The sequence below is a fragment of the Diceros bicornis genome, chromosome 31 (genome assembly GCF_020826845.1).
Source record: "Diceros bicornis minor isolate mBicDic1 chromosome 31, mDicBic1.mat.cur, whole genome shotgun sequence".
Lineage (NCBI taxonomy): Eukaryota > Metazoa > Chordata > Mammalia > Perissodactyla > Rhinocerotidae > Diceros > Diceros bicornis.
This window is the reverse complement of record NC_080770.1, coordinates 22031547-22175725: the sequence shown is the minus strand read 5'-3', so window position 1 is coordinate 22175725 and position 144179 is coordinate 22031547. Positions and strand designations below refer to the sequence as shown.

Here is a 144179-nt window from a genome sequence, read left to right as displayed (position 1 = left end):
TAAATAAAATATTAAACTTATAGTACATTTAAAAGTTTTCCCCCTTGCTTTGTAGGTAAAGTGCTTCTAATATCTGAAGTCAGCACCTATAAAGGTTAGATGGAACCAAGGAACAATGTGACTTAACTTTATCCGCTTGGGCCTCACACAGAATCCAAAGGAGCAGAAAGCCCTTTTTCTTAGGTTCTTGCTGTTCTACGTTTTGACCATTGTGGGCAACATGCTCATTGTTGTGACTGTAACTTTCAGTAAGACCCTGAAATCCCCCATGTACTTTTTTCTTTCAAACCTATCGTTTATGGATGTCATTTATTCCTCTTCCATTACACCCAGATTGATTTCAGACTTGTTCTTTGGGGCAAATACCATATCCTTCCAGTCTTGTATGACTCAGCTCTTTACAGAGCACTTTTCTGGTGGATCAGAGGTCTTTCTTCTGTTGGTGATGGCCTATGACCGCTATGTGGCCATCTGTAAGCCCTTTCATTATTTCGTTATCATGAGGCAACGGGTGTGTATCGTGCTGCTAGTAGTGTGTAGGATTGAAGGTTTCATGCACTCAATAATTCAACTTTCCACTATTTATGGGATCCCGTTCTGTGGCCCCAATGCCATTGATCATTTTTTCTGTAACATGTATCCCTTATTGAAACTCATCTGTACTGACACCTATGTCATTGGTCTCTTAGTGGTGGCCGATGGAGGACTGATCTGCACTGAGTTTCTGCTCTTACTCATTTCTTATGGTGTCATCTTGCGCTCTCTAAAGAACCTTAGTCAGGAAGGGAGGTGGAAAGCCCTCCAGACCTGTGGTCCCCACATCACTGTGGTTGTCTTCTTCTTTGTTCCCTGTATTTTCATGTATGTGAGACCTGCTAAGACCTTCCCTATTGACAAACCATTGAGCATGTTTTATACAGTCGTAACCCCCATGCTGAACCCACTAATCTACACTCTGAGAAATTCAGAGATGACAAATGCTATGAAGAAGCTCTGGAGAAGAAATGTCATATCTTGTAATAAATAAGTGTATCATCCACCATGAAGAGAGTCATTTGACATTAGGGTCCATTTCCTTGAAATGCAGAAGTCTTCTTAAATCTGATGCTTTCTTTTCTTCAGATAATTTATGATAGTTATAATTTAGGAATGGATTATGTGGTTGTGCCATTAATTTCTGTTTCTCTCTTTGCTAGAATATAAGGTCTATAAGGTCTTGTTTATCACTTCACATAGAAAGCTGTAATGCCTATATAGCAATGAGTCAATAATATGTAGTGAATTAGTGAGGAAATTTTTATATAGCTACACCAATTTTTAATCAGCTTATGTGTTTCTCCTTTTTTACCTTTTTCTGAGACAATATTATTTTTATTAATATACTTGTCATTTAAGTTTATTATTATTATAGTGTTAAAATATTTAATGCTGTATAGATTGTCTTCTCTAAGAAATTTAAGTGGTTTTATATCCTACATTTTTAGTGTAATTCTTCTACTTTCTTAAAGAAAAATTGAACTGTAATCTTTAATAACAAGTAGTATAAATAAAAATCATACAAAATGGGATAATGTGTAGAATAAATTTCCTATTTCTGTCTCAGTTTAGTCTCCAGTTCTTTTCCACAGATGCAGTCACTTAATTTGTTTCTTAAAATTCAGCAGGTAATAATCTTTGCAAATGCAAGTATATTTAAATATATTTGTGTGTTTTTTCTGTCATTGTAAATGGTTGCTTTTACTATGCAGCATCTTGAAGATATTTTCATACCATTCCGTATAGATCTAACTCTTAGCTTTTCTCATACTGTATAATACTGCCTTATAGATATACATTAAACTGAATATATCCATTCCTCTTCATGTTATTCCTCATCTTTTCTTTTTTTTTTAGTGAGGAAGGTTAGCCCTGATTTACAACTGTTGCCAATCTTCCTCTTTTTGCTGAGGAAGATTGACCCTGGGCTAACAGCCATGCCCATCTTCCTCCACTTTATATGTGGGACACCTGCCACAGCATGGCTTCATTAGTGGTGCATAGGTCCACGCCCGGGATCCGAACCTGTGAACGCTGGGCCGCTGAAGCGGAGTGCTGGAATTTAACCACTACACCACTGTGCCGGCCCCTCCTCATCTTTTTTTATGCCAAATAATTTTGCAATAATTATATGTTTTTTAATATGTGCAAGTTTGTGTTCCTAGAAGTGAAACTGTCACACATGTATTTGAATTAATGGTCAGGTAGTATATATATATAAAATGTTGGTATTCGTAGTAATTGCCATACTGCCATCCTTGATGTTGTACTAACTGCTGCATTCCTGCCCACCATCTAGAATACTTTTGTCCACATTCTCAACAATTAGTACCTCATAAATATTTATGGCATATTATATCTGACTAAAGTTATTTTATTTTAATTTTTTATACTTTAATCAATATCTTTTTGATCATTGAGTTTGAGTATCTTTTCACGTTTAATATAAATTGTATTTCTTTTTCTGTGAACAGTCTATTAATATCTTTGACGTATTTTATTCAATTGTTGATCATTTGCATACTGATTTTTATGAGTTAATTTAATACTAAAAATGATTACTTTTCTATTGTGTGTATAATTATTTTTTCTGGCTTGTGGCATTGTTTTGACATTTTTCTATTATGTAGAATGCTTTGGCATGTAAAATTTTTTTCTTTACATTTTGTATGTAACTTTTTTTTGGTTTTTGTATCATGCTTAAAAAAAATTTCCTGAGCCAGCACCAATGGCCTAGTGGTTAAGTTTGGCGTCTTCTGCTTCGGTGGCGTGGGTTTGGTTCCCAGGCGTGAATTTACACTGCTCAGCTGTCAGTGGCCATGCTGTGGCGGTGGCTCACATACAAAAAGAGGAAAAATGGCAGCAGACATAAGCTCAGGAGAAATGTTCCTCAGCAGAAAAAAAAAGACTTTCCCCACCTCCCTTGTACCAAAATATTAGAGTATTATTTAGCATTTAATTATAAAGCATTTTGTGGCTTTTATCTTGTTTTCAAACTTTTGATCCATCTGGAATTTATTTTGATATAGGAGTTAAATAGGGATTGCATTTTAGTTGTTTTTTCTAAATCTTAGCTCTTTTTTTATAGTTGTATAATTATCTGTTTGCCATTGGTTGGAAATTCAGACTACTGTATTCTAAGGTACCATATTATTTGGATCCAATTCAGGATTCTATTCTATTTCATTGATCTTTATTCATGTACCACATGAAACACTACATAATTGCTTTGATATATAACACATTTTGATTTGTGATTGGACTTCCAGTCCTTCATAACTATTCTTTTTCAGCATTATGTCTACTCTTGTATATGTATGTTTAAAAATTAATTTTAAAATAAAATAATAAACTTAAATTTAAACAAGAAAATAATAAAAGTTTAAAACTAAAGTAAGTTTACAATTAAGTTAAAAATAGTTTAAAATAGTTTAGTCACAAAACAGAGTTCAGTTATTATTTTCAATAAGATTCAATTTAACGAGATTAATTTAGGAAGAGTTATATCTTTGGAGTATTGAGAATTGTTATCCATGAAGAGATCTTTTCATTTAACAATGTATCTTTTATACTTTCGGGCAGTGCTTCCATTTCCTGCCGGTGTTACTTATCCCTTACAGATAGCTGCCGTTCTTCAACAGTGACCCTTACCATGCTAGCTGCCACTTTAGCTGTAGGAAAAAAACACCTTTTCCAAGAAGTACATGACCAAAGTCTTTGCTAAGCATCTTTTGGTGCTGCTGAGATCATAATGCTCATGGTGGTTGTTGGTGACCACCATGTGGCCATCTGCAAACCCCTGTGCTATGAAATCATCATGAGCGACAGGGATGTGGCTTCCTCTCTTGAGTGGCATGTTCCAGAGGGTTTCCCCTTACAACCATTCAGATCTTTTCACACTCTGACTGCCTGTCTGTGGCTCCAATGTCGTAGACCATTCATGTGTGACTTAAAGCCTTTGATGAACCTCGTCTACATGGACACTCATAACCTTGGTCTCTTGTTACTGCCAACAGTGGGTTCAACTGCTGTTAATTGTTTTCCTCTTGATGGTCTCCTGTATGGCCAGCTTGTGCTCCCTCAGGGCCTATAGCTTGGAGGGGGTTGCAATGCCCTGTCCACCAGTGTCTCTCACATCGCTGGGGTCATTTTAGTCTTTGTGCCTGTATGTTTGTATATTTGCACCCAATCACAACCTTCTCCATTGGTAAAGCCATGGCTGTGTTTATACCATGATAACTTCCTATTTAACTTTGTAAACAAACACACTCAGAAATTTACAGGTGAAAATGCTTTGAGGAAGTTCTAGAGTAATAAAGTGACTTTGAAAAATAATCATAACAATATAAAATAATGTCATCCTTCAAATAGAGAAGAGGAAAGAAAATAATTTCTATAGTTCAGAACAAAATCAACCTTATTTGTCAAAAGTATGTTGATTTTGAAATATAGGCACTCTGAGGAAAGGTTCAGGCACAAAATTATTTATCATTATTTGTAAAAATATCCTATTTAGATTTATGTATTGCCCAATTTGTTTTCAAACTTTAATGTACTATCAAAATTAGCTAGGGATCTTGTAAAATGCAGATTCTCAGGACACAGCAATAAAGATTTTAATTTAGTAGTATTGTTGATGGATTGACATATATAGCTTCTAAACAAATTTCCCAGGTGTAGTGTATGTGACTCCAATGATACTTTGAACTGTTGTACTATATTTTTTGTTCACGTCATGAGCCTGTTAATGAAGTCACCTTGGTTTTTAATTTTTTTTAAATTGTGTTAAAATATACATAACAAGGGATGGCCCTATGGCACAGCGGTTAAGTGTGCGTGCTCCCCCGCTGGCAGCCCTGGTTCGGATCCCAGGTGTGCACCAATGCACCGCTTGTCAGGCCATGCTGTGGCAGCATCCCACATAAAGTAGAGGAAGATAGGCACGGATGTTAGCCCAGGGCCAGTCTTCCTCAGCAAAAAGAGGAGGATTAGCATGGATGTTAGCTCAGGGCTGATCTTCCTCACACACACACACAAAATATATATATATACATAACAAAATTTACAATTTTAACCATTTGTAAATGTTCAGTTCAGTGTCATTGTTAATTCACACTGTTATGCGAACATCACCACCATCCATCTCCAGAACTTTTTCTTCTTCCCAAACTGAATCTCCACACCCATTAAACAATTCCCTACTCCACCTCTATGAGCCCCAGGCAACCCACATTCTACTTTCTGTCTATGAATTTGACTACTTTAAGTACCTCATGTAAATGAAATCACACAATCTTTGTCCTTTTGTGACTGCTTTACTTCACTTGGGATGATGTATTATAGGTTAAACTCGGTTTTAGTATGTGTCAGGATTGCCTTCCTTTTCAGGGCTGAATACTATTCCAGTGTATGCATTTGTCTTATTTTGTTTATACTTTTTTCTGTCAGTAGACACTTGGATTGCCTCTACTTTCTGGTTGTTGTGAAGAATACTGCCATGGAAATGGGTGTAGAAATAGCAGGGTGTTTGAGTTACTGCTTTCCATTATTTTGGATATATAACCAAAAGTAGAACTGCTGAATCATGTGATAATTCTTTGTTTAATTTTTTGAGGAACAATCATAACATTTCCCTAACAGCTACATCATTTTACATTCCCACCAGCAATGCACAATTGTTCCAATTTCTCCATATTCTCTCCTATATGTTAGTTTTTGTTTTTCATTTTTTATAACTGCTACCCTAATGGGTGTGAAGTGGTATTTAATTATGGTTTTAAATTGCATTTCCCTAATGATTAGGGATGTTGAGTATCTTTTCATGTCCTTACTGGCCATTCATGTACCTTCTATAGAGAAATGTCTACTCAAATTCTCTGCTCATTTTTAATCAGTTATTTGTTTTTTGTGGTTGAGGTGTAGAAGTTCTGTATATATTCTGCATATTAATATCTCATCAAATATATCACCTGTGAATCTCTTCTCCCATTCTGTGAGTGTCCCTTTCACTCTATTATAGTCATTTGATGCGGAAAATTTCAAAATTTTGATAAAGTAAAATTAATCTATTTTTTTCTTTCGTTGCCTTTCTTTGGTGTCATACTCAAGAAATTATTGCCAAATAGAATGTTATTAAGCTATTGTTCTATAGAATTTTATAGTTTTAACTAGTATGTTAGCTCTTTGATCCATTTTGAGTTAATTTTTTGTATAAGGTATAAGATAATGGTTAAATTTCATTCCTTTGATTGTGGATATCCATTTTCACAACACCATTTGTTGAACAGGCTATCCTTTCCCCATTGAATGCTCTTGGCACCCTTGTCAAAAATCATTTGAAAGCATGGGCAAAAGTTTATTTCTAGGCTCTCTATTCCATTAGTCTATCTGTCTGGCTCCATGCCAACACCACACTGTTTTGATTACCATAGCTTTGTAATAAGTTTTAGAATCAGGAAGTGTGAGACCTACAAATTTGTTCTTCATTTTCAAGATTCTTTTGGCTATTTGGTGTCCCTTGAGATTACGTATGAATTTTAGGACGGATTTTTCTATTTCTACAAAAAATGCATTTGGGATTTAACAGGGATTGCGTTGAATCTGTAGATCACTTTAGGTAGTATTGACATCTTAATGACATTAAATCTTCTAGTCCAGGAATGTCTTTCCACTTATTTCTGTTACTTTCAGTAACATCTTAGAGTTTTCAATGAACAAGCCTTTTGCCTCTTTGGTTAAATTTATTCTTAAGCATTTTATTCCTTTTGATGCTATTGTAAATGAAATTGTTTTCTTAATTTCCTCTTTGGTTTACTCAAGATACTATAGGAATTCAACATAATTTCATGATAAAAAGCTCTCAAAAAGTTGGGTATAGAAGGAACACACCTCAACGTGACTAAAGGCCACATAGGACACAGCCTCAGCTAACACCATAGTCAACAGTGGAAGGCTGAGAGCTTTCCCACTAAAATCAGGAACAAGACAAGCGTGCCCACTTGCACCACTCCTTTTCAACATGGGGCTGCAAGAAACATTCCTGTGCAACTTTCAGTTTTCTACATATAGATCGTGTCATCTCTGAGGTGAAATAATTTTACTTAATTTTTATTTAATATTACTACATGCAACAGTGCTTCCAATGGTAGCAACTTCCTATCCTTTGGATCTCAGCTTCAATATCACCATTTAAGAAAGGCCTTCTCTGATAAACTTATCTGTAGTAGAATTCTTCTTCTTATTTTCTGTCACGTACCCTGTCTACTCTCATATAAGCACTGAATAAGACAATAATTACTTTATTAATATGTTCCCTTATTTACCATTTGAATCTATTCTAAGAATATATCATTGCAGGAAGGATCTTTTACCTGATTTTTTTCCCATCTTATTAATTGCTGTATCCTCACTCATAGTACAGTTCCTGGCACAAAATAGGTGTTCTTAATTTTTAAAAAAATAACAAAAAATTTGATAGGCACATAATTAGTTATTTCATCTATTTTTGATAAAATGTTTAACATATCTTCAAGACAAAATAAATTGAGTATTAAATAAAAGGAAAGAAATACTTATGGAAAGTGAGGAACTATTTGATAAATTAATCTTCACTGGAGCAAAATGACTGGGCTGATATTTTATTCTTGTCTGGCAACAGTTTCATAACTGTTCTAAAGCTGTTTATTTCTCCATGGTACATTTTTATGATCCTAATTCTGTGATTTGGCCTAGTAGTATCTTTCCATATACATGTTCTTTTAAATTTTGTAGCAAATCCTAGTGAATTTAATTAAGCTAGATATGTTCTTAAATATATTTCAATTCCAAGACTCAATGATAAATGTGTTTAGAAGTGACAAAATGTTGAGTCATATTTGCCCCTGTTGGGAAGAAGATGCTATCCTCTTAAGAAATGATATAAATTTTCAGGAGGTCCTTGGTTAGGTTTAAAGCATGACGTGAAAAAAAAGCACAAGAATGTCTCTCAAAATCTCAAGTCAAGTAGTCTGGCCATAACAACATGATAGAATCAAAATGAATAAATTACTGAACGGTATTTTTCTATTTGGAAGTTAGTAGGAAAGCAGTTACTCCATAAAAATTTCCCTGGGAAATGGCTGGTTGCTATCTTCTTGTGTAAACAAAATATTTGCTTGCTTTTTTGATAAATTATTCTAATATGATAAAATTTTGTTTTTCTGTGTGTACTATGGAATTCCTATTAAATAATCTACAGTGCAAATAAAAATGATCTTGGGAATAATCAGAAGACTTCACAGAGAAAATGGACAGACAGCAGAATGAAGGAAAATATATCCTCAAGTAATAATGAAGCTTTTTGTCCTCTGTTTTCATAATGGATTAAGGCAGAATTCCAGGTCCCTTTGAGTGAGTCTTCAGATTGTAAATAAGCCTCCACAATGTAAGACTAACTGTAAATAGTGGAAACCGGCCTCCATAACTGTGTGAATGTCTACATTCTTTAAGAAATTAAATCAGTTTGAAATAAATCAAACGTAGATTGCAAGTCTAGTTTTATCCCTTAAAAAATGTATGACCTTGGGGAAATTAATTATATTTTCTGAGCCTCTGTTTTTTCAACTATGAAATGAGGATTCCTGCTACTGTAAATATTAAATGTGATAGATTCAATTATGAATGCGTAATTGGAATCCATCGTAGGACTTTTGAGCAGTGAAGTGATATAATCATAACAAGATTTAAAAATGACCATTTGGGCTGCTTCAGGGGAAGAAATTGTGGGGGCTGGAATGAAATTGAAGAAACTTGGCAGAAGGCTATTGTAGTGGGCCAGGAAGGAAATGGGGATCGGGAAATAGTCAAATTTGTGATATATTAGAAAGTAGAATAGACAGGACTAGTTAAAGGTATCAATAAGAAATCTGAGAGCAATAAAGGAGTGACAGACACTGTGAGATTTATTGTCTGAACAATTGCATGAAAGGTGACCATTTAATGAGATGAGGAACACCTATGTTTATTGTGGAAAATTAAAAACTTAGTTTTATAAATACTAAATTGATATCCAAATGACGATATCCAAAATTGGATAGCTTTCATAGACATGTTTAAAAATTAGGGGAAAGACAGGAGCTGGAGACACAAAATTGAATTACTTCAGCATTTGTTCACAGAAAAGTGGAACATCCTCCTAAATTCCCTAAAAAGAGGTCTGAATGAGGTCTGAGAAAATCCAGGACAGTGATTTTCCATTAATAATTTGATGTACTCACTTTGCATATGTAAATTACCTTCAGTGTGTCTCAGGTATTACACTTTTGTGACTTTATAAATGCTACACCTTTTCATAGATTCCCTTCCCATCTGCTCTTGTTCTTTCACTTTTTCTTTAAAATCAGCTGAAGCATTGCTTTCTCTGGAAAGCCTTCTCTGATTCCAGTTTGATTGACATCTTCCTACACTGTAACCCTTAGCAAGGTGTGAATATTTTTTGTGATGGCACTTATTATATTGCCCTGGAATTCACTGATCCCTCATTATGTATCACATCACTGAGGGTAGTGAAGGATGTTTCATTCAAGTTGGTAATCAAAATGTCACACAAGTAGATATTCTGTACACGTTCTTTTAATTGAATGAATAAATAAAAGATTAAACTTGTAATGCATTTAAAAGTGTTCCCCCTTGTTTTGTAGGTAAAGTGCTTCTAATATCTGAAGTCAGCACCTATAAAGACTGGATGGAAACACAGAAAAATGTGACTTACTTTGTCCTCTTGGGCCTCACACAGAATCCAAAGGAGCAGAAAGTCTTTTTTGTTATGTTTTTGCTCTTTTACATTTTGACCATGGTGAACAACCTGCTCATTGTTGTGACTATAACTTTCAGTAAGACCCTGGACACCCCCATGTACTTTTTTCTTGATAGCTTATCATTTATGGATGTCATGTATTCCTCTTCCATTTCTCCTACATTGATTTCAGACTTGTTCTTTGGGGAATATACCATATCCTTCCAGTCTTGTATGACCCAGCTCTTTACAGAGCATTTTTCTGCTGGATCAGAGGTCTTTCTTCTGTTGGTGATGGCCTATGACCACTACGTGGCCATCTGTAAGCCCTTGCATTATTTGCTTATCATGAGGCAATGAGTGTGTGTTGTGCTGCTAGTAGTGTGTTGGATTGGAGGTTTCCTGCACTCAGTTATTCAACTTTCCACTATTTATGGGCTCCCGTTCTGTGGTCCCAATGGCATTGATCACTTTATGTGTGACATGTACCCCTTATTGAAACTCATCTGTACTGACACCTACGTCTTTGGCATGTTAGTGGCGGCCAGTGGGAGGACTGATCTGCACTATTGTGTTTCTGCTCTTACCCATCTCTTACAATGTCATCTTGCATTCTCTAAAGATCTTTTGGCAAAAAGGGAGGGGGAAAGCCCTCCAGACCTATAGTTCCCACATCACCATGGTTGTCTTCTTCTTTGTTTCCTGTATTTTTCATGTATGTGAGACCTGCTAAGATCTTCCCCACTGACAAATCATGGAGTGTGTTTTACACAGTCATGACCCTCCTGCAAAACCATTAATCTATACTCTGAGAAATTGAGAGATGACAAATGCTATGAAGAAGCACTGCAGAAAAAAAGTCATATAAAGTAGAAAGTAAGTGCGTCATCCATCATGAACAAAGTATCTTAGCATAAGGGCCATCATCTCCTTTGAGAGTGAAAGTCTTAAATCTGATGCAAACTTTCTTTTACTCCAAAGGATTTACAATAATTATCTTTGGAAGATGAACTATATTTTTGTCCTATTAAGAACAATTTCTCTGGTAGAATGTAAGTTCTATAGTGTCTTGTTTATTATATAGAAAGTTGAAATGCATGTATAGTAGGGAGTCAACTTATAATATCTAATGAATTAGTCAATGAAATTTTTATAGAGTTATCCTAATTTTGATTAATTTCTGAATATGTTTTTATTATTTTCTTTTTCTTTCTTAGTTTTATTTTTAGTCAGAATCTTGTCTTTTGTCTTCATTCTTTTTATGGCATTAGTTAAAATATTTAATGTATTATAGAGTGTTTTCTTTTTTCAATTTCATTTGCATTACATATGGAATTTTTAGTGGAATATTTTACTTTTAAAAATAAATAATTGAAAGTATAATAGAGAATAATAAATATTAAAAACAGAATCCGTATAAAATGGTAATAGTGTAGAATAACCTTCTACGCATCCCTCATCAGTCTCCCAATTCTTCCAGATGCAGTCACTGTTATGTAAGATTCTTCAAATAATATTTGCAAATATAAGCAGATTTTTGTATATGTGTTTGTGTTTATGTCTCTTTGTATAAATTTTGCCTTTTCGCCCTCAGCCTCCTGAATCTTGCCATACCAGTCTATATAGATTGACCTCATTCTCGATTTCCTCATACTGCTTAATACTCCTTTATAAAGAGACACTAAAATAATGTATCAAGTCCTCTTTGTGTTTCCTCCCATATTCTTCTATGGCAAAGGATTCTGCAATGAAATCTTTATGAAATTTTGTAAGTATGATTACCTAGAAGTGGAATTGTTGAGTCAATTGGTATCTGGAACTCACATGTTGACGTTTATAGTTATTGACAAAATGCCATCCAAGAGCTTGTACCAAACTACACTACTGCCCTCAGTCTGGAAAGTGCCTGTTTGACCACGTTCTCAACAATCAGTGCTTGAGAAACATTTATGGTATTCGACAATCTGATTAGTTAAAAAATCATGTTTCATTTATATACTTTAATTGACATTCAATAAATATAATTGAATTTGAGTATCTATTCACCTGTTTAAAATGATTTGTATTGCTTTTCTGTGACTTGCCTGTTAATGACTTTTACCAGTTTTGTTTGATAGCTGATCTTTTCCATACTGATTTTTATCATTTAATTACGCACTAAGGAAATTATCCCTTTACCGTTGTATGTGTAATTATTATTTTTCCAGCTTGTGATTTGTTTTTGATGTTTTTATACTGTGCGGAATATTTTTGACCATGTAGAAATATTTTTATATTTACATAATCAAATCTCTCAATATAATCTTTGGCCTTTATGTCTCTTAGATAGACTTTCCCTATTTCAGTGTTACCAAAATATTTTTCCACATTTTTTTCAATATTTAACTTTTTTTAGTCTTTTTGTGGTTTTATACTTTATGTTTAAGTATTTGATCCATCTACACTTTATTTTGATGTAAGGAGTAATTAAGATTAAATTTTAGTTATTTTGATAGATGGCTATTTTTATAGATGCATAATTATTTTCCCCACTGCTTTGATATCCCAACTTTGTATTTTAAAATACGACATATGTTTGATCCAAATCAGGGCTCCATTATCTTCCATTGATCTTTTTAATCCTGTGCCATTTAATACAGGATGTAATTGCATTCGATTTATAATACACTTTGACATCTGAGAAGGTTAGCACTGCTTCATTACTATTCCTTATCAGAACTATGTCTATTCTTGCATATTAATGTTTTAAAATTAAATTCAATGTTAGTCTAGTAAAAACTAAATTTAGTTAGTATTTTCAATAAGATTTGATTTAGAAAGAGTTTATATCTTTAGAGAATTGAGAATTCTTATCCACAAACTGAGTAGGTCTTTTCACGTAACAAGTCCTCTTTTATATTCATGTAGATCTAGTATGTTTCTTTGTAAATTTAGTCCTTTTGAGTTTATTTTTTATGGTGCTATTGTAAATAGGATCTTATCTTCTATTATATTTTCTGAGTGTCTGCTAATTCAATGTAGGAAATCTGTTTTTTTGTTAATTGTTCAATAAGATATAATCTTCACAGTACATTATGTATCATTTTTTAGTCCAAGTTCTACAAGTTTTAGCAAATACACACAGTTTGTGTAACCACCGTCACAATCAATATATAGCATGTTTCATCACCAAAAATACTTCCCTATATACCTCTGCAGTCATCTTGTACCCTTGCCTCCAGATCCTGGAAAACACTGATCCATTTCTATATTAAATCATGCAGAATGTAGTCTTTTTTTCTCCCAGATTTATTGAGGTATCATTGATAAGTTAAATTGTATATATTTAAGATGTACAGTATGATGATTTGATATATATATACACACACACACATATTGTGAAATGATTACCACAATCAAGCTAATTAACACATCCATCACCTCCCATTATTACCATTTTTTTTGTAAGACCACTTAAAATCTACTCTCCTAGGAAATTTCAAGTATACAATGCAGTATTATTAACTATCGCCACCTTGCTGTATGTTAGACCCCCAGGACTTATTTATATTATAACTGGAAGTTTCTAGACTTTGAGCAATATCTCCCTTTTCCCCCATCGCCCAGTCCCTAACAATCAACTTTCTATTCTCTGTTTCTGAGTTTGATTTTTTAGATTCCACATATAAGTGAGATCATACAGTATTTTTCTTTCTGTATCTGGCTTATTTCACTTAAGGTCCTCCAGGTTCATACATGTCACAAAAGACAGAATTTCCTTCATTTTTATGGCTGAGTAATATTTCATTCTTGGACAAAGAGATGGGGCACGTATAAACCTAATGAACACTTTGGTTGTTTTCATATCTTGGCTATTGTGAATGTTTCAGTGAATGTGGGAGTGCAGATATCTCTTTGAGATACTGATATCATATGCTTTGGATATATACCCAGAAGTGGGATTGCTGGATCATGGGGTAGTTCTATTTTTTAATTATTTTAGGTACTATTTTCCATAGCGGTTGCACCAATTTACATTCCCACCAACAGTGTAGAAGGGTTCCAACTTTTCTACAACCTTGCCAACATATCTCTTTTACAAGGGCGTTAATTTGATTTATGAAGACTCAGCCCTCATGATCTAATCACCTCCCAAAGGCTTCACCTCCTAATACCATCATTGAACATCAGGATTTCAACATATGAAATTTGGAGGAAGCAAACATTCAAACCACAGCAAGGGTTCAATTTCATTGTTTTGCTTATGGATATCCCATATTCCCAACACAGTGAGGAGATTTTCCTTTCCCCATAGCGTATTCTTGGCCCCCTTTTCCAAGATCAGTTACTGTATATTCATGAGTTTATTTCTGAGCTTTCTATTCTGTTCCATTGGCCTATGTATCTGTTTTTATGCTGGTACCATATTGTATTGTTTTTTTATTTTTTACAGTTTTTTATTTTATTTTATTTTATTTTTGTGAAGAAGATCAGCCCTGAGCTAACATCCATGCTAATCCTCCTCTTTTTGCTGAGGAAGACCGGCTCTGAGCTAACATCTATTGCCAATCCTCCTCCTTTTTTTTCCCCCAAAGCCCCAGTAGATAGTTGTATGTCACAGTTGCACATCCTTCTAGTTGCTGTATGTGAGACGCGGCCTCAGCATGGCCGGAGAAGCGGTGCATCAGTGCGTGCCCGGGATCCGAACCCGGGCCGCCAGTAGGCGAGTGCGCGCACTTAACCGCTAAGCCACAGGGCTGGCCCAGGACCATATTGTTTTGATTACTATACTTTTGCAATATATTTTTAAATCAGAAGTGTGATGTCTCCAGCTTTGTTTTCTTTCTCAAGATTGCTTTGACTGTTTGGGGTCTTTTGTGATTCTAAGGATTTTATGATTTGTTTTCTATTTCTGTGAAAAATGTCATTGGAATTTTGAAAAGGTATTGTATTGCATGCGTAGATTGCTTTGGATAGTATGGACATTTTAACAGTTTTTCTTCTTTCAATCCATGAACACAGAGTATCTTTCGTTTATTTGTGTCTTCAGTTTCTTTCATCAATGTTATCAGTGTACAAATCTTTTACCTCCTTGGCTAAATTTATTCCTAAATATTTTATTTTTTTTGATGCTATTGTAAATGAGATTATTTTGTTCATTTTTTTGTAATTCGCAATTAGTATGTATAATATACTAATTCATTTATTTGTTGAATTCATTGAGTTTGTTTACTGCTTCCAAAAAATTTTGATGGAGTCTTTAGGGTTTTCTATCTATAAGATCACGTCCAGTATGTAGTCATCTAAATCTGGCTTCTTTCTCTTCGTAAGTGCATTTGAGATTTATGCATATTATTGTGTTCATCGATAGTTCATTTGTTTTTATTGCTGAGTAATATTCCCTTTTATAGATGTATCACAGTTTGTTTATCCCTTTCTCAGTTAAGACATATTTTGATTTTTTCCAGATATTTGAGTTTATAAGTAAAACGACAATAAATAATCATGTATAGATATTTGTGTGAACATGTTTCTCACTACACTTGGATAAATACCTAGGAATGGAAGAGCTGGGTTTTATTGTAAGTGTCTGTTTTATTTCATAAAACACTTTCAAATTATTTTCCAAAGTAGAGCATATTGTTTTCCTACTAGCAACAAATGATAATTTTAGTTTTTCTCTACCTTTGTCAGAACTTGGTATTGTCAAGTTTTTTATTTTAGCCATTCTAATAGGTCAGTAGTGATATCTTGGTGTGATTTTAATTTGCATTTCCTGAATGACTAATGATGTTGAAAATTTTTCAAGAGCTTTTTTGTCATTTATGTATCTTCATTGGTGAAATTTCTGTTCAATTCTTTTGACTATTTTATGCTGAGTTGCTTATTATTATTGAAAGTTGAGAGGACTTTATATATTTTGAAAACAAGTCCTTTATTAGATTGTGAACTGCAAATATTTTCTCCCAGTGTGTGGCTTATCTTTTCATTTTCTTTAAAATATCTTCTAAGGCGCAGAAATGTTCAATTTTAATGGAGTCCAATTTATCATTTTTTAATTTTATTGATCATATTTTATTGTCATATCTAGGAAATTTTTGCCTAACTCAAAGTCATGAAGATTTTCTCTGATATTCCCTTTCAGAAGTTTTATATCTTTAGGTTTAACATTTAGCTCTATGAGCCATTTTGGGTTAACTTTTGTTTATGGCTTCAGCTCCTGATCAAAGTTCACTTTTTCAAATAGATAATCAGTTATCACAGCACCATTTATTGAAAAGACTATCATTTCTACAATGAACTACCTCTAGCACTTGTCATAAATCATTAAATGTGTGGGTGTATTTCTAGACTATCTCTTCTACTTCATTGATCTACACATGTAGCCTTTCTCCAATACTACACTTTATCTTAAGTCTAGAAAGCAGGTAATGTGAGTCCTTCAACTTTGTTCTTTTCAAAATTATTTTGGCTATTCTAGTTCTTTTGCTTTTCCACACAAATTTTTGAATCAGCTTGGCAATTTCTACAAAAAGAAAAATTGTTACTGGGATTTTGGTGAGAATTGCACCAAATCTATAGATCAATTTGATGAGATTTGAATTTTTAACAATAATGAGTCTTCCAATTCTTGACTCTGGTATTTCTCTCCACATATTTCATTTTACTTTGATTTTTTTATCTGTATTTTGTGGTTTCAACACACTACAGCACATATTTATAAGTTTTATGCCTAAGGATTCGTGATTTTTGTTGTGAGTTTAAATGGTACATTTAAAGATTTCAATTTCAAGTTGTTCCTTGTTAGTGTATAGATATTTGATTAATTTTTGACCATGTATTCTGTGATGTTACTAAATTCACTTACTAGTTCTAGTAGCTGTTTTCGTAGGTTCTTTGAGATTTTCTAGGTATATAACTATTTTTTTTCCGAATAGGGACATTTTGATTCCATGCTTTCCAATATGATACATTTTATTTATTTTTCTTGCCTTATTGCTTCAGTTGGACCATATCTGGTGTTGAACATGAGTGGTGAGAGAAGCCATTTTTTCCTTATTCATGATCTTGGGAAGAAAGCATTTGGGTTTTTGTGATTCAGTACAATGTTATCTATAGGGTTTTGGAGATGTTTTGAGATGTATCATATTGGGGGAGTTTTCTTCTATTCTTAATCTGCCAAGGGTGTTTATCACAACTAGAAGTAGAATTTTGTCTCACTCTTTTTTCCATCTATCGAGATGGTCACATGATTTTACTTTTTTAGTCTGTTGATAAGGTGAATTACATACATTGATTTTCGTATATTGAATCAGCCTGCCATTCCCAGGATAAATGCCGCTTGGTCATGACATACAGTTTTGATTTGCTGGAATTTTGTTGAGGATTTTTGCACCTATGTTCATGTAAGAATCTGCACTTTTCTTTTAAGCTCTTTGTCTAGTTTTGGTATCAAGGTAACTCTGGCCTCATGAACTAATTTGAGACGAGTTTCCTACTTTTCTATATTTTGGAAGAATTTCTATAGAATTGATATTATTTCTTGCTTAAGTGTTTAGTAGAATTTATGAATGAAGTGATCTACCTCTAGATTTTACTGTGTTGAAAGGATTTTTACTATAAATTCGAGTTATTTCCTAGAAAAAGTGATATTCATGTTGTCTATTTCTTTTGGAGGGAGCTTTGGCAGCTTGTGTGCTGCAAAGAATTTTCCCCATAAGTTGTCACGTTTATCAGCATAGAAATGTCTATCGTATTGCTTTATCATCCTTGTAACGTCTGTAAGTTTCTATTATGTGCTATTTTTCATTCTGACATTTCTAATGTGTGTGTGTTTTTCTTTCTAAATCAGTCTGGCTAGAATTTTATCGATTTTATTGATTTTTTTTTAAAAAGAACTGTCTCCTCATGTCTTTTATTTTTCTCTATCCTTTTTCTGTCTTCCATTTCCTTGATTTCTGCTCTTCATTATTTCTTTCTTTTCCCTTGCTTGGATTTGATTTGTGCTTTTTTCTTTGGTTTTTAGGTAAGTACTTTGATAATTGATACGAGAGGTTCCTTCTTTTCTGATGTATTCATTTAATGCTAATTTACACCTAAGGACTGAGTAATGGTAATTTATGTCCAAAGACTGTTTTAGCTGCAACCCACAACTTTTGAAATGCTGGTTTTTTAATAGTTAATTAATTAAAAATATTTTTCAATTTCACTTTTAATCTCCTCTTTGGCCTTAGGTTATTTATATGATGTTTGTGTTTAATTTCCAAATATTTTATTATTTGTCCCGATATTTTCTGTTATTGAGTTCTAGTTCAATTTGATTAATATCCAATAATATACTCTGTACGGTTTGAATCTTTTTGCATTTGTTAATATATTTTTTATGGCCCAGAACATAAGTTATCTTGAGGAATGTTCCATGTTCACTGGACAAGAACGTATATTCTGCCTGTCATTTAATTTTCAAATATTTGAGAGATTTTATAGAATTTTTTTCATTATTGATTTTGAATTTAATTTCTTTATTTGCTAAGGAATACAATATGTATGTGTGATCAAAATTCTTATGAATTCCTCATTTTTAGTCCCAATATGGTTTATCTTGGTAAATGGTGAATATTACATATGCACTTGGAAAAAATGTGTATTCTTTTGTTTTTGTCATTAAGATCAAGTCTGTTAACAGTGCTATTCAGTGCCATTCATCTCCTTACGGATTATCTGTCTACAGTGATACTGATTAATAGGAAAAATGAGTTGAATTCATTAATTAAAATCTTGGATTTGTTTATTTTGCTTTTATTTCTATTATTGTCTGCTGCATGAATTTTGAATTCCTGTTGTTAGGGGAATACACATTTAAGGTTGTTATGTGTTCTTAGTGAATTGACTCCGTTTCCTTATGTTATAGCTGTCTTTATTCCTGGTAATATTTATTTTTCTGAAGTCTGCTTTATCAATATATTTACTCCAGCTCACTTTTGATCAGGGTTTGCATGGTATATTGTTTTCCATTCCTTCACAACGGCATATCTATGTCTTTATATTTCAATTGATTTTTTGTAGACAGCAAGCATATTGGGTCATGCTTTCTATCTAATCTGAAAATCTATGTCTTTGCTTATTGTGTTTAGACAATTTTTATTTAATAAAATTATTGATTTCATTTTCTCAAAGTGGTCTCTTTACTCTTGGTTGTTTTTAACACCATGCAAACAAGATACAGCCATTGTATTTGTTTGGTGTTCTCTCAGGTCACTTTTATTTTGTAATATTCATCTCTCTCATTTTAGTCTATTTTAGTGATTTAACCAATCTATTTTTTAATCCACAAAGTGATCCATTTAATGGCCATTTTAAAGCTATTGATTTGTTAGGGATATCAGGTCACTTGTCTTGTAGAATATTCAAGAGTTTAAAATTGTTTGAGTTCAAATTCTAGTATTGTTTAAGTCGTTCCTTACTTTTTGGTAACTCCTATGAGCTAGTAGTAGCTAGAACTAAAGCCTTGAATGAATTCAAGTTCAATTTTTTTAAGCAAGAATCCTTCAGTGGTGGTGTGAGTATTTCCTGTTACGTCATAGCAGAAGGTACGAGTTGATGGTAAATTTGAACTGTAGGTTCAGGTTGTGTCAGTCTTGTTTCTCCATTATAAAGTTCTCCATTCACCTCAACCCCATAGTTTCAGTATCACTGGTTATATTGCCTACATCTATTATGTCATTAGGAGTTTTAAAATGGTGCTGTTGTAATTCTACTATTTCTTCTTTTATTAACTGGATTTCTTATTTAAAAAACGTTTCCCTCATATTTTACTCATTCCCTGAAAGTTCATACAGGAATGACAAGATGCATTCTTAATTATTCACTTTATTTAACAAATTTCAGAGTAATGGTTTGGTGTCCTAGTAGCTTCTAGTGGTGACCAAAGGTTTTAATAGCTCATGTATTGGGTAAATTTTAATTCATTGTACTCATTATTCCTTTTACTGCACAGTTGATTCACCTTAGCCTAGTGAGAACCCTTTCAAATGTGTCCTCTGTCTTTTTGACATGCGTACATTAGTGTTTGAGAGCTTCCTTGTTTTCTCACAGTACAAGATATCCAAGCCTCATCTTTTTCATTTTCTGCACTGTGCCTGGAATTAACCATTTTTCTAAAGATCCCTCATTCCTTATAGTGATGAATTGTTTTCAGGGATTATAACCTTAGTATCAGTTTTCATATTGCTAGTAGATTGTATTAGTTCTAGGCATTTTCAGTGAGTAGGGCTAGAAATAAGTATTATTAAAGAGAATATGAAATGTGACTTTTCACAATGATATTTTAATTAATAGTTTTTATTAACTTATTTGATTTCCAATATGACAAACCTTAGTTCATTAATCTATTTCAATTTTACCTATTTATTTTATCTTACAGTATATCTATATAATTTTAAAGTAACAATACTACTAATTCTACTAAAATATGACTACTACTAATGCAGTTTAAGATTTCTTTACAGTTCTTTGTGCCTGTAGAATATATTCCAGCAGAGATTTATAATTAAAATATTGTTTTTAAAGTACACTTAAGATATCCATTGTTCTCTGTTGTTATGCCACCAGCTTATGTAAGTTATACTTTTTTGGTAGTTGTTGTTTTTTAGGAATTGCTTCTTTTTCTCTTTCTGTTTTTCCAGGTACATAATTATATCATCTGCAATATCTTCTGCATTTCTTCCTTTCCAAATTCTAATTCTTGTATTTATCTCTCTTGTGGAGGTACGTTGGCTGTTATATCCAATATAATACCAAATAATGCTGGTAGTTGATGAAATTTCCCACAATTTGTATTTTAGTGAATTTTTTAAAAATCAAGAATGGTGTTATTTTTCAAAATGACTTTTTCAGCAGTTTGAGATGATTACACTATTTTTCCTTAATTATATTAATGTGATTAATTATATTACAGGATTTTATTGTATTGGATCTTCCTTGCTTTTGTAGAATAAACTTTGCTTGGTCAGTGTTATATTGTCTTTTTATATTGCTGGATTCTGTTAGATCTTTTTAAAGCATTTCTGCATGGACTTTCCTAAGTTACAATACATACAGCCATTCTCTTTCTTTCTGTCACCCTTAATGTTTTCTTTCATACTTTAATGTTAGCACTTTTGGCTGGCTAACGTACTATATATTTTACTTATAAAATTTTGTGTATTATCTGTTCTCCCATCAGAATGTAAGCTCATTGTTGGATCCTTAGCACTTATGATAGTACTGGGCATAGTAAATAATTGAATGAATGCCTTATAGAGAGAATTAGGAGTTTTAATTTTTAAAATAATCTACATTCATAAACAGTTTAAATAGCATTGGAATGATATTTTCTTTGAAGGTTTGTGAGTAACAATCATACCTAGCATTTATTATCTTTTTATTTGCATTTATTATTTGCTATTATCTTATCTTTCTCTTTTAACTGGTATTTGCCCCCACAATAGTCAAATGCCCTCCTGGACGGGATAAATAACAGAAGATGCAGCTTGTTTGTCCTGCACATGTTGTGAGTGCTGAATTCTTCTGACAGAAATGCTGGCCAGAGGAGAAGAGACCAGAGGCCTGGAGCATTCACAGTGACGTCTTATTTCCTCACCTCACACAGTGGAAGCACACACATTTTTCCAGGCGTTTTGAGAATTCGTATCCTATAAGTCTGTTTTCTGGTTGAGTCATACCTTTTCTTTATTATTAGTTCTGAAAACAGTCAGAGGCATCCTTAAGCATTATTATCCTAATTGTATCTCATGTATTTCTGTTATGACATAAGCATAAAGACTCATACAAAGAGGAGGAAAAGTCTACTTTTCAAAATTACCTTCAAATAAGAAAGACAGTTTTTAGTGTTTCACTACTAAGCATGTTACTGATTTTGGGTTTAAGATTTATACTTTATTTTATATTAAGGAAATTCATCTATTTTCATAATACAATCATATATTTTTCAGAAAGTGAGGCTGAGTTAATTAACCATGCTTAAGAACCTATAAACATGATCATATTTTATCCTTGAACTATTTTCATGAAATATAGATAAATTTTTAAGTATTTAACTATCATTGTACTTAGAAGGTTAATTAAGGCCAAGATGGGGAAATAGGGACCAGGTTTACCCTCCTGCCTAAAACAAGCAAATAAACTAGAAAAAATATATGAAATAATGGTTCTCAAGACACTAGATGTTGGAAACAATTGACAGTAATAACTGAAAGACGAGAAACAAACAAGCTGAGGCCTAGAATTGTCCCAGCTTATTGCCTTTAGAAAGTTTCCATATTGTGTTACAGAGAGGGATACCTGGGAAGATCCTGGCAGATTTCTTGAGTTGAGAAGATGCCACTGAGAGTCTGAGGAGACGAAGACACCAAGGCAGCTAGAATCCTGAGAGTAAAATACTGAAGAGAATAGAGCTGGAGAGACAGAGAGAGAGAGAGAGAGATAGGGTGAGATAGAGAATGCTGGAGAACTACAGGTGATCCCCCTCATTTATATATCAGAGTACTGCTCAGTGAGTGCATTTGAGGAAACTACTTATGGCTGAGGGAAGATTTACTCAGCTGGATTAGAGAGAAGAGTGCCCAGTGCCCACACTGGGCCAGGAATAGTGTCTATTCTCGCCATCTGGAAAAGCTCATGGTTCACAGGGCAGGGCTTTGGATTGAGTACTTGAGTACTTAGGAAGATCTTGCTTCAGTAGTGGGACACAATTAGCCCTAGCCTGAGCACTACTCCAGACCTGCCTAATAAACCATGATAGCAACAACAATAACAAAAATCCAGAAAGAAAACATCCAAAACAATCAAACGAAATATTGTATTCAGAATTTTGTGTGTAGGTTAAAATGAGATATTGATCTGATTATTTATCTTGTGATGCCCTTGTTTCATTCTGTCATAAGGGTTATGCTGGGTGCATAAAATGAGTTAGGAAGTATTTTAATTTCCTCTTGTCTCTGAAAGTGTTTATGTAAGATTGGTACTGTTTCTCGGTTATTTCATATACATATATCATTATATTTCGGTTGAAAATTTATTTTCAAAAATGATCATGCTTAATTTATACTGTGCTGTTTAATTCATAATTGGGAAATGTTATTATATTTTTCTTATCAATTTCTAATTGAATTACATTATTCTAAGACATGTATTTTGTATGACTTAAATCCTTTGAAATGCATCACAACTTTTTTATGGCCTAGTGTATCATCTATTTTGGTGAACATTCCATGGGCACTTTGAGATAAATGGAAAAGTCCCACAACTGTTTTCTCTTTCCCCACTCCCACACAAAAGCAGATTCTATCCACTTGCCCGTCTGAAACTATGTAACAAACTATGTGACAAACTTCATCTGCATTTGAAACAAGTTTTAAATGACTTGTTCTCAAATTCACATTCGTCATCTTCTGGAAGTCAGTTCAGGTGCGATCTGCAAAGATATAGCTCAAACTTAAACAGGTTTGCCTATTTTGAAGGTCATGATTAAACAATAGAGTTTTTATATATATTCACTTCTGCCCAGACTGGACTTTTCCCTTTTGGTGATTTGACCTCAAGTTGTTTTTTCATGATTCCCCCCCCAGAGGACATGGTTCTGAAAGTCCTCTTCTCCATGGTGATGACGCTGGTAGCATCTCTGGAGATGCAGAGTCTACCTTCAAAATTCTGATTAAGGTCCCAGTGAATTTAATTAGAGAAGAATCATCCCTGGAGATGCACCAACTGAATGACTCAATAGTATGTGCTATGGTTCAAATGTAGACAAAGTTTGTACAGATCTTTGCCCTTACTTCAGAGAGGTTTGTCTGTATCAGTATTCACATGACTGAGTTTTTCAGGAGTTGAAATGATAGATGCAGAACATAATAAAATAAGTCTATAAAATTATTCTCCATCCTCAAGCAAGCCACATTCAATGATGCTGTAAGAAGACTGGCCAGTATAACTGACTGAGAATTAAAATGTTGTAAAATGTTCACTTTTATTGGTGTAAAACACAAACTGCAAAATATTTATCTAAATAATTCCAAATTTTCTCTTGCACAAAGTTACTTTTTTAACATCTAAATATTGATTTAATATTTGTTTGTTATTAGAACAAATTCTGCAACAATGAAGTTTTTGATCTCTTTGTTCACAATCAAGATTCAGTCTTTAGCTCACAGACACTGGTATTCATTGTGAAAATCCCTACAATTTAAAAGGTAACATTTTTCTGAAAGGCTGAAATGAATCAGACTTCCTGCATGCATGGAAAGAGTTGGTTATATGGAAACAGGTCAAGGTCCATGTGTTATCTTGTTCTCTGTGTTCACAGAGACGGCAGCAGTGCATGAAGGACAAGGGAGAAGGCACCGCAACTTGGAACCTGGGTGGAATGACTGTCTTATTATGCAGGTAACCCAAGAAGTGTATTTATACATAAGATTCTGAACTAACCTTTACATTTTGCAAGAGTGTATTGGCGGTGTGGGAATTTACAGTCTTTTGAAAGTTCTCCTATGAAATTCTGATAATCAGCAATGTTAGGAATCCTTTGTGATTACTAAAATATATGGGGGTTGATTCAATTCCGTAATACTCTTTTGCACATTTTCATATGATAAAGATTTAAAATAAATTTACCTCCTCTTACATCAGTATTTTTCAAAAGTAATTTCAAGTGTGACTATTTAGGGATATTTTAATGGAGAGATATTTCTAAATCTCTTGATAGTTTCAATTGATATGTTCTCTAAACGTTGTTGGTTAATCTGTCAAAAATTATCATGAAGTAGCATGTTACTTCGATTCCTATTTTTCTGTTCACAATTGAGATTCAGCATCTTATCACATATTTGTTGACCATTTGGATGTACTCTTCATTCAACTGCTTATTTATATGATTTGCCAACTTTACTGGTGATTTGTTTGTCTTTTGTTTGTTAGTTGCCGAGAGTTCTTTGTCTATGTTGATGTTAACTCTGTATATGTCCCCTAAAATGTAAATCTTTTCCCCAAACTACTTTTGTCTATTGATAATATGGTATCTTTTCCTAAATCCTTAATTTTTTTTTTGAAATTGTCAAATATGTCTATTTACGATTTCAATGATTAGTTAAGAAGATTCTCCTACCCATAGAATGTAGAAAACCATCTGTTTTATGACCTGGAAAGTAAATATAAATTAAATCTTGCTTTAGTTTTTCATTAAACCTTTAATCTATTTTTACTTTATTTTTCTATAAGATATATTAGCTATATGTACAATTTTGTTAGCTTCCAGATGGAAAACTAGTTGTGGCAACCCATTTATTTAATAATGTGTCCTTTCTCCACATATGTCTCTACTTGTCTTTCTATTAGTCAGTAAGATTGCTGAGGTGAGGGACCACGTTCTAAGCAGCCTTGTATTATAATCTTTGAACGTACTGGAACATGATCAATCATAATGCCTATTTTTTGAATGCATAAACAAATTATCTTAAGATTTCAGGAAGTCACTAGTAATAATCATATTTACAGGTAATTTTGTCCTGAAGTCTGAAATAAGACATGCAGGAGAACCTATGGAACAAAGGAACAATGTGACTGAGTTTGTCTTCTTGGGGCTCACTCAGAGCCACCAGGGTCAGAAAATATTATTTGTTGTGTTCTTGCTCATCTACATTGTGACGATGGTGGGCAACCTACTCGTCATCGTGACTGTGGTGGTCAGCCCAACCCTGGATGCCCCTATGTTCTTCTTTCTTGGCTATTTATCGTTTACGGATGCTGTTTATTCTACTACAGTCTCCCCAAATATGATTATAGACTTACTCTATGAGAAGAGACCCATTTCCTTCCAAGCTTGCGTGAGCCAGCTCTTTACAGGGCACTTATCTGGGTGCTGAGATTGTACTCCAGTGGCCATGGCCTGTGACCGCTACGTGGCCATCTGCAAACCCTTGCATTATTTGACGGTCATGAAGCAACGGGGGTGCGTTCTGCTGCTTCTGCTGGCTTGGGTTGGAGGGTTTTTGCATGCTATAGTTCAACTCCTCTTGGTTTATAACCTGCCCTTCTGTGGCCCCGATGTCATCGTCACTTCGTCTGTGACATGTAGCCCTTATTAAAACTTGCCTGCACTGACACCTACATTATTGGCCTCACTGTGATTGCCAATGATGGGGCAATCTGTGTGGTCACCTTGGTGCTCTTACTCATCTCCTATGGGGTCATTCTGCGCTCCCTGAAGAATCTTAGTCAGGAAGGGAGGCGCAAAGCCTTATCCACCTGTGGCTCACACATCACTGTGGTGGTCCTCTTCTTTGTCCCCTGTATTTTTATGTATGTGAGACCTCCTTCTACCTTACCCATTGATAAATCCTTGACTGTGTTTTACACTATTATCACCCCTATGTTGAACCCTTTAATCTATACTCTGAGAAATGGAGAGATGAAAAATGCCATGAAAAGGCTCTGGACCAGAAAAAGAAAATGAGGCAACAGAGACATGTATCACCTGTTTTCAATGAAGAATTGCTCCTTCCAGGAGAGTCATGTGTGATTATTTAACTGTAGTAAATTTCTCTTCATGTTTAATAACTTGGGCATGATGAAAAATATATATTATGTGAATACATCCCATTATCAAAATATGTTTTTAAGATTTTCAAGATATATATTTTGTTTAAAATACATTTCTAAGATTTTCATAATTTCTTAGGAAAATATGTGTTCAGTTTTTGTTTGTAAAATGTCTGTGTTGAGACTATAGATTTACGTTTGATGTCAGGAGTTATGCTATAATTAATACTATAAATTTATTATAGTTAATGGAAGATTTTTCATGTTTCTCTCTTAAATAATGAAACCATTTTCAGAATTAATAGTACTCATTACAAATTTCAGAAAAATAAAATAAAAAATAAGAAAAAATCATGTTTCACTCCTCTCCACACAGACAGCCCATATTAATATTTGAAGTATATATATTATGTTTGTATCTACAAGATGCTTTAAATGTATAGTTTTGTTCATATAGCTTAGCACATTAAGATTGAAGAGGAATGATGCTTCAGAGTTCTAATATTAATCATAAGAAGGCTAAGTAAATAAACAGATTTGAATGAGAAAGCAGATATGCATAAAAATAACTAAATCTTGTGTATTGTTCTGATTGGGAAATCATAATATACCCTCAAGTGGAACAACTTTGTTTGGTGTTACATTTTCATAAAGATGACCCATTAATCTTCCCAGATAGTGTAGAATATCTGATAACATCTCTGCTATTTTTCAATATCCCTTGCTTTGCTTATAGCATTTCACAGCCTTCTATGGTGACCCAGGCCCTGCCTTTCATATGTAAAATTAGCATAATCTATAATCCATGAGCTTCAAATATGCAATACAGAACTCCACACTAGATATTTAGGGTAGTATGAATGTTAAGAAAGATGCTGGCAATATATGCCGTTCTTACCTCTCTTATTGATGGACTATAGGTTATTAAGTAATACAGAGGCCAGAATATATTGTTTTATTTGACAGAGACCTCAATCATAAAATCCTCTCTGTTTCTGAATCAGGTGTGAAACAAAATATTATCTGCCTCTAAGATGGTAGAAGCATGAGGTCAAAGAAACTCATGATTCTGCCTCCCGTTTTTAGTCTGGATTGCTACAGGGCTCACGCTATGGGACAATGGGTCCTTTTCACTGATAAATCACACATTATGAGAAACCTTATATCCTGATTTTTATCCCTGTTATCATTACATAGAGGTATCATCTCAAAGTCTTCCCAAAATGATACTATTCACCAAATGATATCAAACATTTGACTTTATCAGAATTCACATTCATGGTATTTTGGAAGTGATGACTGGAAAGGGCCCGTGGGCTCTCTCTCACTGTCCATTTAGATGCAGGACTGCAAGCAGGATACTCAGACTTTTTACATGATGCTCAGGGATTTCAGTGGTAGAAAGTTGAAGGTGTCAGGTCAGTTAAGGGCTATGTCCAAAACTACCATACTGTCACTTTTACAATCTTCTATTGGTCAAAGCAGTCACATGGGCTGCCCAGATTTGAGGTGGTGGAGAAATAGATGACAACATTTGATGGGGGAGTGGCAAAGTCACATTGCAGAACAGCATGTGGGATGGGAGATATTGTTGTATTCATTTTTGGAAAACATAATTGTCTACATCTCTGAAAGGGCATGCTGGAAATTTCATTAGGATTGAATTGACTCTATAGATCATTTTGGAATGAATACCATCTTAACAATATTGAATTTTCTAATTCCTGACCACAATGTATCTACTTATTTAGGTATTTTCAAAATTTATTTTCTAAAAGTTTTTGGTGTATGTTGCTCATCTTTTCGCAAATATTTATGTTTTCAGATGCTATTGTAAAAGGTATTTAACATTTTTTTCTAAATGTTACTGATGCTAATATATAGAAATGAAATTGAATATTTTATTTGGACCTCGAGTCCTGCAAACTTGCTAAATTCACTTATTTCTAGTAATCTCTGTAGATTCCTTAGGATTTTCTACAAGACATGCTTGCTGTCTACAAAAAAGAGGACAGTTCATTTCTTTGAGAGATATAGGACTACTTACCTTTACAATTTCTTTTTGAGTCATTTTCAGAAGTATGTGTTTTTCCTGTATTTTACGTACTTTATCTAAGTTATCAAATTTATTGGAATAATGTTTTTAATAACAACCTTAATTATTCTTTTAAAGTGAAAGGGATCTGTATGATGTTTATTTCCTCTTTTATTTCTGATAGTTAATTTGGATTTTTCTCTCTTTTCTTTTGATTACTCTGGCTAGAAGTTTATGAGCTTTGCTATAAAAATACCAAATTTTGGCTGTTTTGATTGTCTCTATTTTATGTTTTCTAATTTATTAATTTTTCATCTTATCTTTATTGTGTTCTTTTACTTTGGCTTTAATATTACTCCTTTGGTTCTAGCTTCTTAAGATAAAAGCTTAGATAGGTGCTTTTAAGCTTTTATCTTTAATATAAGTATTTAAAACTATAAATTTCCTTCTAAGTACTGTCTTAGTTGCATCTCACACGTTCCAATATGTTTTTATTCCTTAGTTCTAAATATCTACTTATTTCTATTATGATTTCTAATTTGATCCATGGGTTCTTTAAATATTTATTGCTATTTCAAAATATTGGGAAGATTTTATAGATATCTATTAACTTTCTATTTCTGCGTGAAAAATATCCCAAAACTTAATGGTTTGAAACAAAACATGCTTCTTATCTCACAGTTTCTGTACCTCAGAAAACCGGGTATGACTTTTAGCTGATTCTTCCACTTCAGGAACTCTCACAAGGCTATAAGCAAGGTGTCGGCTGGGGCTACAGTCTCATGTGAAGGCTCAGCTGAGGAAGAATCCACTTCTTAGCTTGCTCACATGATTGTTGCTCACATAAACTAAAAATCTGTTCAAATTGTAATTCTAATTATATCTCACTGCGCTTTGAAATTGTTGTCATACATTTTACTGCTACAAATGTTACAAGCCCCTGAATATATTATTAATCTTCCTTTAAATGATTAATTTTTAAAAAGCATTTAAGAAAAAAATGGAACAAGTAATCTGTTTTATCCGTGTATATCATTTCTACTTTCTCCATTCTTATCTGTAAATCCTGATTTTTATACAATAATATTTTCTTCAGTCTAAATAATAACTTCTTTTTGCATTTCTTGCAATGTAATTCTGCTGGCTATGACTTTTTCCACCCCTCAAATACTTAGCTCATTACTGAGTTGCATATAGGCAGGTTGAGACTACATTCAGCTCAGCCAAAAAATAGCTGTGGGGGCCAGCCGGGTGGCACAGTGGTTGGGTTCACGCATTCCACTTCAGCTGCCCAGGGTTCATCAGTTCGAATCCTGAGTGCAGGCTTACTCACTGCTCATTGAGCCATGATGAGGCAGCGTCCCATATAGAAGAACTAGAAGGACCTACAAGTAGGATATACAACTACATACTGGGCCTTTGGGGAGAAAAAAGAGAAAGAGGAAGGTTGGAAACTGGGGCAAATCTTCCTTAAAAAAAAAAAATAGCTGAAAGGCTGAAAGAGTGAACAGAAATTTCAGCAGCTTCCTAGTGCAAAGTTATGGTAAAGAGTTTGGAGCTCAAGTTCTGCCAGTTTAGAGTGATTTATTGAATGCATCAGACTTTCCATTGAAATCCAAGAAGGTCCATGCCTCAGGATTAATATCCACATCCCAGGATTAAGAACTATACTACAGGTCTTTTAGGTATTCCTCTACCAACTGGACAACTCCTTTTCTTTCTTTTCTCTTTATCATTTCCACCATTTAATAGTTCAGGTGGGTCAATAGAGGCATTGCATTATATCTTTCCTACAAAAAATATAAGTACATTTCTCAGGCAAAGCACTAAATAAACTTCAATCAAGTCCCTCCTTCAAGTACAAAGAGGTTGAGTGCCTTTTCCTGGCATCACTGACTTAATGTCACACATGAGAGAGAGAGTTGAGTTTTATTCTCCAGAGTCAAGATAATCTCATGGGAAAAGAATAATAGTGTCTGTCCTAAGAGTTATCACCCATTTGTGTGCTTCTTTCCTTTTTGTCATGATTTTCCCTTTTAACCATTTATTACCCATCTGAACCCAATTTCAGAGTTTGATTAAGCCATTATTGTGTGAGTGGTGAGGGGTATAATATGTTCATGCGGTGTACTTCTTAGCACATTCATGCCCAATGGACATGGGGAAATTTATGCCTTGTTCAGCAAGATGTAATTTGGGGGAGCAAATTGGCATGCCATGTGTTGTTACAACAGCTTGATAGTATTTTCCTTTGTGATTTGGATCACAGGCTAAGTGAAGTCCAAAGTGGAATTAAAAGTTTACTTCAAGATAAATCCACTTGAGGCCACCAGGAGCTATGGCTAATGGTCTTTTGTAACATCCCTACAAGCTATGTGGTGGTCCTTAGCCCTAACAAATCCTCTCAAATGATTTTAAAGAGCTTTTCTGTTACTGTTACAGCACATTAGTCTCTATCACATCAGTTGACTTAGCGGAACATGTTGTTATTATGCCCATTATTCTACATCATTCATCTCATATATTCAAGTGGCTACCTCCAGAGGCTAGGTCAAAGACATTCTATTCCTTTTTTTTTAGTCAATACCTGGCTTCTTTGGGGGATTGATGTTATGAACTTTAATCTTCCTTCTGAATACTCTAAGGCCTGCCATAACAGCATTTTCTGTCGCTTGATATCATGATTATCCATTCATCAAGGGCTTATTTGTCTGACAAAATGATGAAGCTATTAGCTGCAACCCATGGATTTATAAATACCCAGACATTGCTTTGAAGGTGAGAATCAAATGCTCCCTGCACTGATAGACATACTGCTCCTATCTCTGTCCACTGGGTGTACTTAACTTTGACTTATTTGACCTACATTTTACCTTTAAGAGGGAATTTTAGCAGATTTCCATGTCAATCTTACCCTTAAATTTGGGAACTTCCATTGGACAATTAAGTATCTTGTGTTTCTTTAGCAGGAAGTGCATAATTGCACATGCATATCAATCAGAAATAAGAGTGAGTAGCAAACGCTGCCAGAGGTTCTATTTTGTTCTGAAAGTTATGCTTATGAATATGGTGTACTTCCCCTAAGCCACCTACCATAGCATATTTCTTGTATATAGTAATTCTGTTTAATTAAAGAGCTTTGTTATTCTACTCCACGTTTTTAGGAACGACCCTCTGACATCACCCATGACATAAAGGACACTGTTGATACATTTAAGTTGCGTCTACAAACATCCAATAACTTCTAGTAGTTGTCTTTCAAACAAGCTGCATCTGGCCATTGTGTCAAGGAATTATTGAATGCCTAATCCCAGTGTTCCTTAAGGATAGCAGTATTAGGCTTCTGCCCAAGTCTCTACGCTGCAAGTATTTATATAGTAGACAATTGTGAAAACTTCTGAACACTAGTGTTATGGGGTTCCAGTCACACTGCGTGAATAACTTCACATTAGGAATCTCCTAGAGCCAATGTCATTTCTTTCTTGTTACTAGGATATGAAAGGGATAGTGGTGAATTTGGTAGGGTTTGGAGAATGTCTCTAATGATCATGGACTATGTTATTTCCAGAAACTTGCTTGAGTGGCTCAGGCTCTGTATTTTGGCTAGATTATCAGTCATACTTTACTAACCATATTTATCATAGCTCTCATATCCTCCCAAGCTTCTTCCTTTGAAAAAAAAAATAATGATGTTATCAATGTAATGAATAAACTTACTTTGAGTATTGTCATATCTAAATTTCATTAAAAAATATGGCAGTATGTTAAGTTTATATATCCTTGGGAAAAAATGTAAACATATACCACATTTCTTTCCACATAAAAGCAAAGTATGCCTGACATCCCTTTGATTCTAAAAGTTCATCTGGAAGCATAAAGATACACAAATTACAATTAGATTTTGAAAGAGTAATGAGCAATTCTAGATGATAATGCAGTTTATAATATTGCAGCAATTAAAATCATGTGATACTGGTTCAAAAATAGATATATATGTAAGTGAATAAAAGGACTCATAATTTGACCCAATTTTACATACATATTTAAAATGAGGGTGTTTCAGTTAGGATACTCTTGCTTGTAGTAACAGAAAACTCAACTCAAATTGTTTTGAAATATAAAGATATTTCTTCATTGGCTGACACAACTGCAAACTCCAAAGTTATGGAAAGCTTCATAGTTAGTTGGTGAAATGAATCAGTTATGTTATAGAGGAATTCTTTTTTCACCATGTCCTGTGTGTCATAGTGTTGGATTTATCTTAAATCTTGCTCCCCTAGCCCTTGAACGATTGCTATCTGTAACAATTCAGAGAATGGGTTCTTTCTATGACTCTGGTAGAGGTAATTGACCCTGATTGTCTGGTGGAAAGGGAAATGCTATAACACAGTAGTGGCAGGGAAGAATATTTTTGTCTCTCATGTGACCCACTTGGCTACCTCTTGCTATTGTCATCCAATTTGGACAGTAAATGAGAAAATACAGGAACCCTGGCCTGAGAAAGGCATAGTAAAGGGGTGATTAGACATTTTGGGGGTGAAGTTCTGGACTACGCCTCTAGGTAAGTCACTGAGACCAGTCAAGGTGCTAGTGGAAAGTGAAGTCAGAATAGAATTGATAGTGAAGGAAGAAGTTGATAAGCAGAAGTTACAATTCTAAGATCAGCTGCAATGGCAAGGGACATAGCTTACACTTCTATGCATTCCTTTCTAATTTCCCCCCAGGAAAAGGATCCTAGAGGAACTGTTTCCATAATGTCTATGAAGAAATGGATTCAAGTGGCATAGGGGGTGGACTGAGGTGTATATGGTGATGTACTACCTTGCTCTCCCTTTAGGAAAGAGGAATTTATCACTCCTGTTGCTGGGAGTGCTGTTAGTAGTTAACTTCTTCAGGGTTAGCTTCTTCAAGTATGACAAAGATTCAGGGAGCCGTCTTACCAAACTCTTATACCCTTTCCCAGAGCAGTCCCTCATTGTCTCCAGATCAATAATTAAGTTCAGGTGTCAGTAGAGCCCATGAAGGAAATACAGTGTTGTTTTAGAGGGAAACAGTTTTTGATTAAAAAAAATGAGTTTCTAGATAACATGTACTAGCAATATCTGGAGTAACATATGTGGAAATTGACCTTTGGATATTGAAATGGAGGAGGGCAAAATATAAGGCTACATGGGGGAAAGTTTACTAGCACGGGGATATTCTGTCATGAATATGCATGGCATAAAGTATAAGATGACTAAAACTTACTAAGCACATACTGTATGTTAAACATATAGGACAGTATTCCAGACTTTCAGAGTAGGGTGTCCCAGGTGGCACCATAACTCAGCCTTCAGTAGGCCATTCCAGTGTTCTGTTCAGCCAGTTGCTTCCAGGTGATGGGTAATATGGTTACACCAGTGGATTCTATGGTGGTGAGCAATTTGCTTTACTTTGCTATAAAATGTGTCTCCTGGTTAGAGATGACAATGAGTGGAATATCATGGCAAAAGTTAATGGATTCACATCCAGGAATAATAAAGCAGGTTGAAGCACTGCATGTATCAGGGACAATTATAAATCTAGAATATATGATGACAAGATGCTGTCTCCTCCATGTTGAGGAGTTTCAATGAAGTTAGCTGTCACAGGTTGTTGGTTCATTTCCCTGGAGAATTGTGCCCTGTGGGGGAGTCAGTGATGGACTTTACTAATGGAATTTTGGACATTCGGCAGTGATAGTAGCCAGACCAGCATCGGTGCAAGGTAGATCATATTGTTCACTAAGCCTGTGTAGAGCATTCATTTCAACCAGAGTGACCACAAAAGTGACTGGGGAAAAAGGCTGACTGATCTCCACAAGACAGGTCCTCTTGTCGACCAGACTTTTGAGAGCCTTCTCTGCAGGGGTTTCTTTCTGACAGGCACTTATATGAGACAGAAGTATTGTTGTATTTGGCATCCATTCTGAGTGAACCAGCCACACACTGCTCCTCCAGACGTCTTTGACATCCTTCTTCCATTTTTACCTTTCCCTCAATTGTTGATCAAATCTGTAGTCACTGACCATGAGTCAGTGTAGATCCATAACTCAGGCCATTTCTCCTTCCACGTGAAGTGGAAAACCATATGTACTGCTCAAAATACTGCTTACTAGGAGGATTTCCTTCACTACAATCCTTCAAGACCATCTTCACATGAGACTGCAGTGCAGCAATCGCCTACTTTTGGCTGCTGCTGCCGTACTGTGCAGATTCGTTCAGACACTTGCTCTTATTTTTATTCTCTCTATCCCACTGTTTATTTTAGTTTTACTTTTCTGTCACTTTAGTATCTTCTTGAATATATCTTTAGTGCGTTGATTTTTCAAAATTTGTCATTTTCTAGCACATGCAAATAAGATTTTAGCCAACTCTCACAGCTTTGGTATGTTGTAATTTCATTATTGTTAAATATTTTCTAATTTCTATTGTAACATTGTACCCATGGGTGACTTAGAAATGCACTGTCTAATTTTCACATATACAGGAATTTTCTGGTTACTTTTAGGTTTTTATTTTCTACCTTATTTGCCTCATGTTCAGAGACATACTTTACGATTGTAATTCTTTGAAATTTGTTGAGAATTGCTTTATGGCCCAACATATAATCAATTTTTAAAAATGTTCTACGTGCACTTGAGAATAATATGGATTTTTCATTTGTGGGATGCATTGCTTTCTTATGTCATAGATCACATTTGTTAATGATGTTTTTTAATTGTTTTATATCTCTATGGGTTTTTTCATGTGTGCATGTTCCTGCAATTACTGAGAACTGTGCTAATGTCTCCTTCTATTATTGCTGATTTATCTAATATTCCTTTCAAGTCAATCTACTTTTTTAAAAAATGTATTATGAAGCTATGTTTTTAGGTACATATCAATTTATAATTGTTATATATTTTCGCTATATTGAACTTTTGCCATTGAAAAACTTTTATGTCTGGAAATGCTTTTTGCCTTGAAGTCTATTTTCCTTCTGATATGAGTATAGAAAACATGCCCTATTTTTGGCTAGGGTTTATGCAGTTTATTCCACTATGTTATTTTCACCTTTTATCGTCTTAAGATGCTAATCTGTAAGAATCATACCATTGAGTTCTGTTTTCATTTGGCACTGCGAAGATGTCATTCCTCTCTCTTCTCACCTTCTATCCTCTTAAGAAATGGGCTGTCAGTATTATTGTTACTTTCTTGAATGCAATATGTCCATAAGGTTTTTTCTTTGTCTCTGGTTTTATTATGCTGTAACTTTTCTATATATACTTTTTTGAAAATTTATCATTTTTTAATTTATTCATGATGAAATTTGTAACTCTGCATGAATGTACAGCTTAATGCCTTTCAATAGTTTTAGAAAAAACTCCAGCCGTAGCTCTTCAAATATTTTGCCTACTCTGTCTCTTTCTCTTCTCTTTCTTAAATTGTAATTAGATTAAATGTACGTTAGAACTATGCACTGTGCCTTTTAAATGTATTTAATGCTATTTTCTGCATTGCCCTCCTTTTCTCTCTCTCTGCTTTGGTCTGCATATTCTGTTCTAATCTTTCTTCCCATTTACTTATTCTATATTCACAGGTATCTAATCTGCTCTTAAAGCCAACGACTGAGTTCTTAATTTCAGTTATTATGTATTTTAGTTTTCAAATTTATTTGATTCAATTTATTATCTATCCTGTGCTTTAATTATTTGAACACACTAAGTTTATTTTAAAATGCTTTTTTTTTCATAGTCTGGATCATCTATATCTGTTTCTATTGCTATTGCTTTTCAATTAGGCCTTGTATTCTCCTATGCTTTATTTTTGTTTTTGTGCCAGATTTTATATTTAAAAAGTTGTAGACACAATTCAAGGATTTTATGATGTTTTCTTCTTTAAGAGAGGATTTCATTTTGTTTGTAGCTGACAGCTAGGCTTGGGAAATAAAAATCCCACATAACTTAATCTAATCCAGAAATTAGATGATTCAAGCTGAGCTGGAGTTTCTCTGAGGATTCCTATTTTCCATTCACCCTGACGACAAGAGTAAAGCCCTCTGTGGCCTCAAATGAGAGCCTGGTTATTTACAAAAGCCTCTTCTCCTTGATAGACCTTGAATCCCATTTGTTGTCCCCCTTCCTACAGAGGTAAAGCCTCTATAGGAAGTTCCACTTAGCTTTTTAACCTTTCACTTTCGATTTTTAGAATTAGCCCATATCTTAGAGAAAAGAAGCCAGGAAATGCAGGGTTTAGCTCTCTGGTTTCTCTTTTCTTCAAAATATTGGCCCTACATATCCTGGATTCCTTGTTAGGTTACTAATGCTTTTAAACATATATATTTTATATTTTTCTAGGTCTTTGAGCTATTCTTATTGGGCGAATTGGTGCAAAACAAGCAATTCTTACTTTTCCTTGTGACAAATATTATCTTTCCATTTAATTTTCTAGTTTGGCAATGGACGTGGCTTATAGAGAATTACTACCTGTTTTGAGGCAATGTCTATATAAGTTAATATTTTCACTGTATTATTCTCATTGGAGCACATAAATTGGCTTCTGGGCTGCTGTAGACATCATCCATCTAGCAAATTCTTTTACTTCATTCAGTTACACAAAAAACATTAGCAGTTCTTTGCATTCAGCTGGAAGGCACATAGAAAACTATGCCTATGCATTTATTAGCTCTCTAGCTCTGAGTGTTAATTTAGCTCACAGTAATCTTGATCATATCAGATAGTTCTCTTAGATTAAGGATGACTTCTGTACATTTTGCCATCTACCAGTAAGAGAGGAACAGTGTTTAGATGTATCCTTTAAATCTTAGAAATAATACATGTAACGTTTGGGGTTGCACGATTTCCTCCATTTATTAGGTAATTTGAAAACCTCCAACTCTTGGTGTGGCTTAGCACATAATAAAGATCTTCAGCTGGTTCATATAAGTCTTTAATGACTCTTTATCTAAGATCCTCATGACCTAGAAAGTGCAATATTAAACTAAATATATGTGGATGTGAACAAGCTCAATGGAGTCCATAGTAAGTCATATTAAGACAAATAACGATGGAAGCTCTCACAGATTTGATAATAGGCAGGCTCTTACTGGAAAATAATTCCTTTCTTGTAGAAAAAGTTACTCAACTGATACTGGACTAAAATTAAGGGATTGAATTGATGGACTTTATATCATTATGCTTCCACCTCACATAGATTCAGATTTTGATCAACAACATCCACTCCAACCCACAACTACGGGTCTGTGATTACTTGTCTTTTTAAGAATTGAAACATCAACTTCAATTACTTCCCAGTCTCAAGGCTTTCTGCCTCTGAGCCTCAAGGCTCTTGAGCAAAGCCTTTAACAGCTAGAGTAAGGACCTCCTTTGTTGGGGATATGAATGGATAAGGAAACCTGAAACTGGTTTTCCTTTCATTTTGGCTGAAATATTATTTGCGCTACCTAAGTATTTTCTAATATTAAGCTCATAATTTATTTACTTTGTTTAATAATTTTTTCTTTACAAATTACTGGCTTTTCACATATTTGCCTGTTTGCTATTTTTTCTTGGCAAGAGCCAAATCTTTTTTTCTCTTAGGATTGTTCTAGGGGAGAAAACTGTCCAGAAGTGGTTACTTTATTTGAATTTGTTCCAAATATTCTAATAAACTAATCTATGATGACCTTACATTATCTTTCATTTAAAATAGTATTGATGTAAAAACCATAGGTTGGGTCCACACAAATAAATGGAAGAATTACTTTCCTTATACAATGGCCCAAGAGATTTCCAGGTTGGAGTCTATCTCCAACTGGTATCTAGTCCTCTAGATGTTTTCTTGTTATATTTTCCTTTTCATAGATATCCCTCATTGCTTGTAGAAATTTATGGAAGTTCCCAATTTTCTGAGATGAAGTTGAGGAGAAGTAGAAATGTACTTTTAATTAGGGAGGAAGCGGCCTTAGGGATAAGCTATTTGAATGATTGAAAAGCTAAAGAGTTCTACTATTACCTGTGGGAATGCTTGGTCATGGACTATTCTAGGAAGTTAAATCCCAACACTTGTCTTGTTAGGCACAGAGATATATTAATGGTCAGAGACCTGAATGTAATCCTAAATCCTCAAAGTAAAGTACTTTTTGCTTGCTTCACTGTAATCAACTGAGAAGAGATACCTTCAAATAACCAATTTCAGTGTTTAAAATTTTGGGGGTTTTTGTTTTGGCAAATAATGGGCGTGGTGAACTTAATTTCCACTAATTAGGTCAGTTTTTACATAGTCGTGAGAACATAGCAGCTTTATTTTTTCTATGAAGAAATTTTCCCAACAGGTGAGAATGTTCAATTATCTTTCACAGTAAATATTTATGTTGTATTTAAGTGTCTTTGTATTCTAGGCATCCACACTGAATACTTCTACATTTATCTAAAAGATTGAGATAATGGGGAGCCTGTGTGGAAATATGGAAAGTGTGGCCACTTGGAACTATTTCTAGATCCACTGATCAGCCATACATTATTATGTGTTCTGCGTTCACACGTAGATACATGAGGTACCTACAGTTCTCAGTGAAGGAAGCACTGATTTTAAAGACCAAGGCAAAACCCAAGAGGTAAGTTCTTGAAACAAGCAACAAGGGATGCTCATTGAAAAGTCATATATTTAAAGAGACATGAATATTCTTAAACATCATATATTTTCATTGGAGGAAGTCTCAATTGAGTAAAGTAAGCTAGCAAGACATATAAATTAACAAGAATACACAAAATGTATTTGCTTTTAGCATTATAGCCTGACAGATATTTATTGTACATTTTGCCAAATAACAAGGAGAAACATGTAATGCACTACAGATACACCAACAGATTTATAATCTTGCTTCATGGGCTATTATATTTTTTGTGATATGTTAATATTTGTAATTACTTTTAGACATTTAGAGATTTAAAGTTGTATAGCATGTCAAGTGTGTTAGAATATAAAGCAATGAATGGCTATTTTGTTCTGGGAGCTTGATGACAGTTTTTATGTGTGAATCTTTTAGAATTGTCTCAGCAACCACATTTGTACATATTCATAAAGAAACTCATGCTCAGGGAAGTACCTTGCTTACTGTCACTTAGAGAGCTACAAAACTGTAATTCTAAAGTACTGTAGTATTTTTCTACCTGTAGGATTTTAATTTCTTTTTAAAAAAACATATTCTTAGGAAACTATGTTAAATGATATTTTTAAAATAGAGAAGTATTGACTTAGTGGTTTAAGTTGAAAGCCTAGTAATACTATCTTTTTGTTTTTATAGTATCAAATCTTTGATGACTTAAATTATGGAGAATAGATTATTTACCTAATTTTCACATGTAAATAATTTAACTGGCTAACAGAAAATTCATCCTGGTGAAATCCAATATTGATGATTAATAAGAGTAAGAGCACTAGATTCTGCAGAGTGTAAGGAGTGAAAAAAATTAATTGGATATAGATTACCTTCCACTCTTATGTTCTTCAGTAGGTGAGGCGTTATTGATCTAAAGCTTCCATGATGATAGAACTTCTGAACTGAGTGGGAACAGTGATGTGAGTGAGCCTGTGGAATGTTCACCACAGTGGGCTTCTAAAGAAGGGGGCAGTGACGTGAATGAGTGTGTGAAATATTTCTTACAGCGGCTTCTAGAGAAAGTTCAGACTTTCCTGCACATATCCTCCTCCCTGCCAAATCCACGTGAATGGAAGCAACTTGTTTACATTTGAGGTTTAGTAATTGTGTAACTGTTTTTTGAGCAATGAATAATCTGAAAGTCTGGGTCTCTATCTATAGTTATACAGTTCTTCTCTCTTGTTTACTTTTGTCCTTAACCATCAGATGTAGGGTCTCTGAGAAATCAATGCTTTTTTCCTTTTGAATTTTCTTTTCTTTTCTTTACTAGGATGTGCTTTGTGTTTATTTGTTATGGTTTCCCAGGAAGGCTCCTGAGTAACCCCTGGAAGCCTCAGGGAATTGGACTTCCAGCACTTCCTCACTAAAGGAAATCTTTTGGAAGAATTTTTTAAAGAATATGTCCTCACTTAATTATCGCATTAATATTCTTATTACTTGTGGATATTCCTTTCTTAAATATAATTTCTCCTTCCTGATTTGATCCTTCTTTTCTTTCATCTTCTACTTTTTTCTAGTGTTATGCTTGCTTCTAGCAAAAATACATTCCAGCATAGGTACATATTACAACTCGTATGTAATAAGATATATAATTCCTAAAACATACCTTCTTATCTATGCCCAAATTGGGGTTCATGAATTATAGATAAAATATTCTTCTTATATTTTATCCTGGACTATGTCTATAATTCTTATCAAATTGACAAAGATCCAGGTGACTTGTTCCTATGCAATGTTCATAATGAAGCACTCAAGAACATTAAAAACAGCTATCATTCATTGAGTCTTTACCAGGTGCCAGACATTTATCAGGTTCTAGGCACTTTACATGTAATAAAAAAATAACCCCAAGAGGTAGGCACTATTGGTATTCCTATTCCCAAAATGATGAAACTGAGGCACAGAGAGGTTTGTTAAGTTGCCCAAGGTCACCTAGATAGCTGGCAAAGCTGGGATTCCAACACAGGCAGTGTAGCTCCAGAGTCCACACTACTTACCACTGTGCTACATTCTCTATCTGAGGATGTTTTGGATCTTAAATAGATACACACTGAATGAGAAACTTGTAGTCATTATTTGGTCTCTGTAATTATCAAATCCCGTTACTACTGGCTAGCTTTTTTCAAATAACATTGATAAGCTTGAAAAGTTTTACTTAATTATAAAAACATGAAGAAAGAAAAAAAATTGTCAACAGAATAGAATAAAGTGGATCCTCACTAACAGTATCATAGATAGTTGGACTGGAAAGGATTCTGAGAATGTCTAGTTCAAACCATTTGTTTTCCAATAAGCAAACTGAGCAGGCTTGTAATTACGTTTTGAAAATTACTCAAACCCATGCCTTTCACACTGAGCTTGGGCTTTTCCCGTGAGTATGCTGCTTTTTTAATCTGAGCACTGAAGTTCTATTTTTGAGCTCTCTCAGTACCTAAGGAGCGTTGTAAATAAAACTACGTTCCGTTGTCCTCTAGCTCTCTTTCCAGCGCCTATTTTCTCCTTCCTCACTACATTTCTCATCCCAAGAGTTTTGGGAAAAAAAATGCCAGCTGCTAATGTAATAGTGATAGCCATGAGCCATTTCAGTTCAGTTCAAAAATATTTGCTGAAGATTTAGATAGTGTTATGTGGCTTAAGATTTGTGGGATAGGAGAAGATTAAATGGAGAGAATTACAACTCCTTAAAAAGCTGACAGAGTCAGACCAAGTAGTTGCTACAGCAAACAACACATTAAATAATACTGTAGTTATTTGATACGGTTCAAAGTCTAGTTTCTCCATATTTAATGAGAGATTCATGAAGACTGAACGTCCTTTGAGACATGAAGGAGTGAACATCTGATAGTGGAATATCATAGTATTAAGTGAGTTATTCCAGAAGAGACGTTATTTTTGGCGCTACGTAGATTATATTGTAAAGGCACTCACCACAAATACTACCAACTCAAAGGTCTGACTCCATTCCAATTTATTTAGAGTTCATCACCACCACCAGAGAGTAAATTTCTGGACAGCAGGAACCCTTTCTCTGTTCGTTATTGCTGACTTCTGAGCCAAAAACTGACACAGTTTAAATAAGGCTTTATTAAATGTAGGACTTGACCGTTGGACCTTTGATTACTCTTCTCCACAGAAGATCCACTAAAACTTTGAGATAGAACCTCTTACTTGTAGTCACAACAAAATCATCTGAGGAGAAGTAAAATTGTCAAAGGAAGATGAAATGCGCTCTTTGGTAGAAGAACTCAATAGACATTTACTAAATGTTTATTGTGTGTAAACCATTGTAGAAGACATAATGACGAAGATGTGCCCATAACATAATGGATGTATTGATAGTAATGTTCAGTTTCATTTCAGGTCCCATTCTTCTCATCTCTCATCCCTGAAACAGGCCTTATAGAAGAGTAAATGAGACACAGTAACAACGTAACAGAATTTGTCCTCCTGGGCCTCACTCGGGATCCTGAGGGGCAAAAAGCATTGTTTGTCATGTTTTTACTCATTTACATTGTGACAATTGTGGGCAACCTGCTCATTTTGGTGACTATTTTTGCCAGCCACTCCCTGGGCTCCCCGATGTACTTCTTCCTTGCCTATCTATCACTCATGGATGCAGTTTATTCCACTGTCATTTCACCCAAATTGATTATAGACTTACTCTGTGATAAAAAGAGAATTTCCTTCCCAGCTTGCATGGGACAGGTCTTTCTAGGACACTTATTTGCAGGTGCCGAGGTCTTCGTTCTGGTGGCAATGGCCTATGATCGCTATGTGGCCATCTGTAAGCCACTGCACTACTTGACCATCATGAATCAACAGGTTTGCATCCTGCTGGTGGTGGTGGCCTGGGTTGGAGGTTTTGTGCACTCTATGGTTCAAGTTCTCTTTGTGTACAACCTCCCCTTTTGTGGCCCCAATGTCATTGACCACTTCATGTGTGACATGTACCCATTATTGGAACTTGCCTGTGCTGACACCTACTTTGTAGGCCTCACTGTAGTTGCTAATGGTGGAGCAATCTGTATGGTCATCTTTATCCTTCTACTAATCTCCTATGGAGTCATCCTGAATTCCCTTAAAACCCACAGTCAGGAAGGGAGGCGCAAAGCCCTGTCTACCTGCAGTTCCCACATCACGGTGGTTGTCCTTTTCTTTGTTCCCTGTATTTTCATGTATGTTAGACCTGTTTCCAACTTTCCCATTGATAAATCCATAACTGTAGTTGGTACAGTTATCACGCCCATGTTGAATCCTTTAATATATACCTTGAGAAATTCGGAGATGAAAAATGCCATGGAAAAACTCTTGTGTAAAAAGTTAACCTTTGGTAGAATAAAATGTGTCATCCACACTGAACACATTTGTTACTAGTTCTAAAGCAATAAACACGCAGTAAATTCTAACAATGGATGACAGTGAACTCAATGGATTCTCTAGGGATGCGTTTCTTTGTTTATACAAAATCATCAAAAAAGTAGAATAAATTGTCCTTTGAGGTTAGAAGGAATCTAATAGAGCAATTCTGGAGGATGAATGAAAGGCACAGATATTTGTCCTATAACAAGGAAAAATAAACTAAGTTCACGTTGTAACTTTATTTTTCTCAGTTTATATTCAAAAGGGACTTAAAAGAAGGAGTTTTTTCTTTTCAAAAGTGAAAAACAAGCTAACTTTGAAAATCTACTTTCACTCAAAGTAATGAGAAAGCTATTTGGCTAACAGAGCAAATTTCTGGGGCTGATGATCTTGACTATGAGCCCACTGTTTTGCTGTGTTATGGGGTTCTTGGTTAGAGGCAATCTTGGGTGAGATTTAGTGGCAATGAATGAAAGGAGTTTTGTGATTCCATGCACAGGAGTGCTATAAGCAGAATGTGTCTATTCCTGTGAAGTCAAATCACTGTCTCTTTCATGATTAACTGGGTCTGATATAATAAACCGAATGCCAGATTTCTGACTGGTTCTTTATCTTTTTCTCTGCAAGGGCCTTTACTGAGGTTAGGTTGAGCATTAAGCTACAGAAGTTGCCAGAAAAACATTGGTGAGGACAAATACATGTTATTAAGCCCATGCATCATATTAGACTGCTGTTAGATCCATTTTTTACATGGATCCATTCAGCAAGCAGTGAGAGCTTGGAAAGCACTTGACTGATGTTCACAGATGGATCGTCTTGTCAACTTGCTCATCAAGAGTCTTCTCCTTGATGTCTGGTGGGCATTCATGTGCAGCAAATATCTTTACAGATTATGCTCATTCTAAGAGGTCCATTCGCTACTTTATTATCTCCCACACCTTTTGTCATCAAACTTTCAATCTTTTTCTTTTTAAGTTCCTGACCAGCTAGCCAAGCCATGAATGGGGTAGATATAGATCTACCTCATAGATCTGCCTCAGGTTATCTCCTCTTTGCAAAGTTCACAACCAGATATGCCTCCTGAAATAATGCCCACTGGGGATATTTCCTTTCACTGTTCCTTTTCATGGCCACTTTGTAGGACTGTATGCAATAATAATATTTTCCCCAGAGTCAGCACACTGTGTAAACCCATATATATAAGTGATTTTTTTGCCTTTTAAATAAAATCTAACTTTCTTAAGTGACCTTTTATGTTTCCCCAGGAGTGAATGAGAGAGAAGTGATGAGGCAAAAGGAGCAATTAATAAGGAAATTTAAAAATAGATTATCAAGTTTTAATCTTTAAAAAGACTTTATTTTTTAGAGTAAGTTTAAGTTCACAGCAAAATTGAGTGGAATATATCGAGTTCCCGTAAACCCCTTGTCCCAAAACAGGCATGACCTCCCCCATTATTGACATCCTACAACACAGTGGTATATTTGTTACATTAGATGGGTCTACCTTGAAACATCATTATTGCCTAAAGTACATAGATTACATTAGGATTCACTCTTGATATTGTGCTTTCTAGAAGTTTGAAAAAATGTACAATGACATGAATCCACCATTGTACTATTGTACAGACTAGTTTCACTGTCCTACACATCCTTTGTGTTCTGTCTTTTCATCCTTCCCTCCAGATTAACCTATAACAAATACTGATCTTTTTACTGTCTCCATAGTTTTGCCTTTTCCAAAATGTCATATAGTTGGAATTATACAGTATGTAGTCTTTTCAGATCAGCTTCTTTCACTAACTGATATGCCTGTAAGTTTCCTCTATGTCTTTTCATGGTTTTATAGCTCATTTATCTTTAGTGTTGAATAATGATGTTCCCTTGTCTGGATATACCACTCTTTATTTATCCATTCTTCTACTGAAGGATATCTTGGTGGTTTTGGCAATAATGGCAGGGTCTGGCAATTGTGAATAAAGCTGCTATAAACATCTGTGTAAGACTGCTTCGTGGACGAAAGTTTTCAACTTCTTTGGATAAATACTAAAAAACGTGATTGTAGGATCATAAGGTAAGAGTACGTTTAGTTTTGCAGGAAACTGCCAAAATGTCTTCCAAAGTGGCTTCGCTATTTTGCATTTCTACCAGCAATGAATGAGCAGTTGTTGTCCTACATCCTTGCCAGCATTTGGGGTTGTCTGTGCTTTCTATTTTGGCCATTCTAAGAGATGTGTAGCGGGGTTTCATTGTTAATTTAATTTTCAATTCCCTAATGACACATGATGTTGAACATCTCTTCATATACTTATTTGCCATCTGTATATCTTCTTTGGTGAGGTGTCTGTTAAGGCTTTTCCTCATTTTTTGATAAGGTTGTTTGCTTTCTTATTATTGAGTTTTAAGAGTTCTTTGTATATTTTGGGTAACAGTACTTTATTAGATATATCTTGCAAATGTTTCTCCCAGTCTGTAGGTTGTCTTTTCATTCTCTTGCATTGACTTCCACAAAGCACAAGTTTTTAATTTTAATAAAGTCCAGTTTATCAATATTTTCTTTCATGGATCCCGCCTTTGGTGTTGCAACTAAAAAGACATCACTATACTCAAGATCATCTAGAATTTCTCTTATGTTTTCTTGTAAGAGTTTTATAGTTTTGCATTTTACATTTAGGTTTATGATCCATTTCGAGTTAATTTTTGTTAAGAGTATAAGAACTGTGTCTAGATTTATTTACGAATGTGTGTGTACAGTTGTTCCAGGACCATTTGTTGAAAAGACGATCTTTGCTCCTGTCGGGGGAGAGGGAGAATCTCTCTCTGCCCTTTCCCTTATGGTTCTTCTGGCTGGCCAAATAATCAACAAGACAGGTTAGCAGGAGAAAATAATACCAAGTTTAATAACATGTATACATGGGAGAAAGCAGGGACACTGCGTTTCTCAACACAATAGCAGAAATTCTCATCTTAAATACCATCTTCTTCTAAAGACAAAGGAGGATGTTGGGGGTGGGGGGTGTCAGTTACAGGAGATTACCACTAAAGCACAGTAAACAAGAGTAAGGTTATTATGCAGATTTAAGTCATCACCTTCCACATTGATAAGTCACTAGAAATGAGCTCATCCCCCTCTCTTCTCCAAACAGAGAGGGAGATACCTTTACAAATGGAGATTTCCCTTATAAATGTAAATGTCTGTCTGGCAACTCCTTGCAGGGCCATCCAAAGAATGTGGCCAGAGAGACAGAACTTCCAATAAGATGGGCTTGTTGGTGCCTTTCCTATTGTAACATCTATTTTACATTATATTACAGCCATCATGATAATAACTCCTTCCTGAAACAGATCATTCATTTTAAATTCTTTAGGCAGTTTGGGAGGGGAAACTCAAATATTTTTCCTGAGCTCTCTGAGTCCTTATTGTCTTCAGCTCGAAATAATCCGCATACCAGAGTGGTGCTTCCTGGGGCAGCTTGCCCTGAGCACCATCACTCCATTGTATTGTCTTTGTTCCTTTGTCAAGATCAGTTGACCATATTTGCATGGGTCTATTTCTGGGTTCTCTGTTCTGTTCCATGGATCTATTAGTGTATTTTTTCATCACAACCACAGTGTCTTCTTTACTGTAGCTTTATAGTAAATTTTAAAGTCAGGTGATATCAGTTCTCCAACTTTGTTCTCCTTCAATATTGAATTGGCTATTCTGAGTCTTTCACTTCTCCATATAAACTTTAGAACTACTTGATTGATATCCACAAAGGAACTGGCTGGAATTTTGATTGGGATTTCATTGAATCTATTGGTCAACTTGGGAAGAACTGACATCTTGACAATGCTGAGACTTCCTGTTCAAAAACATGGAATATTTTTCCATATATCGAGTTCCTCTTTGATATCTTTTATTAGAATTTTGCAGTTTTCCTCATATAAGTCTTATATGTATTTTGTTAGATTTGTACCTAAGTATTTCATTACAGGGGAAGGTGGTAACATAAATAGTAATGTGATTTTAATTTCAAATTACATTCGTTCATTGCTGGTATATAGGAACATGATTGACGTTCTTATATTAAACTTGTATCCTCCAACCTGGCCATAATCTCTTACTAGTTCCAGGAATTTTTTAAAATTAATTCTTTTGGATTTTCTACATACATGATCATGCCATCTGTAAACAAAGATGGTTTTTTTGTGTGAGTGTGAGTCAGATCAGCCCTGAGCTAACATCTGCCAATCCTTCTCTTTTTGCTGAAGAAGACTGGCCTTGGGCTAACATCTATGCTCATCTTCCTCCACTTTATATGGGATGCTGCCACAGCATGGCTTGACAAGCGGTGCGTTGGTGCGCACCCGGGATCTGAACCGGTGAACCCTTGGCCACTGCAGCAGATTGTGTGCACTTAACAGCTTGTGCCACCAGGCTGGCCCCAGAACAAAGACAGTTTTATTTCTTCCTCACAGCTGTATCTCTTTTACTTCCTTTTCTTGTCTTGTTGCATTAGCTATGATTTTCAGTACAATTTTGGAAAGCAGTGGTGAGAGGGGACATCCTTGTCTTGTTCCTGATCCTAGCAGTTATGTTTTGAGTTTCTCGCATTAAATATGGTGTTAGCTGTAGGGAATTTGTAGATATTCTCTACCAGTTTGAGAAAGTTTTCCTCTGTTCCTGTTTTCCCAAGATTTTTTACCATGAATGGATGTTGAATTTTGTCGGATGCTCTTTCTTTATCTATTGATATGACCATGTGATTTTTCTTCTTTAGCCTGTTTATGTGATGGATTACATTAATTGATTTCAAATGTTGAACCAACCTTGCGTACCTGGGATAAATCCCATTTAGTCATGATGTAGAATTGTTTTTATACATTGTGAGAATTGATTTGCTAATATTTTGTTGAGGATTTTTGCATCTATGTTCATGAGAGATACTGGCCAGCAGTTTTCTTTTCTTATAATATCTTTGTCTGGTTTTGGTATTAGAGTAATGCTAATCTCATAGAATGATCTTAGATGATCTTAGAAGAGGTGTTGATTTTTCACTTTGTTCAGTTTTTTACTTGTTGTTAGGATGGAATAGCAGCTTTTAAGCTCTTTATGTGCCAGGTAGACTAATATGGGAATTTGAGTCCATGCAAAAGCAAATTACCTGTGCCCTCTGCACCTGTTTGGGCACATATATATATATGTAACTTCTATTTTAAAATAGAAAGCAGTTATACATACACATTTTTATAATTTGTTGCACAAAATAACTCTTCCTTAAAAATGTACCTTTTTGTTCTCATTGTCTCTTGGAATCCCAGGGTTGAATTTTGTCTGTATCAAAGCCCGTTAGCAAGCCTTGAATTGCTTTGTCAAAAGGAGGATTTTTGCCAAAAGAAGAGTATATTGAGTCATTAAAAATCCTGAGTGTCTGCACTGTGAGATTCCTACTGAGGCTTGCCAGATACCCATATTATATCACTTTCTGACATAAAAAATTTTCAGTACAATTCATCTGCATGGTCATAAAGCCCATCTGTCAGGGTAACTTTTAGTGCAACCAGGACCTTATGTAGAGTCCTCTCTTGCTCTGAACTCAGTCAAAATTGCAACTTTTTAGGTTACTCCATAAACAGAGGTAACATATCCTATATGTTATATGTTGCTTTCAAAATCTGAAACGTCAAGGGAGGCACTTCGAGAATGGTGGAATAATGGCCTATGAAAATTCATTCCTTCATAGAAACAATGAGGATCCTGGTAAAAATCATCAAAATAAACTTTTTTGAAGATCTGGGAATTAATAACAGGCTTTCAACAATCCAGGGGTTGTTTATTTAAACAAAAAACAGCTGAATCCTGAAAACCGTGAATTTTGTGGCACTTTAACTTGCCCTATTACATAACCCTCTCCACAGGAACATACGATCTTTGCAATCGTGATACCCATGAAAACCAGCAGTCTGACATACATTGGAGGGGGCTGAACAGGTTTAGAGATCCTCCAGACTTCACTCTCAAAGATTTATTTATTTATCTATCAGCACCTTGCATCCCCCATCTGCAGCGCTCGTCTTTATATAATCTGAGTCAGAGCTCACACTGTGAGAACATTTTCTCTGAGGCTTTTGTCTAAGAAAAATTCAGTGTAAAACATTGAACATCCCAGCTGCCAGAGGTGATGATAATAAATGGGACAAACAAGAAGCTGATCAAAAAACTTAAGAGAAAAATCTGTAGAATGAGATATCCATGGGGGAATTTGATAAGCTCCAATATATCCCTGGGAATCTAAAAGAGCATGTGTATGCCCAAGTCTGGATGAATTACCTAAGAAAGCTCTAATCTTTCAATGCCAACTAACCCTGTGGCTCCACACAAAGGAAGTGAAGGATAAAGTATAGTTGTAAATTGCTTGTTGGAGCATTAAAGGCATGACCCAATACACAAACATAACTTCTCACAAAAGCTGGGAGACTGACTGGTTTAATACATTTAAGGACATCTCCACCCAATAATAAATTAACTGACCACTAAGCTCATTGAGCAAAGACTTCAGGGGAAACTCATGACAAAGAATGCAAATGTTAAAATTAGATCTGGAAAGCCAAAGAAAGAACAAATTGCTACAATAACAAACAGGGACTACAAGAAATTCTCAGTGGTAGTGGTGGGGTAAATATGAATTCCAGAGTTGCCACATAATATTATTTAAATTTCCAATTTTCATAAAAAAACTAAGACATGCAAAAAAATAGGAATGTATGGCTTATACAAAGGAAAAAGAACAGTCAACACATAATGTCCCTAAGGCAGCCTAGATGGTGGACTTAGTAGACAAAAACTTTAAATCAGTTATTTTAAAATATTCAAAGAACTAACAGAAACTATGTCTAGGGGCCGGCCCCGTGGCTTAGTGGTTAAGTGCGCACGCTCCACTACTGGCTGCCCGGGTTCGGATCCCGGGTGCGCACCGACGCACCGCTTGTCCGGCCATGCTGAGGCGGCATCCCACATACAGCAAATAGAAGGATGTGCAACTATGACATACGACTATCTACTGGGGCTTTGGGGATAAAAAGGGAAAAAAAAAGAAGGAGGAGGATTGGCAATACATGTTAGCTCAGGGCTGGTCTTCCTCAGCAAAAAAAGAGGAGGATTGGCATGGATGTTAGCTCAGGGCTGATCTTCCTCACAAAAAAAAGAAAAGAAACTATGTCTAAAGAGCTAAAGGAAAGAACTATAGAATAATTCCTCAACAAATAAATAAACAGATGAAACAGATGTTTATTAAATAATTCCTCAACAACTAAATAGATGAAACAATAAACAGATGAAAATTATAAAAAGAAACAAAAAGACATTCTAGAGTTGAAAGTACAATAATTGAAATGAAAACTTCACTATAGTGGCTCAATAGTATATTTGAGTAAGTAGAGGAAAGCTGAAATTGAACATAGGTCATTGAGATTACCCAGTCTGAGGGACAGAAAGAAAAAAGAATGCAGAAAGTTGAGCAGAGTCTCAGAGACCAGTGGGACAACCCCAAGCATACCAACACACACAGATGAGAGTCCAAGAATAAGAGGGGACAGAGATATGGGTAATAAGAGTATTTGAAAAAATAATCATTAGACTTTCAAAATTTGATGAAAATCATTTATCTACATGTCAAAGAAGCTTAGTAAAGGCCAACTGGGATAAACTTAAAGAGATATACACAAATACATCATAATCAAATTGTGAAGGGCAAAGAAAAAGAGAGAACCTCCAAAATAGCAAGATGAGAACTACAAGCTCTCCTCAGTAAGTGTCGTAGCCAATATCTCATCAAAAACCATGGAGGCCTGAAGACAGTGGGATAATATATCCAATGTGCTGAAGAAAACAAGAAAAGCACTGTTGGTCGCAAATGATATATCATGCAAAACCATCATTCAAAAATGAAGAAAAAAAATGTTCCCAGATAAACAAAAATGGAGAAAAGTCATTACTAGTAGACTTGCCTTATACTAGATACTAAAGGCAGTCCTTCAGGCTGAAATGAAAGCTCACTAGATATATCTTGTATCCACATGAAGAAACAAAGAGCATTGGTAAAAATAAGTACATAGGCAAACATAAAAGACAATATAAATATAGATATATTTGCTTTGAATTCTTTTATTATCTGATTTAGAATACAACAGTGTAAACAAGAAGTCAAAATCTATGTGAATGCCCTTTAATATATAAAGATGTACTTTGTATGATGCTAGCAGTACAAAGAAGAGGGGAAGGGAATGGAGCTATATAAAAGCAAATATTTTATTTATTGAGATATCATTCACATATCATAAAATTCAACATTTTAAAGCATAAAATTCAGTGGTTTTTAGTGTGTTTACAAATTTCATGCAACTATCGCCACTATCTAATTCCAGAACCTTTTTTCATTCCCAAAAGCAACCTAGGGCAGAGGATTCTGGGAAGATAGTGGAGTGGGAAGCACCAGAAATCTGTCCTTCCACCTGGACAATGATTGCACAGGCAGAATCTGCTGATGTAAACATTCTGGAACTCTGGAGGCTATTGAAGGCTTACAACTTCCAGGCAAAGGCTTGGATGGTAAATTACAGTTAATTTCAGTCAATTTCAGCTCTCGGCACAGTAGCAGCTCCCCATCCCCACCACTGTCAGCCCTGTGGCAGGCAGTTGTGGATATGTTCCTGGAACAGCTTGAACACAGCTTGTGGGAGCCAGGGTGGGCAAAAATGACGCTACCCTCCAAGTATCAGCATCTGTGCTCTGAACGCTGATTGCTGTTTCTGATCACAGAGGCGCAGACAAAGAGGTGGTGGCCATTGTTGTTGCACCTCCTCCCAAGGTTAACAGCTCCTCTCTCTCTGGTTGAAATGAGTTCTATGTTTAAAGGGGGGTGATGCCTTTTTCCCTCCTTCATTTTTCTCTTTTTTCCTTTTAGGAGCCATATATCAAAAAATAGGACGTTCAAAAGAAACTACATATACTAGGGAAATTAGAAAGTCACCATGCATACACAGGGGAAGGATCAGGCTCAGCAAAGACCTGGGAAGAAGTTAAGTTTACACCTCAGCCTGATCCTTGGCACAGAGACAGCCTACAACAATCAAGTAAATAAATAAATAAACAACAGCAACTAAATGAAAAAGCAAACCAAAATTCAGCGCTCCTGGGGAAGAGGGGAGAATCTGATTTCCACATTGTTAGATTCAAATGCCTAATTTTCAACAAAATCATGAAGCATACAAAGAAACAGGAAAGTATGGCCCAGTCAAATGAAAAAAGTAAATCAACAGAAATCATCCCTAAAAAGAACTGATGACTAGACAAAACTTTAAGACCACTCTCCTAAAGATGCTCAAAAAATAACAGAAGATATGGCAAAAGTCAAGAAAACCGTGTATGAATAAAATGGAAATATCAATAAAGAGATAGAAAACCTCCATATAAATAAATGTCAAAAAAGAGATAGCATGTTTTTTAGAGCATGTGTAGAAAGATTCAGATTTAAGGACCTGCCATTATTATATAAAAGTCATCTGAACACCAAGTGTCAAATATTTCTGGATTTAACTTTTATGTTGTTTTCTTATATTACTTTATAATAGTCTCTTTCAAATTACACATCCTAGTTACTTATTTCTATATTTAAGAAATAGTGTTTTCTTTTGGGCAAAACTTCTGAGTTGGAATTTTTTTTTTTTTTTTTTTGTGAGGAGATCAGCCCTGTGCTAACATCCGCCAATCCTCCTCTTTTTTTGCTGAGGAAGACGGCCCTGGGCTAACATCTGTGCCCATCTTCCTCCACTTTATATGGGACGCCGCCACAGCATGGCTTGCCAAGCAGTGCGTCGGTGCGCGCCCGGGTCCGAACCAGCGAACCCCGGGCCGCCGCAGCGGAGCGCGCGCACTTAACCGCTTGCGCCACCGGGCCGGCCCCCTGAGTTGGAATTTTGTATGCGGATATCTCATCTGAGTTGAATTGAAACTTTTAGTAAATTGATTAGAAATAATCTTGTGCCATTTTCATTAAATATATCTGCCATACACAAAGAATAAAGCTTTTTACTTCATTCCAGTGCCCTCTTGGTTTTCAGAATTTCAGATATACTCTGATTAATTGAAAATAAACGATTCTTGTTCATGTGACATTATCTTCGCTATTAATAAGTGACTTTCTCTTTGCTGTTAGTTTGCTATTTTTTTCCACTTAATTCCCCTAAAATGATTGGCCAAGGAGAAGCCTCTGAAAATATCTAATGCACTGGAAGGATCGTGTGGAAGGTCTCAGTTCTCTAGAGCATGATTCCTCAGTGAATTTAATTCTGAACAAGCAGCCTTGGGGACAAACTGTTTTAACAACTCAGTGAAGTGATTTGTTGTTCATTGTTGATTAAATGCCCAGTCACATCCTCACCTACTTGGCAGAAGATTTCTCCTTGGGCATTAATGTTACTATCAAGATGTAAAATAAAAGCTATTACTTTACTAGATATGAACCACATTAAAACTGTCATATGAATGCTTTACAAAATACCTAAAACAAAGCCCATTTCTTTAATTATCCAGCTCTCTGTATTATTGACTAAAAATACTATTATTTGTTCCATTAATTTTATCAGTTAAACATAATAATTTGGTTTGAAACTTGATTCTTGATACATATTCTCAATGACGGCTTTCAAATTTGATGATTCATCAGTCACATCAACCGTATATTCTTGAAGCCAACTCTGGATAATTCCATAACCAAACCGTAAAATGTTTATGAAAGTTGAAGAAGATGGTCATGCTTTGTGCAGGCATAGAGAGTTATACCTGTGTGTGACAGAGCATTCCAGCTGCAGTGGTTACGTGTACCCTAATCTTTCTCTTCAGTCACACCCAGATTGATGTGGTCAGTCCTGGCTTATCTTCATCAAACTAAACCGTCATCTTCCAGGACCAAAGATAGAATTTTAGAAGCTTGGATTTGGAACAAGTGACTGAAGAGGAAATAGAAAACCCAGGTAACATATTTACAAACACTCTTCACTGCTGTGAGAATAGGGCAAAACAGACTGAGTTGGAATGCACCAGGTATCTTTCTTAAGAAGTAGATTTTGTCATTTGATCCCAAATGTTTTATTCCAGAAGCTCCTGGAATAAGACAGCACATGTATTTTCTCCACTTTATAGAATATTATTGGAATAAGCACAATGGAAATAATTTTTCTGATATTTTGTATTACAGTTATTTAAATGTATACCGAAATACAGAAAATGCAGAGCAGAACATAACATAACATAACATAACATAACATACAATATGATATGGCACACATGTTGTCTTCAAAATAGCTTTTCTAGATTGCTTTATATAATCTAGAGAATCCAACAATTATTTATTTTGAATCTTAATATAACGAAGATAATAGTAAGGATTACTATAGCTTTTTATAATTTGTTACCTTGTGTATGGTATCTTTAAATGTTCTGGTAATGTGTAGATGTTTTATTTCTGTTGGTAATATTTTTATTGTGGTAAAATATACATTACATCATTATGCGTCCATCATCACTATCTATCTCCAGAACTTTAACTTTGCCCCAAACTGAAACTGCACCCATTAAACAATAACTTCCCATTTCCTCTTCCCCTCATCCCCTGGTAACCACTGTTGTACTTTCTGTTTCTGTGAACATGACTATTCTAGTTACCTCATAAAAGAAATCATAAAACATTTTCCCTTTTGTGTCTGGCTTATTGAACTCAGAACAATGTCTTCAAGGTTCATCCATGTTGTAGCATGCACCAGAATTTACTTCCTTTTTAAGGCTGAATAATTTATTTTATTATTTGTATATACCACAGTTTGTTTACGCATTCACTAGTTGGTGGACGTTTGGGTTTTTAACCCGCTTTTGGCTAATGTGAATAATTCAGCTGTGAATATTGGTGTACAATTATCTGTTTGAGTCTCTGGTTTCTCTTTTTTTGTGTATATACTCCAAGTAACATTTTGATATATAAATTAATAGCCCCTTATTACAAAGGGAAAATCAAAACTGACAGTGTGGAAACTTGAGTTCAGAGAAATTTAGTTACTTGTTCGATTCACCAACCTGCACTTATTTCTTATTAGAAAGTAAATTTTAGTGTCTGTGGAAATAGAATTAACGAATTTTGTTAGATACAAGAACTATAGAATCTTAAAGAAAATGCCAACATCTATATCAGCCGGTGGGTTAATTGCATGAATATTTTCTCATTTTTAGGGTCTTAAAATTATTGTGAATGAAACTGGACACATTACATTATACACCCAATTGACCTCTCAATTTATAAAAAGAAGATCCCTCAGATTAAATTTAGTTGTAATGAAACATTTCAAAGAGGAGAATGAAATATGGAGAAAGACAGACAAGGGAATTTCCACACAGTACCATGAATGGTAAAGAAAGGATAGCTTCCATAATTGTATACAGTAATTTTTGACCCAGTCAATCCATGTATCTCTTAGGGAATGCTCGTTTGGATAATTAGAGAAGAGAGTGGACTTTAGAGAAATTCATATAAAACTAATTGTGGAGATGTGGCACTAAAGTAACATGGGGAAACAAATAAGAGTAAATAATATCTTGAATTTATGTAGTATTTTTTATTTGTGAGACAATTTTTGGAGAGCTTTATTTGCATTATCGTATTTAATCCTTAAAACCATCCTATGTTGTAGGTGCTATTTTAAGTCTCATTATACGGATGATGTTGAGTAATTTACCAAAAGATATGCAGCTGGTAAGTACAGATTATGAGGCCCACATTGCAAATCAGAATTTAGAACCTGAATTCTCAAAAAGTACACTATGCAGGCATCCTGGTCCAGCCATGCAAAATTACAAAACAAAACTGACAAAGATGGGCAATCCAGTCTCTGATTGTTGTTTCCCTGTGTTTGTCCCCAAAGTCTATTCAACCACATTCAGGTTTTAGAGGTGGCGTTTTTCCTTTACTATGAAGAAATTGACTTGGAAAATGTGATATTTCTTTAAAATTTATCTTTTTAAGAAAAAAACAGATGAGCTGATTAAGTCTTTACTAGGATCTCAGAATTTTTGCTGCATGATTTTTATGGTTATTGCTCAATCATTTACAAAAAAGGCTATTGCCTACATGAGAAACAGGCAATTAAATAGAAGCCATGATGAGGCATTGTGATCATACGTTTCAAAAGGATCTGGACTAAAACTCAAAATATCAGAATCTAAAATTTCCAATATCTTGTTGATTGAAAGTGTTTCCAGTATTTCACACCTAGCAAACCACATAGGTGGTTTGTTCTTCTGCCTTATGTTGTTGAATTTGGCATAGTGTAGATCTACTTAATTTATGTTATTTTAATTGTCATTGTGGGATGCTGACCATGGATTTATATTTTTGAGCATTCCTTAATGAATTATTTTTTTCTCATTGAATATGCTAAGAAATTTGATGAATTTCATGAATGTGTGAATCAGATATATTTGTTTTCAATAAAATACAATATTGGTAAAGTAGAGAATTTTGTATCATAACAAGTCAAATTAATAGTTTTCCATTGTTTAGAGTAATTATGTTCATAGGAACATTCTTAATAGTCAAATATTTATTAATCACTTAAAATATATTAGACACACTCATAGATTCTGTAGATGCAATTATTAATAAGAAAGGTTTACTATCCTGACAGACCCAACAGAGGATAGTGGAAAACACAGCTATAAACAAATAAGTGCTGTAAGTGTTCAACAGGCCAAGTGGTCAGACCTTCCTAGGGAAGCTCTCTCTTAAATGCTTGGACTACTCCTACAAATTGTGACTATTTATTTTCCATTGTAAATGCAGTTTAGCTTCTTAATTATGAGTGAAGATATTTAATATGTATATACGCAATGAACTGCCAGAAGCCCTGGAGATGGAACTTCTTTAGGCAGCTGGTCTCATCCACTGATAACGTTTAGAATTTTATTTACTCATTTTTCTTTAATTTGGAAGTAGAAGATTCTGAAAGGCAAGTCCTGGTACCGATGCTGCGTTATCCTTCAGGCCACCTCCTGATTGACAGCTGAGGAAATCTGAAATTTCCTCTACTTCCAACTCATTCAGGCCCTGAAACCAAACTGTTTACCAATTTTAAAGCATGTTTCATTCAGCTTACAGTGTTTGCTGGCTTCTATCTGCCTTTTCTCTGTTATCTCTTATTTTCTCTCATATACACTTTTAGTCTCTCTCTGGTGTTTGAGCACAAATTTGCCTAATAGGACAAAGGATAGAAAGTCTCTTGCCCTTTGCAAATGATCGTCTACAAATGTGGACACTTAAACAGAGAACATTCAAAATAATTCTGCCAATATGAAGTTCCACATCTTACACTTAAAATTGACTATGGACTATTCCTGAAAGTACTGACAAATGATTTATTTTACTCAAATGAGATGAATATCTTGTATTCAACACAGACTCAGATAACCAGAACTAATAAGATGAACAAGATAACTAGTCTCATATATTGATTATTAATAATCAAACAACCTTCAACACATTCTAATTCACCCTGATTAAAATAAAGATAATCTACCAGCGGAAGTGTTATCGTGTCATTTAGGAAAAAGTTTCAATGACAACAATTCATAAACACACATCTGGAAAGGTCATAACATTTCCAATAAGAATATAAGTCGTGATGTGATTTCGCCCAAGATGACTGAGCAAAATCGAGTAATACTTCTGGATTTTTGGTATATAATTTGTTCTACTACACCATGATTCTGCCTAAAATCTTTATTTTGGCATTCTGAATTGAGCTATGGTTAGCAATAATTAATTGCAAGCAATTTTAGAAAGTAGGGAAGATGCACTCAACCCATTCATTTTGATTTGTATTATTCTTTTTTCCTTCAATAACCTAGGTTGTAATAAATGTCAATTCAGTTTGTGTATGTGTGCATATGTGTGCATGCATATGTGTGTGTATGTTATTTTCAAACAAAACATTGCTTTCATTAGACTTTCTTGGCTGGGGAGAATTTAATATATTTATCTCCCCTCAGTTGCTTTCTTATGAGTGTTGATATTCAGTTTAATGAAATAAAATTCAAAAAGCATATAACGAGCACTCACAATATGACTGGGTTTCTTTTTTATCGTTGTGATGACTTATTCCTCAAGTCTAGGAGCTCATAGTAAAGTTACTCAGAAAGGTAGTTATCCAAACGTCAGCCTATAATTTTATGCTCCAGGTACTGGGTATTACTTCACATAAATATATAAATAAAATTATCAGGGATGAGATTGTTTTCATGGAGGGTCTCTGAAGTCCAAAAAACATTCAAGAACAAAAGAAATGATATACAATGTCAAAAATGCCATCTTTACGAGAGAGATTCTGGAGAACGTAGCTTTCTTGTTGTTCTGTAGATCATCTCACAGACATGCCCACTCACATATACCTTCCAGTTAGAATACTGAAGTCTCATCATTGTAGTTGAAGCAAGAAATTTGTGGAAAGGAACGGAATAATTGTGGGAGGAGATCCCAAACTATCATTTTCTGAAGACTTATTCTGTGTGAGGCCCTGTGGAGCAAACATTGTTGAGTAAGGCATCACGTTTTTGATATAAAGCTTGGGATCCTTTCAAATTCATTATTGTCCCTTTTGTTTGCAGCCTCTGACACCTGAGTTCAACATCTTCAGAGATCACATGGAAAACAGGAACAATGTGACTGAGTTTGTCTTCTTGGGGCTCACACAGAGCCCTGAGGGGCAAAAAGTTCTATTTGTCCCATTCTTACCCATCTACACTGTGACGATAGTGGGCAATCTGCTCATCACGGCAGCCATCGTGGCCAGCTTGTCACTGGGTGCCCCAATGTACTTTTTTCTGGTTTATTTATCATTTGTTTATACTGGCTATTCTACTTCCATTGCTCCCAAAATGATTGTAGCCTTGTTCTATGAGAAAAGACCATTTCCTTCCAGGCTTGTATGACTCAAGTCTTTGTAGATCATTTATTTGCTGGTGCAGAAGTCATTCTTCTGGTGGTGATGGCCTATGACCAATATGTAGCCATCTGTAAACCTCTTCATTGTTGGATCCTCATGAATCGGCAGGTATGTGTTGTCATGCTGCTGGTGGCCTGGACTGGAGGCTTTCTGCACTCATTGGTTCAACTTCTCTTTATTTATCAGCTCCCTTTCTGTGGCCCCAATGTCATTGACAACCTCCTGTGTGATATGTAGCCCTTATTGAAACTTGCTTACACCAATACCTACCTCATTGGACTTTCTGTGATAGCTAATGGAGGAGAAATGGGCATTGTCATCTTCATTCTTCTAGTTTCCTTTGAGGTCATATTATAGTCCCTTAAGACTCATGGTTTAGAAGGGGAATGCAAAGACTTCTACACTTTTGCACCCCATATGACTGTGGTCATATTATTCTTTGTTCCCTGTTTCTTCCTGTATGCAAGACCCAAGTCCACTTTTCCCATTGCTAAATCCATGACTGTGGTTTTAACTTTCATAACTCCCGTGCCGAACCCCTTAATCTACACCCTGAGAAAGGGAGACATGAAAAATGCCATGGGAAAACTTTGGAGTAAAAATGTGACTTTAGTTGGAAGAGGGCTGTATCCCTCATGCAGAACATAATATTCATTCTTTCACAGAAGCACGGAACACTTTCACTATCAGTGATTATATTTAAAAATAATTTTCTTTGGGTTATTTAGCTTATTTATTCTTAAACAGTGATTTAAATTAATTTTGTCTGAGTGGAATATGCTATAGCCATTAGAGAGCAAGAGAATTGTATAGGTTTAATCTCTTAAATGTAATCATATTATGTTAAGATTCTTTAGTGGACAATAAATTTTTGGTTTTATTTCAGGTTCTTGTTTGTGGGGGATGATATCTCCTTGGTACATAAAAATGTGACCTAACGGAACTTGTTCCCTTTTCTAGACTAGACAGGTGTATGGGTTCTAAAGCAATCTTTCTACTCACCATTGTACCTATATTATTTTCATCATTATCTAAGTTAATCTAATTCCACAATTGGCACAAGAAACAACTACTTTGAAGAAGTGCTGTAAACTTTACCTGGTGTGAAGTGCCAACATTATAATAGGGTTTGTAACTATCACTTAATGTACATCTGAAAAGAATATTTAAAATTTATGTTCACCATGAATAGTGGAATGATTAAAAAACCAAAATAGCATAATGAAAAATTTTAAAGTCAGATAGTTACCCACCTAAATGTTTAATTTGTACAATACCAAATATACAGACTGTGTATTGAGTTCCTTTGTTACCAAACATACAAATTCAGAAGTGGCAGACTTTTTTTTTCTCTTGGCCTGGTGTTTTGTCTTCATGTAGACTTAAGGAAGGAGTTAAAAATTAAAGATGAATGCTGTAAAAGTTCTCTTCTGAAGTTCACTTAAGTTAAGTGAAATAATTGAGTTGTTGGCAAGATATGCTAATGGTGGTGAAATACCCCTGAGGCATGATTAGCCACAGCTAAGAAACTTCACTGAATTTACCTACAAAAACAGGATATGTGTTCTCTTGTGCACTTATAAGGCTCAAGAGAAAGGCCTTATCCAAAGGAGCCATTTATAAATCATCAAAGACACTTATCATAGCTGAGCTAGTTGGCATTTTCAGTCTTACAACTTTACTTCTTTCTTGGTGAACCAACTGCTGCCTAGGGCCCTGGCCATGGAGCTCTGTCAGACAAGTTCATAGGTGAGACTTTTTTTTCCAGGAAATAATATAATTGTAGAATCTCAGGTTTAAATGGATCTTACAAATCGCATTATCATCCACAGCCCCACCAGTCTGAGTTTTAAGTCTCTTCTTTAGCTGTCAAGCATCAACAATGATAGAATCAATTACAATACTACCAATTTAGAAGTCAAAATATTTTGGGGTCTTTTTTTCTTATTGATATATATTTAAATTAGAATCATATTATCTACTCAAATTGCACTCAGATTTTTCCCCACTTAATATTACAACCTAAGAATTTTGCTATGATATTGCACAATTGTTTAAAAACATCTCTGTTAAAAACTGCACACTATTCAACGAGATGCACTGTAATTTTATTTATCCATTTCTCTAATGTTGGACATTTCATGTAGTTTCTAATTTTCCACAAGTCTTAATAATTGTATTGAACATATTTGTACACAATGATTTTTCTCTTTTAAAAATATTTTCTTTTCAGATTTATTCCTAGAAAGATTATTGTGGAGTCAAAGTAAAAAGACAGACAAAGTAATTTCTATTTCTCCACAGTTATTTCTAAATCACTTTTATTAATTATGTCTTTTTCTTACTTTATGTCACTGTACTCTTCTGACCTCTTGGGGAGTCCACCTCAGAACAAGGAATGCAGTGAAGCTGTGTACTTTCTGCTCGCATATGTATAAGAATTCATTTTGGATAATTAAAAAATAAAGCTCTTTATCCATTATCTTTGAAAGAAAAAGAAACATTTTTTGCAGAGTACATTTTATTATAGCAATGTTTTCTCTTTTCTTTCCTTTGGGAATTTGCATCCCAAATTTCCTCGTTCTATTACCATGCGTGGTAATAGAATGCATGTTATGGATGTTATGTGAGGAGAAGATATGAGAGTGCAGAGGGCAGAAACAGAAAGGAGGGGGAGGGTCTCAGGCGTGGAGGAGCTGCTGCTGTTTGGTAATAAGATGTCAGGGTGGATTAGTAAGACATTTAACAGAGACACTTTTTATGACTTTACATGGACAAGCATACCTTAATGTACATAGTAAGTGTCCAGTAAATGCTTGTAGACTGAGTGAACAAGAAATAGGTACTTACAGTAAGTAATAGATTTTATACATGTTTTTGTGTGTATGCATGTATAGTACTTTATCTATCTTATCTAGTAGAGTATTTCTTTTTATTTTCCACATTAAATTTATGGATGTATATATATATATATATATATATATATATATATTTTTTTTTTTTAGTGAGGAAGATTGGTTCTGAGGTAACATCTGTGCCAGTCTTCGTCTGTCTTGGATGTAGGTTGCTGCTACAGCATGGCTTGATGTAGGTCAGCGCTCGGGATCCAAACCCACGAACCGCTGGCTGCCGAAGTGGAGCACGCTGAACTTACCCACTGCGCCACGGGGCTGGCCCTAAATTTCTATTTTTAAAATTTGAAAATAAGGGTTTCTTTTGCTTGATAGATCCTCATGTGTTAAATACCTATCACAGAGGCTTTTTCTTTATCCCAGTCTACTGAAGCTGTGAATAACTGAATAGGGTTATGTTAAATTGTATGTGGAACAGAATTTTGAAGAATAAAAAATATTAATTAATGGGGCCAGCTCCATGGTGTAGTAGTTAAATGCATGCACTCTGCTGCTGGTGGCCCAGGTTTGGATCCTGGGCGCGCACTAACGCACCACTTGTCAGACCATGCTGTGGCGGCATCCCACGTAAAGTGGAGGAAGATTGGCACAGATGTTAGCTCAGGGCCAGTCTTCCTCAGCAAAAAGAGGAGGCTTGGCACGGCTGTTAGCTCAGGGCTGATGTTCCTCACACACACAAAAAATATATATTAGTTAATAATCACAATAATTATCCTGAAAGTAAAATGACCTTGTAACATACTCTTTCCTAGAGGCAATTAATATTTTCATCCTTCCCCGACAAAGTATGTCAGAAACTATTAAACTGGAATGCAGCTTCCTTTCAAAAGTTCACGTGTTTCTCCTCAAGTAGAGAGTAATGATAGACGGAGTGGGAGGAGGAGAGCCCTTGAATGCCTGGGTTTACGGGCTGGGGAAGCATGCATATTTTTACACATGAAGAAGTGGCAATTCACTAAGCATTTCTTCATCACCCAATAGGTGCCAGACACTGCAGACATTATGCCAGGCACTGTGGTAGGCACAGCGAGGAAACACACATGAATAGCATATGTGTTATGGTAGGTACCAGGGAGGGTGCATCACCAATAACTTAGCCATTTCCCTAATCTGTCTGCTTACGACAGATGTTTATTCACCATGTCTTTCTTTCCACAGTTAGAGCTGTGGGTTCAAATGTGAATTCTTCTGGAAGAGAGAATAACTCTCACCTTACAAAATACATCTGAGAGTTACAGTTTATAAGCTCACAGACATAGAGGAGGGCTGAGAAGCACGGGGCACTGAAATGACTAAGTAAAGTCACAGAGTTGGAACCAGATGAAGAGGCAGATCTCATGTCCACAGCCCAGTGTTTTCTCATTAAATTACACATCAAGCGTCGCCCTCTAGATGATTTATAGCTGACAGGCACTAGATGTCTGAAGAGATGGAAAACATCATGGAGGGAACAAGAAAGAATTGAAATAACTCCTGGGGCAAGGAGTGCCAGGGACATGCTCCACAGTGACAGTGGCCACTCTATCTCTGTGCTATCAAATGCAGACTACAATCCTTTCCTGATTAATAGGTATCTTTCTTTTTCCCTTTGTAGGTAATTCAGGCCCTGGGAAGGTGTTATTTCCTAAATGGATCACCTCACATCTCTCAACAACGTGACTGAATTTATTCTCTTGGGACTCACGCAGAATCCACACTTTCGGAAAATACTCTTTGTAGTCTTTTTGTTCATTTTCCTATTTACCATATTGGCCAATTTGCTCATTGTCATTACCATCTCCCTCAGCCCCACACTTTCGGCTCCCATGTACTTCTTTCTTACTTACTTGTCCTTCATAGATGCCTCCTACACCTCTGTCACCACCCCGAAAATGATCATTGACCTACTGTATCAGAGGAAAACCATCTCCTTGGGGGGCTGCCTGATCCAGCTCTTCGTGGAGCATTTCCTGGGAGGATCAGAGATCATCCTCCTCATTGTCATGGCCTATGATCGCTATGTGGCCATCTGCAAGCCCTTGCACTACACAGCCATCATGCGACAGGGGCTCTGCCGCCTCCTGGTGGTTGTGGCCTGGGTCGGTGGAATACTGCACGCCACTGTGCAGATTCTTTTCATGGTCAACTTGTCCTTCTGTGGCCCCAATGTCATTGACCACTTCATGTGCGATCTCTTCCCACTGCTGAAACTTGCCTGCAGGGACTCCTACAGGCTCGGAATGGTGGTGGCAGCCAACAGTGGGGCTATGTGCTTGCTCATTTTTTCCATGCTACTCATCTCCTACATAGTCATCCTGAGCTCCCTGAAATCCCATGGCTCCAAAGCACGACGCAAAGCCCTCTCTACATGTGGCTCCCACTTTACTGTAGTTGTCTTCTTTTTTGTGCCTTGTGTATTCACTTACATGCGTCCTGTGGCCATCTACCCTGTGGACAAGTTGGTGACTGTGTTTTTTGCAATCCTCACTCCCATGTTTAATCCTATCGTTTACACAGTGAGAAACACAGAGGTGAAAAATGCCCTGAGGCGTTTGTTGAAGAGGAGCACATCTTAGCCTGTTCGTAATGCCGAGAAAGTGATGACGTATATAAATAGGGAGGATTATATCTGTCGTAAACTGTGAAAGAAAATTAACAAATTTTGCAGATCATTGACAAAAAAAATTCCCAGATACTACCATTTGTTGAGTACTTAATAGTGGCTAAGCTCTCTGACACGTGCTTTTGATCGCTTTTCATGTACTTTCCCAAGGCTCCAGTGTCCTGTGCACAGATTCAGGATGCGCAATGGGAAGAGCAAATATAAACCCCTACTTTGACGATTCTGGAGTATATTTGTCTCCAGAGTCCTACTGCTACTTTGCTAAATTTTTCATACATATGTTACCTGCACGAAATTGGCTTTTTCATAGAACCTTGATCTCAAAACTGTTTTTATTTTTGCTTTGCCTGTGGTAAAGCAAAATAGAGAACAGAAATTCTTAGACAGACGTATGGGGAAGGGACAGGTGGGGAGTGAAAAATTCACTACTGATTTTTTTTTTTTTTGGCATTACGAATTTACCAAAAGCCGAAAGAGAGACACTCACAAAAGGAGGAAAGGATAATTTATAACCTGTCTCTAATTTTTGAATCTTGGCACAAAAAATGAGCCAGGAATTTAACATTACTATTAATTTGGTCTTCTTTTCTTAATACCTTCATGGCTCACGGCTTTTCTTGAGTGTAAAGGAGTTTTCTTTCCTTATCAAGAGTTGACGAGTCGTTTGAAGCAACAGGGGTACACATTCTTTCATTTAGTTTCAACATAAAGGCATATAGTTATGTTCCAAAGTTATTGCCCCGTAGGTGTGACAGGAATACTTACATTAAATGAACACTTGGCTATCTATCAGACAAAGGCACTGCAGCTAGGTGGTTTATCACATGCTGTATTGGTAGTTCCAGTAACACTATCCCCATTTCACAGAGAAATTCATGCCAAGAGAAGTTTCCTAGTTGACTTGCCTCAGGTCACACACCTAAGAGTTTCAGCTGCAAAATCTGAATCCACGTCTTTCAGATCTCAGTCCTTTCTTTGAAGTAAAACACAGTTTTCCGTGGTATGTCTATGTCTTTAGATAAGAAACTTTTCTGCAGTCTTAGTGATTCACCTTGTCCTTCAAGAAAGATGGTGTCGAATTTGTTGTAGCCTTGTCTCACGTGTAGCAATGTACCTAAGCAATAATGCTCTTCTATGTAGATGGAAAATATCAGCTCTTTCTACATTACTACGTAACACTTTATAAATCAAAGCTTCTCTGACTATAACACTCCAATTTGTGTTACTTCTCACAAATGTCCCTTTCTCAAACTCTCTGGTCATCTAGAGCTATTTTTTAATTTGACCATCCAGTCATGCCAGAGCATGGGACACTGTTCTTTGGGGTGACTGGGTATTACAGCTTATACATGGCTGTCTCAAATTCTTAAGAAATAGGACTTTTCCCGCAAAGTTTAGGCCTGGAAGATCATATAAATAGCACATAATCTATTAAAAATGATCAAGTTTGCAATTGCTGGTAAGAATTAAACATTTCAGTAGAATCTGGTTGAAATTATTCGGTTCATTTTGACTGTCAGATAGGAGATGAGAGTAAGCCAGGGGTAAGGAGAGAAAAGTATTGGATAAATGTTGTTTCTACTCTAAGACAAAAAGGAAGATTTGAAGAGGGAAATTAAAGCCAATGATTGTGTCTTAGGGGTGACACCAAGTGCTCAGTGGGGGGGGGGGCGGTGAGAAGATTAATGCAATGCAAATTATGAATTGTCAACAGCAAACTTGGAAGGTGTAAGAACTGAAGGAGGAATGTAACGTAGTTACAGAAACGTAAGACATTCCCAGTAGATGGGATCTTGCTGGTTTGTGAATAATTTTAAGGAATGTTAAGACGTCGCTTTGTGCTCATCACCAAGAATCTCTCATGAGGGCCAGTTGCCATCTGATTTTCTTCTGATACTTGAAACAACATATAAGGAACTAAGTATATTTATTCCAAAAAATTAATAAGAGAAATAATATTTGGATCTGTTGTATAAGGATGCTTTGGTTTATATGGACTTTTAATTCACTGAAAATATTAGGCATTAAGTGAGGGGAGTGAGCTAACACTTGTTTAAGGCCAACTGTGAGGCATATATTTTGAAAGGTTCTTTACACACTTTAACTCTCTAAATGTAGTAACAAGTTTTATTAGTTTTTACTCCATTTTATAAAAGAAGAAAATGAGACTCAATGAAGTCAAGCAACAATATCAAGTCTTTTAGACTCTGTCATCTCTACTCTTCCCACTTCACAGTGCTCCCTGCTGCATGATGTGCAAACATCGAAACACAGAACTGATCACTGGCTGCATTGTGAAGATTGCCCTTGAGGCATTCTTCCCTTATTTCAGGGGCCACTTTCTTCCCTGAGCTGTCCCTTGACCTCCTTCCCGGGTTACTTGCACTCTCTTGATTCCTCATGTGTCAGAAGAAAGCCATCTGCTAATCTCATGTCCACAGATATATTTCCCTTTATGGATATCATGGAGAGTGGGATGTAATGGGCTCAAGAAATGAAATTCAAATGGTTGAATTTCAAAGAAAGTGACACATGGGTGATAGAGATGTTTGGAGAAAGAATAAGCATCTTAATCATCGAGGAGACTGATACTCGGGGCATGAAGGTAGCGCCTTGAAGAGTTAAATGTTGTTTCTATGGGACTTTTCCCATTGTTATTCCATAGTGTTAATATTTATTACTTGAAAAATGGCTTCATGGTCATAAGTTTAGGAAATTTTGACTTATTTTATTTATTCAAAAAATATTGTTTGGTGCCTACAGTGTGCTGGAGAGTTCTGGGGGCTCTTGAATACCACAGACAAGGGCTGTGTTTCTGTGGAACTTAATTTCCAGTCTGGAATAGATGAATAATAAACAAGTTAACACATAAATAAAAAATGTAATTGTGTTAGTAATAAGTTTGCTGTAAAACATTTTATTAAGAGGGTGATGCAGAAGAGAAGAATTGGATACAGATTTGTATAGTTGTTTGAAGCACAGTTAGAATTTTAGTTAGGCCCAAGATTAAATAACCATGTTATTTCCCCTCTTTCCTTTTTTTTTTTTTTTGATGAGAAAGATTAGCCCTGAGCTAACATCTAGTGCCAACCCTCCTCTTTTTGCTGAGGAAGATTGGCCTTGAGCTAACATCTATGCCCATTTTCCTTTACTTTATATGTGGGACACCTGCCACAGCATGGCTTGATAAGCAGTGCGTAGGTCCACGCCTAGGATCTGAACCTGCAAAACCCAGGCTGCTGAAGTGGACTGTGCAAACTTAACCACTATGCCCCCGGGCCACCACCTCCCCTTTCTTTTTATACATAAGTTACTCTAACACATGCATTTGCAATGGGGATGTTTTCTCTCCCAGGTATGTAAAAATGGTTTCTTGGGAGATGAAAGTATCTTACTATTTTTACATATAAAACATAGATATACATAAAGTACATAAATAGTATATCTGTGGTGTTAATATTTTGGGAGAGTGATTAGGGGAACAGAATGTCTAAAAAGTGCCGTAAGTGGGCAACGATGAAACAAAAAGATTGAGGAGCGCTGCTTAACCCATGGTTAGGTGAGAACATGGAGTAGTTTTAGAATGTTAGTAGAGAAAATATAAGCGCAGAGGTTGGCCCATCACCTGTGAGGATCATATTTAGTAAAATTGAGAGATTCTTCCTTCTCAGGAGGCTTCCCAGGGTGTATGGTCAACTATATTAATGAACCAGTTGTAATCTGTGAAGTTCATTGTAAATGTAGGATATTGATATTTTTTACCATTGAAGGTGGAAAAAGAATACAGACTATAACCACAAATATTTCTAAGTTGAAAACATGTCATTTGAGAGTACAACTTATGGAGGGAGACAGAATTTAGTTCTTATTTTTTTCTGGCTGAGGCACTTTTCTTATCCTTAATAATGTCAGCTGTCCTTCAGGTAGATGTGACACAATTTTATTAATACTCTTAAAAGATGAAAGAGCACCGGATTAGGTGATAGAAAAATTTGGTCTTGGTATTTGCTAGGTGGCCAAGAATAAATCCTATTGACTTTTCTTCATTTATGTTATCAGGCAGATGGATCACTCCGTGGCCATTCTGTTATTGAAGAAGAGACCTTAGTTGTGGAGCAAATAATTGAATTGTTAACACCATGATCTGGTTTTGTGTTTGTGGAGCATCAGCTTGGCCTGGCTCCAGTGAAGTTCTGCCCCTGGGAAATGTGGATCATTACAGGGGTGGATGGGAATTCATGGGAACGGTGATTAGCTCCTGAGTCAGTAGAGAGACAGCCTCAAAGGGATGCAATTGGAATGATGCAAGTCTGCACACTTTGAAATTCTGTGCCATTTGAAAATGACCCTCTGCCCGCTTTTAGCCCAGGTCTATTACCCAAAGGTGGACATCTTATTAATGATGTTTCTTCTTAAGACATGGATTGCAAACTGTTTACAAATTAAGCTCAAAGTGCAGCCAAATGGCAGACACAGTTCTGTGAATGATTTTGTTAACAGCTTAGCTGGCTGTCTTTTTTGGCAAAATTTTCTATTTAGATGAAATTTAAATTCCTTTACCAATCACAAGGGTTGTTTTCTACCTAAGTCCTTGGACACAGAGAAGCTGTTTTAAATCTTTCTTTAAAATCATTAGAAACTCTGGTCCTGTCAAAATAACTTCCTCTTAAGCAATTGGATGACTTGCTCCCAGTGAAGGTCTTACTTGCCTCCACACTTGGACTTGCTACATTAAAACTCTCATGTCATGCTTCACAGCATTTTTGTAGAAGAAGGTTCACGTGAGTACATCCTGGATGGGACCAGACCTTTGGTGACCCTGACATGATATTAGAAATTTTACTTGCACCATGTCTACCTTCTACTTCGTGGGTCCATCAGGTAACTGGCTTTTGGAGATGGCAGAGATGACATCAGACTGAGTTTTGGAGGTGACTTCAAAAACGTATTTGAATATTAAACATGTTCTTATTAATTTGAACTATTTTGAAATCATTGAAATAAAGGAATCACCTATGCACATGACAATTATACTTAAAATACGCCTGCTTTATCTATATACACAAATTGTGGCCTTGGGATGAAGCGCCTTGAGCTATCAACAGTTTTTAGCTTGATCTACTTTATTTTGGCAAATTATCAAAACTTAAGTGTCTACCTTTTGACTTCTATCTAGATGATGAGATTAGCAAATAAAAGAGTTTATGTTTCAGAGATGAGCTCTTAGGAAGGGAAGGAACACACACTTCAGTCTCGTTAGGATAGTGGGAAAGGTCTTGGGTTCAGAATGAGCAGAGTTAGTTCTCTATCCCAGTCAGACCACTGACTGACAAGGTAACCTTCAAATCCTGCAAAAATAAAACAAAGCAATAGCAATTAAAGTCAGTAGGTCTCAAGTAGTTATTATTTGAGGGTACCGTGGTAAGAGCTGCATGATTTTCTCTTAATTCTCACAAAAGCCATATGAGATAAGAGCTAATATTGTCCTGATTTTTTGAGGCAGTGGATAAGGCTTAGAGAACTTGTGCAGCTTGCTCAAAGCCTTTTGGTGGCTATGTGATCAAGTTCGTAGCACAGGCTACTGACCACTATGCTTGGACATAACAGGCATGAGAATGTTTGGAGAGTGCTATTCAAATATTCATCATGATTATTTTCCATTTCTATAAGCTCCTGACTTCCTCCTGCCTCCACCCATGCCATCTGTTATCAACGAATTCATTACCACTCCTCCTTCACGACTCACTTCCTCCCCGATGCCCCCTTCACCACCATCATCCTGGATGTTTGTTACACGCATCTGCACAGATTTCATATCAGCAATAATTCAATGATCTTCTTAGCTAAGGAACAGGACTAGCTGGTATGTCTAGGGCAGTAAGAGGTGGGCTTGACTGCAGTGGGAGGGAGATATATAAAATGATGAAGTTGATTACATGGGGGAAGGTCTTGGAAGTCAGATTGGGAAGTTGAGATGTATACTAGTAATCAAAAGAGATTTGTGATGAATTCATGGATTTTTAAAACAGAAGGGGCATTATTATCTTTCCTAGTGCAGTTTGTTTTGAAATGTTTTAAGTGATGAGATGGATCAAAGGAAATCTTACTTGAAGTGTAAACATTTAATGCAGGTAAGAACCATATTGCTGTGTTTGAAAGGGACAGAATCCCTGAGATGGCTCCTTTGACGCCCTAGATTTCCATTCATTTGCCATAACTATCTCATACCCAGAGTAGTGAGAAATGTAACAACGGATCCTAGCAGTTAGAGGGACAACCTGGAATAAAACCTAGCTATCTTGATTTCCAAGAAGGTGTTGCTTCTACCTCATTAGGACTACTAAAGAGCTTCTGAAGTTCTTAGGCTGGAGATGGGAGAGGCTGGGGTTAGTCCCTATTGTAGATATGCAAAGAGTGTCCAGGTAGCTGTATACTTTGTTAAATGGAGGGATAATTCTAAGAATATGCCTTTGAGTATTTAGGGGAGTCTAAGAGGACATGTAGTTTACATCCCCATTTAAAGCAATAATCTAATATATTCCCACCAAGTGACAGACAGACTCTGCTTAAGTAACCCTAGCAAACAGAAGTTTGCTACTGAAGCAGTTCTTTTACCATATCATTTGTCTGCAGTAACAGTTGTATTTAGCTAGTTCAGGCCACTGCTCACTTCTTTAGTGGTATAATGTAATGGTTGAGAACTTGTGTTTCAAAATGAGATTTCCTGGATTCATAATCCCCAGTCATTTTAGATGAGATGTTTAATGCCTCCAAGTCTCAGTTTCTTCATCCTCAAGGTAGGACTTGTGATAGCACATATCTCATGTGATATGAAAAACAAATGATATAATGCATGCAACGTACCTAGCACCTTGCTGTACACAGTGTGAAATAAATGAGTTAGTTGTTTTACTGATATTTTGACTATTCTTTAGAATTCTTTGTTTCATCTGGAATCACCCCTTCACAAGGAACAATGTAAGGAATGATTTACACTGATTCAGGCTCGTATTCAGAGATGGTGTCAGCTAAGTTGGATCTGGGTCTTCCTGGAGCAGAGAAAGAGACTGAATGTTTTATTTTCTTTAATCAGCGTATCTAGAAAATGATTAGAGTCTTGGAAGCTTAGTCAATAATTGTAACTTCTAGTTTCAAGATTGGATTTTATATATGTATGTATATAATTAGAACATGCTCTTTATTGTGGAATTGTCATTGAAGTTTATTGTAGAATTGTTTAATGAAATGGGCACAGAAAGCATAAATCTATATCAGTTGATCATTATGAAAATGAAATTATATCATGAATCACAGAGTCTCTTTCATATTGAGCACTTGATATTATCATCAGAGAAGCAACATAGCTTGCTATTGGTATTGATTTTGAATCAGGAAAAGCTGGATTTGAATTTGGCTTCAATGTTTACTAGTTGTGGAAACTTGGCATCATTTTTCACCCCTTTAAGCTTCAGAATCTTATCTATAAAATGAAGAAAATGTATCATAAGATAATCCACTGGCTGAGACATAGCAGAAAGTCATTGAATATGAGCAATACATAATAATAAAAATATACTCAATTTGAGAAGGCAGAAATGTAGATAGAAAAAGCACAGTTATTAAAAAAGAAAGAGTCTTTGGGTTATGACCTATCTGTCTTAACAGGCTCTTCAACTAGCCCATTCAGGTGCTCAATAAGTATATGGAATAAAAGACTGAGAATTCATATGAAATGTTCCAAGTTCTTGGTTCTTGGGTGTGTCTAGTGATACAGTGAGGTCAGCTTCCCAGCTTGAGGTTTCCTAAAAGCAGAGGCTGAGAGAAGGGTTTGTATGTGGGTAGGCTATTTTGGAAAACAGAATGGAGGCAGTGAACAGGGAGAGTGAAGCAGGGAAAGAAAGACAGTTAATCCAAGATTGTGTTAAGCTGGTTACCGTTTATCCACTGGTAAACGGTAGGCTTCTATCTACCAATGATCTCGGGTCTCCTTAAAGTGTGTTAATTCCTTCATCTTTCCAGGTGTGTATATGCACCAGAATGACAAAGCAGGGTCTTCTAAGCATTTCAAGCAGCAAGTATCAGGACAGAAAGCAAGAGATACACTGGTGAGAGAAGGTGTTGTTGGGAAGATCCGTAGGATCGAGCTGTTGTCAGGCTAAAATTGTTAGCATCTGGTTGCTGTATCAATGGTTGGAGAAAAGGGCAGGTCAAGAGAGTATGAGATAGAGTGCAAAAATATCCAATACACTCAGTGATTACTAATAAAAAATGCTATTCTTTTGTAGATTTTCCAGTTCAGAACAATGTGCTTACATCAACCCACAGCAAATGGAGAATCCAAACAACATGACTGAATTCATTCTTTTGGGCATTACAAAGAATCCAGAGCTGCAGAAAATACTCTCTGTTGTGTTTCTAATCATGTATGTGTCCACCATTTTGGGAAACCTACTCATCGTGGTAACCATGATGACAAGTCAGTGTCTGAGATCACCTATGTATTTTTTCCTTACTTCCTTGTCTCTCATGGATGCCACCTACTCTTCTGTCATTGACCCCAAGATGATTGTGGACTCCCTCTCTGAGAGCACTACAATCTCCTTTGAAGGCTGCATGGTCCAGCTCTTTGAAGAGCATTTCTTTGGTGGTGTGGGGATCATCCTTCTCATTGTGACGGCCTATGACCGCTATGTGGCCATCTGTAAGCCCCTGCACTACAAGACCATCATGAGCCCTTGGGTGTGCTGCCTGCTGCTGGGAGGGGCCTGGGAGGGATGGGGGGATTTATCCACTCAGTAATACAGCTTCTCTTCATGTATCAAATACCCTTCTGTGGCCCCAATGTCATTGATCACTTTATGTGTGATTTGTTTCCATTGTTAAAACTGGCCTGCATGGACACCCACATCTTGGGCCTTAGTCATCCTCAACAGTGGGGTGATGTGTGTGATCATCTTCCTTGTCCTTATCACCTCCTATGTGGTCATACTCTGCTCCCTGAAGTCCTGTAGCCCTGAAGGACGGCATAAAGCTCTTTCCACCTGTGGCTCCCACCTCGCAGTGGTCGTCTTGTTCTTTGTGCCATGCATTTTCTCATACATGAGGCCTGTGGCCACTTACCCCATAGACAAGCAATGGCTGTGTCCTTTACTATTGTCTCACCCATGTTAAATCCCTTGATCTACACATTGAGGAGCACAGAGGTGAAGAATGCCATGAGGAAGCTGTGGATGAAACAAGGGACCCTGAGCAGTCACTAGCTTACATGCTAAGAACAAATCTTTCCTGCAAGGACAATGAGGTCTTGCTCTCCCCATTCATTCCAATTCACTGGGGACTCAGCAGCCAAGGGCGTGTTTTATGCATGCAAATCAGGTTAAGGTACTACGATCAAGTTGCTGCCCACCTCTCCAGGGCATTTTGTACTCCATCTCTTTTCTCACAAGGCTCTGGCCACTCTCTCTCTCTCTCCTTGTATAAACTGTCTTTTGAATAATTCAAGCTTTTTCCGGTTCAGGGCTTTTGTTCTTAATCTGATCGCTGTTAGAATTCTCTCTTCCAGAGATTTTGCTCTGCTGGCTCCATTTTACTTTTATCATTTTCAGATGAGCCTCCACCTACATAGACAAGTCTTTACTGATGAGTTTCTCTAACTGTTCCCCTCAGTTATTCTCTAGCTCTTCAGCTGCTTATATCCTTAATTTCAATGATCACAAACTGTTCCTTAAAAATATTTCTCAGTGCTGACCCAGTGGCCTAGCAGTTAAGTTCGCATGCTCTGCTTCGGTGGCCTGAAGTTTGCCAGTTCGGATCCTGGGCACAGACCTACTCACCACTCGTCAAGCTATACAGAGGCGGTGTCCCACATAGAAGAACTAGAAGGACCTACAACTAGGATATACAACTCTGCACTGGGGCTTTGGGCAGAAAAAATTGTTTCTTGACTTTTATTTTCTCTGTTTTCCCCACAAGATTGTAATCTCTTAAGGGCTAGGGTGGTGTTCATTCACTCATGCTGTGGGTAGAATACTGTCAGCCACCTAATAGGTGCTTAATAAATATCATTGAATGAATATAAGTCTAAAATAGACTATTTTTGATATTTGCAATTTCATAGGTTGAGTAAGCAGTAGGGAAGAATAAATAAATATAAACACTTTATGAGTTCGAATTTGCCCAGTTTGCCTGCTGTCATATTTCCTTTTGGAAGCAAGTATAATCTCAGATTAGTAATTTGCTATTTAAAATGGAGGCCACCACTTTACCAAAATTTTCCACTACCTTTTTTCATCCTTTTTAGAAGCAGACTAATAATCTATCATGCTGGAGTCAAGATACCTCAGAATTTAGTGTCTATATCTTGAAGATATGTATTCTTTATGAAAAAAGTACAACTCTATAGATCTATTTCTTTTTAAACTACGGGAGAATGATTCTCGGTGATACGTTTCTAGATTTGGATTTCTAAATCCAAAGAGTATTTATTTTCTCCCACATCCTTCTTTGGCTGTCACTAGAGAGACACATGTCTTTTTAAACTGCCTCCCTTGACTAGATATATGGGAAGCCTAAGGTCGTAGCATGATTCAGCATTCTCTTATGGTTGTATTACAAAAAAATATATGTTGCTAAAACCGACATCAAAGAGCATACTGCCTATGTTTTCTTCTAGAAGTTTCATGATTTCAGGTCTTACATTTAAGTCTTTAACCCATTTTGAGTTAATTTTTGTGTATGGTGTAAGATAATGGTCTACTTTCATCTTTTTTGCATGTGGCTATCGAGTTTTCCCAATATCATTTGTTGAAGAGACTTTTCTTTCTCCATTGTATGTTCTTGGCTCCCTTGTCAAAAATTAGCTGTCCATAGATGTGTGGGTTTATTTCTGGGCTCTTCATTCTGTTCTGTTGATCTGTGTCTGTTTTTGTGCCACTACAATGTTGTTTTGGTTACTATAGGTTTGTAGGATATTTTGAAATCAGGGAGTGTGATACCTCCAGCTTTTTTTTTTTTTTTTTTTCCCTAAGGATTCCTTTGGCTATTCAAGGTCTTTTGTTGTCCATATAAATTTTAGAATTCTTTGTTCTATTTCTGTGACAAAATGTGTTGGAACTTTGACAGTGATTGCATTAGATCTTAGCAATGTATTTTCAAGTACCATGCCTGACTGGGCAGGGGAAACAATGGAAAAAATAAAAAAATTAGACTTCATCAAACTAAAAAGTTTCTGCACAGTAAAGGGAACAATCAACAAAAAGAAAAGACAACTTAACAATTGGGAGAAGGTATTTGCAAACCATATATCTGATAAAGGGTTAATATCCAAAATATATAAAGAACTGATACACCTCAACAGCAAAAAACTAACAACCTAATTAAAAAATGGGCAAAAGGCCTGAACAGACATTTCTCCAAAGAAGATATACAGATGACCAACAGTCACATGAAAAGATGTTCAACATCATTAACTATCAGGGAAATGCAAATCAAAACTAGAATGAGATATCACCTCACACCAGTCAGAATGGCCATAATTAACAAGACAGGAAACAACAATTGTTGGAGAGGATGTGGAGAGAAGGGAACTCTCATACACTGCTGGTGGGAGTGCAAACTGGTGCAGCCACTATGGAAAACAGTATGGAGATTCCTCAGAAAATTAAGAATGGAACTACCATAGGAGTCAGCTATTCCACTGCTGGATGTTTATCCAAAGAACATGAAAACATGCATGTTTAAAGATACATGCACCCCTGTGTTCATTGCAGCATTATTCACAATAGCCAAGACTTGGAAGAAACCTATGTGCCCAACAAGGGGCAAATGGATAAAGAATATGTGGTATATATACACAATCAAATACTACTCAGCAATAAGAAATGATGAAATTCAGCCATTTGTGACAACACAATGGACATTGAGGGTATTATGTTAAGCGAAATAAGTCAGAGAGAGAAGGTCAAATACCATATGATCTCACTCATAAGTAGAAGATAAAAAACAACAGCAAACAAACACATAGAGACAGAGATTAGATTGCTGGTTACCAGAGGAGAAGGGGGGAGGGAGGAGGGCAAAAGGGATGATTAGGCACATGTGTGGTAATGGATTGTAATTAGTATTTGGATGGTAAACATGATGTAATCTATGCAGAAATCAAAGTATAACGATGTACACCTGAAAACAAAAAGAGATTAAAAAATATAAATGATGCCAAAAATTGCAATATTAGTTACAGTATTTCAAACAATATTTAAATCAAAATTTTTATGTTTAAATACCAAATGTGTATATTTAATAGATATGTAGCATTAATTGTCACCAACTATTTTCAGTAAGTATGAGGTTCATTTATTTATTATAAAATATTTGCTGAGTTTTACAAAGTCTCAGATACTCTTCTAGGATCTGGGTGTACAGTGATGCATAAGAAAATGGTTCCCTTTTGTCCTGGAGCTAACATTCTAGTGCAGGAGACGAACAACATATGCAAATGTAAACTAAGTCATGGAGTGATAACTAGTTCTCAGAAAATTGTAATGGAGTGGTGCATGTGTGACTGGGTAAATCTAGTTAGGTGGACATGAGGGTTTTCTGAGAGGTGATTTCTAAACCAAGATCTGAATGATGAGATAGAACCATCCTTTAGCATATCAGTGGGAAGAGCATTTAAGGCAAAAGAGAAAAGCTTGTGCAGAAACCCTAAGGTAGGAACTAGTCTAAACTGAAGAAGGTCAGGGTAATCAGCGCACAGTGGACTAGGGGGAATGTGGTCCAAGTAGAGTGTAAAAGATAGACAGGGTCCTGATTACAGAATGCTATTATTTTTTAACTCTCAAAGTAAAAAAGAGCACAGACATCAAAATGACTGTATTAGTATAATAATGAAAAATCAAATCCTTCATAAGCTTATAGATGACACAACAATTTGGCATCAAAACTCTTTGCACATAGCTTCCATTTAACTTTTGCTATGTCAGTAGTAGAACACAATGTTTACTTCTTGCTTACAATATATTAAAATTAAATTTCTGGATTCACTTTATGATTCTTCACTCTGCCTCATGTTAAAGAAGAGGAAAACACCTATGGCAATGTAATAACATTGGTTTCTGTAAGAACATTTTAATGATCATTTTCTATTTTAAATATAGAATTAAAATACTGGAAGGATCATAATGAGATCACTAAACTTAAATATTTGTAATCTTTTTGGTAATTTTCCTAGCGTCAAAGTAGGTCCAGAATCTACATCTTCTATTACATAGGTGAGATGTGTTCTGACCGTTCATGCTGAAATTATTACCTGTCAGATTCCATAAATTTCTTCTTTTGTCTGTTCTATAGGTCCCCCAAATTAATTCACATTAAAGAGTTTTACTTATTAAACATAGGACTTAGCAGCTCAATGTCTGTCTTTTTTTTTCTTTTTCAGCAGCCTGACTGCTGAAACAAATCTCGGTCTTACTACTTTTTTATAGAAACTTGCCGTTACTAATATTAGATTGTAAATCATATGATTATCTCTAAATTAAAACTGAAAGATTCGGTATTTTTCGTGAGACAAAGGCATAGCAAAGTAGGAATAAAATGGTGCTTTAATTTGAAGAAGGGTATTGGCCTAAAAAAGCTACTGCAAGTATCAAACTTATTGGGAAACATTACATGAATTTGCTTCCTATTTCAGTGAAAAAATTTAAGCCATTGGAAGAGAACTTCCATAGACTTTTATACTATATCTACCAATCTGCCACCACCCATCCAATTACATGCTACCTTCCTACCTACTCTATAAATGCATTACCTACGCTACTATGCAAATGCAACCAACCTCTTTACCTACACAGTGGACCTCATCTCCTTATGGCCTGTACGAGGACATTGGTCTAAAAATCTCTTCTATAACCCTTATTTCATCCACATTTCCTTATCTACTAGATCATTTACATTCTCAAAAAGCAATCTATTATCTCTTTCATCTTTAAGATAATCTCTTCCCTTGATCTCATTTCCTTCATCAGCCATTTTATTCTCCCTCCATTGTAGAAAAACTCAAGAGGTTCTATAACATCTGTCTCCCATTTCTTTCATTCCATTCTCTTTAAACCCTTTTCAGTAACACTCCAATACCTAATACTTATTGAAAATGTTCTTTTCAAGGTCATTGATGACCTCTGTGTCACTAAATTTAATTGTGATCACTCACTTTTCATCTTACAGAATCCATCAGTAACATTTAACCCAGTCTACTGTGACATACTCTGTTTCCATATCCAAGATTCCCAAATTAATATCTGCAGCCCAGATTTCTTTCTTGAGGTTGAGATCTGGAAATCCAACTTCCTCTATGATATTTCCACTTGAATGACTAATAGACTTCTTAAACTGAATACATCTAAAGCTGTATTTCTGGTTCTTCCCCCATCATCAAACATACTCCTCTCACAACATTCTGTACATCAGCTCATGGCACATTTGGTCTTTCCTTTACTCATTCACCACATCCAGTCTATCAGGAGATCTGTAGGCTGAATGTTCAATATATATCCCAAATACAACCACTTCTAATCACTTTTAGACCTGTTACCTAGTTCCAAGCCATCATCATCTTTCAACTGAGTTATCACAATGGTCTCATACCTACCTCCCTGCTTTATCTTGGCATCTTTTGCTCTAACACTGTATCCTCAACACAGCACTCAGAATTAGCCTTTAAACCCGTAAGTCAGATCATATCACACCTCTACTCAATACTCTTCAATGGCTTTCCATGTCATTCAGGTAAAATTTAAAGCCCTTACAATTACTAAAATCAGCAGTCATAATCTAGCTGCCCTGTCACTCCCTTAAACTCCTCTCTTATGACCAACCCCTCACTGACTCCCCTTCTTACTCTGGTACCTTTCTATTCCTCTTACTGGCCAAGTATGTTCTTGCTGTATGCACTTTACATAGGCTGTTCTCTCTGCCTGGAACATCTTCTCCCTGTCAGCTGCATGACTAACTCACTTTAACTCACTTTATGTTCCTCGATGAGAAGAACTGATATTTTAGATAGTACTGCCCTTAGACCTTGGCAAGCAGGGCCACTGTTCTTGACTCCACACTTTGAAGTGTCTTCTGTGAAATTTTCAAGTTCTCTTCCAGTGTTTGGGACTTGGCAATGCCTTCTGGTGGCGCACCCCAACCTAACCCAGACAGCATGGGTATCATTTTTGTTTTCCCTCTTTGGGGTGCTCTTCAACACTCTATCTTGCCCATGGAGTTAATTGGACAGCCCCAGAAGCTCTGAATTCTGTACCTATGAAGTTATTCCAAACCCTGTGGCCAGAACCTTGGTTCCAGTAGGGCAGTGTGTCAATCAAATGATTTCCACAAGATGGTGTATTATTTCTTTCATAATATTTTACTAAGCTGATTACTAGAATGGCATATACGTGCTGATTTTGTGTAACACAGGACAAGTTCAAGGATACAGGCTATGAATGGTCCCCTGCTGACTCTTCCTTGAGCCAGATGTGTGGGCTTTTCTCAGCTCTCATTTGTCCTTGGTCTGATTACAGTGCCATCATCTACAGCACTGCTGATGGTGGGGGTGGTGGCAGGCACCCTGTATCCTGTCCATCCCTCCTGCTGACAACCAAGCAGGTCACCTGAACCCTTGCACAGGATGCCATGTGTCAGACAGTTCTTCAGAGGTGGCTGCACTTATCTCCTTCCAGGGTCTTTAGAATTTTTGCTCTGTAGTACTGACTGGCCATTCTGATTAATGCCATGTCTTACCTTCCCGATATGGTGGCACTGTGCTCTCATGTGTTGGTCTTAAACCATGTGTGATGAGGGACATAACTTGCATGTGAAACAACTTTTCTTTGTCTGGGGTCAAGTCTTTTATCCATCCTCCCTGCTGGTGGTGGTGTGTGGAAGGCAAGGCTGTGGTCAGTGTTGAAAGACACCACATTCCAGGAATGCAGTGGTTATGGTCCAAACAGTTCAAGGGAAGACGTGGTTGGAAGATGGGTGGTTCTCTACTTTTGGTATAAATTTCCAGTCAATTTAACATGACCGGGAAATGAATTACTGTTCACATTTTCTCGCAGATTCTGGTCATCAGATTTGTATTTGTGCTCATCATCAAGAAAACATTGTTAAGAGAGTCATTGGAAGCCAGGATTCTTTGGCAGTCCAATAAATGGTGCAGTATCTTTAGTTATGATGTAAAACCCCACTAAATGCACATTATTAAGGAAGTTCAAAGGCATTATTCCAAAATACAAAGGTTTGATATAGAAGAAGAATAGATAGATTCTGGAACTGGACAGGAAGAGAGAAACCTGGACACCAGGAAGAATCTTTCTGTGCTCTGACTGGACAATAAACAAATACATAAGTACCTGCTCTCTACCTGTGATCCTAAATCTCCACCAATAAATCACTATATCTTACACTGACTCATGAATTTTGTAGTATACTCTTTAGTCAATAGTTTGTTACTATTAATTTTTTTAGATCAAATTGTTTATATAGTTGGGTTCTGTAAAAAATATTTGACTGGTTCTGCACACCCTAGGGGAGGCCTTGCTTTTAGATACATCAATTCTGTGATGACTTAATAATACCTACCCCAAATGACAAAGCATATTTTCACGAAAATTGATAAACCAGTTCTAAAATTTATATGGATCTGTGCCTGTGTTTCAATAACCTTGGTGATACACACAATGTGAGAAGAACAGAGATAGGGATTAGATCTACTAGATATCAGAGCCTGTCATAAAGCTCTGGTTTGTAAACATTTTGCTATACCAGTAGTAAAGAATTTTAAAGAACAGAAGAAATGGCCCAGGAATCGAATCATCCATCTTTGGAGACTTAGTATTTATTTTGTAATTCAATAAATGATGGTGGTGAAATTTTAAATTTGTGAGGGAGAACTGATTATTGGATAAATTCTGGAAGGGAAAATTGCTATTTATCTACCCCCATTTTATCCCCCCATTTCACACGTCTTTGTGCCTGTCTCTGTCCCTCTCTCTCTTTTCTGATTTGTAAAGTTTTTCTGAATTCACCTTATTTTTGCACAAATAACATGCTTGTTATATTATCTGCTCCACCCTATATTCACACTATTATTTCAGTGTTATCCCATTCGCTTCCTCTAACAGAAGGAAAAAATAAAGGATTAAGCAAAGCAGGGCATGGGATAAAGTAGAAGATGCTAAGTGTGGTCTGAACTAGGAACCAGGGTTCCAGGATTCATTGCTGGAGTCCTGCTGTTGAGTCATATTTTTAAAATATCATCTCCTCTGGGAGTGTGGTCCATGTCAGATAGTTCTTCTATGTGGGAAAAACCATCTAAAATTTCAATTAACCCAACAACAACCAACAACCCCCCCCCCCAAAGAAAATAACAATTGTCCTTTAATACCACGGGCAATTAAAGTGAAGGTGCTTCCAGGTGTTCCCTTTTCTGATGAGTCACTTCAATTCTACTTCTTTCTGTGAGGAGTGAACAGACATAAAAATAGGTGGGATACAAGAGTGTATAGAGGGACAAACTCCTTGGTATGGACCCTCCCTGAAGGGACCTCGTAATCTAAGTCCAAGTTTTCCCTCAAGAGTCCATCCCAGTGCTACATTCCATCAGAGTCAACAGACCGGTCATTCCTTCTTTTAAAAAAAGTGAAATGAGAAAAATTCCTTTATAACTAGAAATTGTGCTTTTATTTTTAAAGACATGGCATATCAAGATGAGCTACTATAAAGAAAAAAGAATATTTTGGATTAATCTATACATCTTTGCACATTTATATATAAAATCTATAACTATCTAACAAGCACTTATTGCTATTCTACTCCCAAAACATTACATGTCCTTATGGATTGATGCTGTGCCTTCTCCCAGAACTCAGCTCTTGTATTTAGAGAGAGCATAGGCATTTTACCCCAACCCTGCACAGACACTGTATTCCATCCCAGTGTAGACGATGATGTCCTTCTGAATATGAAGGGAAATGAAAGCATCTTCAAATAGAAACCCAGGAGCAGATAAAAAAAGAAAAACAAAAAAAAAAAAAACCTCTAATTGTTTGGGGACATAAAAGTTTTGCAAACATTTGAGCAAGTCAAACCACAGATAACTGTGTCTTGGAAAGTCATACTGATGGGAAATTTCCAAACCCTGAAGGGAACTGAGAGGCAATTCTACAGGTTCATGACATCTCAGAGAAACCTCTTTAAATTCCAGTTGGAAAACAAGGAGGAAACTTTTGCTTCATTAATTCTTTGTCTGGGAAGCTATATTGAAGACAGTGCTTGAGAAGCAGTGGGGAACATTCTTTACCACGTCTGCCAGAGATGCTTTTCCTCTCTCTCTTAGATGCCGAAGTGAGGCTTGGAAACATACTTCACATTTTTCCAGCCACGGAACGGGCTTTTCTCCATAGAGAAGAGGAGATTGCCATGACCAGAATTTTCAAGTAAGTGACACATGGTAAGACTTACAATTTGCATTTTTGCATTTTCGTAGAATGTTTTAAAGTGTGATGTTGTATTTAGAAATATGGGTGTTGTGGTCCAGGCTACCTAGGTTAATGCAATGCATGGGCTTAACTATGAACATCTGAACTAGTTACATAACCTTTCTGGCCTCAGAATCTTCACTTTTAATGGGGATTATAGTATTATCAAGTTCAAAGGATTTGAAAACTCAAATAAAATTATACATGTGGAGTCGATAGGACAGTGCTTGACACATAGTACGTTCTCAATAAATAGCAGCTGTTAGAATGCAAACTTTCGAGGGCCGTTAGGAGGACCTATTACCTCAAGTGTAATGAAATTAGACCCATCTTCAGTTTTTCTTCAAGTTAAATCCAACAAACTAAATATGAGATGCAACAAGTACAGATTTTTGTTTTAGCTCTCCAATAGCGCTTTATTTATTCCTTCCATATGTGTTCTCACGTATCATTCTTCCTCTAATGCTCTCCCATTGTGATGCTTTAGATTAAAAAGTGGAATTTTCTGAGGCTGTATAAAAAATGCTGATGTAGGAGCATGGCAATTCAAGTGCTGTTTACCGTTTGCAGAGTTATTACATATAATATCGCACTTAATATTTCCACAACAAAACCCAAACAAATGGCACAGGGAAGGACGTCAAGGGTAAGAAATAGTTACTTACTCAAGTCACAGAGCAGTCTTCTGATTTTACATATGTCCACTTAATTTTCTCTAAATAAGTCCACTAAATTTTCTTAGGCATTTGATGTCATAAATAACATTAGATTTCTGCATCAGAATTGTTAAGGAATATTTAAATGGCTGAAGCTCTGAACTGCTTTAGTGCTAGTTGTTGTGGCTTTGTCTCTCTCTTAAAATCAACTAAATTGCTAAGACAATAGACAAGAGGAGGTCAGGCATCCATCAGGAGGGACACAGATGGAAACAGAGAAAGTTTTTTTTTTTTTCTTTAAATTCCAGAAATAGCAAGAGTATTAAACTAGAGATATTGAGGGAAATCAGCAGAACAATATTGAGGGAAGACAAAAGGATCTGAAATCTGGAGAAAACATATTTCCCAGATTATCATGGAAAGGAACATGCTTAGCTAGAGAGACAAAGAATAAATCTGTTATTGCTGAAGTAAATAATAATCTCAGATCAAAAATACAGTGGATTAGGGGGCCAGCCCCGTGGCGCAAGCGGTTAAGTGCATACGCTCCGCTGCAGCGGCCCGGGGTTCGCCAGTTCGGATCCCGGGCGCACAAATGCACCACTTGTCAAGCCATGCTGTGGTGGCGTCCCATATAAAGTAGAGGAAGATGGGCATGGATGTTAGCCCAGGGCCAGTCTTCCTCAGTGGAAAAAAAAAAAAGAGGAGGATTGACAGATGTTAGCTCAGGGCCGATCTTCCTCACGAAAAAAAAAAGAAAAAAAATACAGTGGATTTAAAGAACTTAACAGAAAGGGTAATTAAGAATGGGGTTTTAATCTATTCTTTTAATTTGTAATAACTATTTATTTAGAAAAATATATGCAAATGTGACATACATCCACAAACAGGTACATATAAATGCATCTAAAATTTAGTGCTTGATATGTAATTAAAAAACACTACTCATAATGACAACCTTACTACTAATTCCTTATATAGTTTTAAATGTTATATATATACTTCAAAGTGAAACAGGAATTTCAATTATTTTCAGAACGATTGATGCCACAATTAGTATGCTGCCGAAATGAACGGGAAGGAAATAGTGGGTACTGGGGATAGTGAGGAGGCAAAATTCCCAAGGTCACAGCCCCACGGGATGGCCCAGAGCCCACAGGTCACGGCCATGAAGGGCTTTGAGCAATCTCTGCTGCAGCTCCAGCATATTAAAGAGCATGGCTGTCAAGAAAGGAAAGACCACGGAATCTTCTAGGAGAAATATGAACAGAATAAACTACTTCCTATAGGAGTAAATGAAGTTAAAATTGATCAAAGTGAGGACAGAGGATGGGGATGGCTGGGCCCATGAGACAACCATTTATGGAAGGTTTACAATAGTTTAAAATTTTTAGCATAAGATTTTATGTTATGTTAGCATGTTAGTTCCACCTATGCAAATTTATTATACTGGATAGGTGATAAAATTATCCACAAACCCCGTCTCCTTTTTCTGAACTGTTTAGATGATGGAAAATGTGGTCTTGTGGGTTTTAACTTGATTTTTAATTTTAAATATTCTTATAATTATATCAAGATACATATTGAAAATAAAAAGTCTATACTATTTTCATACGTTTCCTTCTAGGTTTTAAAGTTATATTAAAACGTCTGTGCACATGTGCATAGCTATTGTAATTTTTCTTGTTTTTCTCATTTAACATATTGTAAAAATGCTTTACCATGTATGTCCTCATACTATTAATTAGTGTTTTATTCTCAGAATCATGTGCTATTAATCTATAGCAGTCTGATTTATATAAACACCTTCCTAATATTGAATATTTTAGATATTTCTAAATTTTTACTATTATAAATGACACATCATGTTCCATTATAAAACTTACACCTCATCTCACTTTTAGAATAATTTTTAGGATTGGGGTTACTAGGATAGGGAGTACAAGCATGTTTATTATTCTGGAAATATCTGCTAAAACATTTCCCAAAGGATAGAATTCATGAAGCAGTTTCATTGCAATTTTAGAATTGATATAACTTAAAAAATGTGATTTTAAAAGTACATATTTTATTTTTATGATAGATTCAATTTTCCAGCTCACCTTGTGTGTGTAGACACTGCTTAAAAATAATGCTGGCATCAATATTTCACATCTTCCTTTTGATTTGTACCTTGCAAAGCACATTCGTAATAATTGTCTTATTCGACTCTTGTGGGACAGGCAGCTTGAATAAGTGTTACTGTATCTATTTTATGAGAGAGGATGCTGAGGCTTAGTGGTTTCTTCAATGACACATGACTATTAGGCGGTGAAGGTGTGATTGTTAACTTTTTGATAGCAGAAACTGAATAGTTATTATATTATTTTTATTTGTTTTTACTTTGGAGTAATTTAAGATTAACAGGACATTTGCCAAGATAGTGTAGAGAGTTCCTGTACTCACCTCACTTATTTTCCCCGAATATTGTCATTTGGCATTACCATGGGCACAGTTGTCAAAACGATGAAATGAGCACTGATATATTATTCTTAGTGAAACATCAGATTTTATTCATATTTCACTAATATCTTCACTACTGTTTCTTTTTTGTTCTAGGATTCAATCAAGGACAACACGTTACATTTAGGGCAATTATTTTTTAAATGACTTAAAATCATAAACCTTGTGTGTACAAACCACGAGGACATTGTACTCTCCATTGGCAAAGTTTTAACACTAATTTTGGAAATTCCTTTTATCTGAAAAAGACGAGATTTATTTGTTTATATCTAATCAACAGTTTAATTCTCAAGTGGTGTTACTCTTAGAATTCCCAGATAATGAAAGTGGAAAGCCTAAGAATTAACTGTTATATTAATATAGAGGCTTGGTCTTCCTCTCCACCACCAGCCAATTTTTTTTTTTTTTTCCCCGTACAGTGAAGCTACCTGAAAAAGACGTGGACGCATGTGGGTCTGAGGGCCACAATAATTTATTCAGGGACTATTAAGCACATTTAAAAACATTGTTTAAATGTGTGGCACATTTAAGCAATACCATGTCTGCAGTATGAGCAACAAAATATCATATGTAAATAAATAAAAAGATGAGTAACAACACTTGTCAGCCTTGGTCATGGTAAAGCAGGAATTAGGAGTAAATATGCTGTCATTTCTGCTCTGTGTCAATGGCTCTGGGGGCTTCTCACCATTCACTGTGATTTTCTCCTTTGCTTCTAACCGCATACATGTTTTTATGTTATAGCCTTATCTGATTCTCACAAGAACCCTATCAATAGACATTCTTATTAAACTCATTTACAAAAGTTAAACTTGAGCTTTGAGAATTTTAAGTAACTTGTTCCGTGACATAATACAACTAAGTAGAAGAGTCTGGATTTGAATCTAGGTCTGTGTGAATCTGGAGCTGATGTTCCCGCTCACTTCATTTTGTTGTCTCTCTTGCTTTGGCCACAGGAAAAGCTGATCACTGCTGGATCATAAATTGATGGCGTTTACTTTTTCATAAATGGTTGTTGACTAGCTCAGTGACCTTATAGAGTTAGTTTTTTACTCTTGTTTTCTTGATGCCAGCTTGTAGCTCAATATGGAGTTTACAGTGCAGTTTATAGATCATTTAAGAATGCGTAGAACCCTGGGAAAATAATGGAAATGGTTATTTTATAGTGAAAAAAGGCAGATATTAACATACACAACGATATATTTTTTAGGTTTATTAGTATTGTTTTTGTTAACTAAGTGGTATTCATAAAAATCAGCTTATTTTTAATTATCAGAATAAGCCCCATTATTCTTTTATTCACCTATTTAATAAATATAGTATATGTTTATGTATACATACATATGCTATTTGACTGATAAATTTCTATGTACAGTTGAGGACAGAATCATTCTTTGAAGCTGTCTACCTATGTAAAATGAAGTCAAATGTTGGAATAATTATCTGGATGACTTATGGAAAAGCTTTCTGTGAGTAAGGTGGCTGGCTTTTTAAGTGATAGAGTAGTAACTACAAATGATAAGGGCATTTTATCAGAAGAAACATTTTCACGTTTTCCACTTTGACCCTTATCTTAATCCTGTGAGATGAGCAGGTAGGCTATATACAAACACCCCTACTTTACAGCAAAGTCATAAATTTGAAACATATATACTTTGGAGAATTGTACTTGATCAGATTGAGCCACATTATATAAACGATTAGCAAGTAATTAATAAAACCTCAAGACTGGCTATATTTGACATGTTTCTATTCCTTACCTGTGTGGTTGTTGAGAATTTGTAAGTAATTGGACCGTTACCTTCTGATTCTACATCATTTGCTCTGTATCCTTTATCAACGGCCTCTTTCAAACATCAACAAAGGAATCAGAAGGCTTTAACCTCTACAGGTGGATGGAGACAGTAGAAAAGCCGTCTCTACTCTGAAGTTCTTGCTAGAAAAGAAAAATTTTTACTTCTTTCCTTGTTGTTCCAGTGGGAAGGACTTGGGTGTGGGAACCAGAGTTTCTGTGTTATTCCAGATCCAGCACCTGTTCTTTGTTATTATCTCTTTCAACACGATAATAGGGATAATAAGACCTACCATGGACTGTTTCCTACACAGTAGGCCTTGAACAATTGCTTTCCTTGCATTATTTAACTTAGTCACCATGACAACACTCTGAAGTAGATATTATTTTTATAAACTCATGTTCTTATTTTGAAATGATGAATGAAGAAAACCAAACACAGTATATACATATTATGTGTTAATTATAGAGCAGGACACTTTTCCATAGATCCTTCTATTTCATAAAGAATGAATTAATTCATCTTAAAGACCCAATTCAATTCAGACTTTCAAAGAAATATTTGGGGGAGTAGCCATGATTTTCAGGTGGCTCTTAAACTGGATATTATTTCTTCTTCTATTTGTAGATAAGAGAAAATGCAAATGGCAGGCGTGACTAATAAACTGCAGTCCTCCTTTCCTCAGAACTTGGATGTGGCTTCAGAATCTTCTCAACAGTTCACTCCAGGAAACCACTACTAATTGATCAGAACTAGCAGTTGAGAAAAAAAAAAAATTCTCATCCCTACCACATGCGGATACCTCCCTTCCTCCATATTGAAACTGTCTGCTACAAAGTATTAATAATTTATCCCCACCTCAATTGAGCCTGACCTCCCACTACCACCTTCAACACATTTCTAATTTTGTTTTGTCAGTGATGATAGAAATATACAAGGTGGTTTTTCATATGGATGCACTAACTTGTTGATGACTATGATAATGTCATAAACTGGTCTGAGATGAATTCTTCTCTCACGTAATTCTAGATTCCACATGCTCACTGTGGTAGCTTTTCCTTGAAAATCATGCAAAACCAAAGCTCTGTAACTGAGTTCATCCTCCTGGGGCTTTCCCAGAATCTAAATGTTCAGAAAGTAGTATTCGTTGTCTTTTTGTTGGGCTACATTGCAACTGTTGGGGGCAATGTGCTAATTGTGGTGACCATCAGCAGCAGCCAAACGCTCCTGGGCTCCCCTATGTACTTCTTCTTGGCGTTTTTGTCCATTCTGGATGCATGCTATTCCTCTGTTATTGCCCCAAAGATGATCGTGGACTCTCTCTATGAGAGGAAAACCATCTCCTTTGAAGGCTGCATGACCCAGCTCTTTGCTGAACATTTCTTTGCTGGAGTGGAGGTGATTGTCCTCACTGTCATGGCTTATGACCGTTATGTGGCCATCTGCAAACCCTTACACTACTTTTCCATCATGACCTGGAGGCTCTGTGGCATTCTGATGGGCGTAGCCTGGACAGGGGGCTTCCTGCATTCCACGATACAAATTCTCTTTACCTTCCACCTGCCCTTCTGTGGCCCCAATGCCATCGATCATTTCTTTTGTGACTTGTACCCGTTACTGGAGCTTGCCTGCACTGACACTCATGTCTTTGGCTTTTTGGTGGTTGCCAACAGTGGGTTTATCTGCATCACCATCTTCTCCTTGTTGCTTGTCTCCTATAGTGTCATCCTGTTCTCTCTGAGAACCCGTAGTGCTGAAGGGCAGAGGAAAGCCCTCTCCACCTGTGGATCTCACATTGCTGTTGTGGTTTTGTTCTTTGTCCCATGCATATATGTGTATGTACGACCTCCATCTGCTTTCTTCTTTGACAAAATAGTGGCAATATTTTACACCATCCTAACTCCCCTGCTCAATCCTTTGATTTACACTTTCAAGAATAAGGAAGTGAAAAATGCCATGAAGGAAGTGTGGAACAGAATCGTGGTGACTTCTAATGAAAAATAAAACATTTAACTTGAAAAACTTTTAAAGTTAAGAGGAGAAAGTCAAATTTTCTTATATAAAAACTTTGTGTGGATGGGTATTTTTGACGAGAGGTAATGAAATGCAATAAAGAAAGCATTAACATGGGAGTCAAGAAATAATGGTTTCACCCATAGATCACTTATCATCTCTGATTTGGCTACTCAACATCCTCATATGTAAATTAACAAGAGTTGGATTTTATGCTTACTTAGAATCCAATAATCAAAAAAAGAATGAAAAGAGAAATAACCTTTTAGGCTGATTGCCATTCACTCCATGCTTTGAAAAACCTTTGTGAAGGGAAGGCAAAAATATCTTTAGATTAGGAACAGAAACTTAAACTATTTCAAGTGAAAAGAAGTTTATACTTAGGACACTGATCTCAGTGACTGATGAAAAAAACAATCAGGACTCAAGAAGGGCAGAGACCAGAGGATTCTGATTCTAAACTGTACCTGTATCACATGACTCCATCATTTAACATGATCCATGGCCGTCTGCTACAGAATTTGAGTCACTTGGTGAATTTCTTGGAAGATAAAACCTGATTGGCCCAGTTTTCTGTATGGTCGAGTTCCTTTTGGAACTCATACCAATACCATACTCATACCGCCTATCAATCAGCTATGGGAGAAGCAGTGTGACCAGATTCCATAAGGGAATCAGCGATGAGTATCTCTTATGTGAGTATAATCAAAGGGAACTATTGAGAGGACCTGTTACAGGCAAAACCAGTAGTAAAGCTGCAGATGTAGTAAGCTGATTTTTCTCCCCTACAGGGCCAATAGAAGCCAGAGACATCTGAGAGTAAAAAATAAGTTTCAAGAGAGGATTATATTTTAATTTACTTGATAATTTGAATTTTCTTGCCTTTACCTACTACCCAAGTCAAAATAATTCTATTTGAATAATAATTGATGAAGAGATCATTCCAATTTAGACACATCTTGCATGTCATTTTCATAATTAAGGTTTGTTTTTCTTACGTTGCCAAGTGCCTTCTGAAATAAATGATTTACAGTAAAATATTTCAACTTAAGATAAAATATTTCAGTTTCCCCAAGAACATCAACACTAATAAAATACTTATTCATTGAGTATTCTGGACAAAAATTCTAAATAATCATTTTTTTCTTTACTTAATCTTCCATTTCAGGCCCAAAGAAGAAGAGTATATGATATTAATTTTCCGCCAGAGTTTCTGAATTATTCACTGGAAACCTTAGCTTAGTAAGATACAACTTTAAATGAGCAGAGTTTAAATTAGGGCCCTAATTCATCCTAAGACTACATGTGAGACAGATGTAGATCAAACTTAAAATAGTACAAACCTCAGTTGTCATCTATTCCCATTTCCACAGTTTCCATGACTGAATGACCACAGTCAGCTGCATTCTGTGAAACCCTAGCATTGATTTGACAGAAGCTGGAGTCCAGTTAGGTAATTCAGTCCTTCCATCTACAATGGATTTTAGTGAGCACTCAGGGTCAGTTCACTCGGAGCTGGAAGGAACTCCAAGAGATCATTGACTCAGCTTCTAGCCTTCGGCCAGTTTAACGGTCTCCTTTGAAACTCTCCTCTGCAAAATGTTTCCACCACAACTAAGAAGCTGAATCATTCCCTCAAAGGTAGTGAGTTAATTTTGGGCTTTTTCACTGGAAGTTTAATGCAGGGACCAATTCATTGGCTGTTCTTGTTTTCCAGGCCAAGAAATCTTATGACATCGCTGTTTATCTTATTAAAATAAAAGATTTAGACTTATACTTAAGAGATTTGGATTCTAGGCTCATTTCTGTTACTAATGAGCTGTATGACCTTAGGTGATTCATTTCACTTCTTTGGTCTTCAATTCCTCATATTTAAGGAGGGTTAACAAAAGTACAAATATTTCCTCTACACTTTCCCTGAGCCAGGGATTCTTTCCTTTCATATGTTACATATTTTAGTATTTCTAGAAACTTTCTAAAGGTAGGTCTTTACATTCCTGTTTAATTGATGGGGAACTTGAAGCTCAAGGACTTTAAATAACATACCAACACTTCCTTCGGGCTTTTTCTAGTCCATTTTTTTAAAAAAGGCCAGATGTTGGTGTGTGATTTTCTCTGAGCCATTTGGGATTGCTGGTTGCCACTACACACTTCAGCAAAAGTGCAAAGTGTGTTACAATCTATTCATGGCATTCTCCCCCCTCAATTCTGTCTCCCACCTTTCTCCCTCCATTCCTACCCTGGACCTCTCACTTCATCCTCATGTAAGGCACCTAGCATGCTGTGTCATACCTTGTAGGCAATTCTAAGGCCAGAGGGCTGGGTACTAGTGTGGTTTTCCAGGTAACAAAGTAATTTTGTAATGTACTCTATCCATTTTTAGTAGGTTGCAACCATTTCGAAGCAAAGGTCTAACTCTCTTCCCTGTAAGTGGAAAGGCATATGTCTTTAAAAATAAAAAGAAATCACATAAAACGAGTATTTAAGAATTCTTTTCTTTTCTTTCTTTCCTGTCTTCCTCTCTACACTGATTTATAGACATAGAAAGGATTAGAAATGGGAGAATTTAACATTAATAATGTTAAAATAAATAAATGATATTACTTGTTGTCTTTTATAAAGAGAAAATCGGGATTTAAAGAAGTCGAGAAACTTGCTTAAAATCACATAGCAGATAAATGATGAGGCCAGGATTCAAGTTTACCTTAGATATTTCATTTGTCTGAGCCTAAAATTGGCTTCAAAGACTTTCATGCTTTTAGAAGAGATGGACTTAAGCAAATCCTGTGGAAAATGGAACAAAAAGTTTCCTCATTTCAAGTCATAGTGAGTTGAAATTTAACTAATTGATCCCAAAGTTTGCTTTTGCCCTTAGACTGTCTGAGCTAGGTAGCTCATTGGACATCCTTTGGGACTGGGTTGGGAGTAATGGTTTCCTTGGCGCTCCTGAGGCTAACAGCCTGCCTTAGGCATTTGCAAACTTTTGTGGGAATTACCATAAATATCCAATGCAGTAAAAAGAAAACACTTAACTCACATTTTTCCAAAAGAAAAACTGTGGGAAGAGAACTGGCTTCAGAGGCATTTCTTTCTCAGAGTACAGGAATAGTTTGCTCCCAAAACTTTCCAAGACCCAAAGTAAGAAACTTCCCTTATCTTTCCAGACACTCTCCCCCGCACCAGTATAGACTTTGTTTTGTCTAACTTAGTGCTTCTGGGGAGGAACCATGTGAAGTATGGTCACATGCAGAGTCTCCTTTCTCCATTAACTCTCTATACCACATAACCTCTTATGAGAGAAAGCATTGATAAATCTCCATGTAATATAGGATGCATGTTTTATTCAGGCTTCATATGATTCACCTCCTAAATAAAGTAAAGTTGAAGCTATGAAAAATATACTTTATTGGAAGTCATCCATTTGCTCATAAGAAAAGAGGTAAGGTTTTCAGTCTGTCTGAAATATTTTCTTTATGTTGCTTCCTCTAGACTGATCTGATGGAATCTATGCTCTGTGTGTCTTCTGACAAATGATGGAGCTGCTGGAGAGTATTTCCACCAGTGAAAGTTTATGGTGGTCCATGGTTCCTGAGCTTCCCTGGCCTCAGCACAAAGCTATACGACTTCTTAAAAGCGTCTCTGTTTGCAAAGTGTGCATTGAACTGCACCATGGCGTTGAGGCCAGCTTGGCAGAAATTTTTTTCGTGGGGGCCCCCTGATTTGAAGTGTTTTAGGTGAGTGGTGACGGTTGTGGGACAGAGTGTAAGATATGGCTGCACTTTCTACACACTTGGGTATTCAAGGTCCTTGGCAACCTTTGCTCATGATCCACAACTGCATCTCCTCTCTGATTTTGGGGCAAGCGATAGTGCAGTTGTCAGGGAGAAAGAAGCTGAATTCTCTATGACAGCTTCAGTCAAATTACCCTTTCTAATATATACAATTTTTTTAGAATTAATTCTTCTTCTCTCTCTTCTCTATATCTTTCTGCATCTTATCCCCCGACTCTTCTTTCTCTGGTGTCTGCTCACTGTCACTCTCCTCTCTCCTACTCTGACTTCATTCAGTCCCTGTCCTTTCCTCTTCTTCATTATTCTTCACTTAGGTATCTAGTTTTCTGCTTTGATTTTTGTCTCACCATGCAGTTTACAGAACTTGATTTTGGAGTCAGGACAGGAAATTATGATATCAATTGGCATCCTTCTCTGATGGCTCAGGATTTGTCTCTTCTAGGATGCAATTTATGCGATGATCGGGATTTGTGTTTTATATGACACGGAGGGTGAGTGCTGGAGAGAGACGCTATCCAGTAGCATCCCACTCTAGTTCTAGCCTGACTACACTCGGTAAAACTTTCTGTATCGGAGGTCAAACTTTGTACACAGAAAAGAACAAGGCAAATGGCCACACTCACCTTGCAAGAAAATGTCCAGGTCAAATGAAATAAGAAAAGTGAAAATCTGTTTAAGTGACAAGATTATAGCACAAGAATAATATATAATCTAGGTTTGCCTCATTCAGTTAAATACATGTATTTAATAGAGCATATTGTAGTATAGGAGATAGAGGCAGATGTCTATTTATCTGGAAAATAACGGAAGACTTTTGGTACCAAATGTAATTTGAGCTGGTTAAAATTTCCACAGGTAAAAATAAAAATTAAGGATTAAGGAAGGGAAAACAGCATGTTCCACTATTGTGATGTTCCCAAAATTAGAGAAGTAGGATGGTCCAGGAGTGTTAGGAAATAACGGCTGAATCGAATGGCAACATCTGAGGTGGGGTGATCTGACCTAACGCATACATCTTGTCAAGTGCTGCTTTCCTGTCTCTGTGTCCCCAGATCTTCTCTTTGCTTATTTAAAGATTTTATTTATTTATTTTTTCCCCCCAAAGCCCCAGTAGATAGTTGTATGTCATAGCTGCACGTCCTTCTAGTTGCTGTACGTGGGACGCGGCCTCAGCATGTCCGGAGAAGTGGTGCATCGGTGCACGCCCGGGATCCGAACCCGGGCCGCCAGCAGGGGAGGGCGCACACTTAACCGCTAAGCCACGGGGCCGGCCCTTCTCTTTGCTTATTTAAAAGAAAACAAAATAGAATTATATGGCCTGGTTTTCATGGTGGTCGAGTATCTGCCTACAAATGTATCTTTTACAGCTTTTTGATTTAATGAGTCTACTTTTTATGGAGATCATCTCTGTGTTTACCTGAAGCAATGCATGCTTCTCCACTTCTCAGGATTTTTTGCTCACTCTTCTCATCCAACTTCTCCTCTCTTCACAGCAAAAATCGCCCTCTCTTTTGTCTTTATCCCCTATATGAACCTAATGTGCGGAAACTAAGTAATCATTAATTCATTTTTCTCTTTTGTAGTTGTCAGAGATAATTGGAACTGCCAATCAAAGCTTGTTTTTACATCATCTCTAGTTTATAACACTGAACTAATATTATTTCAGCTGGACTGCGAAGAAAAGTTTTATTTAGGTGTGTATATTTTTTAGAGGTAAACGAACAATTTGAGTTACTAACATTTAAATGTTTATTCTACTTAGGGAGACCCAGCATAAGCTTATTGGACACTTGAGTTTCAGAGAACCTTGTTGGAAACTGCAGTCTAACACGTTTAAAGCCATAACTCCACTTCTTTCTCATGTTTGAATCTTTACTGATCAATCAATTCATTCTCGAGGGATCTTTTTACTTTTGGAATCAAAATTCATTTGGTATTATCACACAGAGTTGTAAGTAATTCTTATGTAATTAATCAGCATATCTAGAGGTATGTTATCCCTCTAACTTGAATGTAAAGAGATTGAGGACAACTTTCCATGCCACACCGTAGTGACTGCAGATATGAGTAGGTTCTGAGTAAATATATGATGATTTGATAGTGTTATTGATTCATTGAAGGATTGGTGATTAATCAGAAAGAGGAAGAATATCCCCAAACACATTCTAAAATACATTCTAGATCATTTGTCATTAATATTAAAAGACATATAAACACTATAAGACAGAATAAAGATGGTAACTCCCAAATTGAAGTAATAAACTAAAATGGAAAGGAGATAAAAATTGATAGATTTTACTGCAAAAAATAAAAAAAAAAACTTGAAGAGCTCAACACTTAATGTCAAAAAATTAACTCATAAAAGATATACATAATTTAAAACAAATGATATATAATAAGTAAAAATATGCAAACCATTATACTATATCATTGATTAAATGATATATATCGCACATATGAAATATATATATCTATATATCACATATATATTCTATATATGAAATATATAGAATAATTTTAATTCTATTACCCAAGCTAATAAGAATGTTCCAAGTTAGATTTTTATTAGAAATTTGTGCCATATTGCTATAATTTAGGAACAATGTAAACAATTCAATTTGTACATTGAAAGGCATATTTAACCAGACATATATACATGTATAACCCTGAAAATGTGTAAGGAACTAACAGTTATTTCTTGAGTGTGGGACTGGTAAATTAGATATTTTGGAAGGGTGCTTTTTTTCACCTTGTAATCTACTTTTCAGTTAGGTTATTTTTTATTAAAATATATTCATTTTATAATTAAAATTTTCTAATAAATGTTGAAACAACCCAATTGAAAGGCTATCAATAATTATGAAAATATTCATTTTTTATGGAAGCAATTTCCTGGAAATTTATTTTGATGAAATTATCAAAAAAAAGTAACAGGCTATAAATGAGATGAGGTTTATTGAAAAGTTTTTTATTAGGGTAAAAATTTGAAAGCAAGTTAAATAAAGATAAATTGTAAAATTTATATTATGAGATTGTGATATGTTAATTTACAGTTGCTAAAATGTATAATTGTGTTATGAATACTCTTTAACTACATGGTAAAAGGCTTTTAAATATCAAAAATAAAAATAAGATAGTAGAATAATATTACAGGATGATTGAAATTATATAGATATGTATGTATATAAATAAAGACTGGAGTAGAACAGCAGGAAATATTTGTATGTTGTATGTTGAAAGTCTAAAATAAATTTTTAAAATTATATTTTAAAAGAGATAAAAATTGGAAGAATACAAACCTCTGGAAATTAGTGGTAGGAGAATCATATATGAGTAAAGATTATTCAGGTTATAGAAATATAAAAAGCAACACATAAGTTTGGATCCATAGGATGTGAAACTTGATACCATGCGTCTAATATGAGTTACAGATTATTTCAAATATATAGTAATTTTCTCAATAATGCCAAATTCACTGATTTACTCAAATATCTCATGTGCCATGACTGACAATGAAGGTAAAATTATGCCACCATGAGCCTAAAGTTGGAGAAATAATTTCTTCTTAAAGCACAGTCAAACCAAGATACTAAAGGGGTCAGGAAAAATGGATGAATATTGGCATCCAAATAAAGAAATGTGTTTTCCTAATAGAGAATCTCCAAATGTATTATTTTACAATTATATAGAGATATTATTTTTCAGCAGTTGAGGTATATATAAATTACATGCATATATACATCATATACTTCATATACATATATAATACATATACATAATATACATATACTTCATAAATGTCTATTAGTAAGTCTGATTTTCATATGAAGAAAAAGTTTCAAGACATTAAAGTGATTTGATCAAGATCATACAGCAAAGCCATTAGTTCTCAGACATCCACAGAGGGCACAATCACTTGAGGGCTTTATATTTTCCCCCAAAAATCTTGGCCCACACAAGACCTTGAATCAAGACCCATGGTTAAAGCATAGACATGGGCATTAAAAAAAGTTTCCCAAGTTACTATAATGCATGAAAAACTTTGAGGACCACTGAGTTAATGGAATTAGAACTATAAAGTTGGAATTCAGAATCCACGTCCACTGCTATTGCCAAGTCACCATTTTTCCAATTTTCTTTGCAGATGAACCATTTCTCACCTGTGTCCTTTCTACATTCACTGCAACTGTGGAGCTGAATAGCAGTGTGAATGAGTTTATTCTGCTTGGGTTAACACAGGATGTTCTAAAGGAGAAAATATGTTTGTGTCTTCTTATTTCTATACCTTGAAACCCTGTTGGCAAATTTACTTATTGTGATGATCATAGGATAGAGCCGGATGCTTAGGAGCCCCATGTACTTCTTCCTTTTCTACTGATCCTTTGCTGATGCCTGCCTCTCAACAACCACTGTTCCTAGGTTGCTTATAGATTCTGTATCTGAGAAGAAAATCATCTCCTACAAGGAGTGCATGACCCAGATCTTTGCAGTTCACTTCTTTGGGTGCGTGGAGATCTTGGTGCTCATCCTCATGTCTTTTGATTGCTATGTGGCCATTTGTAAGCCCCCGAGATACACAACTATTATGAGCCAGCGTGCCTGTGGTGCATGGGTGAAACTGGCCTGGGTGGGGTCTTATACCCATTCCTCAGCACAGAGTCTCTTGGCTTTGAAATTACCCTTCTGTGGCCCCAGTGTTATCGATCAGTATTTCTGTGATATGCAACCTTTGTTGAAACTTGCCTGCATGGATACTTATGTCATCAATCTACTCATAGTGTTTAACAGGGGGGCTATATGCCTGGTGAGTTTCATAATCCTGCTTATCTCCTATATTTATATAGGAGTAACCACAGTGCAGAAGGAAGAAGGAAAGCTCTTTCCACTTGCACCTCCCACATTATTGTTATCAACTTATTCTTTGTTCCATGTATAGTCACATACACTCTCCCTCTAACCACATTCCAGTGGACAAGATGGTGGCTGTGTTTTACACTATCAGGACACCCTTGCTGAACCCTCTGATTTATACTCTGAGGAATGCAGAAGTTAAAAATGCCATGAGAAAATTATGGTGCAACAAATTCCAACTGGAGGTGGCAAAGAGCAGAAGACTCCAATTGCTAATTCTGTAACAGTTTAAATAAAATTGGATTGATAGAAAAGAGAAATTATTTTCATCCCAAAGTGGGCAAACTAGTCTTCTCTTAGTAAGATGTTTGAAGAAACAGGCAGAATGATGGCAGAGCACAGACACATTTTATTTTCAGCCAATATCACAAAAAGTGTCATAACGTCAAGAACAGTAATATTTGTGGGAGGATAAGCCCACTCCTCTCTTCTCTCTGCACTGCAGCTTATGAGCCAGATCCTGTTGTAACTATAGCTTTATCTCCCTCTTTGTACATTGTCTGGTTGGTGTTAGCCCTTTCTGTGTTTCTGATCCAAATTGAAAAATTGGTCCCTGATTTTGACTCATTCATTTCATTGGCAAATCAGTTTTGCATTCTACTAAATCCAGATCTTATCTTTTCTGGCTCAACAATGAATAGCCCAGAGTCACTACAAGAAACATATGATCCCAAGGGAGTATATTTATATATAAATATAAATATATATATATATATATCAATTAATTAAGCCTCTATTTGATGCTTGTCTCCCCTTTGTAACTCCCTTAAAAATTGGCCTTTCCTTTGCCTCTTAAACATGTACAAGGAGATAACTCATGACCTTCTATTCAAATAGGGACAATTCTAGTTATAACAAACACATTCATTGCATTGACTCATAATTTCTCTCTATGTAATTTAACATATTTTTTCTTTGTTCATGTTAATTATTTTTTTTCATACTATTGGTTTTATATACATATTTTTTTGTAATTTAAGTCTGTGGGTACTTCCCTAATCTGTGGTGGATGAATTGGTGACAACTTTATAAAATTGTGAGAGTTATATTATAAAAATCAATACCTCATGGATGAGATCATGTATATGAAAAAGGCAACAAGTGACATAAAAATCAGAACTAATGTGATAATAATCTGCCCACAAAGAGAAGATGTCTACAGACTTGAGATTCCCAGCTTGGAAATACTGAACAAATATATTAAGTAAGCAAAATTTCTCATTAGGTATCAGGTATAGTCCTAGTGCAGGGAAGTGTTTCACTGACTAGTGTAAAAGACTGGCCAGTTGCCTGGCAGGTACATTTCTGGGTTAGGAGGAATGTTTCAGACTATGTCTTCTTGAATTCCACCTTCATCAAGCAAACTTTGTATGGTAATTGGGCTTCTTGTAGAGATTTTCCTCCCTGGAGAGAAAGATACTGACCGGTGACTGAGGTAAGCACTTCTGTGTTTTGATTTACATTTCTCATGGACCTCATTAAATTTACATTCTGGTTCGTGTACTGTTAACTAATGAGTGTGGACAAGAGGAGCCAGTCCATGAGGGAGTGGGCAATGAGTCTATCTCTGAGAAGAAATGTAATCAAGACCATTTTTCTATGGATCTGAGACCCTAAAGTGTGTCAGATGAACCCATAAATGCCACTTTGAGAGGTTTTGTACGAGCATGACTCCTTGGGGATAATGCCACTGATGGACCTTCAAACTCTGATGATAAAAGTTTGGAAGATTTATTTAAAGCTCATATTCTTAACTAGAAAATATCTCAAAGCACAAGTCCTATAGATCATGAGGTGGGAATTTTCTGGTTTGTAACATAAGGCATCAATAAGATACTTGCCTTGCCAGCTTTGCCTCAAACTTAGTATTGATATTAATTGCTATCGTATAACATTGTATAAGCAGAGAGAAGAAAAGAAAAAAGGAGAAAGAAGAAGTAGTAATGGGAATGAGATTATGGAGTGGAGAATTCCTTGAATTTTAGGACTCTCCTCTGGGCAAAAGTGATTCATGATCAGGGCTCTTTTTTCCATCAACTGTGATTCACTGAGATATCTCTGAAAATGCATCTGTTTGGGACACAAAAGCTCAGAGAAGAAGTTTCATTTCGTATGTTATATTAAAACTCTAAAATAAAATGAAGAGTTCTTGTGGCATTAAATATCATCTCTATGACTCTCATATCTCCACCTCAGACCTCTCACTTGAATGCCAGACTCGTACACTCAACAACGTGCTTGACATCTTCCTTTATATATCTATATATATCTATATTTGTATTTAATGACTGCTTGTTCTTGTCCTAAACATACTCTACCTGTAACCTTCCCCAGGATACTCCATCCTTCCTGTTTCCCAAGCCAAAAACATGGAGTCAAAGTTGATGATATCACAGGTCACAGCTAACCTATTAGAAAAAAAAATGTGCTTGCCTTCAAAATATATGCAGAATGCCATATACTTTCCCATTAATTCTCCTACCGTCGTGCACTGAGCTGCCATCATCTCTCACTTAGATCACAGCCATAAACTCTAAGAATTCTCTGCTGTATTCTTGTTCTGCTAAGTCTGTTTTCAGTGAAAATACTCTGTATGATATTATAATAATGGATATATGTCATTACACATTTATCCAAATTCATAGAATGTACATCACCAAGAGAGAACCCTAAGGTAAACTATGGACTTTGGGTGATTATGATGTGTCAATGTAGGTTCATCAAGTACAACAAATGCACCACTCTGGTGGGGGACGTTGATAATAAGAGGGAGTGCATGTGTGAGGGCAGGGACTATATGGGAAATCGCTGTACCTTTCTCTTAATTTTTCTGTGAACCTGAAACTGCTCTAAAAAATAAAGTCTTAAAAACAACAATAATAAAATACGACCCTGTTAAAGTTGAGGAGAGAGATTTAATTTTGCTATTTCCCACAGAGACTAATTGAGAGTGAGCACTGAGGATCTTCTCTAAGAAAGGAAGTAACAAGTCCTAACCCTCAGATGAATGATATTCTGGATGCCCGCAGGCCCAATCTTCATTTTGTTGGGGCCATACGGAATCCAGTTGTATGCTTTCCACTGAGTTTTTAAGTGTAGGGTATGGAAAGACAGACGTCTGTAGTGGAGCTCTGACATCTTGAAGGAGGTAGGCACTTCATCACAGATGACCTCAAAGTCCAGTTAGACTAAAGTTAGTAAAAAAAATAAAATGACTAAATTTTGCTAAAAAATTTTGAATGATTTTTGTTCTTAGGTGCTGAATAAATCTTAATAAAAGCTGCTCTCATGTTTTTATGCCTCTAAATTTTATATTTCACCAACAAAAATATATTCAAATGTCCTAACCTGGCTTTCATGGGCTTCAGCTAGGAGGACAACTTACTTTTCCAAGCCTTTCTACTGTGATTTTTGAGTCTGGCTAAACTAGAGGTTTCATATTGACCTTCTTTCTTTTGCCTGGTAGAGTTTGCCCTATCATCTCAAATGTCCTCACTCCTCTGATTTTAATATATCTGTGTCCCACGCTTTTTCATAGTCAAGGTCCTATTGTATTTCTACTTTCCTCTCATCATGGGCCGCATATATTGAAGCTGTTATGCACTTTTTATTTATTTTTAATATTTATTAAAGATATTTGGAATTGTCATTCTTAGCTTCTGATTATCAGAAATCTGATAAGATTTCAGCCACTCAGCAAAGGAACTTAATGTTTTAAAACAGTTGTGCCAGTATATTACAGGTATATGAATAATTTGAGTTAATATTTTTGAAGGAATGTACTTCTTGAAAAGCCAATACTAATAATCATAATGAAAGTAACCACCCCATATGCAGGAACCGAATACCTGCATCTTCTATATGCTTCTGTACATATGGAATTATATAACCTTCATAGCAACTCTAAAAGGTAGGTTATTTTATTATTTATATTTACAAGTGAAGAAAATGAAGCACAGAGACGTCAAGGGACTTGTAAATATCATTTCATCCTGGGCAATTAGGTGGGGTGTGAATCCAGGCAGTGTGGCTTCAGACTTTATGCACTGATCTCTGTGCTAACCCATCTCAGCCCCGTTTTTGAATATTTGCATATTAGAGAAGCTGCATTTGAACCTGACTCTCTTCAGTTAATGTTATGGTTCATCCTTTAATAATTCTGAATTTTTCACTACCAATTTATCTACCTTTAGGAATTTGTACTCTTCTCTCTGGAGATGGTGTCTACTCTTCTAATAGCAATCACACAGTGACTAACACCGTTAATGATCTTAACTACATTTATCTTAAAACTCATATTAAATTGTTAAGAACAGGGGAGTATTGTCCCCATTCCTCACAATAACTCCAGGTAATTTTGACTCATTATTTGAAATGAAAGATAATTATGGAATTACGGAAGATAAGTGAATAAATACTATAATTTTACAATATTTTCAAAAAGTAGATTAAATTAAAATGGGGAAGGTCACAGCTTGGACTTTATAAAAAGGAAAAAAAAAGTAACAGAAAAAGAGAAAAAGCAAATCATACTAGTGGAAGTAGCAGAGGCTGAGATTTACGTTCTTCTTAACTTATTATGAGCCAGATGTTTTCCTCATTTTATCTGCATAGTAAGCATGATTATGTCTAAAGTGGCTTTATCAAGATCATGCAGCTAGTATATAGTGGAACTGCGATTTGAACTCACGTCATCTGACTCCAGCAACTGTATTCTTAACCAAGAAATGTAATTAGTTTACGATTTTAACATCCATCCTAGATAAAACATCAAGATTGCAAAATATAAGCTGACAAAAGATAAAAGATTCTCAGAAGGGCAAAATTCTCGTTAAAAATGTAGTAAAAATGTGGGGCCAGCCCATGGCCTAGTGGTTAAGTTCGGAACACTACGCTTCAGTGGCCCAGATTCAATACCCCGGCACAGACTTACACCACTCATTGGTGGCCATGCCGTGGCAGTGACCCACAAACAAAATAGAGGAGGATTGGCACAGATGTTAGCTCAGGATGAATCTTCTTCAGAAAAAAAAAAAAAAGAAAAAGTAGTAAAAATGTAAAATTTTGTTGGTAATAAAAATTTATATGCATATTATAAAAATACAGTTTTTTCCTATTAACCAAGTGAAATAATAAAATAACATCACAAGATAACCTTTTTTTTTGTCTGCATGTTCATCAGCTTTCCTGCAACGTCATCAAACTTGAAATATTGTCCATAATTGTATATAAAAAAAGGATATAGAGATATATACATGTGTAAGTATACTTACAGAATGTTTCTGGAAGGACATACAAGAAACTAAAACCAGTTATTTCTGTGGAGTAGAATTATAGATTCAAATATTTGGAGGGAGATTTTAATTTTTCTTCTCACATTCTTCTGCTTACTCTGAGTATTTTATGATGATCATGAATTATTCTATGATAAAATATAGTTAATAAAAAAGTACACAATATTGAAAAACTTTTTAATACTGATTAATAACAATGATAATATCTAGCATTTGGGGCAGCAATATTGTACTTTGGAAATTATTCTAAAGTTGTTTGTAGAATTATTATTTATGAGATTGAAAATTAAAAGCAATATAAATATTTCAATGGACAAGCTTAAACAAATACTTATAAAAATTTATACATTATTGTCACACCATTAAATTGATAATTAAACTGTAGAAAGTATGAGAACATAGGAAGAACTACTGTAACAATTCTAAGTCAAAATCAGAACATCAATTGATATTATATGATGATTTCAATCACATAAGCTATATATGCTATGAATAAGCACTTGAAAGAGAAAAACCATAAAATCATATATTGGAATTATGGAATTTTTTAAAACAATGTTTTTACAGAAGTATCCTGGGGAATTCAGAATAAAGATGGACATATAGGAGTAAAAACACTGCTTCCATTATAGGCATATTAGAAATTTTATATCAGATCAAATTCATAGGCAGAGAGGCTCAATATTCTAATGGGATAAGTTCAAGAATATAGTAAAGAGATAAAGAGTAGTTTCCCAAATTATGACAACCTCAAAGTATTATCCAGACACGTGTTATATCATGACCATCAGTGAAGCTAACATCTTGAACACAAGAGGCATAGGTAAAGGATTGTCAAAATAAAGCATATTTCATCCAAGAACCTGAAGGGGTCAGCGATAATGGGCACAAAAATGAATGAACTAAGTGAGAATATTTTCTTCAAGAGGGATTCTCCAACAATATTACTGCTTAATTATATTGAAATAGTGTTGTTCATATTTCAAAGCACATAGATAAGACGCATAATACATGAAATATATGTGTGTACGTGTGTGTATAAAATGTTGTTTTTTGTTCTTAGGAAAACTCAGAATAAGGTAGGGTGAGTATTTGTACTCCACTTTTCAAACGAAGGCTTAATTCCCAAGCAGTTAAATCACTTGCCCAAAAAAGTACATGTTCTGCAGTTCTCAATCTTGGTAGAATCAAAAATTTTAAAGAACTTTTAGTTTTTATTTTTACACAAGCTTTGGCACAATGCAATGAGTTTCTGAATTAACAGATAGATGTGGGAGAGGCTTGGACATCTGCAGATTTACAAAGATTCATAGGGGATTAAAGGCAGTTGGAGATAGCAGGATGGTGCAAAAACAAGGAATTCAGAGTTCAGCCCACTTATCTTCCTAAGATGTCACTTATTTTTCCTTTCTGTGGATTAAAACTGTGTCAACTGTGTCCTACATTTGGCCACTAGTATGGAGACGAATAACAATGTGATTGAATTCATTCTGTTTGGGTTGACACAGGATGCAGGAAAGCAGAAAGCAATATTTGGAGTCGTCTTGATTCTTTACCTCATGACACTGTTGGGGAACTTGCTCATTGTAGTGACTATCAAAACAAGCAGGACCTTTGAGGGTCCCATGTACTTCTTCCTACTCTGTCTGTCCTTTGCTGATGGCTGCTTCTCTACAACCACACCCCCAGATTGATTGGGGATGCCCTTCTCAGAAGAAGACCATTTCCTACAATGAGTGCATGACTCAGGTCTTTGCAGCCCATTTCTTTGGTTGCATGGAAATCTTTGTGCTCATCCTCAAGGCCTTTGACTGCTATGTAGCCATTTGTAAGCCCTTGTGATACACAACTTTCACGAGCCAGCAAGTCTGTGTCGTGTTGGTGATTCTGGCCTGGGTGGGATCTTGTATCCACTCTTCAGCACAGATTTTCCTGGCTTTGAGATTGCCTTTCTGTGGCCCTAATGTGATTGACCACTATATCTGTGACTTGCAGCCCTTGTTGATGCTTGCCTGCGTGGACACTCACATGATAAATTTGCTAACTGTTCACAAAAAAAAAAAAAAAAAAAATTTGCTAGCTGTTTCTAATAGTGGGACCATATGCATGGTGAGGTTCATAATTCTGCTTATGTCCTACGCTGTCATCTTGTACTCTCTGAGACACCACAGTGCAGAAGGAAGGCGAAAAGCCCTTTCCACATGCACCTCCCGCTTTGCTGTAGTTGTCATACTTTTTGGTCCATGCATATTTATGTACACTCTCCCACCAACCACATTTCCAATAGACAAGACGATGGCTGTGTTTTATACAATTGCGACACCCTTGCTCAACCCTCTGATCTATAGACTGAGGAATGCAGAGGTGAAAAATGCAATGGAAAAGTTATGGTGTAGCAAAGTACGACTTCAACTGATAAATGATATATGGGGAATCTAACGTCTACTTCCTTAACAGCTTAGTTTTGTTTCAAGGACAGTAAAGATAAATATTCCTGTTGAGGCACAAATAATTAAGAAATATGTGGATGTAAACATATATATTCCATAAGTATATATTCCTTTATTATATATTCAGTATCCTTATTCTAAGATGATTACATTCAAATAAAATTACTTAAAGCCCGTAACCACTTTGAACAACCGATGATGACCCTTACTTGAATTCTATCAACATTTGACCGTATTTACACACTGCCTAATGACAAAAAGACTGTGTAAGTGTATGTCACGAACCAATTATTGTTTTATATTTTATTCTTGTCCCTATGAATGTGACGATAAGAGCTAATCCGTATGAGACTGGACACTTACAGAACTAAGGTTGCTGTCTTGACAACCTGAGGGTTAGAGAAGATGCTCTGAGAAAATGCTGCTCTGGAAATCTGTGCCTGAGCCTGCCTCACTGGGAATCTATATTGACGGACCCTCAAACTCCAATAAAAGCTGGAAATACCAGGGAAAACCCAGACTGTCACTGGAAAGCCTCTCAAAATGCTGTGAATGGTGATGGAGGGAGGAGTCTCATGGTTGAGTGTGATAGGCAGTATTACCAGACAGTTGCCTTTTCAGGGTCTTTCACATTGCTCTTCCCAAGGGAGAAGGAAGAGGCTATAAGAGAGTTTGGCAGCAGCCATATACAGAACGGAGAGTAAAGGGAAGGAAGGAGAATAGATAACAATGCATGATGAAGACAGAGAAAAGGTGAAAGGAAAGAGGTAATTTTATCCAGGTGGGAGAGAAGGAACTTTATCTTCTTTATATGTTGAGAATCACTTTTGGGCATACGAATATTTGCGGGAGAAAATGATGTTTCAGGATATTTCTGTACCATTGACCTAGTGTAGCTTATCTTCCTTGGCTATCATGTTTACTTGGGTATTAGGAAAGAAGCATGTAGTTTTGTTATTGTTTCTGATCTCAGTCCCTTGGTCCCACCAACAGGAGGGTTGTGTGCTAGGTTCTCAATAGCACTTTGAAACCCCCTTCCATTTTACACACACACACACACACACACACACACACCACACACACACACACATGTGTTAAGTTTGGAGTGAGGAGCAGGCATATCTCTACAGTAATTTCCCCTAAGATGTTCTCACAAACCACTCTCCCACTTTCCACTCTGACCAGGTTTATATCCTTTATCTACTTTTAGGGAGATTATCTCTATCATTTTGTTTGGTTTAGAGATAGGCATAGGTGATTTGAACACACTTTGTAATTCCCCATCTATCGTGTCTAGTCAAAATTTCAGTTATGACACCTTGTTACATAAGAAGTATTAATTCATAAAGAATTTGTATGAACACTGGACTTCAAGATAATTTATTTTCATTTAGACAGGGATGGTACGTTACTCCAATTGGAGAAACATTTGTTGCAGTCACATAAAAGATACATTTTATGGAGGAATGTTTGTACAATTCAACCTTATCTGTAAAGAGGGAAAACTACAAAGGGAATTGGGCAGAGACAGACTATAGGAATGATTAATGAGGAAAGGAGAGGAGAAATCCCTCGAAGCACAGGAATGGGAGGAAAGAAAGGAAGTCTGAAAATCAATCTTTGGATCAGGGAAATAAAAGAAACTACAAAGTCACTTCATGGAAGATCTAAGGCTACTCTTCTACAATCCTTTTGTGATTTCTATGGCAAGGGAGCCATTTTCAGTTCCCTCATCTCTGCACTCAGGTGTGAGGCTTCTTGCACAGAAGAAGAACCTCTAAGTTCCTGAAGAGAATCATCACTAGGGTGTCAACAGCCAACAACGATAGTTAGTGTTGAAATAATTTTGATACCAGTCACTTCAAATAGCAGGACAAATAAGGGGCCGTGTAGGACCCTAGCAGATAAAACAAATCACAGAGTTCTGCGGGAAACTGCAGAGATCCCTCACTCTCCTTCCTCCATCCCATGAGTCAGAGGCAGAGGATCAGAGCAGAAGCTAGAATGATAGTGCTTGAATTAGTTATACAGAGTTAAGAAATAATAACAGTGTCTTGTGTCCTAAGTGTACCCTGGGACTCTAGGCTGGCCTGCAGTATAAACACACATACTTAATAACTCCATAAGGAAAGAAAGGATTATTTTACCCAGCAATTCCAGCAAAAGTACATACTGAGATTGCATTTTACAAGGGTCAACTACTCCTCCACGAAATCATCACTGTTGTCAAAAAAATAGGATTCTTTGATTTTCCAAGTCTTGGCCATACACTTACCCTTGGAGCATGGATGGAGACACCAATTAAACTTTGTTGTTGAGAGTGGGAGAAGAGTGGGTTTATTACAAAATGAAATGATTACACAACAGGCAAAAAGAAACCCAAAGCATCTACACCAGATTTTGGTCACTCTGCTTTACCCATTTTCACAGCTCCTCTCTGAGGTACCCATGGCAGCAGATGTGCCGATGGCTGCCTCCTGTCCGTGTGGTGACTTTGCACAAATTAAAAAAGTGTGCTTCATCCTCAAGATGCTTTACTTTCATACAGCAGAAAGTTGTCATATGGTGCTTACTCATTTACAATATGCTTCACTGCCATCTGTCAAAAATTTCTTGAGACCAATTGTAAAAATAGTTATTATTAAATCCTCTATCTGTTATCTATCACTGTGTAACAAATAACCACGTAACTTCAATGGCATGAAACAATATTTTTTTTGTTTTCAGTCTATGGATCAGCTGGATTGTACTTCCCCTTTCCACTGAGCTCATTTATGCATCAGTAGTCAGCTGCACGTTGAGTAGGTGTCTCTATGATCTTGACTGGGATCTTTTACATGTTTTGGGTTCAGCAGGCTATAGTCTGATCTAATATGATCTTGGTTAGGACAACAGTGCTCTCTTCCTAGTGATCTGTCATCCAGCATGCTAATTTTCTAATTCGCGTGGCAGAGGTTTCTAACAGAGCAAATGGAAGTCAACAAGAACTCTTGAGGCCCAAGCTCAGAACTGACAATCTGTTCGTGTCTACCATATTCTATCAGCCAAAGTGAGTCACAAGGGCTGCCCAGAGTCAGAATGAGAAGGCAAAATGGTGTAAATATAGACAGGCTAATAATTATGTTCACAATGTAATAAATCTACCCCAAATGATTACTATGTGCCAGGTACTTTTCAAAGGGCTTTATATAATTCATTTAATCCTTAGCAATGCACATAATGTACTGCTTCATGCTTTATTTCTCTGTTGGCATGCTGGTCCCGTTACCTGGAAAGTTTTACATTTTGGCTAACTTGGAAACATCTTACCCATGTGTTCAGATTCAACTTCAATATCACCTTTTCCAGGAAGCTTTCTGTTGACCCAGGTGGCTCAGCCAAAGGCTCTTTATCTATACTCCCTCATACTTATAAATTCCTCTATCACTAAATGTATCACACTATATTGAATTTAATTAACTTGTGTGCTTCTTCCACTGATTTTACATTTCTTGTTCCCAGGGAATTTGTATAAAGGAATTTATAAGTCTCGAGCCACACTGGATTTGGAACTGGATTTGACAATTTATCTTGACTAAGTTACTTAATCTCTCTGTATCACTATTATTTATATTTTCATCAGCACAATACACATCATCAATAATGTTTAAATAGACTAAAACATTTAAAAAATCTTTGAGAATCTTTAAAAATGTTAAAAATCAGGGATGCTCTTTATGAAACCACCAAGGTGATGTTCTGAATTTATGTTGCTTAGAGAAATTAGTTGAAAGAGTTCAAACTTTGGAGTGAGAAGGGTATATATTAGCGCTTGACTGACAAGTTATACTAGAGACAGTAATTTACAGGAATGTTCCATTTGCTCCACTCCATTTCCCAGCTTCCTTTCAGTTAGGTGGAACCGTCTTAGAATTTATCTGCCTGGCCTCTGTAAATGTTTGAGGCATGTCTTAGGTCCCAGAAACGTGAGTGGGGGCCATGTGTGCCACCTTGAGGCTGAGGCATTAGAGAAAACATCCCCAAATCTAAAGTTTCTGTCATCTTCTGCAGTGGCAGCTGAAGGAACCATCTATTCAGTTACAAGATGACGGAGTTTTGTCAACCTGTCCCTGAGTTACTGTGTGAAGCAGAGGCCTAGATTGCAAGGACTATATAAGGTGAATGAGAAATAAATTTTTTTTTCTGTTCTTTTCTCTGTCTTGTGGAGTTTCACCCCACGCATACACAACTTAGTATTCATAGTATTGAGCAACTGGCTTGGATTGCACAGGACTCTTTGAAGACTTCTGTTTTTCTCTCTGCCTAGCTCCTCCTGCTCCAGTGCTCTGCTTCACAGACTACAGCCTCTTCAGACCCTGAACTCTGATCTCTGTATCCTCATCTCAGTGAGAACTGTAGGGCCTTGCTGGGGTCCTCCCTTGCTGCACCACAGTCCAGAATGTTCTCCAGCAGAAACCTGCAGTTACCCTTGAGCTCACCAGATTTGTTTCCTTTCCCTGGGAACCCAAGTACTATATTGCATGTTGTCCAATATTGAAAACCATTGTTTCACATATTTTGTCCAGGTTTTAGCTACTTATAGCGATAGGAAAATCCAGTTTCTTCATTATGTCCAGAAATTTTAAGCACTGTGTTTTCTTAAAAAATATATACCATTTGTTTTTATATTATTTTAAAAAATGTTAATTATTAATTGCAGAAGTGAAAAATAATGCATTTCCCTTACTTAAAAAAAAGGAAAACATTAGAAGCAAGCACATAATCAACTTTAATATCATCACTTCTATTTGCATCACTGTCTCTCGGGTCCCCACTTTCATTGTTGAATTTTAAAAATATTTTTAGCTTATTCAGCATCCTTTCCCTCTTTGTTTTTGATGATCCTATACACATAAAATGCTATCAGGAATGTTTTCCTATTGACTTTGTGAGATAGGTTCTAACATTTTTTTTCAAATTGATAGTCATTTATCTTAATACAATTTATTTGCATTATTGATAAAAACTTCCAGCTTCATCATACATTAAATTACCAAATATCTATGGCTGAATTCTAGGCTCAATACTCTATTTTATTAACATATTTGTCTATTCTGTGGGTATCTCTTATTTTTAAAATTACTATAGATTTATGGTATATTTGTCCTCCTTCTTCTTCTTCTCCCCAACCCCCCAGAAAATCTTTGACTATTCTCATATACATATCAAACCATGTGGAGTTTAGAATCATTCTCTCAGTTTCCAAGAAAAAATCTTCTTCGATTTTGATTGGGATTTCACTCAGTTCGTGAATTAATTGTGAAAAATTAACAACTTTAAAATAGGATATTTTCCCATGATGAATTCTATAACTCTTTATTAAGTTGTCTTTTGTGAAGATGTTTAGTGTTCTTCATAAAGACTGTACAGATTTTTGTTATGTTGTTTAGAGTCTTACTGTTACTATGAAGCAGATATTATATTTTATAATTATTTATTGTAATTATATTTGAAAGTATTATTATGCTGATATTTGACTAAATTTTTATAATAAACATTATAATTTGTCAGTTGATTGTCTTGGTTTTTCTAAGTAGATGAACATGTCAGCCAATGATGAACTGTGTTACCTCATTTTCAGTTTTGATTATCTTATTTCTTTTTACTGTGATTTCATTGGTTGACACTGAGTTTCCAAAGTGACAGCCCATGGGCCCAATTAATTTAAAAATTTGTAGATTTGTTTGATCCAAAATTTTTATTTAACATAATGTTTTAAAAATTAGTTAGCAACATATTCAAATCATTAAAATTCATATAAAATATGGGTGCCTGATGTCTCTTGAATTCTGAGGATGTGGCAAATTTGGACATATACTCCGCATAAAACAACCATGGATCAGAGCTGAGTCATGCAGACCCTCATGGGGACATTGCTCCAGAGGGAGCAAATGTCTGAAATGTCTTGCACAATTTGGCTTTTTTCATTTGTTTTGCCTTTCTGGCCACTGTAGGTATCTGAGATTGAGAACACTGCGTTAGGACCCTCAGCAAAATATATAATAATAGCATTATAACAAGTGGCCTTGTCTTATTCCTGATTGATTAATTAATTAATTTCCAACTCAGTTAATTTAATTCAATTAATTTACTATTAACTGTGATATTTTCTTTAGGTTTCTGGAACGTATCCTTTCATCAAATTAAAGAATTTCATTTTAATTTTAGTTTTCTGTGTTTTAATTATAATTCAGACTAAATCTTATCAAATCCCATTTTGGCAACTTGGAAATTCTCTTTTTATAAAACAATATAATTTTATTAACAGAAAGTCCTAGTAACAGAAATCAGTGAACCAAAGTTTGATTCAGAAAGCAGATACATAAAAAATTACTCAGCGTAAGGCTGAGTAATTGCTAAAACGATTTAAAGAGAAATAGAGGCACGCTATTTTATGAGAACTAATTTTAGTCATATGTAAAAAAGATGTGAATAAACAGACAGGTGACTCTAAATCATAGGATGACATAGTCACAAAGAATTCATCAGTACCATACAAAACATAAACTTAAGCTAGCAATATACTGTTTCTTTGATTGACCTTTATGAAGTTATTAAACCTCAAGTTATTAAATATTACACAAATATAAAGTCAAGGACCTCACTCCAAGGTTCTTCCCAGTGTTTACACTACATGATTATAATTAAATAAAGATCATCCTAAGGTTTTTCCAAAGACCCAGGTAATCACACTATTATGGATTTTTCTTCTGTATTTATATATGGGAAAATATAACAAAATGTAGAGTTCAGGGGAGTATTTTACTCTGAAATATTTAAAAAGGGTATTGTGAAGTTTCTTATACAATTGAAAATTAAAGGACAAATAGAAGCTGACTACAAAATCTTTTCACACCATGTTGCCCGAGTCCTCTGTAGCACAAAAGCTAGAGCCCATCTGCGTTCTGAAAGAATTTTTGACTCTGGGTCATTTTTAAGACATAATAACATTTATGCTCTTTGAGGATTCAGGGAAGGCTGGATGTATGAGCACTACCCAATCTAACCACTGTGTACATTTCTGATTCTGCTTCTCGAACTCTCTACCTGGACTGTTGTGTTCCATTCACTCTGATCTTTGATAGTTCCTCGAAAATACCATGGTGGTTCCTGCATTATAGTTTTCTCTCTCTAGAATCTTCATCCCACTAATCCTCTTATGGTTGTTTGCTTCTGATCATTCTTGTCAATTATTGGTGCTCATCATTATTAAACTTATTGATTAGTATATTTCATCACTTTTCCTAAGGATATCTCAACAGAATTCAAAATAAGCTGAAATGCTACCTGCTAATAGAATCCTTCTTTGACTACACAATATGACGTAGCCTCCATGAAATACTCATAGCCCTCCATTTCCATTAACTCTATTGTAATGGTCACTCTCTGACTTTTGTTTTGTTTCTTTGTTTACTTTTAATTACATATTAGTTGTCTCTATTTTGCCCTAACCATCTGAATTTGGCTATTTGAAAAACAAAGCTCTTGTATTCTATAGCTATTTAACAGATATTTATTGAAAATCTAATGGGTGCTGAGCATAAATAAAACAAAAATCGGGGCCGGCCCTGTGGTGTAGCGGTTAAGTGCACGCGGTCCGCTGCTGGCGGCCCAGGTTCGGATCCCAGGTGTACACCCATGCACCGCTTGTCAGGCCATGCTGTGGCAGCGTCCCATATAAACCAGAGGAAGATGGGCACGAATGTTAGCCCAGGGCCAATCTTCCTCAGCAAAAAGAGGAGGATTGGCATGGATGTTAGCTCAGGGCTGATCTTCACACACACAAAAAAAACCCAAAAATCCTTCCCACATAGATGTCCAGTCTAGAGAGAGATGGAAAGCAACAAAAATCAAATCATAATTATACAAAATAATTATACATTTGATCATCATTGCTAAGAAAATGAAGATATTGACATAGAGAATAATGGCAGGAGTGGAAGAATCTTTGAATAGAGTCATGGGGGAAGGCTTTGTGATGTAATGACACTTAGTCTCTTAATTAGGACTAGATGTTAGAGAGAAACAGCCACCTGAAGAGGAAGAGGGCTTGTTTTCAGAGAGAGAGAGAGAGAAGTAAAAACCCTAAGGTGAGAAAAATCTTGCATAGCTCTAAAGGCAGAAGAAAAAGCCCAACATGGGTGATTGATGCACAGTGAGGGAGAAGGTGAGGTGCTCAAGTTGCAGAGGCAGTAGACAGATTAATCAGGGGATTCTTGGACAAGGTAAGGAGTTTCTAAAGGCAATAGGAAGCCAAGGAAAGATATAAAGCAGTAGACTATCATAATCTTTAAATTGCATATACTCTAAATCATAAATCAGAATTATATTTTTAAGAGATCTTTCTGGCGGCTAGTGGAGAATGGACAGTTTTATTTCTCACACCTTTCTTTTTTATCTTTTTAAATGTTTATTTTATTTTTCAATTGAGGCACAATTTTTTTACAGAAATTTTTTGTGTAACTATATATCATGACAGATGTTAACTAGACTTGTGATCATTTTGCAATATATACAAATATCGAATCATTCTGTTTTACACCTGAAACAAATAGAATGTTATATGTCAATTATATCTCACACATTCTGAAAGAATGACTTCTCCCTATGGGAAACACACAATATTCTCAGAAAAGACAGTCACTTGCCAATCAAAGTTTCTTGTTTCACCCACAGTTTCCTCATGGCATTTTTCACCTCTGTGTTCCTCAAGGTGTAGATCAAGGGATTTAACATGGGTGTGATGATGGAATCTGACACGGTCATTGCCTTGTCTATGGGGTAAGTGTCCACAGGCCTCATGTACAAGAAGATGCATGGCACAAAGAACAAGACGACCACTGTGAGGTGGGAGCCACAGGTGGAGAGAGCTTTGCGCCGCCCTTCAGAGCTGTAAGACTTCAGAGAGCAGAGGATGACCATGTAGGAGGCGATGAGAATAAGGAAAATGGTCACACACATCACCCCACTGTTGAGGATGACTAAGAGGCCCAGGATGTGGGTGTCCATGCAGGCCAGTTTCAACAATGGAAACAAATCACAAACAAAATGGTCTATGACATTGGGGCCACAGAAGGGTATTTGATACATGAAGAGAAGCTGTGTTACTGCATGGATAAATCCCCCCAGCCAGGCCCCTCCCAGCAGCAGGCAGCACACCCGAGGGCTCATGATGGTCATGTAGTGCAGGGGCTTACAGATGGCCACATAGCGGTCATAGGCCATCACACTGAGAAGGATGACCTCCACACCAACAAAGAAATGCTCTGCAAAGAGCTGGGCCATGCAGCCTTCAAGGGAGATGGTGGTGCTCGCAGAGAGGGAGTCCACTATCATCTTGGGGGCAGTGACAGAAGAGAAGGTGACATCCAACAGGGACAAAGAAGAAAGGAAAAAATACAGAGGTGATCTCAGACTCTGACTTGTCAATACGGTGACCACAATGAGTAGGTTTCCCAAAACGGTGGATATGTACATGGTTAGAAATACAACAGAGAGTGTTTTCCGCAACTCCACGTTCTCTGTAAGACCCAAAAGTATGAATTCTGTCACATTATTTTGATTTCCCATTTATCAGGTGCTGATATGAGCTCCAGCTGCGAGTTGGAAAACTCAAAAAAGCAACAAATGAATTATAATTACTGATTATATGGCTTCAGGTATTTCCAGGACCTCAGGATCACATTGTTTGTTTTTATTCATTTATTCTCTCCATCCAAGCATTTGGCTTTTAAGAACCTGCTAAAAAAAGAGCTTAAACAATAACTACTTCATTAATGAAAGGTTTCCTCCAAGCCTTTTCTTCTCTCTTTTTAAACGGTTCTTCCTTGTGAAATAGGTTTTTCCTTCTCCTCCCTTTATGATTGTTATTACTAATAGCCAACTTGTTTGAGCACCTACCCTCCTCCAGGCACTAGAATAACCCTACAATTGACTCTATTTAACAGATGAAGGAACTGACTCGCATAGAGTTTGGGAAGCGTAACCAAGATGGCACAGCTGGTGCCTGATGAAGCCAGACTGTGGACCACGTTTCTGACTCCAGAATCAGTGCCCTCAGCGTCAACATTGCTTCTCTAGTAATCACGCTGTGAGTCTGTCACTTACCGATCACTGGGCTAGGTAACATCACAATCATTATCCTGTTTTATCTTCCAAACAATCTGAAGTGGGTTTTACTTCCTGTGCTCTTTTTCAAACAATATGGCAATTCTTTTGTAATTTTGTGCTTTACTTCTAAACATTAAATGATCAAAATACATCTAAAACTGGTGACTCTATAATCCATGACTAACATATTTTTCAATGATGACGTTTACAAACCGTGATGTTCTAGTAAAGACATAGATCCACAATATAACCAACTCAAACCTGAATAGGCCCAACTCATTTCTTTTGGTTTCCTCTGTTCCTTAAATGGAGCAAAGGATCCCAGAACACAATAACAACAATAATTAAACAATCAGCTTTTAGATTCACTAACTATGTTGCTGGGCACTGTGCCAAGTACGATGTATGTGTTACCTCATTTAAACCTCATGATACCATATGAAGTAGGTATCGTTACGGTTCCCTTTGAAAAAAGGATAAACTGAGGTCTTAGGAAGTTAAATCTCTTATATGAGATTATATAACTAGTGTGCTGTGAAGCTGGTATTTTAATCCCACAGCTCAAATTCTTAACCACTATATACCCCACTGCAGAAGAGAAGAACAGAGTCTGTGTTGTTTCAGGAGAGTTAGTATTGCAACCTAGAAGAGAAGCTACAATGAAAACATATCTCATATTACTTGAGACTTTTAAGCAGAGGCTGGCTGCCACATCTTAGAAATTTTGCAAAGAGCATAGCTTCCAACTGATATTTGGACTATAAGACTCTATAAATAATAAGTAGTCACTCTTGCTACTTAACAACGCACCTCCACACCCACCTCTTACACAAAATGCAAAGTATCCACCAGACTATGGAAGTGCCATTTTATTCATGTTACTTAATCTCATCCTCTCTGACCTAGCCCAAGAACTGAGATCTTTCTTGGAAGAGCCCTTGTGAATTATAAAGAGCATTAGCTCAGGAATCAGGAAATGAGAAGTGGGTTTTATTCTGGGTTGCATCACTAACTTAGTCTGTTATTTGGCACATTGCTGGCATCTCTGAGCCTCAGTTTCCTCATTTGCAGTATAAAGATGGTTCACTAGATGAGTAACAACAGAGGGGACTGTGTCTTCTTCACACGCAAACACTCATCTCTTCATTGTATTAACTGCTTATGCCTTTAGGTGAGATTTTCCTAAAGAAATGATTCATTTCACGTTTAAAAGAATTGAAAGCCACCACTCTAATATCTAATGCCTCATCTGTTCTCATCACCTGGAACTTGGAGAGACACCCTGTTGATATAGTACAGAATTTAATTTGTCTACCTAACATTCAACTCCTGTCACCGGCACCCCTCACTTGCTCAGCTTCATTTCTCTGTTCTCCTCGCTTTATTTATCCCAATGTCATCTCACCTGCTTCTGCCAAACTCACACCATTTCTTTCCACGTCTGCCTTTCTGTTGGCAGGGAATGTCACTGGATTCAGACATAGAAAACCTACCTCTAAGTCACAGGCAGACCACTTACTGCCTTTGTAATCTCAACCTCCTCAAGCCTTAATTTCTACAGCAGCACAATTAGTAAAAGCGACATCACAGATACCATGTGTGTATTGCTGACTATTTGAGTGGAATGTGCACAGGGCTTTTTCTCATTTAATAATAACGAACAGCCATATGATATAAGCACTATGATTGTGTGGATTTTCTGAAGCAGCAACTGAGGCTTAGAAAAGTTGTATAACTACCTTACAGTTTCTTTGCAGGTACAAGACTAATTCCAAAGCATAGACTTTAACTACTATGCTTTACAGCCCCCCAGTACTTTAACCTCCTGCCTCACAGAGCTCCTCTGAAGGCCAAAGAAAGTAATACACATGGAAAAGTTTTGGAAAGCAATATACGTGTATTTTTTTTTCCTGATTGTGTCCTTATGTCTGTAAGCTCTAGGCTTGCCAACTGCCTTTGTTCATTCCCTCCATCAACCAATCCATTTCATGTTTCTCTTATTTCCATTGGGAAATGTTTAAGGATTGCTACTTGTTTCATATTTCTCAAATTTCCTAATAAATTAGTAAGGATGCAATGGGCAGCAATACAATCCAAGACATTTTATGAACTGGAAGGAAACTAAAATGTTCTGTAGGGCACAGGTAATGCTCATCCTCCAAGTTTGAGAGCAGATCTGTTATCAGAGTCTGGATGCTATTTCTCTGTCAACCAGGAACAATGAGTGGCTGTAGTCTTTACCAAAGACTGAAATTTGGTTTCAGCCAAAACCAAGAACTGAACAGTACCTTGAACTTCCAGTTCAGTGTTGAATCACACCATCAACTGCCTTCATGATAGTCCCTTTCACAGCAGGTCGTGAGGAGTTATTTTTAGAAGGCTCTTCAAGCGAAGACAGGGGTAGTTATAATTAATGCTTTTCTTTTCCTTTGCCGGTCCACTTCCCTCACTTTCTCTAAGTATTTAAGTAGACAAAAAATACTTAAAAAAATTTTCAAATGTGGTCCATTTCCTTAAATAAGGGCAAGACTAATAAATTTAAAATAATGAGAGAGAGAAGTGAAATTGGAAAAAACGGCATCAGAGAATCTCCTTAGAACCATTTCCAGATATGTTATCCACTCCCTTTCTTGCTGCCTATGAGCACTTTTTGGAAAACTATACATTTTATTCACCAATATTTATTCCTAAGGTAGAGGCTCATTCATTTAATTTTTAAAAATTTGCTCAAAAGAGTATAAAAACAGATTAAACAAAATAACTTGGTCTAATTCATGTTAGAACTCAAGTATAAACTCAGGTTCATAACTCAAGCTTTCTTACCCAGAGAATAAATATTGCTTACAGATAAAGCACACAGGTATTGAGTATGAATTATTGACATAATTCAAGAGGAATAGATATGTATGCACTTATTCAATATAATTAATTCAATTAATAACTGTCATATTTTGTAAGTAATTTCTATGCTATAATTCTATGCAATAACTAAAATCTACACACTAAATACTTAACCAAATAATAAAGATGATTCTTAGAGCTTAGTTTTAACAATTGGTCAAAAATAGAAAGTTGTATAAATACAGATTCTAAGGTCACCTCAAGTCTAACCTAAGATCTTACCAAACTCAAGATTCCTTCAAACGAAGTAACTTCAGAGAGTCCAAGAACCAGGTGAATGATTCCAGCTGGGTTTTCTAATTGTGGAGGCAAGCTGTCTGGGACATACACGAGGAGAAATTCATCCAATTATTATGTCTTGGTCAAATGTCCCAAACTAGAATTTTTATTGTTTTCAAAGACAGATTTAAAACAGAAGCCTTAAGTGTTTATGATCCTAATGAAGAGATAACCTTTCTGGTTTACCAAGGGATTTACATTCTCTCCAATTAAGGACGATTGCTCAAAGGTATCCAAGTGTAGTGTTCACCAAATCCTTCAGGTTCTTTTCTGAATCCAAGTTGACTGTATTTTTTGGTCAAAGTAGAAACAGTTTTTGTTCATCTTCTTAGAACATACATTACGAATATAAAGTTCTCCTTTGGGTGATGGACCTGGGCTTTAAGAGGTCAGAGCGCCTGTTTGAGCAGCTGTGATAGCACAGACTTGCGTCATTCTAGTTGCATCCCTTGAGGATGATTCTCCACTGATGGAGGTGCTAATCTCTAATCCAGTGAATTTCCACCCACCTGCCCTAATAATAAGGTGTTTCCAGGGGCAAGAACACTGCTGGGACCAGACCAACATGCTGCTTCACAAGCAGATCTAGATCACAGTGTTAACCATGTAATCATCTGTTCCTACACTGTGATCTGTACCTCAGTCACAGAATGGCCACACATGTCACCATCCAGCAGAGCCATATGCTTCTAAACATGCATTGCTTTGTTTTTTGTCCCTTTAGAATAATTTCTTTTTAAAGCTCAAGAAGTTATTTGATGGCAATTGGTATCCTTGAGCAGTTCTGCGACATAAGTGGAAAGCAAGACTTGGATCGTTAAAAGAATTCCTAACCTATCCAGATTGTCTACCCTGAGATAGTCAAACTGACTTACACTACCTTCCAGAGTCCTGCTATTTCCTGACTTGCTGTTGTGAATTTTTAATTTTTGTGTCTCATTCGTAACTATTTTAGTACCTCCCTCATTGAACTCGTGGTGTCATTCAATCAGACTCCCATTCATTGGCTTTGATATCATTTAAATACTTGCTTACGCCCTGAATTAAAGGGTACTTTTCACTACGTTTCCAGCGCTGACCCTTGACTTGCTCGTGGTTGTAGTCCAGCCTACCAGGCAGGACATAACCATCAGAGGATGAGAAAAGAATTCTTTATTCTTTTATTTTTATTCTAATATCTGCTACTTCTAATTTTCAGCAACAATTGAAATTTTTGTCATTTTAATAGTCCAAGTATTGCTTGTAATACTCTAAGATTTAGAATTTCTGGAAGCAAGTGTAATTGCTCAAAAACCTAGTGAGCAAAGCAGTCCTTAGAGCTGCCATCACCCAGCAGTGGGAATGTCACACTCTCGTGTTAACAGACCTTCAACAGCCTCAAAGAGGGTTGAGAGACACACAGAGCTTTTGGGAAAAGAAAGATATTGTGAGAATTTAACATAAAATATCATGTTCAGAGACTCTCAACATGTTTCTCTGTCAAGTATATATTGTGCATTTTCATGGAGGAACATTGCTAAAAGTCACATTTGATGAAGCACTGCAACAACTTTGTCATAATTTTCCAACTTGTTAGTCAAATTATTTTTAAATGACCGAAGGTATAATTGAAGTTGGGTTAACAAAAATTATCTACAAGCACTTACACATCAAATGAAGCTATGTTTAGGTACCCAGAACATTGAACTGAAGTTTAAAGATACAAATTGGAATACTTTATCTGCTACTTACTAGCTGTGGAACGTTGGGCATAAGGAAACTGCTCATCTTCTCTTGGTCTTATTTGCTCATCTGTTGCCAAGAGCTGAAAGAAGATGGCCTCTTCAGTATAGCCTTCCAAGTCCCTCAGGAGCGCAACTAACGGGAGCAATCTAATGTACATCCAGAGACCAATACATAGGGAGTGTGGGGAATGTGGCTTTTAGCATTCCAGCACCTTCCAAAGTGAAGGTGAATGGAACGGGAGTCAAAGGAGCCAATGCAAAGTGCTAAATACGAGTGTGAAGTGTGGACTATATCTGTTCACAAGAAAGATTCAATTTTTCATACAGGGAGATCTTTAAAGGCTTTACTAAATTGAGAAAGGAAAAAAAAGAGATAGAATAGAAATTCCTTGGTAACTGGTGTAGTTTCTACCCTTAGTGCCTGGCACTGAATTCTAAGCCATTTTGCTAAAAATATAGGAATAAAGTGATCATTTTATCTAATGGTCAATTCTTCAAATTTACTAAGTAAACAATATTTTAAAATATGTTAAAATATTCATATAGTTCATACTAATTAATACACAATGAGATGTTTTGAAAAGATTTTGAAAATGTCTGCAAATGTTTTGGTGACTCATTGAAGTCTAGTCGAGATTTGTTTAATTTTAGTTCAATTTATTTTCACTATATGTGACCAAAGATCTGAGCCCACCAAGTTTTTTTGTACTTTGGTTCTATACATTGTAGAAATTTACTTATTCTTTCTAAAAATATTTATTAAGTAACTATTAAATGCCAGATATATTTCGGGTGTTTGAGAAAAAAAATGAACAGAATAAATAAAGATTTCTGAGCCCCTGAGCTTAGATTCTAGTGAGGGAGAGGGAAAATAAATGATAAACTAACACGTAAGTATACAGGATGTTTTTCTAGAAGTTTATATGTACTATGAAAATATAAAACATAGGGGGTGGTAAGGGGGATCATTAGAGCTGGGGGCAGTCTGCAATTTTAAATAGGGGGTCAGCTTAGTCTCCGTGGAGGGCATCAGATTTCAGTAAATATTTCAAGGGAGGAGGGGCTCAGCCATGCATGAAGAAGTGTGTCTGGTGGGTTTGGAACCGTAAGCTAGCCAGTGAGGTGAGAACTGAGAGCAGGAGGAGATGAGGTCAGAGAGGGAGTGGTGGGTCCAGATCGCATAGGACTTTGTACATTGCATTAATATTCATTTTTTATGAGAGTGCAATTCTCATCTGATTGCTTTCTCTGTGAAACAGAAAGTAAAGTCATTGGTTGAGACTGAGGAAAAAGAATAAGGTATTGGAGTTTTAAACACAGAGAGGCGGAAATAGTCCTTTAGGACATATAGTGCTTTATTACTAATAGTCCTAATAGTTGTCTAGTCACTTTAGGACAGTGAGAGAGTAAGTGGACTGTGCACCTGTGTGTGATGATCTAGCTAAATGAACTGTTCACTGTGATGGTGTAGCAGCATCAAGGGCTCCTTCGAGATCCAGGTCATGAATTTAAAGTGAAACCGGTTAATGTGGTCCCAAAATACCATGTACAGGACCAAGTACAACTTGATTAAAATTTACACAATCCATCAGCATTTTCTGAAGACAGGCAAATCTACAAAATCCTCCAGGACTAGATTAAATCGAGGGAGCGCCACCTGGTGGGAAAATCGTGTAAGGGCCAAATTAGTCAAAGAGTTGTAGAGCGACAGAAATTACCACTTAGCAGGTTGTCCTAATCTGAGCAAAAATGAGTCTGTGTGGCTTGTTCCTCTACTGGGTTAGGAAATCATCCGGGAATTGGTCTTTATCTGAGTAGTTATCATCGCACTGGCTTAACTTGTTTGTCCACAGGTGTAACAAATTTCTCACTTTTCAAAAAATCTATTGTCACTTCTCTTTAGAAATAAGCTATTCCTTTTCCCCCCAGGTTTAGAGTCTTTGTCTCTTCATTTTTCTTTGAAAGTTCTGAACAGTGTTGTGTTTCGATTAAGTTCTGTAAATGGTGTATTTGGCACTTTCTCCAAACAGATTTCAAAACATCTTAAATCTGGCAGCAAGCCAGATGTGAAAGTGGCTACTGTTGCCCCAGCAGCAGTCTCTGGAGTATTATTTATTTCTGATCTTATCCCAAACATTTGTTGCTAACTCTTCCTGTAATTAGCAAGATTCCTCCACTTTATTGCTCCTATAACTGTAAATGTGGTTCAGGTCAGTGTTCTCGGGATAGATTGTTAAAGCCACTTTTCTTACACAGTTTCATTTTCAATTAGACTATGTTACAGTCCCAAGACTGTGGGGCTGGCTCACTTCTCCTCTGCTCTGTGGGTGACCTTTTCCAGTCTCAGAGGGGGACTGTTACCTAAGGTGATAGATATCTGACAACACAGAATGATTACATTGTAGAGCTAGCCCGTAAAATCTACTGGTCCTTTCCTTATGATGACGGCATTTTAGGATACATTTCCGATGTTTCTCATAGTGCATGAGGCTTTAAAAGTTATAGTACACTCTGCTTTAAGCCTGGTTTGAGGATGTGTTATAGGGGCCAGCACCCATAACTTTCAGGAGATTTAGTAGGGAGGTTGTGACTATATCAAGAGGACATTTAAATTTGAGTTTTTAATATTTGGTACAAGAATGGGAAAGCATTAAGATGGAAATTCTTTTGCGAAAAAACTCACGTTTTACAATAAGGAAAAATGAGTTAATGTTGACTTTTGCTGACATAGAAATCATATTATTTGTATTGGCACATATATTTACCACTTCTGGTGGCCTTCATTCCTTCCAGGGGACCCAGAATTCCGTTTGACATTATTTACCTTCTGACTGAAGGGTTTCCTTAATCTTTCTTGTAGGGAAGTCTACTGTTGATAAATTCCTTGACTTTTGTATTTCTGAACATCTTTACTTCGTCTTTGTTTTGGAAAGATGTTTTTGACAAGTCAAATTCTATGTGGACCATCTTTGTTGAGTACTTTAAAGGTGTTGCTCCACTGTCTTCTGGTTTACATTGTTTCTGGTGAGAAGTTTGCTGTAATTTTTATCTTTGTTCCTCTGCACATAAAGTGTCTTTTCTCTTAGGCTACTTTTAACATTTTCTCTTTATCACTGCTTTTGACCAATTTATGAGGATGTATCTTTTAGTGTAATTTCTTCCATGAGTTTTGTGCTTGGGGTTTGTTGTCTTCTTAGATCTGCGTATTTATAGTTTTCATTAAATTTGGAAAAAAAATTCTCCATTAGTTCTCTAAATATATTTTCTATCCCTTCTCCCATTCTATTCTTTGAGGATTTCAGTTACTCATATTAGGCTGTTTGAAGTTTTTCCATAGCCCACTGATGCTCTGTGTATTTGTTTTCAGTCTGTTTTTTTCATCATTTGTCATTTTAGATAGTTTCTATTGCTATGTCTTCAAGTTACTAACCTTTTCTGTTGTGGTGTCCAACCTTCTGCAGTATCTAATTTTCTATTAACCTGCCACCCAGTATGTTTCTCATTTCAGTTATTGCATTTTTCACTAGAATTTTGACTTGAGTCTTTTTTTTTATATTTTCCATGTCTCTACTTACCATATTCAATTTTGTCTCTACTTTCTTGAAAATATTTGATAGAGTCATTCAAATTGTTTTCATTCATTGCTAATTCATTAATTCATTAATCATTACTAATTCTATAATCATTGTCATTTTTTATGTTGTTTTGAATTGATTGTTTCTTCTCCCATTGTTGTAGATTATGCATTTACATGTTTGGTAATTTTTGTTTAGATGTTAGACATTATGAATTTTACCTTGGTTGCTGGATATTTTGCATTCCTATAATTAATCTTGAGCTTTGATAAGTGGGACCACAGCAGTATTTAGTTTATGGTTAACTTTTAATCACTACTCAGGCAATGCATTTCTGAATACTCTACCTGGTGACCTGTGAATTATGAGGTTTTCTATTCTCTTGGGTGAGAAATCCAAGCTAATTCAGGTCCTGTGTGAGTTACAGGGGTTGCTTCCTCTAACAGCACTAATCCTTCCTGATGTCCTAAAGATACTCAACAATCTAAAGATCTCAACTCTCCACAAGTTACCCTACATGTTAAAGAGTTCCCAAGTAAAATTAGTTATAATACACTTTTCAACCAGACAAGTTTATTCATATTGAAAAATAAATATGCAAAACATGGGCAGATCTATTTGAACAAAAAATGGGAGGTATAGCACACAGCTACAATAATTACAAAATTTTTGTGGTATTAACAATAGAATAGGTGTATCAGTGAAACTGAACACAAACCATGGAATAGAATATAATAGGTATGAGATTTTGGAATAAGGTTAATGTACTATCTCAAATTACTGGAAAAAAGTTAATTATTCAAAAATGTTGCTGGGCCAGTGTATAGCTGTCTGGAAAAATATTCTTTATACCACGGCAAATAAAAATAGATAAAAATTGAAATGGAAAATATCTGTCAGTGTGGTCGAGGAAACTATGGTGAAATTGTTTTACAACTTTGTGGTAGAGAAGGCTTTCCTGATTATGACGCAAGAGCAGCTGGAAGTGAGATGCTCCACAGCAAGAGGAAGCAGATGGGAAAGGTAAGGACTGAGGAGAAACGAGAAGGAGAGAAGGACAGTAAGATGGTAATTTTCTTGAAATTATTGTGAGGAGGAGCACTGTGCTTTATATTTTGGGAATCCCTTCTGGTCATATAAGTATTTGCGGAAAGACGTGAATGATCCGGGAAGCCCAGCCTCACGTTCTCAGAGGAGCTCGGCTTCCTGTGATCCAACGTGTTTGAGAATGTAGCCGTTCACAGATACCTTTTATGCCTGAGGTTTATCAAAACTCTAGGATTATGGGACCGGGTGGTGATTAGAGAAGGAGCATGTGTGGCAGCTGCTGTGCTGGGCTGGGATTCCAATAGTTTATTGGGTTCGGGAGGCAGAGAAAGATGGCAATTGGGGGAGGCTCTGGGAATCTGACCCTTTTTGTATGTTTTACGTATTGACACCCTATAAGCAAGGTGAGGTATGAGTGCATTTATTTTTGCAAGAGTAAAATGCTCCAATGTTAGCCATAGTCATGAAAGCTGAAGCATTAAACAGCCCCAAGACAATTAAGAGATTTCAAATATTTAAATAAATGGGAAAATAGATTGATAGCTAGTGTGAATATTAAGAGAGTATGTTGGCTCCATACAATATCGGGAAGACTGCTATTGCCTTTTTGAGCTAAGAAATCTTTTCAAAAATTTAAATAATTGTAATTCAAGGAGAATAATCGTGGTTAGAATATGTTAAAATTCTTAATCTTCATATCAAAGTTTGGTTTTTAGCATTTATAATGTTAAGAAAAATAACTTTTAAAAACTTTATTTTATTTAAAAATATTTAATTCTTTTGGATCAGGGACCTTCAAGAAAAAACACTCTTTGGAAATTTTTCACAGAAGATAGCGGCACATTAAAAAAAAAAAAAAAAAAAAGAATGTCCACTGTGCCATCTCAAAATATCAGCAGGAGGAAAATTCCCAAAATGTACGATAGTATACATGGTAAATCATATTTTCCAAAAAAAAAAAAAAAAATCCAGACATAATAAATAATACAAAAAGTACAAGGGAAAAAAAAATTAAGTTAGCGAAGGTCATTGATCAAGTTTACATCCAGGCAGCTGGTTGGTTTTGTCACCTTTGACAACTGGGATGGGAGGAGAAGTGGACCAATATGTGTTGAACATCATTTGCTTCGTTCCAAGAACCCAGAGACCCTGAGGTTAGAGTTTGTTAACACCAATAACAAAATGGCCAAGAGCAAACAAATAGTGACTCCAAATCCAACTGAAGGCCCCTCCAACCTGAAAGCACATTTCATTATGGATTCCTATGACCTAATGGGGGGAACTCTGATCTCATGTTCCCAGAAGCCTAGGTCCCACTCAATGTGCGCCCCTGAGCTGATTCCAGATATCACCATGATGAGTTAACTTTATCATACACCACTGATCTTACAGTGACCTCCCTACATACTCAGGTGTGCTAGCACTCGTCTCTGATGCCACACAGCAAGAATAGAAATCTTGGCAATTGTTAGTTCCCAGTCTCATTCTAGTAGCTGGGAACCATGGGTCAAATTCTGTTTCAGCATGCCCTGCTGGGAAGCAATCCAGAGAGATCATTTTGGAAATCTTTGTGGGTAGCAGAAGTGGTGCGTAGAGCACCCACCATCCCTGAGTGGTTTGAGGAAGAGCTTATTTCCCTTCCCTCCAAAGACTGTGCATTTGTGACTCGACTCAGGCTCTTGCATCTTAACTTTTCTTTCTCCTCTTCGTCCTTCCTGCCACATCCTGAAAACTTTCCTCAACATCTGTTTGAAGGAATTCGCCAAGACACCTTCCAATGGTCATTATTCTCTACAAAAGTCCAAACCAAATAAGAATAAAAAATGTTTTTAAAAGATAAATTCCATATAGTCTAAGCAATTTAAATATTACAGAATTAAATGTTAAAATTTAAATATTGCAGACCTGTACTAGCCTTATCAGATGATTTTCTTAATTAGTTTGAAGCAAGAAGAAAAAATTGGATTCCATTCTTTCTCAATGAGGTTTTAGATTTTTAAAAAAAATGAAGGAATAAAAAAGTTGTGCAATTTCATTTTGCCTTGTGATCCTGTTTGCTTGTTCCTGGAGTGATTTATTATCAGTTGCAGCTATGACTGTCATACCAGTGTTCACATTTTGGGAAAGAGGTTAGGATTATGATTATAGATATTAAAAGAGTGTTGATCTGATTAATGTGTCATATGCAGAAGAAAACCAAAGTGAAGAAAATACAACAAATAAGGAGATATTCCCTCCAAGTCACAACTTGAATGTTCATCAATATTTGAGAGTAAACATTCATTTATTAATAATGAATCTGAATGCCATGACTAACTTGTAGAAGTACCATTATGCAGATTGGACATGGTGGTAACCTACACAGTCACATCCCTGAAGGGCAGAGATGTCAGAAATGACACTGTGTAGACATTCAGCTCTTCAGCCTTCCAAATGCTGAAGTGGAGGCTGATAAATGATTTGGGCTGAATACCCAGGCTGAAGCTGGACTTCAGAGTATCCCTATTTAGAAGTCGTTTGCAAGATACTCAAATTTGACAAACAATTGTCTACACATTAAAAAGATACCCTTAGGGACCGACCCGGTGGTGTAGCAGTTAAGTTTGCGCATTTCACTTTGGCAGCCTGGGGTTTGCAGGTTCGGATCCTGGGGGCAGACACACGCACCACTTGTCAAGCCATGCTGTGGCAGCGTCCCATATAAAGTAGAGGAAGATGGGCATGGATGTTAGCCCAGGGCAAATCTTCCTCAGCAAAAAGGGGAGGATTGGTAGTGGATGTTAGCTTGAGGCTAACCTCCCTCACACACACAAAAAAAGATACCCTTAGGTGCCATGTATATAAACAATGGTACACACAAGTCTTAAATGTGAAGATGACACTGTGCCCATGTTCTGAATGAGAGGAATGAGGAGAATAGTGATCTTAGGAAGATGTTCTGTGCAAGGGCAGAGAGTTGGCATCAACTCATGGGTTGGGGAGAAAGGAAAGAGGCCTCAGTCACATTTCTTGACTAAACAGGGCACTGGAGACAGAGACACCTTCAAGGTGGCTGATGTAATGCCTTCAGAGAATTTTTTATTATGTTGGGAGAATTGAGCAGTGCTAGCAAGAGCCATTTTCAGTAGCTTAATCATAGAATTCAGCTCTGAAGCTTCTTGCCAAGAAAGCATTGGTTGCTAGAAGAAGTTATCACTGGGGAGTTGATAAACAAAAGTGCCTCTTAGTGTGGAGATGGTTTTGGCACCAAGGATTCTGAATAATTAAAGCACTGCATCAGGCTTGGAGACTGAGAGATCATGTTGGAAGGAGATATTGACCACAGTTTGCCATACACATCAGGGGATGCACTTTTTCTTTTTGTGTTTCATGAGCCAAAGGTGGGGGCTGGAGTTCCAAATAGTGTCAGTAAGTAAGGCTGATCTAAAGAACACACCACTGTCATTGCCTCAATATAGCTCATGACCCCAAGAAATTATACCTTAAACACTTGGCACATGTGTATAAAAGTCTATACATCGGATAATAAGTCATATTGGATTTTTTTATTAAAATCTTTATTTTTTAGACCAGTTTAAGGTTCACAGCAAAATTGAGAGATAGATACAGAGATTTCCCAAATATTCCCTGCCTCAACACATGCATAGCCTCCCTTAATATCAATATCCCCTACCAGAGTGGTACATTTGTTACAATTGATGAACCTACATTGACATATCATAATAACCCAAAGTCCGTAGTTTACCTTAGGCTTCTCTCTTGGTGTTGTACATTCTGCTGGTTTGGACAAATGTATAATGACTTGTATCCATCATTATAGTATCATACAGAGTGTTTTCACTGTCCTAAAAATCTTCTGTGCATCACCTATTCATCTCTCTCACCACGTCTTCATATTGGGTTTCTAAATTATGAAATAGGATGAAGGTAAATCTATCTATCTTTGAGTTCTTCACTTTTAAGGAACTTCTTACAAGCTAAAGTACCTGCAGACAGAGTCTGCTTTTAGAAGGTAGCAGGTCCTCTTGGAACTCAAGGTTCTGGAAGTTCATCTATTTATAGAGCTCTTTAACAATCAATAAGAGAGTAAAGATGATACATCTCACTGTCATTTTCCAAACAGAAGATCTTATTCTACTTGGCTAGACTTTTGAACACAGCCTATATTCTAGAGAAGAAAGAACTTTATGATATCATACAATACTCTAAGATCCTTAATTACAATGCCACTCCCGACCTTTGTAAGTCATCTTTAATTAAATAGGTATGCAGGAGTAGATGGAAATATTTTTATAAATATGCTTTTCGTTAGTAGAAGGATAATCATATACCTCGAATCTAAGTTTCTAGATCACATATTCCAATAACATTTAATAAATAATGGGAAGTCTTTCTGCCTCAAAGAAACTCTCTTTCCTTCACAGGACAACAGGCTATTTTAGTGTTCAAAGATTTTATTCCAAATATGACACAAAGTGGCTAAGAATTGACATTTTAAATTGACATTAAGAAATAGAAACCACTTGTGATAAATCTATAGTTCCTTGTTGAGGGATTGTGCAGCCCAACCATAGAACCTCTGGTTTCAAACCACCTTCCTTCCCTGATTGAACTTGCAAATAAATTATAAGAGCTAGAAAATTTGTCTCCTAACGCACAGAGGGGCGATTTAGGGAGCTGGGTGAGAGCAGAGCACTCTCTGCTGATCCTCTTCCTCTTTTCCCACAGACACTATTTGTTTCTTCTTCCTGTTCTCTGTCATCCTCCCTGCCATCCATTTGTGTTTTCCTCTTTTCCCCTGGTATCTTTGGTCAGCCTGACACACCTAATACCCTCAAACCCTTGTTTGTATTTGGTTACTGAGTTTGAGGAGGGTTAACTTACTCTTCTATGGGCTAAATGGATGAAGCAAGAGTTAAATTTATTATGGAATCTGGGATGTTTCTGATTAGCAAAGCAGAGGAAACTTTAGGGAATGCCACTCTCTAGGATGCTAATAATGTACATCATTATGACTTAAACTATTCCCTTAGGAATTCAGAAAGGGAATTTTCCCCCAGTATTCTGTGGTATGGCTGCTTTCAAAAAGGGATGGAAAGACTTGACACTAATTTAGAATGCTCTAACAGGTAAGTGATGGATTATTTACATCTTTTTACTCCGAAAGGCATCATTACAGAATAATCCAACATAATTTTTAAATATATTTCTATATATCTTGTGACTGCATTGTTCCTACTTCCTCTGAGAAATAAAGAGAAAAAATAAATAATGTTTTTAAATGTTTGCTGTTAATGCAGTAAATGTGTAGAATGGAATATAAACTTTAGAATAAAACTTTAGTATCATTTGAACTCCACAGATATTTTATGAGTATCAGGTATGAGCAAAGCCATCATTGTTGTGTGTGGACACAAGGATGCATACCATGTCCTAAGGTTTATTACAGATTCTTGAGATGGCAGAGTGTGGAAAAGTTCACAAATGCTTTTCATGTAAGGTGACTGAGCAAGGTAAGTCCTCACAATGGGTGTTAAAAGTTAGAAGAGATGATTATGCCTGATTAGAAATTAGAGCAAAGGTCAATAGGGGTAGTGACTCTGACATAGCTTCTGGAGAATGACAGCTTTTCCATCACCAAATGATACATTTAAATAGAATTTTGCATATCACAGTATAGAATTTGCATGTTTCAAAAATGATAGCATAAGAATATAATTTCAGTTGATATGCATTTCAGATTTAGTTTGAAAGGCTAAATAACTACTCATGGAAAGTTCAGAGGAAAATGACAATGTGGAGGCTAAAATCTATATGATGAAAGTGACAGGTAAAGTGTGCCATATATGTGGGAGGGGAGTTTCTTATAATTCTTTAATTTGAGCTTTTGAGGGATAAAGAATCTTGGGACAACTTGTTCACCTTTGCACAGAGAATGGTAAATTTTGCATAGAAATAATATGTGTGTAGGAATTCTCTCAAAGATAGAAGTCTAGTGTAACCGAATCAGGGAGGGTTTGGTAGTTTAAGAGAGAGTCCTTAAGGAAAGCAGTGATTCTCACTGGGGCCTCTGCAATAAAACAGATCTTTAGAGTAGAAGCGTCCACCCAAGACTCTATTCCACCCTCATCTATTTTCTGCCTTTTTCTGTCTGCTTTCCTTTCAGTTCTCCTCTGTCACCTCCCCACCCAACACATTACCTGTTTATTATTGTTTTGACTAATTTAGCCACTCTATAGTTGGCTAAACTTGTTTGAGGTAAGTACGGTAGTCATCAGAATATGTACTATTTTGTTAGTGTTGTTTTGTCTCCAGATCATTGTTACCCATTTTTGTGTCAGGTTCCTTTGAGAACCTGATGAAAGGTGTAAACACACCTCTGGAAAAAATGGACCTACAGTCATCTACAAAGACATGCACACAAACATACATCAATATCAGGAGGATATGAAAAATGCCAAGGCTCTCCCTGCATTCTTTAGCTGCCAAGGATTCATGTAAAGAAACGTCAAATGTTTAAGATGATCCTTTTTATGGGTGTCAGAGTCCCCAAATCTTACATGGCTTTGTGGCGCTGTTCAGAGTACAACATCTTCCACTCCAGGTTGTGGAGCTGATTTACTAAATTATTTAAAAATCATCTCAGGTTTTTTTCTCGGTTTATAAATTGGGAGCATGTTTGTCTGTCTCTCCTACATAATAGATAGAAGGCCACAGTAGATTAATGATGTGAATGCATTTTGTAATCAGAATAGTACTAAAAAAATCAGATAAATATCATATGTTAAGAGGTAATTGAGAAAGTTAAATTTAGAAACACTAAGCACCTATGTTGTATAAGGCATTGGATTTTGAACTATGGAGAATAAAATCCTGAAAATATTTAATTTTCAAAGATTCTTATCCAAGCAGGAAGCTAAGGGAAGCACACACATAATTGAATTTAAGTAGTAGCATGTAACATTATAAGAAAAGCTGTAAAAGAAGCCATTAGAGAAAAGGAGAGAGAATTTCCTTTATTGCAATCCAATCACTGAAGGCTGCCAGAGAAGTTTCTTGGAAGTTGGGTCCTGAAGTTTCGAGACAGTTGAAGTAGTTAGAAATGAAATGACATTCCAGGAAAGAAGGAAACTGATGATTAAATACTTGCTAAGAACTCACAATTATTAACCTGTGATGAACACATATATATTTATGATTCTTATTTTATCTTCAAAATATATGTCCAAACGTATAAATAAGCTTGTTCTAGAAATGAACATTCTAATGGGATTGGTAACATACAAATCAAAAGCCACACACTTAACAGTGGAGTGGCCACAATCTTAGGCGTTATTTTCAACTACAAATATTTAATGATGGGGCACTCTTTCGAATGAATAAGGAAAGAATAAGCCTGTTGTACAGATGAAGATACCAAGTCTCCGTTTCCTCATAGTTTAAGGTATTTGTCAAAAATTACACAGTCCAAAGAGCATTTTTTTAAAAATCTGGAATCCTGCATTAAATTACTTCATCAGACACTTTCCCAAAAGTAGTTTTTGATTTGGAGAAAGATAAGGTATAGTTCAAGTTTGCTGAGGAGAAGAAAATCTACCAAAGGAGAGGAAAAAATATACAAGGGAAATTTTGTATCTGTTCAGTCTATCACAGTCTGTGTTTTGGCCACTTGCAGCTTTCAAGACTGTATTGAAGGCATGGATGGGATTGAGGAAGAACACAATGGGATAACTAAGTCTTTCAAATTATATCTAAATACATCACATTTCAGCTTATGTTTTTACTTGCATGTAGTGTCCTTTTCAGCACCATCTTGACAAGAAACATCTAGAGAAAAGATTTTGTTCTTAGAAATGAAGCCAGTGATAATATTCCTTTCCATATTCAAAAAAATAAAAGAAGTCTTCATTGAAAGAAGTGAAATTTCAAAGTTGAATAATTATTGACTTTTCCAGGACAGAAAACAAGTGGAATGAAGTCAGTTACTATCTATCCACTATTCCTCTTGTGTAAAATTATATCCCTCCTACTCTTCTGAATCTCTGCTTTGCTACAAGAATGTGGAGTTTTCAGGTACCTGGATAATACCAACTCTACTGGGAATTACAACCATGATCTGATTCTCCATGACCTGCCTGGTGACATCTCCACAAATGACCTCAAATCTAAAATGCTTAAACTAAACACTTGAATTGTGAAAACATGAACAATTGAGTAATAATAAACCCCTTTATATGTAACCTCATGGACTTTGGGTCCACTGACAGACGTTGTTAAGAAATGGGAAAAAGGAAAATGGAAATGGGAATATTTGAGATATTACCAACTATCAAAGAACATTCACTTCTCTAGATTAATATATGTCAAATACTAAATATCACAAGGGTGCTTCAAGATAACAGCATATTATTTAGAGGCTGTGTTTCCTGTTTCTCTTTTCAAGCTATGATATCTGCCAGTGAGTATGTAGTGAAGTGGAGCATATTAAATATTTATAATATATACATTTATAGTAAGTATATATAACAAATATATGGTGGGTAATATATACATAAAGAAGACATTCTTTATGGGGTAAGAGTAGAGTGTGATTTTACAATTATATCATGAACTTCCAAAAGCAGACAAATATTTCCAAAATGCCAAATGACACCATCCAAAAATGGGCTCCAAGATTCACTGAATATGGAAATATAAGTTAATAATAAAATGGAGCCATAGCTGTTAACTTTATATTAATTGATTTAGCAAATTTACTCAGAATCATGTAGAATCCAAAAAGGGCTATATTTGAAGAGTGCCATCAGAAAGTGTAACATTCACAAGCTTATTTGAGATACATAATTACCCTATGAAGTAGTGATTACAAATTGTGGAACAAAGGTTTGAGATGACTTATTAGGAAACCATAGCTAAAATGTCCATGATGAAGAATATTTATTTTTCTTAAAATGTTCCATAACATCACATATCACACCATTAATTAATTCCTTTATGTTTTGCAAATAACTCATTTCACACTCCCCCCTACACCTCATCCATGAACATGCAGCTGAATAACAATGTGACTGAGTTCATTGTGCTTGGGTTGACCCAGGATCCTGTTAGGAAGAAAATAGTGTTTGTCACTTTCTTGCTTTTCTATTTGGGCACATTGCTGGGTAACTTTCTGATTATTACCACCATTGAGACCAGCCGGGCACTTGGAAGTCCAATGTACTTCTTCCTTTTCCACTTATCCTTATCTGATATCTGCTACTCTACTTCCACAGCCCCTAGAATGATTGTGGATGCCCTTTTGAAGAGTGCCACTATCTCTTTCAGTGAGTGCATAATTCAAGTCTTTTCATTTCATTTATTTGGCTGTCTGGAGATCTTCATCCTAATCCTCATGGCTGTTGACCGCTATGTGGCCATCTGTAAGCCCCTGCACTACATGACCGTCATGAATCAACAACAGGTCTGTGGTGCGTTGGTGGCTGTGGCCTGGGTGGGGTCTTGTGTGCATTCTTTAGCTCAGATTTTTCTGGCCTTGAGTTTACCTTTCTGTGGTCCCAATGTGATTGATCACTTTTTCTGTGACTTGCAGCCTTTGCTGAAACTTGTCTGTACAGACACCTATGTGGTCAATCTACTCTTGGTGTCCAATAGTGGGGCCATCTGTACAGTGAGCTTTGTCATGGTGATGTTCTCCCATGTTATCATCTTGCATTCTCTGAGAAACCACAGTGCTGAAGGGAGGAGAAAAGCCCTCTCCACCTGCGTTTCCCACATCATCGTGGTCATCTTGTTCTTTGGTCCATGTATATTTATATACACATGCCCTGCAACTACCTTTTCCATGGATAAGATCATAGCTGTGTTTTATACACTTGGAACACCTTTGCTCAACCCTCTGATTTATACACTGAGGAATGAAGAAGCGAAAAATGCCATGAGGATGTTATGGAGCAAGAAGTTGATCTCAGATGACAAAAGATGAATGGAAGTTTCAAATTCTTCTTCATCATTTGGCTTGATCTAAAAGTCCGTAGAGAATATTATCTTCTTATTGTGGAGTTAATATAATCCTAACTTGGGACATATGGTTTAGTTGTTTTGGGAATATAGGGAATGTGAACACATACACCAGTTAGTGTTTGGTCAATTTTATGTAGAAGATACAGCACAACGTACAAACAGCCATGTAAGACATGTTACCTTAGATGTTGATCACCGCTGTGTCTCTGCCTCTCTTCCCTGCCTAGTATCATGACTGGTTTTGATCTAATGTTTGCCTTGCTCTCCTTCTTATTGACTTCTGATGTTCTCTACTTATAGTTACACATCTATATTCTTGTATTCACAGCCTGGCAGGTTTTCCTACCAAAAAATTCATTTATTAGACACTGTGGTCTTATAATGTTTGATCATAAACCTTCAACTTGGTTGTTCTTCCTGACTTAGCAGAAAGTACTAGATTCAAGCAATTGTAGAATCTTCATGTTTTAAGGGATTATATATATATAATCTAGTCAGATCCAGTCTAGGTGCTGCCCCGGATACACTCTGCCTAAAATGTCTTCTGGGCCTGCTTTTAACATAGAGTTCCCATGGCTACTATCACCACATCTCTTGCAGACAGATATTATGATCCAATTTTGGTCCAGGATTTTACAATAAACATAATAGAACAGCAAAGATGACTGAGTCTACAACCTCACCAGGATATTTTATTGAAGTCAATGTTCTGATCAGGAAAGAGTGGGACTCTGAGATCTAAATAGACACATTTGTGTGGGAAGGATGAGAACCATGAACTCACAAACGATCTTACAACCAGGATGTAAGATCCTGGTTGTCATAAGTAGTTTCCTCTCTCTTGAAAGAGGGGAAAGAACAGTCTTCCCTAGCCTAGACCCCATGCTATTACTTCATTTGAAGAAGTTGTCATGCAATGATATTTGTTCTCCTCAAGAACCTCCTCCTACACCCCTTATTGCCTTCAAACAGCTAACCAGGGGAAAGTCACAGGAAAGTTCAAGCAAGAAAGTATACTCTTGCTCTAGGAGGAAATAATATGCATGAGAAAATTGAAGGACTTGACTACTGTGTACATGGGTGAACCAGGGGAGCACTTGATTATGGGAGGTGTTAACACAGAGTGGCAGAATATAAATCTGGGGTTGAGGTCTATCCCAATGGGGCTTTTTCTGTGGACTCACATCATTGGAAATGCCTCAGCAAGTAACTATGTGATTTGCTTTATTCATATAACTATCTGTCAGATCTGTGGGAAAGAACTACAAGACAGAGTTGCTAAAAATATGAAAGACTCAATAGTCATTCTCTTTTTTTACTCTTAGTTATTGGAAATATCTTAAAAATCTATACTATTCTTGGGTGTGATAGCTTAGGAGTGAATATGATTTGAACTTAATTCATGTTTAGAAGGCCCTAAAGTAAATTGCTTGAAGAAATTAGATCCCAAAGTTTCTAGCTGGAAAATTTTGAAGTATATCATCAGTGTGTTCATATTCAAGAGGAGATAAAATAAGCCCAACTAAAAGAATGGTGGGCTGACTGAGATGACAACTGTGGATTAAACATAGGTTCTGTGAATTAATTAATTAATTCAATTTTTGTGTTTTTTAGCATTCTTAGAAACATCTTCATTACAAGTGCTCTTAAACACTTCTCTACATGCATTGCGGAATGAGTATAATTTCCATTCACTGACATTACACTGTTCTCAATGTGGTTTGCAAGTTCTTATTTTTTTTAATGGCAATCATATTAAAACATATAAATGTATGAAATTAACATAGTGTACACCTTGAATTTACACAGAGTTATATGTCAAATATATTTCAATTAAAAAAAAGCATAAGTTATTTTTAAAAGGGCTATCTTGTACATAAATCTTGACTCAAACTTTGGTGGAACTAAGGTACCTTCTTGGGCAGTGGAAGGAATCCCAAAATGTGAAATTCCTTAAATAAAATTTATTGACTTTAAATAATTTCACCTGATGTTACACATAAAAAAAAACTTTACACTTAAAATATGTATAAGTCTAGAGACTGAAGAATATTTTGACATGAAGCACTCACCCTTGACTTGAAATTTGATATTGTTAGGGGTAGAATTGTGTCCCCCAAGAAAAGAATATGTTGGAGTCCTAATCCCTAGTACCTCAGAATGTGACCTTATTTAGAGATAGGATCTTGTAGTGTAAGTGCATGATAATCGGCTTTTTTGATTGTAATGTGAGTGCATGACATTAAGCTTTAGATTGTCTAAGCATCCATTTCAAAGACGTCCCTCTCAAATAAACTCATTGCCAGCTACACAACTAGATAAAGAGCCAGACTGCCCTGTCCATGCAGTTCCCCTTTTAGAAAGCCCTGGTGACCTATAGCTGACCATTTGAATGACCCTACGTTTCTGTTCCTGTGCTTTAACCCCTCTCTTAATGTTTTAAATTCATCAATAAAGAGTGAACTGGTAAAACCACAGGCACCCCACTCTTGACGCCAATAAAGTTAGAACTCCAGGTCCATGAGCTCTCTCTCTCTCTTTACCTGTGACCTCACTGTGTAGTCCTGGCTGTGCCATGTACCCTCCATGACCTATGAGTAATAAACCTTTTTTCCAAAGTCCCCTGATGATCATTGCTGAGGTGTGTCTTTTAATCATAATAAGAACAACAGGATCTGTCCAGCAACAACATTGGCTCCAGTGGAGGAAGTGTCTGTGAGGGCTCTCTACAAGCAGTATGACTCAGTTGAGAGCCCCCAGGCATTCTTAGCTGATAGCATCACCATGATAGCCTGAGACCAACACAAATCAGGTCTTTACAGAGGTAATCAAGTTAAAATGACATCTTTATGGTGAGGTCTAATCCAACATGACTGGTGTCCTTATAAAAAGGGGAAATTGGACGCATATAGACACACACACAGGGAGAAAGCCATGTGAAAATAAAGGCAGAGATTGGAGTGATCCATCTCCAAATTAAAGAATGCCACAGATTTTCAGTAAACCACCAGAGGCTAGGAGAGAGGCATGAAACAGATTCTCTTCATAGCTCTCAAAAGACCTAACCCTTCCAACCCTTTTATTTCAGACTTTTAGCCTCCAGAACTCTAAGATAAATTTCTGTTGTTTAAGCCACCCAGTTTGTGGTCCTTTCTTATAGCAGTGCCAAGAAACTAATACTGATGTTCTGACCAGAACATCTGGATCTGGATCTTTAAAGCATAAACAGGATGGTAGCTACATTGTTGTTCTGCTGCTGCTGTAATAAATTAACAATCACCTAGTGGTTTAAAACAACAGAGATTTATTTTCTTACAGTTCCGTAGGTTAGAAATTGAACACAGGTCTCACTGGGTTAAAACTAAGGTGTCAACAGGGCTGTGTTCCTTTCTGGAGGCCCTAGGGGAGACACCACTTCCTTGGATTTCCACCTTCTAGAGGCTGTCCACCTCCCTTGGCTTGTGGCCTCTCAACTCCATCTTCAATGCAATCAATGTTACATCCATTTGACTATTCTTTCATTGTCATATCTCTCTCTGATTTTCTTTTCCTCCCTCCTCTTCTACTTTTAAGAACCCTTATGATTCATTGGGCCCACCTGGATAATCCAGGATAATCTCTCAATTTTAAGGTCAACTGATTAAGAACTTTAATTCCATCTGTAATCTTAATCTCATTTGCCATGTAAACTAATATTGTTCTAAATTCCAAGGATTAGATCATAGGCATCTTTAGGGACTGTTATTCTGCCTACCACAGTACACCTCAGTAAATTAAATGAAGATGAAGGAAGTTTCTTGGCATAAGAGATTAGAAGACTCAGATTTGTGAGAATGCTAGAATCTAAGGCCAGAGAATCCACAAACTGTTTTCTGGAAGGGCCCAGAAAATGCTCCCTTCACTAATACAATAAAAATGTACTGGTACAGAGAGCACAAACATTTTTGAGAAGATTCATGGGATTAATAGATAAAGATTCTCCCCTAGAACTTTGTTCCCTTGTATTATTAGGAATGGTGGGATTCTAGAATAACAGGTAGCAGCAGTCAATAACTGCTAGAGGGAAAGTGGATACAATTATCGAGACAGCAAAACTAAAGTGCAACGAGGTGCATTTTCTTGTAGGGCTCTATACAATGGCAAATACACTACAATGTTTCTAGGGACAAGATGGATAGAAAGCCAACTAAATGGATAAACATGCAACTAAGATATTGCAGGACTTGAATAACAGCAATAAGAGGAGCTGAGAACAGTAATGTCAGTCACCACAGTGGAAATTTGTGGTCCCTGACCCAGGGCCAGAACTAAATGAATTTTCAGAACCCAATGATTGAATGGTATGTTGAATCTCTTTGAGGAAGGACCCCTGCACTGAAAATATATAAATATCTCTTTGATCCTCCCCCCAGAGGACCTGTAGTGCCAGTGTAGCTTGTGTAATAGAGAAAGGGGGATGCCAAGACTTTTCAAGTATTGTTAGGTATGAGTTCAGAGCTAACAATGATACCTAGGTACCCAAAATACTATTATGGTTCTCTCTCATGTAAGTAAGAGATTATGTAGGCCAAGTGACAGAGATGTGGCCCAAGTACATCTGAAAGTCTGGCTAATGGGGTATTAGACTCCACTCAGTTTAGTTTCAGTTTAACCCAGGTTGTTTCCCAGTCTTTCAATGTACTTGAAGCTGGCACAATTATTATTGGTTGTTATCCTTTGGAATAGTGCCCATATGATAGGAAAGACCAAATGGAAGCTCCTGAAGCATTCCTTGATCCCCCAAAAGACAGTAAATCAGAAGCAGTAATCAATCTTGGAAGATATTGCAGAGAATAGTGCCAGTATCAGAGAAGTGAATAATGCAGGGACAATAGTCTATGTCATCTCTCTCCTTTATTAATCTGTCCAATCATTCAAAAAATCAAATGTACAATCATGCATCACTTAACGATGGGGATATGTTCTGAGAAATGCATTGTTAGGTGATTTTGGCATTGTGCAAATATCAGAGTGTGCTTACACAAACCTAGATGGTGTAGTCTACTGCGCATTTGGGCTATATGGTACTAATCTTATGGGGCCACCATTGTATACAGGGTTCGCTGTTGGCTGAAACATCCTTATGCAGCACATGGTTGTATTATGGTGAATGATGGCAGGACTCCAATCACAGACTCTGAGATGACTCAGTTCAATTGTACACAGCAAGTATAAAAGGTACTGAGTGACTTATCAGAGATTCAAAGAGATTTTCACCCTGGTCTACCTTTTATTTATTGGATATTATAGTATTCAACAATTCTGAAGTTCTGTAGATTGTACCAGCATGAGCTGGTCAAAACTTGGCCTGGAAGTTCAGAAGGCAAATGGATGGATGGCAAAACGATGATTATGACTCTCATATCACTCACCTCTGTCAAATCAATGCCTCTCTCTCAACTCACACATGTGGCCTCATAGGAAGTACTCTATGGTCAACTGACACATGGTCTCGTTTACAGACAAGTCACCACAATGCATTGGTACTAACCTGAAAAGGACTACATCCATTAAACCCTCTTCAATGGTGGCCTTGAAAGTAAGTAGTGTAGGAATTTTTTGCCAGTGGTCAAAGCCCTGAATAATATACTTGTTTTCCTGTTTGTATAGAGGGAGAGGTGTCTTGTATTATAGATATACATTGTCTCAGGAGAAGTGGCAAATGCCTTGGTTGTTGATCAAGGATCTGGAAGGTAAAAGACTAGACAAGATGACTTTGCAAAGAGTTATGTGAATAGACCTATTCAAGTGGGCAACACCAACTAGAAAGCATCTACAAGCAAGTAGACTTTAAATATCCAGATGACCAGGATGAACCATACTCTGATATAAGCCAATCTAAGGATATCCCAGTGATGGCACAACAGGCACATGAACACAGTGCCTATAGTTGCAGGGGTGTAGGCAATACCTAGGATCATTGATATGGGCTCCTTATCATAAAAGCTGACTTACCTTCTGCTAGTTCTGAGTATTGCTTCTGCTACCTTCTCCTACATCTGCTATTCTGAGATAAATACTTCAGATATAGATTTTCCTTCCATCTCCAAAGTGACTTTACCTACCTAAACATTTGAGGGCTCTCAGACTGATGAATTAACATAATATCCCATAAACATTGCCGAGGATATGGCACCTATTTGTGGGAAAAGAGATGTGACTATGTTCTCATGATCTCTGCATTCACGGATTTTACCCTGTAGCCCATCACTGATAAGCAGCCAGCCTGATAGAAGAGAGAAAAGGCCTATTAGAGTTTAATTAAAGAACTAGCTGGAAGTCAACGCTGTAAGAAGTTGGGATTCTGTCCTCAGGATTCAGTATACGCATTGAACACTGAACCAATGTCCAATATATCATGTGGGGTCCCTATTTGCCTAGTATACACCATTCTTAGCCATGAGAAGTAAAAGTAAAGTGTTCTTCACTATTAACCCTCCCAGGAATCCACTTTAGAGACTTCAGCTTCACCAGAATACAGGTCCTAGTGTCTGGAGAGGAAAACATATCTCCTAGGGACACAGTGAGGGTCTTGTTGAACTGGTATTGCCATTCTGTGCTCCTTGTGCCAGTGAACCAGCAGGCAAAGAATAGTTACTGTTCTGGATGGGGTGTTTGATTCTGATTAATGTGAATGTCTAGGGTTTGCTACGGCAGATCTAGTACATGGATGACTGTATCCAGAACACAGAGAATTCCGTATAGTGTGTTTTAGCACTTGCATACCCAATGATACTGTAACTGGGCAATTGCAACAACTACAGCCCAATAAGAACAAGAGAACTAAGGAATAGAACTCTTGGAGATAACGTTTTCAGTCACTCCCCAAACAACCCAACTAAATGAAGTGCTGGCCAAGGGTGAGAAGAATCTAGAATGGGTGGTGAAGGAGAGAGATGTTCAATCTCAGTTGTGGTTCTGGGAACCACTGCAACAGTAAGAAATATATTTTAGTTCTGTATCCTTCTTTAGGTCTAGTTAAGAAAATATGACCAGCCACCATCCTCACGGGGATTCTGAGTTACTACTTCCCAAACTTTTGGCCACATGCTCAATTGCAAACACTGGATGTCACCACATTCATCTCATCTCACACTGCCAGCTGCTGTAACCTTCCCTGGGAGAGCACTATTTTCTGACCTGGACTCCATTGTATCTGCTGTACTAAGAACACTCAAATCCAATCCGACAAGACCATGGAGGCTCGTTTGTCAGTTCTCCTATGGAAAGATAGTCATGGTGCTTTATTCTGTAAATGCTTATACTATTATCCCTTTCTGTGAATAGAAACACAATATAAAATAGAAAGTATATGTGGATATAGGTGTACAATTATTTTTTAATGGAAGGAATCATAAGAAGCCATTTATAGGGATTATCTTTTCAGGAGGGGATGGGAAAGAGATGATTTGATGTTATTCTTGTTGTACATCTCTGAAATGTTTAAATTTTCAAAACTTATTCATGTGTTCTTTTATATTTTAATGTAAATAGGTCATCCAGATGGTGACATTATGCACCTTTTTAAAAATTTTTATTCCATA

General features: G+C 36.3%; 5 protein-coding genes, 1 non-coding gene and 7 pseudogenes across 8 annotated transcripts; 12 read left to right on the top strand and 1 right to left on the bottom strand.

The window, feature by feature from the left end:
- The first annotated feature begins 99 nt into the window (after positions 1-99).
- Positions 100-1027, top strand: LOC131395140 (olfactory receptor 4A47-like; annotated as a pseudogene).
- An 8730-nt stretch (positions 1028-9757) lies between these two features.
- Positions 9758-10676, top strand: LOC131395141 (olfactory receptor 4A47-like; annotated as a pseudogene).
- Positions 10677-25365: 14689 nt separating this feature from the next.
- LOC131395147 (olfactory receptor 4A15-like) lies at positions 25366-26294 on the top strand (annotated as a pseudogene).
- A 16191-nt stretch (positions 26295-42485) lies between these two features.
- LOC131395130 (olfactory receptor 4A5-like) lies at positions 42486-43448 on the top strand. The gene has a single exon (XM_058526920.1). The coding sequence runs from the start codon at positions 42486-42488 to the stop codon at positions 43446-43448; it is 963 nt and encodes a 320-aa protein (XP_058382903.1).
- A 10977-nt stretch (positions 43449-54425) lies between these two features.
- LOC131395139 (olfactory receptor 4C3D-like) lies at positions 54426-65065 on the top strand. The gene is made up of 2 exons (XM_058526929.1): positions 54426-54443; positions 63963-65065. The coding sequence occupies exon 2, from the start codon at positions 63997-63999 to the stop codon at positions 64921-64923; it is 927 nt and encodes a 308-aa protein (XP_058382912.1). The 5' UTR covers positions 54426-54443; positions 63963-63996; the 3' UTR covers positions 64924-65065.
- Positions 59126-60104, top strand: LOC131395144 (olfactory receptor 4A15-like; annotated as a pseudogene).
- Positions 65066-73029: 7964 nt separating the features above from the next.
- On the top strand, positions 73030-74738 carry LOC131395835 (olfactory receptor 4C6-like; annotated as a pseudogene).
- A 14736-nt stretch (positions 74739-89474) lies between these two features.
- LOC131395834 (olfactory receptor 4C15-like) lies at positions 89475-94362 on the top strand. 3 transcript variants are annotated; one of them, XM_058527652.1, is made up of 2 exons: positions 89475-90425; positions 94345-94362. In XM_058527652.1, the coding sequence occupies exons 1-2, from the start codon at positions 89511-89513 to the stop codon at positions 94360-94362; spliced, it is 933 nt and encodes a 310-aa protein (XP_058383635.1). In that variant the 5' UTR covers positions 89475-89510. The 3 variants fall into 3 exon arrangements, with proteins under 3 accessions (XP_058383635.1, XP_058383633.1, XP_058383634.1); XM_058527650.1 differs by lacking the exon at positions 94345-94362 and adding an exon at positions 91552-91586 and having other exon boundaries at positions 89475-90420; XM_058527651.1 differs by lacking the exon at positions 94345-94362 and having other exon boundaries at positions 89475-90446.
- A 341-nt stretch (positions 94363-94703) lies between these two features.
- Positions 94704-99381, top strand: LOC131395456 (olfactory receptor 4C11-like; annotated as a pseudogene).
- Positions 99382-105908: 6527 nt separating this feature from the next.
- LOC131395455 (olfactory receptor 4C11-like) lies at positions 105909-106890 on the top strand (annotated as a pseudogene).
- An 8690-nt stretch (positions 106891-115580) lies between these two features.
- LOC131395833 (olfactory receptor 4C6-like) lies at positions 115581-116510 on the bottom strand. Its single transcript, XM_058527649.1, has one exon. It carries the CDS (start codon positions 116508-116510, stop codon positions 115581-115583), a length of 930 nt encoding a protein of 309 aa, XP_058383632.1.
- A 19112-nt stretch (positions 116511-135622) lies between these two features.
- On the top strand, positions 135623-136558 carry LOC131395832 (olfactory receptor 4C16-like). The gene has a single exon (XM_058527648.1). The coding sequence runs from the start codon at positions 135623-135625 to the stop codon at positions 136556-136558; it is 936 nt and encodes a 311-aa protein (XP_058383631.1).
- A 1182-nt stretch (positions 136559-137740) lies between these two features.
- LOC131395900 (small nucleolar RNA SNORA18) lies at positions 137741-137871 on the top strand. The gene has a single exon (XR_009216402.1). It is a non-coding gene; the product is annotated as a small nucleolar RNA SNORA18 (small nucleolar RNA).
- Positions 137872-144179: the final 6308 nt, after the last annotated feature.

What these genes read in the sequence shown, in the direction of transcription:
- LOC131395832 (XM_058527648.1), top strand. Translation starts at nt 135,623, where the DNA reads ATGCAGCTGAATAACAATGTGACTGAGTTCATTGTGCTTGGGTTGACC.
- LOC131395139 (XM_058526929.1), top strand. Translation starts at nt 63,997, where the DNA reads ATGGATCACCTCACATCTCTCAACAACGTGACTGAATTTATTCTCTTG.
- LOC131395130 (XM_058526920.1), top strand. Translation starts at nt 42,486, where the DNA reads ATGAGACACAGTAACAACGTAACAGAATTTGTCCTCCTGGGCCTCACT.
- LOC131395833 (XM_058527649.1), bottom strand. Translation starts at nt 116,510, where the DNA reads ATGGGAAATCAAAATAATGTGACAGAATTCATACTTTTGGGTCTTACA.
- LOC131395834 (XM_058527650.1), top strand. Translation starts at nt 89,511, where the DNA reads ATGCAAAACCAAAGCTCTGTAACTGAGTTCATCCTCCTGGGGCTTTCC. An exon ending in GAAGGAAGTGTGGAACAGAA is followed by an intron (nt 90,421 to 91,551) that starts TCGTGGTGACTT and finishes CACTAATAAAAT; the next exon opens with ACTTATTCATTGAGTATTCT.